The 120,278-nt window shown below is 40.0% G+C and overlaps 2 protein-coding genes and 1 non-coding gene across 12 annotated transcripts in view; 1 reads left to right on the forward strand and 2 right to left on the reverse strand.

The window, feature by feature from the left end:
- Positions 1–9,521, reverse strand: part of SLC38A9 (solute carrier family 38 member 9) — a 78,738-nt gene extending 69,217 nt beyond the window's left edge. For 3 of the 4 annotated variants that reach the window (XM_060191049.1, XM_060191048.1, XM_007518883.3), the window contains exon 1: positions 9,383–9,521. The gene's annotated coding sequence lies outside the window, so the exon portion shown is untranslated. The remainder of the gene's footprint in view (positions 1–9,382) is intronic. The other variant, XM_060191043.1, reaches the window with a different exon arrangement.
- Positions 9,522–20,704: 11,183 nt separating this feature from the next.
- On the forward strand, positions 20,705–82,158 carry DDX4 (DEAD-box helicase 4). 7 transcript variants are annotated; one of them, XM_060191051.1, is made up of 22 exons: positions 20,705–20,722; positions 22,040–22,126; positions 30,064–30,124; positions 34,499–34,576; positions 38,460–38,537; positions 40,523–40,573; positions 43,289–43,348; positions 54,958–55,059; positions 56,095–56,175; positions 57,155–57,202; positions 59,435–59,482; positions 59,573–59,620; positions 60,037–60,179; positions 61,051–61,203; positions 61,968–62,122; positions 64,393–64,522; positions 65,474–65,640; positions 71,388–71,533; positions 78,345–78,444; positions 80,696–80,966; positions 81,087–81,197; positions 81,837–82,158. In XM_060191051.1, exons 2-22 carry the CDS (start codon positions 22,055–22,057, stop codon positions 81,921–81,923), a joined length of 2,190 nt encoding a protein of 729 aa, XP_060047034.1. In that variant the 5' UTR covers positions 20,705–20,722; positions 22,040–22,054; the 3' UTR covers positions 81,924–82,158. The 7 variants fall into 7 exon arrangements, with proteins under 7 accessions (XP_060047034.1, XP_016041809.1, XP_016041810.1 ...); XM_016186323.2 differs by lacking the exon at positions 20,705–20,722 and adding an exon at positions 20,957–21,143; XM_016186324.2 differs by lacking the exon at positions 20,705–20,722 and adding an exon at positions 20,957–21,143 and having other exon boundaries at positions 54,958–55,014.
- LOC132538876 (small Cajal body-specific RNA 3) lies at positions 24,454–24,587 on the reverse strand. The gene has a single exon (XR_009550184.1). It is a non-coding gene; the product is annotated as a small Cajal body-specific RNA 3 (non-coding RNA).
- Positions 82,159–120,278: the final 38,120 nt, after the last annotated feature.

Genomic DNA, 120,278 nt, shown 5'->3' on the forward strand with positions numbered 1-120,278 from the left:
GATCCCTTTATTTGTCTAGCATATTTGAATCATAATTTTACAAGGTAAAATACCTGTATCCAGCAATTATCTTAGCACCTTGAATATGCCATTCTACTCTCTCCTAGTCTGTTGAGTTTCTGATAACTTTTTCTTTTTTCTAGTGGATAGTGATGTTTTTCCCTAGCTCTTGACTTTGGCAAATTTTCACCAATGTGTCTTTGGTTTAGGTCACTTTGGATTTAGGTATTTGGGTACTGTCTCTATTTGCTGAACAACAAGTTTTGATTATTCCCTAGATCTGGAGAGTTTTCGGCTATTATTTCCTTGAATATGGTCTCTTCCTGCTCTTTCTTCTCCATCCTAAATTCTCATTAGCCTTGTATTTACTGTTTTGATGGAATCTGATATTTCATGTTTTGATGGAATCTGATATTTCTGCTTCATTCATCCTGAACCTGGTCTCTACCTCTCCTTCCATTTTGAGGGACTGTGATAATATTATCCTATTTTTGATATTCTCTTCTCTGCATGACTGAGCCTATTTCTAAGCTTTTGAAGTTAGTATGATGTTTATTCAATGTGCTCTTCACATTCTGGTATCTATATGGATTTTTTCCCCTCTAAACCTTCAGTCTCTTTGGTGAAGAATTTATTTTGTTCTTATATCTCTTGCACCTACTTTTCTGTGCTATTTTCTAACTTGATGGATTTTTTGGTGAAGAATTAATTTTGTTCTTATATCTCTTGCACCTACTTTTCTGTGCTATTTTCTAACTTGATGGATTTTTGGGGGGGATCACCAGAGGCTACTGCAGAGGCAACTTTTTCAGATAAAAAGTTAGAGAAAGATCTGGGGGATGGCACAGTGGATAGGGCATTAGACTCTCAAGGATGAGATCCTGAGTTCAATCCCTGGCAACCCATGCACCAGAGTTCTGTCTGGTGTTCTCTCTCTCTCTCTCTCTCTCTCTCATTAACAAATAAATAAAATCTTTTTTAAAAGTTAGAGAAAAAGCCTTGAACCTGGGTCATTTGCATGACAAAGTAGGCACACTATCTAGGCGAGCTATCCTGCCAGCCTAGTTTCTAATGTCTGCATGATGTATCTTCTAGAATCTCTGGTTTTGCAACTTTGTGGACTCATTATCTTTAGAACATCTCATGTTCTTTTTTTTTTTTTTTTCACCACTCCTGTCACCCAAGTTTTGTGTCCCTACCCCCACCTCCATAGATAACCACTACAGTTCTACAGTCTCAGACATCGGTTGACAATTTTTTTTCACATTCATATACTCAGTTCTCTATATTCTGCATGAGTGAAACCATTCTGCAGTTGCCCTTTGCCTCTTTACTTGCTTCACTAAGCACAATCTTCTCCAGTTCTTTTTAGGTTGGTTGCCAGTGATTTTTTTCCATTTGAATATCTATATTAGCTTCTGCTATTTACCTGCAGGTGGTGCTTACAGATACAGTGATGGTGCTATAGATATATTCAATAAATGAAGCAAGCAAGCAGAAAGACCTAAAAAGACACCTTAAAGTATCTAATGAAATAGTTTCTACTTAGACCAAGATACCCTCCTCACCTACTTCCTGTTACACTTCCCTCAGTCACTCCAAAGCTAACCTTGTCAAAGTATGGACTACAAAAGTTGAATAAGGGCAAGAGACTGGCATACTTTAATGATGACTCTTTAGTCACTATCAGGCCACCCCATCAGCTGGGGCCCGAGTCAGGGAGTCCTGGGATTCCCACACAAACATGATAAGCCTAGACCTCGAATAGATCCCTCTCTCCATTATCACTGGTCATCTCCATCAGGAACAACAGAATGGACCCCTCTGGGGGTCCCCATAGGACCTTTCCCTCAATGTGGATCACCAATGGGAGAGAATGTTCCATCCTTTGAAAGGGGGGGTTTGAATAACATATTCTACCACCTGAAGATGGGTCCCGAAATTGGTGCAACTTGGAATGTTCCTACTGATGAATGACCACAGAATGCAAGTTCAGACCTACAGGGATGCAGAGGTCACATAGGCTCCTGTGCTGAATATGGGCCCCAGATCAAATAGGTGGGATTTATAGTCAACAATATTTATACACTTTTCCCATATTTGGGAGCTACTCTCTCTCCTGATCTAGCTTTCTAGCCCTTTTTCCAGCCATAATGTCATCTCCCCAGACAGTAACCTGGGTCCACCTGCATATCAGATGTCAGGCTCAGGCAAAAACTAGTAAAGTCATGGGACCCTTGGAATATACCTAAAATAGACCTACTAGCTATTTCCAAAATGGAGACCCCCAAAGCTTCATCTGCAATATTCCAACCTTGAAGTTCATGACTAAGCAACAATTTGTTTGGCTTATATGTTAATTCTTTCTCAGCCACCAGGTTCCAGATGCTACCATGATGCCAACTGGACTTCCCAAGGCAGACAACCCAGCAAAGTGTCCTGGAGCTCCACATCCTCAGAGTCCTGCCCCACTAGGGAAAGAGAGAGGCAGGCTGGGAGTATGGATCCACCTGTCAACGCCCATGTTCAGCAGGGAAGCAATGACAGAAGCCAGACCTTCCACCTTCTGCACCCCATAATGACCCTGGGTCCATACTCCCAGAGGGATAAAGAATAGGAAAGCTGTCAGGGGAGGGGATGGGATACGGAGCTCTGGTCGTGGGAACTATACCCTTCTTCTCCTATGGTCTTGTCAGTGTTTCCATTTTATAAATAAATTAAAAGAAAAAGATATAGTGATGGGATTCTTCTTCATTTCCAAGCTGGAATGAGGAGGGGGATGGGTAATGGAAAAATTCTAAACCTGGATAACACGAGGGTTCACAGTCCACTGGGAGGGTTCCAAGTTGCACCCTGACATTTCCAGACCCCTGGTGCGGCGAATTTAGTACAGTTCTCCTCTTTCTGCACTCAACAGGACAAAATTTCAGTTCCCTCACTTCACTTGCAATACATAATACTGCTATCAATGGTTACCTAAATTTATAGTATTTGTGTGTCATAGACATAACATTGACTGACATGGGAAGTTAGATATGTAAGGTGCTATAAACATGACAGAAATTTCTTCTTCTTTGCCACTAGGGTCATCACTGGGCTTAGTGTCTGCAAAATAAATGCACTGCTCACTCACGCTTCCTTCTTTCCATGATGGAGACAGCTGAAGAAGAGGGAGAGGGGAGGAGGAGAGAAAGCAGTGCCTTCACCGCTCCATTGCTCAGGAAGCTCCCCCACAGGTCAGGACTGGGGGCTTGACACCAAGCCCTTGCACACGATGAATCACGCACTTTACTGGTTGTGCCATTGCCAGACCCTGAAATAAATTTATAACGGCTCACTGACCAATCTCCTTTTTTTTTTTTAGTTTTCCTTCCTTTCTTCCTACTTCTCTTTTATTTCATAAGACAGATTAGAAATTGAAAGGGGAATGGAGATACAAAGGGATAGAGAGGTCCCTGCTTTGCCATGCACAGGACCCAGATTAATATGACCCAGATTGGAGCCCAACTCCAAACGTCCTGAGTGAGCCGTTAATGGTGTGGTGTCTTTTTCTTTTTCCCCTCTGTCTTTGTTGATGAAATCACAGATGTGAGGCTATTCATGAAAAATCGCTTTATATTAGTCCTTAATTATTTAAGATTAGTTTTGGCAAGTAGTGTCAGGAAAAAGTTTACAGATTGTTTTATTAGTGCCTGTGCTGAAGCACTAATCTCCACAAAAAGGGACACAGCAGGGGGCTGGGTGGTAGTGCAGCTGGTTAAGCACACCCGGACCGGCATGGATCAGCATAAGGATCCCACTTAGAGCCCCCAGCTCCCCACCTGCAGGCAGTGAAGCAGGTCTGCAGGTGTCTATCTTTCTCTCCCCCTCTCTGTCTTCCCCTCCTCTCTCCATTTCTCTCTGTCTTATCCAAGAAGAACAACAGCAATAACAATAATAAGGGCAACAAAAATGGAAAAAAATGGCCTCTAGGAGCAGCAGATTCATAGTGCAGGCACTGAGCCCCAGCGATAACCCTGGAGCATAAAAAAAAAAAAAGAAACACACACACCGAGCAAAGAATTAAAGAAATGTTCATAAAACATTATTATTAATTTTTGCTTTGCCATCAGGGTTTTCAGTATGGTTTTGTACCTGCATGACTCCACCACTCGTTCTTGTCAGACTTTTTTTAGATAAAAGGTGAGAGACAGAGGGAGAGAAGAGACATCACGACACAAATGTGAAGCTTCTCCTGTGCAAAGTACTCTAGCATACTGGCTGAAGACTTGAACCTGGGTCCTTCCACCGGGTTAAAATGAGCACTCTAGCAAATGAGATATCTCCTTCTCCTCATGAGACATTATTTTAATTTTATTTTTTTATTTATTCCCTTTTATTGCCCTTTTTTACTGTTGTAGTGATTACTGATGTCGTCGTTGTTGGATAGGACAGAGAGAAATGGAGAGAGGAGGGGAAGACAGAGAGGGGGAGAGAATGACAGACACCTATAGACCTGCTTCACCGCCTGGGAAGCGACTCTCCTGCAGGTGGGGAGCTGGGGGCTCAAACCGGGATCCTTACGCCGGTCCTTATGCTTTGTGTTACGTGCACTTAACCTGCTGCGCTACCCCCTAACTTCCGAGACATTATTTTTAAAAAGTATTGACTATATTCATTTACCTCCAAGAATGTCAGCCCTCTTTACACCAGACTCAGAAATTCCTTCACAATTCCTCATGAATCAAATCTGTTTGAATCATATTAAAATCATGTTACGGCACTATCCTTGATTTGCAAGGAGGAAGGCTAGTCTTTGCTGAAAGTGATGTAAGTGGACTTACCCTTCAAGTGCTTGTACTTTCTTTCGCAGAGACTGAATGTTAGCCATACCTATCTATATATTTCTGCATGTGATACTGTTTCAGATACTATATTTACTTTCAGCTTACGGGCTCTGTGATTAACAAAACTTTCTCTGCAAAGAGTCAGATAGTAAGTTTAGGTTTGCAAGACAATATACTTATCAGTGAGCATGACTGTCATAATGAAATTTTATAAGAAATAAATATATCCACAGCAGTAGGCCAAATTTTGTCCGTGTCTTGCAGATAAAAAGCAAATATATAGAAACTCACCATTAAAATAAGCAGCTTGGGATAAGGGCAAGAGACTGGCTCACTTAATATGATGGCCTTTTTGGTCACTGCCAGGCCACCCCATCAACTGGGTCCCTAGTCAGGGAATCCTTGGATTCTCACAAAGATACGATAGGTCTAGACCCCTAATAAGCCCCTCTTTCCATCACCAGTGTTCACTCTTATAAAGAAAGTCATTATAATCCCTTTTGTGGGCCTCTCCAGGATCTTGCCCTCTTTATAAAGTGGCAAGGGTGGGGACTGTCCCACTTTCTGAAGGGAGACTGGGTCAACATACTCTGCCACTCAAGGAAGACTGGTCCTGAAATGAGTGCAGCCTAGAATGATTCCAGCTGTGGCATGGATTGTGAACTAGGCTGACTGGGACTTGGAGGTTATACACACTCCTGTGCTAAATATGAATAGATATGAGCCCTGGGTCAGGTCCATAGGATAAACAGTTAGCTGTATTTATATATTCAAGTTTGGGAGCTACTCATTGCCCTAATTCAGCTTCTAGCCCTATTCTCAACTCTAACACCATCCTCCCAGACAATATTCTTAGTCCACCTCCATGTTAACTATCAAGCTCAAGCAAAAATTACTAAAGTCTACAGGCCCCTAGGAACATACCTAAAACAGACTTCTAGTTTCTTTCCAACCTAAGATTCCTTTTCTCATCTGCTCTATCTACTTGTTGGTTCTTGTTTATTAAATACTTTGTCCTGCGATATTATCTTACTACCTATGATTCCACCCTGAATTCCCTGGGCAGACCACCTCATCAATGTGTCCCAGAACCTCATCTCTCGAGAGCCCTACTCCATTAGAGAATGAAACAGCTGGGGGTATGAATCGAGCTGTCCATGTCCATGTCCAGCCGAGAAGCAATTACAGAATGCAGAACTCCCACTTTACATACCCCTTAAAAGATCTTTGGTTCAGGGGCCAGGCGGTGACACACCTGGTTAAGTGTACACATTACAGTGCACAAGATGCTGAGTTGAAGTTCCTGGTCCCCACCTGCAGTGGGAAAACTTCACAACTGGAAAAGTAAGACTGCAGGTGTCTGTCTTTTTCCCTCTCCTCCCTGCCCTCTCAATTTCTCTGTCTCTATCCAATACATTTTAAAAAACATAATTAAAAACTACTTCAGAGGAGGAGAAATGTTAGGGGAAGATGACCAGCGGGCTCTGAGCTCCACTTTCATCAGAACCCAGAGAGAGAAAAGGAGAAAAGGAAGGATATTCAGAAGTAGTACAAGGTATAGGTGTGACTTAGAAAGGAAGAGAAAGCAGGAGCATATGAAAAAAAAAAAAAAGGCATGGTCTGGGAGGTGGCACAGTGGATAAGGCTTTGGACTCTCAAACATGAGGTCCTGAGTTCAATCCCCGGCAGCACATGTACCAGGGCGATGTCTGGCTTTCTTTCTCTCTCTCCTATCATTTCTCATGAATAAATAAATAAAATCTTTAAAAAAAAAAAAGAAAAAAGGCCAAATATATGTAAGTATAGACAGCTATAAGAAATAACAGTCAACCCATATCTGTGGCCTTGGGAGAACCACTGTACTTTCCAATGGAGGGACTAGGGACACAGAAGTCTGGTGGTGGGAATGGTGTGGAATTATATCTGTTATCTTACAACTTTGTAAGTAAATATTAAATCATTAATAAAACATTTATATCATGTCATTTACTGATTTTAAAGTCAAGAAAAAAAAGGCCACTGAAAATTAAGCTAACTTTTGCAGCATTGATGTTACTATGGGACACTTTAGAGTGTGTATCCTTTTGTAAATTCCTTTGAAAAATAATTTAGAATGTACTTCTGGATTAAATAAAAATAAATATATGGGGAATCTAGAGGGGGAAAAAGCTTGGTGAGAGCAGTTAAACTATGTGTGTATTTTCTTCTATAACAGTCTAGCTGCTACAAAGTCTAGTCACAAGTTTACATAAACTCTTTATGAATCACTTAATGATCAGTCAGTAGGCAATATAATGCTCCACTTCTAAATAACAGCTGAAGGACCTACAGGTAGTACACCTGGGAGAACACACACATTACCATGCCCATGGACCTGGGTTCAAGCCCCCAGGGATACACCTGCAGGGGGGAAGTTTCATGAGTGTTGAAGCAGGTCTGAAGGTGTCTCTCTTTCTTGCTCCCTCTCTCTCTCTTTCTCTCTCCCCACTTCTCTCTCAATTTATTTGTGTCAATGCAAAAAAAAAAAAAAAGGAAGAGAAAAAAAAACTCGTCTGACAACATGCTTCCAATTTGATCAGTAAATGTTCTAAGAGGTGATACCAAATTTAATAGTGCTGTAGACCACTGTAGTCTAATAAAGAAATTATAATCCAATGGCACCAAAGACCTTCTCTTCCCACCTTGAGAACACTAAACGCTCTGAAGTTACGTTTAGGTAAAAGAAGTAAAGAATAATGGCAAAGGACTTAAACATAGTGTATTGTAAAATACTTGCATGGTAGAAAAATTCAATCAACTAATGACTTTTTTTGTTTGTTTTTTTAATATTTATTTATTCCCTTTTGTTGCCCTTGTTGTTTCATTGTTGTAGTTATTGATGTCGTTGTTGTTGGATAGGACAGAGAGAAATGGAGAGAGATGGGGAAGACAGAGAGGGGGAGAGAAAGATAGACACCTGCAGACCTGCTTTATCATCTGTGAAGCAACTCCCCTGCAGGTGGGGAGCCGGGGGCTCTAACCGGGATCCTTATGCCAGTCCTTGTGGTTCACACCACCTGCTTAATCTGCTGCGCTACCACCCGACTCCCACCTAATGACTTTTAAAACAACTTTTATGCCCACACCTCCTTTCTTAAAGATACGATAAGTTATTCTTTTAATTTGCAGTTCAGGCTGGCATGCCCATTCTCCTCTGCTGTCTACTTTTGGTAAATATTTATGATATTAAAAAATCACAATTAACAGTATACTGTTTATATATGTAAGACTTTTAAGATGGTGATAAAAAAATTCTAACACTTCACCTTTCCATTCTTGTTTCTCAAAGTAAATCTTGGACTGGTTGGGTGTATTGCACCAAAGCAAAAGACTCTGGGGAAGGAGGGCAGGGAGAGTTGTGGAGAGCAAAGGGGCTTTCAGCTGCCAGCACATGATGGTGGAAAAGAACCAAGATAATACTTTCTCTCTCTCTCTCTCTCTCTATACATATATATATATAATATATCATATATATATATTTTATTTTTTTTATTTTTTTTTTTTTAACCAGAGCACTGTTCAGCTCTGGCTTATGGTGATGTGGAGATTGAACCTGGGACTTTGGAGCCTCAGGCATGAGAGTCTGTTTGCATAACCATTATGCTATCTACCCTCCGTCCACATTTTTTTTTAAATCTAATGGTGTTTAGAGGTTCAGTGGGCACGTATCAGATAAGGAAATGAAACTTATTTGTCTCTGGTGCAAAGGATCTGTCGACAACATCTTAGCTTGCCACCGCCTTTTATCTTACTGGAAAGTGTGCAGTTATTTGTGAGGCGACATTGTTTTGCCAAGTTAAAGATTTCTGCTCTTAAGTGGTTGTCTGTTACCTAGCATTAAAAGAAAAAGAAGAAAGAAGGAAGGAAAAAAAGAGGTAGTACAGGCTAGCATCTGCTGACTCCTGATCTTAGCAATAGATTAAGGCATTGTTCGGCAGTCATGAAAATCGAGTTTTAGTCAAGGTGACCACTGATGGGCAAGTCGTGTTTCTCCAGCTGGGTGGAGCACAGATCACTATCTCTGGGGAAGAGACTGCACCGACCAGCTGCTCTGAGCCGCAGCCCTCTGCTTCCAAGACAGCTAAAAGGCGACGCCTCGATCAAGATCCTGGCTCTCGGTTACAGCGGAGACCGGGATGATCACGGCCAGGACCGGCCTCACGTGGCTCCTCACCCCACCGAAGGTGAGCGCAGCAGGTGCATCGGGGTCTCCCCGGCCCGGGACAGAGACAGGCTACCACCCAGCAATTCCTCCCTCCCTCTCTCCGTCATCAGGGGCTCGTCGACCCCGACCCTCCGCTCCCTCGCGGCTCCAGCAGACAGATGCCCACGCTCGCGAATTCTCTGAGCTCTGGGCCGGAGCTCCTTTCTCGCACCCGAGCCCTGGGAGAAGCGCAGCCTCCATGGGGCGGTCTCACCCAGCAACTTCTCTGGGTGGAAGCCGGTTGCGCCGTTCCCGCCCTTTCCCCCTTGACTCCCTCCCGATGGGTGCAAAACCCGGTAACTGCGTGCTCTACCTGAACAGGCCAAGCCCTCAATCTCGGAGAGCTGTGCGGGAAGGCGGGGACCCCTATCGAAATCCTCTCAATTCTCAGCAGCTGGGCTTCTCCAAGTCCACTGAACAGGAAGAGGCAACGGCCCTGCCGCAGGGGCCGGCGGGGGATGGAGTTCTGAGCGCGCTGCGTCGGCCCCTGCTATCAAAAAAAGCCTCGCCGCAGCGGACTACAATTCCCAGAGGGCTTTGCAACACCAGCCCACCTCCCGGGGTAGGGCTCGGGCCTCAACATCTGGAGGCGGGATTCCCTAGTGGGCGATTCAGTCCGGTAGACAATTAGACTTTGTGTGGTTCTCCTACCTGAGCCCGAGACCTTGAAGAGGAACGACTGGAAGTCTGACAGCCTTTCCAACCAGAAACTCACATGAGAAAGGGCGGATGAGGTTTTTCCATCTAGGGCAAGACTTTCCTCCACCTGTTTCTCAGGCTATGTTGTCAGGAGCGCGAACCTTCTGTACACAAAGGGAAGCGACTTTGAAAAAGAGTTGTTGGGTTGGCATTTTCCCTGCCTCGTTCTAGAAACTAAGTTTGATTTTTTTTTTTTAAATATGTTGGCAAGTTGATCTCTAGGCTAAAAGAAAGACGTTGGAGAGCTCTTATACCCTTCCTCCATCTAGCATTTTCTCTCAAAGCCACTCTAAACAATCTCAGTAAAATTGGTATGCTTGTTAAAACAAATAAAAACTTAGCTTAAAGCAAGTACCCTGGAAGCCTACGCCCTTCTTACATTGGAAACCAGTGACTTTTTTTTTTTTTAACAAAACCAGAAACACAAGTACTGTCATGTGATAGCCAGAACTTAACAAATGGCTAACACTGAGTGCTAGGCATTTTACACATATCTTTCCAAGTCTATACCACGAATCTAGGAGTGAACTTTATCACTTCACAGAATAGGAAGTTGTTCTAGAGAATTCAAGTCACTTAACCAAGGTCACATATCTACTTAGTGGCTACTAGTGCTAAATGAGAGTTTGACGATTGCAAGACAGTGTATTTATTATGTCTAATAATAATCATATAATAATATCTAAGGCAAATAAAAGTTATTTTGCTGTTGGTACCCTTATTAAAATTTTTTTTTTGTTGGTCCGGAAGGTGGTGCAATGGATAAGGCATCGGACTCTCAAGCATGAGGTCCTGAGTTCGGTCCCTGGTAGCACATGTACCAGAGTGATGTCTGACTCTTTCTCTCTTCCTGTGTTTCTCATTAGTAAATAAATTTTTAAAAAAACTGTGTGCGTGGGAAGGCAAAATAAGTCACTTGGATAGTGTGCCTGCATTTCCAGATGTGGGTGCATCTGCATGGCATTAGAGGAACTTTCTGTGCTGTAGTGGTTTTCTGTCTGTCTCTGTCTGAGAAAGTCAGTCCAGAGTATTGAGGCCCTAGCAAAGACAAAACAAACAAACAGACAACCTCACAACTTTTGGGACAGCCCTTTGACCTAGCCACTAAATCAGCAGTACATTCTTTTAAAAAAATAATATTTATTTATTCCCTTTTGTTGCCCTTGTTGTTTTATTGTTGTAGTTATTATTGTTGTCATCGTTGTTGGATAGGACAGAGAGAAATGGAGAGAGGAGAGGAAGACAGAGAGGGGGAGAGAAAGATAGACACCTACAGAACTGCTTCACTGCTTGCAAAGCAACTCCCCTGCAAGTGGGGAGCCGGCGGCTCGAACCCGGATCCTTACGCTGGTCCTTGTGCTTTGTGCCACCTGCACTTAACCCAATGCGCTACCACCCGACTCCTGCAGTACATTCTTTTGTTTGCTTGACTCTTCAACCTAGACAATTATAAGCAATATCTTTCCCTTCTTTTTCTCTGCATTCCAGACTGAGAAAGTAGGTTTTGGTGAGGCTGAAAGAAAAAAACTAATGGGGGGGGGGCGGCTGGGAAATGATCTGTTAGCACCAGCTTGCATGCCTGGGACTCCAGAGGTCCCAGGTTCAAACCCTGGCACCACTTATGCCAGAGCTGAGCAGAACTGTGGCCTGACTTCTTTCTTCCTCTCTCAATTTCTCTTATAATAAATAGGTTTAAAAAATATTTACTGGGAAATGGGTGGTGGTACACCCAGTTGAGAGCACATGTCATCATGCACAAGGACCTGGGTTCAAGCTCCTAGTCTCCAGCTGCAGGGGAAGCTTCCTGAGCAGTGAAGCGGTGTAGCAGGTGTCTTTTTTCTCTCACCTTCTGCATTTCCCCCACACCCCTCTCAACATCTTTATCTCTACCCAATAAATAAATGATTTAAATATTTTAAATTTATTTTAATAAAAGAGATACAGAGAGAAAGATGGAAAAGGGGAGAGAGAAAGAATGAAAGAAAGATCAGTGCACTGACCAACTCTAGTGTATGGTGATGCTGGGAATTGAACCTGGGACCTCAGAGCCTCAGGCATTTTGTATAACTTTCATGCTGTCTCCTCAGCCCACACAGAATTTTTTTTTTAAGTAAGTGATAGGTAGTGACATCAATGAAAATTGCAGAACAGTGAACTTGCAAACTGCTCCCCTCTAGAAACAACAAATTAGATGGCAAAACTGTCAGGATTCACTGTTAACAAAATGGCTCACTATCCAAGTGAGCTGTTTTGCCAGCTCTAAGGATCAATTCTTTTGGAACTTAGAAATCTGCTAGAAATGCTGGAGAAGGTGGGTCAAAGGAACCCTCCTGCACTGCTGGTGGGAATGTATATTGGTCCAACCTCTGTGGAGAACAGTCTGGAGAACTCTCACAAGGCTAGAAATGGACCTACCCTATGATCCTGCAATTCCTCTCCTGGGGATATATCCTAAAGAACCCAACATATCCATCCCAAAAGATCTGTGTACACATATGTTCTTGGCAGTACAATTTGTAATAGCCAAAACCTGGAAGCAACCCAGGTGTCCAACACAGATGAGTGGCTGAGCAAGTTGTGGTCTATATACACAATGGAATACTACTCAGCTGTAAAAAAATGGTGACTTCTTTAAAAAAAAAAAAAAGGTGACTTCACCGTTTTCAGCCGATCTTGGATGGACCTTGAAAAAATCATGTTGAGTGAAATAAGTCAGAAACAGAAGGATGAATATGGGATGACCTCACTCTCAGGCCGAAGTTGAAAAACAAGATCAGAAAAGAAAACACAAGTAGAACCTGAACTGGAATTGGCGTATTGCACCAAAGTAAAAGACTCTGGGGTGGGTGGCTGGGGAGAATACAGGTCCAAGAAGGATTCAGAGGACCTAGTGGGGGTTGTATTGTTATATGGGAAACTGGGGAATGTTATGCATGTACAAACCATTGTACTTACTGTTGAATGTAAAACATTAATTCCCCAATAAAAAAAATCAGAAAAGAAAAAAAAATCTGCTAGAAATTTGGGACCATCAGAAGGACACTTATGGAAAGACTGTTGAATTTTGGTAACAACTTTATGGCTTCCTGCTCTCCCACTTGGCAATAACCTGGAAGACTGTAGCTTTCATACCTTGTGCAGATTGCTCGTCCCAGAGGGGCAGTATGGGTTTTATTCTCAAGAAATTGTAATCTGTGTTTTTATTTATCTAGTGATCCCTTGGCTCAAGGGCTTGCTTTTGTTTCTTCTTTTTTAGTCACCCCAGGACTAAGGTAGTTTCCTAGGTAGTGTTTGTGGAAATCAAATGTATTAGCAAAGATCACCAGGGGGCAAAGTGTAATAAATAACCAGGTCAGAGCAACAGACCAAAAATCCTGAAATGATGAGATGGAGAAACACACTTGAAAGTATAAAAGTTTTGAAAAGCTTCCTCATTGTCTGGTGAAGTGGAATGACTACCTACATGCCTGTGCCTGGATAAATGCCCAGAAAAGGTGACCTCTGGATGACCCTTAGGAGAACAAGAAGAAGGTGAATACTAGGCACAGTTGTAACCCTCCTGGCTAAGCACTGAAAAAAAAAACCCCAACACATAACAAATTGGCAAAGACTGGGAGCATGGGGGAGGGTAGTATTTTTAAAAGTTACTTTTTGTTACTAGGCATTTGATGTAGGACACCTCTGTTAAATCACTAACTGTATTGGAATAGAGATGTCAGTGGTTACAGAACAAAGATTATAAATCTTCTAGACTGGTAGTTTTGTCTAGTAGGAAGCTAATCTGCATTTCTAGAGGGACAGTTTTCAAGTTCCCTGTTCTGCCATTATCTTCACTGTTGCTGTGTCATAAAATTGTAAGTAAGGCCTTTTTGCTAGGCTGACAAAAATAGCAACATTCCACTGAAAGAGCCCCAGGCAAAAACTCCACAGTCAGCTTCTAGCCATTCTGTATATCAGAAGATAAGGCCTCCACACCTAGCCATTAAATAGAAACAATTAAATAGAAATCTGTCCCCCTGGCACCAGGGTGGCTACTGACACATACCTTTACCCACTTTCCCACAGACCCAGTTTTCACAGAAATGTATATAATCACGGCATTCCTGCTTTACAGGCAGGCACTTAGTGCCTTCCTTGCTGTGAGACTTCCCTCTGTCTCACCTGTGAGGCAGATGACTCTTTTTACTGTTCACCCTACCTTTCTCTTGGTGACTATTTCTTGTTTATTTCATTAAATTTCATAAAACCTTTTTTAATTTCCTTATCTTCTCTCCCTCATTCCCTGTGCATCCCCAGCCAGAAGAAGTCAAAACATGTCTTCAAATGTCACTCCATATCATTTACATTTGTGTTTCTTTTTTTTTTTTACAACATTTTTTATTGTCTTTATTTATTTATTGGATAGAGACAGCTAGAAATCAAGAGGGAGGGGGAGAAAGAGAGACGCCTGCAGCACTGCTTCACCACACGCAAAGCTTTCCCCCTGCAGGTGGGGGCTGGGGACTAGAACCTCGGTCCTTGTGCACTGTGTTGTGTGTGCTCAACCAGGTGTGCCACTGTGCTGTCCCCTTTTGTGTTTCCCAGTCTTGTCTACAGTTACTTTCAGTCTGGAAATAAAAAGGAAAATTTTGCTGTCACTGAAATGTATCAGAAGGATCCATTGCTGATTCGGCTGGGTGGCAGGGTCAAGAGCAGTTGCAGATGTTTTTGAATAAAAGCAACAGCAGCAGAATAACCTTAAAAATCCGTTTAAGATCAGAGGTCAGGCAATAGTGCAACGGGTTAAGTGCACGTAAAGCGCAAAGACTGGTGTAAGGATCCCAGTTTGAGCCCCGGGCTCCCCACCTGCAGGGGAATCACTTCATAGGTGGTGAAGCAGGTCTGCAGGTGTCTGTCTTTCTCTCCCCCCTCTGTCTTCCCCTCCTCTCTCCATTTCTCTGTCTTATTCAACAACAACGACATTAATAACAACTATAATAGTAACCACAATAATGATAAAACAACAAGGGCAACAAAAGGGGAAAAATAGAAGGGCCTCCAGGAGCAGTGGATTTGTGGTGCCCGCACCGAGCCCCAGAAATAACCCTGGAGGCAATAAATAAATAAATAAGAAAAAGAAAAACATTCATTTAAGATGAAGTCTTTCTACATAGTGTTTTGCATTTAACATAGTATCACACCACAAAACTCATGATTTTGGAAGGTCTCTCACTAGTAACATTAAGGCTGTTACTATCAGTAGGCTTTAATAATGTCTCTAATAGTTCCTCTCTTTCCCACACAACACTGATGGTCGCCTGCTGGCTCAGAGATTCATGACATTCTTAGTGTTTGAGGAATTTCTTTCTTGGTACCCATAGTTTCTGTCCATGAAATGCAAACAAACTAGTATGTGTAGCTAGTATGTGTAGCTATTAACATCTGCTTAAAAATCTGTGTAATGAAGCCCAGTAGGTGGCGCAGTGGCTACAGTATTGGACTCATGAGGTCCTGAATTCTGACTCTGGCTTTGCATGTGTCAGAGTAATGCTCCTGTTTTCTCTCTTCTCTCCCTATCTTAACAAATATACACATATATACATATTAAGTATATGTGTGGGGACTGGGTGGTGGCACACCTGGTTAAGTGCATGCAGTACAGTGTGTAAGGACATGAGTTCAAGCCTCAGGTCCCCACCAGAAAGGGGGAAGTTTCATAAGTAGTGAAACAGTGTTGTAAGTACTTCTCTCTCTCTCTCTCTTTCTCTCTCCTTTCTTTTTTCTTCCTCTCTCTTTATATTTATCTCCCCCTTACCTCTCAACTTCTCTCCATCTCTATCCAAAATAAATGAAAAAATATATTAAAATGCGTATGTACAGCAGCTGAAGATGGGGTTCAGTGGTGACAGCAGAACTTATGGCCTAGGGTTTTTTTTTTTTTGCCCCACATGGGAACCTCCTGGCTTTCTGTCTTCCCTGCCTCTCTCAATTTCCTTCTGTCCTATCCAACTACAACAACAGCAACACCACCACCAACAACAATGGAAAAAATGGCCTCCAGGAGCAGTGGATTCATAGTGAAGGCACCGAGCCCCAGCAATAAACCTAGAAAGAAAGAAGAAGGAGGAGGAAGAGGAGGATAAAAGGAGAAGGAGGAGAAGGAGGGACAATCCAGTTAGACCGTGAGGAGTCTTCTAGTTCTGGGAAGTTTCATCAGTCACTACATTGACTAACAGAGATGTATTGCTTTCTCTATCTGATGACAGAGATCCGCCATCTAAACTCATCAGGAAAGCTGAAGAAGCATCACTTATCTTTATCAGAGTGGAAGGTTTAGGAGCAGTTGTTGCGTATGGTTTATACAAACTGAAGAGCAAAGGAAATACTATTTTTTAAAATTTTTATTTGTTATTGGATAGAGAGAAATCGAGAGAGAAGGGGGAGAGAGAGAGGAAGAGAGACACAGAGACACCTGAAGAGCTGCTTCACTGCCTGTGAAGCGACTCCCCGGCAGGTGGGGAGCTGGGGGCTTGAACCAGGATCCTAACCGGTCCCCGCACTTTGTGCCAGTGCACTTAACCTGCTGCGTTACCGCCCGACTCCCTGACAGTTAATTTTTTTTCCTCTTAGGAAAATACCTACATCAGTTAAGAGACTCACCAGAAAAACAGAAACCACTATGCGTTATAAATACGGGGCCAGGCAGTGGCACACCTGGCTGAGCACACACATTCCAGTGTGTGAGAAACCAGGTTTACGTTGCTGGTCTGCAGGGGGAAATCTTCACAAGTGGTGAAGCAGGGCTGCAGGTGTCCATCTCTTTCTCTTTCTACCTCTTTCTCTCTGAATTTCTGTCTCTATTCAATAATAAACCAATATAATTTAAAAAGATAACTAGAACAATAAAAAATGACTGATATTTAAAAGGGAGGGAAATTGACCTTGGCGAGGATTAAAAAATGGTGTGCACTCTGCAGTTGCATGCCTTGATAAATGGCGTGCAGGGCGAATAAGTTTCCTTTTTGCCTTTTGGCTTAGTGCCTTTGCACAGAACCCACCTTCAGCGACAAGAAAGTCACTTTAAAAAAAAAAAAGATTTTATTTATTCATGAGAAATGATAGGAGAGAGAAAGAACCAGATATCGCTGTTACTGAAAGTCACTTTGTTAGCTATAACTAACATTTAATGGGAATAGAAAGGGCTGGTGTGCTTTTCTGTCATTATTAAATTTAGTAAATCACTGATGAAACATTCACATCAAATTTCACAGTTCACTGGTCAAACATTTCACAGCAAGAGTCCAAGAAGATTCCCCCAGCCCAAGGAATGGTTGTGCAAATTACCTTGACACAATCTTTAATTTAGCCCTTTTCATTATCTTTATTTATTGGATAGAGACAGCCAGAAATTGAGAGGGAAGGGGGTGATGGAGTGGGAGTCAGACAACTGCAGCCCTGCTTCACCACTTGCAAAGCTTTCTACCTGCAGGTGGGGACTGGGGGCTCAAACCCGGGTCCTTGCGCATTGTAACATGTGCGCTCAACCAGGTGCGCCACTACCCGGCCCACACAGTATTTAATTTCATCCATGTATTTTATGATCTCATTTAATAGACATGCAAGAGTGTTGGGGGAAGGGGGTTTGCCACTAGACATATATGCCACCTACGAGGTCTGATATCTAACTAGCAGGTTCTCTTTGGAACACGAGTTAAAGTCAAACAAGCCCGGTTTCTGAATCAGAATCAAGTGTGTTGATTTCTAATGACAGACAAGGAAGGCTTATGTCACCCGCTGCACCTTCTTTCCCAGTAGCAAAATACTGTGGGAGTTGAAGTGTTCAGGAAGTTGTTGAGTATAGAATCAGGAAGTTGTTGTACCTGGAGCCAGAATAGGGGCTGGTGAGATCTCTTCTCACACTGTTCATAGCCCCACAGCTTTTTTTGTTCGCATCATGTTTCCCACTAATAAACTAGGATGTTGTTTGCCAATTTTATACACTGCTACTTGCTTTCTCTTGAAGAATAAACTTTTTTTCTGGGTGGAGACAGCATAATGGTTATGCAGAGACACTCATGCCTGAGGTTTCAAAATCCCAAGTTCATTACGGGGTGTAGAAGGTGGAAGGTCTGGCTTCTGTAATTGCTTCCCCACTGAACATAGGTGTTGACAGGTCAATCCATATTTCCAGCCTGCCTCTCTTTCCCTAGTGGGGCAGGGCTCTGGGGAAGCAGTGCTTCAAGACACATCGGGTCGTCTGCCCAAGAAAGTCGGGTTGGCATCATGGTAGCATCTGGAACCTGGTGGCTGAAAAAGAGTTAACATATAAAGCAGAACAAATTGTCGACTAATTATAAACCTAAAGGCTGGAATATTACAGATGAAGATTTGGGGTCTCCATTTTGGAAATAGCTAGTAGATCTATTTCTGGTATAATCCAAGGGGCCCATGACTTTACTAGTTTTTGCCTGAGCCTGAGATCTGATAATGAAAGTGGATCCAACTTATTGTCTGGGGAGATGGTGTTATGGCTGGAAAAAGGGCTAGAAAGCTGGATCAGGGAAGAGAGTAGCTCCCAAATATGGGGAAAGTGTATAAATAATGCTGACGGTAAACCCCCATTTGATCTGGGGCCCATAGGCACAGGAGCCTATGTAACCTCTGAATCCCTGTAGTTCTGACTCACATTCTGTGGTCATGAGTAGGAACGTTCCAGGTTGCACCTCGGATAGATCCCCAGAATTGTTTTTTGTGTCAGCTTGTTGTCTTCTGGGAGTGCTCCCAGGGGTTAGGAGATCAACCGTGTCAATGGGGTTCCTTCACCTCTTTTTTAAAAGAATTTATTTAAAGTTATTTTTTATTATCTTTATTTGTTGGATAGAGACAGACAGAAATTGAGGAGGGGGAGATAGTAAGGTAGAGAGACAGAGAGACACCTGCAGTCCTCATTCACCACTTGTGAAGCTTTCCTGCTGCAGGTGGGGACCAGGGACTTGAACCTGGGTCCTTACACATTATAATGTGTGCACTTAACCAGGTGTGCCACTGCCTGGCCCCAGGAATTTTTTTTTTTTTTTAATGCTAGAGAGACAGTTAGACACAGTGAGCAAGAAAACGGCCAGACACCTGGGGCTTCTGAGGCATGCCTGGATCGGTGGATTTGTAATCTTGGCATAGAGTCCCAGTGATAACTCTGGTGACAAAAATAATAAGAATTCACAAGAGGGGCCGAGGAGACAGTATAATGGTTATGCATAAGACTTTCATGCCTGAGGCTCTGGGGTCCCAGGTTCAACTCTGGCTGTTCCTATCCAATAAATAAAGATAATAAAAAAAATTAGAAATACTAAAAACTGAAAAAAGAGTTAACATAGAGAGCCAAACAAATTGTTGACTAATCATGAACCTAAAGGCTGGAGTACCCGCTTCCCCAGAGCCCTTCCCCACTAGGGAAAGAGAGACAGGCTGGGAGTATGGATGGACCTGTCAACGCCCATGTTCAGCGGGGAAGCAATTACAGAAGCCAGACCTTCCACCTTCTGCATCCCACAATGACCTTGGGTCCATACTCCCAGAGGGATAAAGAATAGGAAAGCTATCAGGGGAGGGGATGGGACATGGAGTTCTGGTGGTGGGAATTGTGTGGAGTTGGACCCCTCTTATACTATGGTTTTTGTCAGTGTTTCCTTTTTATAAATAAAAATTAAAAACACTAAAAACTGGAAAAAAAATCATCTCCTTGATAATCTGACCAAAATCTAACACTAAATTCTGGTATGGTCTTGGTGGAAGAGGCAAAACCCCCACTTTGATGTTGTCTTTTTTTGGGGGGGGGGTACTGGGTGGGGCCCGGTGGGCTGCAGGGACGTGGATGCTCAGGTTCAGGTGGTGTCTGAAAGCTCCCGGGTTTGTCGGGCTTGGAGCGCAGCCTCCTGCTTCGTAAGGCTGGAGGGGGCCCCGTCTAAGCCAGGCTCGCTTGCTTTCCTTCTGCTTCTTGTCAAAAACACTGACTAGAGACAGACAAGCAAGGAGCAAGGAGCCCGGGAGAGACCCGCCGCACTGCTTTTTACCCCTCGTCACGCTCTTCCTGCAGGTGGTGACCGGGGGCTCGAACCTGCGGCCTGGAGCGCGGTGACGGGCGCCACCCCCTGACCTGCCCGCCCGGGGGTGTCCTTCTTTACCACCCCTGGGTGGGCACGTATGGTCCCACCCTCTAGCTGCATCAGGAGGGAAGATGGAAAAAAAAAAAGCAGCACCTCTTAATGCCCGGATTGGGGGGGGGGGGTCAGGCGGTGGCGCACACGCTACATACAGCGCGCAAGGACCTGGGTTCGAGCCCCTGGTCCCCAACTGCTGGGGGAAGCTTCACGGGTGAGGAAGCAGGGCTGCAGGTGTCTGTCACTCTCCTTCTCTATTTCCCCCTTTCCCTCTCTCCTTCTGGCTCTAATAGTAAAATAATTAAAAAAAAAAAAATCCCCGGATGAGAACCATGCAGCTCAGGAAGCCCCGGCCGGGCCAACCGCCAAAGGCCGAGATCAAAGCACAGCGCGGAGGCGGCGCCCCTTCCCCTTTCATTCTGGGAGTCAGGGAACCCAGGCGGACATGTCAGCCTCACCAGCTTGAGGACCCTGCCTCCCCCCCCAAAAAAAAATCCACGGAGACAAGCTGCGCACAGCCACCTTCACCACCGATTCAACCGGCTACTCGGCGACCAGTGAGCGCGCCGCGAATGCGACTGAGGCCTCGAACGTGAGCGGGCGGGAGCCCGGCGCCCGGCGCTAGGGGGCGGGGCCACGCCGGCCGAGTGAGCGCTGATTGGCTGGCACTGCCGGTCGCCTGGTGCTATTTGTTGTTGCCCCCCCCCCCCCCCCCCCCCCCCCGCGCACCTGACGCAGTGGGCGGCGTCCCGCACGTGCGGCCGTTTAAGCGGCGTCGGCGCCTGCGAGGCTCAGACGGGGGAGAGCGAGCTGCCGAGGTGAGTGGTCTCCCGGCCTTCGTGGCCACGCAGCTCTCCGGGTGTCTCAGGAGATGGACGTTGGGCTGCACTAGGGCGGGCCGGGTCGGGCCGGGCCGGGTGTGGCGCGGAGCCCGAGGCCACCCGTTGGGGCCCTTTGTGAGTCCTCCCTGATGGCCACGGCCTGGATTCGAGGCCTGCGGGGAAAGGCTGAGCCTTCTGGCCGTCACGGGCGGCCCTGCGCCCTGGTTTTGGACGAACGTTTGTGTGTGTGTGTGTGTGTGTGTGTGTTGGGGGGGACGGGCCCTGATCCGGGCTCCCCCGACCCCCAGAGCCGCGGAGCCCCCACGCCAGCCCGGCGCCGCCCTCAGCCGCGGGAGGCCTGGGGCCGCCGGGTGTCGGGTGAGACGCGGAGTGTCCAGGAAGCCGAGTGGCCCAGCAGGTCTTGTTTCTTGATTTTATTTATTATTTTGGGGGGGTGGGGGAGCCCGATGACCCGTGAGGGGGCGGGGGGGGGGGCCGGGCTCCGCTAGTGTCGCGGCGCTCAGGTCTCCAGAGGGGCGGCGAGGGGCCGGGAGTTGGGGCTGTTGAAGAGACAATGGGGGGGGGGCGCGCCTGGGGGTTGAGCGCTTACATCACACTGCGGAGGGACCCGGGTTCGAGCCCCCGACCCCCCCCCCCCCCCCCCCCGGCTGCAGGGGGAAAACTTCCCGAGTGGCGAAGCGGGGCTGCGGGCGTCTGTCTGTCTGTGTCACTCTCGCTACATCTCCCCCGCCCCCCCCTCAATTTCTCTTTGTCTCTATCGACGATTTCAATAAAAATTCAAAAACAAACAAACAAAAACAAAAAAGAGGAAAGCTGGATTGAAGACCCCACCAATATGTCCTGGAGCTCAGCTTCCCCAGAGACACACCCTACTAGGGAAAGAGAGAGGCAGGCTGGGAGTATGGACCCACCAGTCAACGCCCATGTTCAGCGGGGAAGCAATTACAGAAGCCAGACCTTCCACCTTCTGCAACCCTCAATGACCCTGGGTCCATGCTCCCAGAGGGATAGAGAATGGGAAAGCTATCAGGGGAGGGGGTGGGATATGGAGATTGGGCGGTGGGAATTGTGTGGAGTTGTACCCCTCCTACCCTATGGTTTTGTTAATTAATCCTTTCTTAAAAAAAAAAAAAAGAACAGAACCAGAGGCATCACATTCCCAGATCTCAAATTGTATTATAGAGAAAAAAAAAAGAGGAAAGAAAGAAAAACCTATTGGAGACCAAAAATGTGCACGCTCGTATTTTCATCGTCATTTAATTTGCTCTTTCGTTTTAATTTTTCTGAAAACAGAACTTGGAAGCCACCATGGGAGATGAAGATTGGGAAGCAGAAATAGTCAAGCCCCACATGTCTTCGTATGTCCCGGTGTTCGAGAAGGTAGTGAGACGGCGGGGGGCGCCGGCGGGCAGCGGGAGCGGGAGAGAGGTGCCGGGCTTAGGTCTGCCTGAGCCGCCGGAAGAAGGAAATAATTCCGAGGCCGTCTGACAGCGAGAGCCTGAAGTGATTTATTATGAAACCTCAGTCGTGACGGGCTCCCGGCTGTGGGTGGAAGGAAGCTTGTACAGATGTGTTTGGATGTCTCTTGAGAGACAGTTGATGAGAGAGAAAAAAAAATCACTTGTCCAGGGTGATATTTAAAATGATGAGATAAACACTGAACTGACACGGTTTGATTTTCATAGGCACAAATCACTGGATTACGGGTTGTTTTTTGTTTTTTTTTTTTTCTTTTTGCTACTAGAGTTGTCTCTGCACCTGCTTGACCCCACTGCTTCTAGCCAATTCTTTATTTTTAAAAAGAGAGATGAGAGAGAGAGAGAGAGAGAGAGAGAGATACGTACAGAGAGAAGAGGCATCACTGCGCGACTCCAGGGGCTCTTACCTGATGACGGGTGGCAGCCTGGCTTCCCCTCCCTGTCCCCAGTCTTCACATCTTTATTGTTAGAGGCACTTGGGGAGTTCTGCTGTAACTCAGAAGAAAAGATCTAGTGTAGGTTTTTTTTTTTTTGGGGGGGGAGGTTAGTTTTAGTTTGGAAGTTGGCATAAAGCAAACAGACTCTAAAGTGTCTTGTAAAGGATTGTTCTGCTAAACCTTATCTACTTGAAAAAGGCTCCAGAAGTTTATTTTTTCTTTCTAATTTCCATTTTGCATTTATGTGAATTATTCTGACACTTCTTAGTTTCAGGAAACCCCACTGGAAGTTTTCATTTCACACAAAAATTTAAAAATACACTGTCTTTTTGTCTGGGAAGATAACACAACTGGTGGAGTTCTGGACTAGTGTGTCTGAGGCTCCCCGTTTGAATCTACTGGGGTGCTCTATGTACCAGAATAGTGCTCTGACCTCTCTTTCTGTCTCTCTCTCTCTCTCTCTCATGGTATGGAGTAAGACCCTAAAATAATAAACTACCCAAAATATAATCTGAACTTACATGTTTCTTGTCTTGGAACAGATTTTATAGTAAAAATCTGTCGTGCGCGTGTGTGTGTGTGTGTGTGTGTGTGTGTGTGTGTGTGTGTGTGCGCGTTAAGTAGTTCTCTTTCCATCATAAAACACAGCATTTAGGAAGGAGAAAAACTACCTAATTTCTTGTTCTTTAGCTAATTTAACTCACATTAAATTTTTAGTATATTCTCTTGTTTTTCACAAACATGATTTTCTATAGATTGTAGTACTGTACATAGCAAATTTTTATTCCATCTTTTCACTATTTCTTACTAACTTCTGACCATTTCTTAGGGTTACATACTTCGTAGATTGCATCTGTCACAATGCAAATGATATCGATGGGAATTTAAAATGTTTTTAGCTTTTGACAGTGTCAGTAATGTATAACTTGCTTTATGTTGGGAGTGTTTTTTAATATTTTGTCAGGAGTTATTTTTGTGCTTTGTTTTCCTCATTTTCAATAAATTTGTTATAAAAGTTTTAATTCACACATTCACACGGATTTTCTTCCAATTGAACTTTTTTTCATTAAGCGTATTTCAAACAATATACAATACTATAGTATATTGATCTTATTTACACTGGGTATCTTGAATAGAAGGTGACAAATCTCTCAGTTTTTAACATTGGAATATTCTTGCCATTTATTAACATTCTTTTTCTTTAAAAATTTTATTTTAAAAATGGGTATCACATTAAGCAGAGTTTCACACTGAAAGAAGCCACTACTTCGGTACACATTAGTCTTAGGAATTTGCGCATTGTGTTCTACCAGTTGTACTATCTCCATGACTACTATTTGTTTATTTATTTATTTACAGTTTAGCAATACTTTTATTAGTAAAATAGGACACACAAAAATGTACACCAATTTGCTTATAAAGCCAGTGGGACTATACAGACTTAGACTACAGCCAAAGTAACGCCCACAAGAATGATTTTCTCTTTGCTAGTCTACCTAGAATGGTAACACCATAGCTAATAATATAAATACCAAAAAAAAAAAAAAAAGCCCTACTAGAAAGGAATGGGAAATAGTATTACTTCAAATTTAGAATACTGACAAGCCTGGAATAGCTAAGTCAATATGCTGTTCAGAAAAATATTTCTGTATTTCTTTCTACTTCCTAGCTGTTGATTTGTTAATCAGACAATAATATTTATTTATTAAAAAAACCACACAATTATGCCACTTCCAAAACCAGTTACATCAACATAAGGATCAGGGGAGCAGCCCCTTTGTACAGTGAGAAGACTGTATGGAGGGAACGATCTGACTTAGTGGCTGTCCAAAGTCAGACAGAGACCTCCGTGTTTATGTAGGAACACTGCGGTGTGTTGCCTGGGATATTCTTTGTCCACATGGTTGGTTCTCTACAGGTACCCATAACATTTTTTCCACTGCTCATGCAGCTTCCCTGCTGTATTCTACTGGGTTAGTCACCACACGTCCCAGAGTCAAAAGTTCTTAAGATGTTATATATATATACATATATATATATGTATATATATATTCCATTTTGTTGCTCTTGTCGTTATTGTTGTAATTATTATTGTTGTTGTTGTTATTGATGTCTTCATTAGGACAGAGAGAAATGGAGAGAGGAGGGGAAGACGGGGAGAGAAAGATAGACACCTGCAGACCTGCTTCACCGCCTGTGAAGTGACTCCCCTGCAGGTGGGGAGCCAGGGGCTCGAACCGGGATCCTTATGCTGGTCCTTGTGCTTCACACCACCTGCACTTAACCCGCTGAGCTACCACCTGACTCCCAAGATGTTTTTTCTTTGTTTTTACTTATTTAGTAGTTCTGGGAAGTGAATATGCAGGACCTCATGCTTGTGTGAAAGTGCTGAGGAATTTTGCCAGGTCATATTTTTATTCTTTTATTCTTTTTTTTAAGGAGGAGTGGGAGAAAGGGAGAGACGTATAGAAAAAAAACAGGCAATACAGAACTGCCCCACCATTTACGGAGTTTCAACTGCGGTGTTAATAATGGTGGTCAAGTGCTGGGTCTTCAGCCCAGGGCCTTGCTCATATAAGGCATATGATCTACTGATTAATCTATCTCCTGGCCCCCATTGTCTTCCTTCCTTCCTTCCTTTCTCTTTCTTTCTTTCTTTTCCTACTTCTAAAGCTTTTTTTTTTTTTTGATTAATTATTGGGTATGGGGGGGGGAGAGGGGAATTTTCACATGAGACGGGAAAGAAGCCAGAGCACTATATGGTACATGCTGTGTTGAGCACTGGACTGGGAGCCTCAGGCATGTGAGCCCAGTGCTGTACATGGACAGCTCTCCACTTGCTGTTATCTTAATGCTTTTTTTTTTTTTTTGGTGGTATAATTAGTAATTTTTTTTTGCATTTATAGACTTAATATATGATACTGGTTGTGCAATTACTTGTTTTCCTTGAACATGGTTTAGTCAGTGGCTTTACCTACCTGTCTTGGTTAAATAAAAGGTATAGGAACTATAATTTATTTTTTCATGTGTTGCTGAGGAAATGAACTTAGGTCCTTTCACATGCATATCACTGAGCAGCTTCTTGGACATGTCATCTCATCTCCCCTCCCCTCCCCTCCCCTCCCCTCCCCTTCTCATGATGGAGAGGTAGAGAGAAGAGGCGCCACAACTACTTTAGTCTCCATGGACTTCCTTCCTCCCACTAGTGTTACCTGCAGTACTTGTGTGTGGTGCTGGCCAAGCGGCAGGGCTTGATGCACAGTAAGGCGCATGCTTTGCCCCGTCAGTGAGAAAAGTCTGATTACCTTGGAGGGGCGGGCGTCATTTTAATTGATTGTTCTAACTGGATTTCTATTTCAGGGTTTCATGTTCTTAACTTTTAGTGGCCCTAAGAACATCGTAGATGGATTGATACCATTTAAACAAAAGCTATAGTTAGCCTCTTCTGAATGTGTCAGGATTTTTTAAAATGTTTATTTCCTATGATTTACGTAAGAGTTAGTGAGTGTTGTGTGTGTGTGTGTGTGTGTGTGTGTGTGTGTGTGTGTGTGTGTGTGTAGTGGAAGAGGGTGAGATAGTGTTTCACATGAGAAAAGAGAGAAGCCAGAGCATCATTCTGGTACTATGCAAGTACCAGGGGTCAAAGAACGAGTTTCATCAGTACTGGGACCTCATGCCTCCAGGCCAACTTTTTAAGAAAAAGACAGAAGAAACCACTGTTCTGGTTTCTCATAGGGTGGCTCAGCTTTTTTTTGGAGAATGTACCACTCCTGGGGAGAGAAAAATGAAATATGAGTGACTAAGAATACTTCAATTTTTAATAGTTTAAAAAAATTCATATGGAATAAAGTTCATGAGAGATAGAGGAGAGGTAGAGTGAAGCCAGAGAACCACCATGGTATATGTGGTGGGGACTGAACCAGGAGCCTTAAGCATGCAAGGCCTGTCCTCTTGGTATTTCTTGGCTACAAGAAAAATTTTATGAATTAGCAGTCATGTAGTTCAGACCTCTTCTTGCTTAGGCATTTGATCAAATTAACATAAACTGGTGTCTCTCTTTTTTTAATCTAGTGACATACATAGATACCAGAGCACTGTATAGGTAGCAGAAATATTGGCCAAGTTAATCAGGAAGACAACAAAAAGTGAATCCTTTCAAAAGATAGTATTGGCAGTCAATGGAATGTAGTTGGTGAAAATTGGCACATGAGGGTGAAACCACAGAGCCTTTATTTTCTGTCTTTTCCTTCTGTTTGTCTGCATTACATTACATTAGGTCACTGCTGTAGTCTGTGGTTGATGACCTCAGTATGAGTTTTAATTGTTGTGTTATTCTCTGGAGATAAAACTTATTTACCAAATGTTTACAACATAGCATGAATTGTAAGCTTTTTTTGCAGCAGTCATGTTTGTTCATGGGCTTTGGTGGTGAGTTTGTTTTTTGTCATCAGTAGGGTTATCACTGGGGCTTGGTGCCTTTATGGTGAAGGCTATTTCTGGAAACCTAAATAAGAACACATGTGTTTTGTTCAGAATTTAAGTTTGTGTGGCACACTAGCCAATGTAACCTGTCTGGCCAATTTATTTGCATTAACTCAGCTTTATTTGACATGGAACCTAGAGTAGGCAATGGGATCCTAGTATTCCATACAAGCTGATGAATTTCACAAGATTCTAGAACTAACATGAATCAAATATTTGCACTGGCCCTTATTTGGGCTTAGGAAGGAAAATGTGGGTTTGCCTGTATTGAACCAGAACTGAACAAGAGAAGGGGTATCACCAAGGCTTATTTTATCAAGCTGTAACTTCCCTTGAGGACCCAATCTGAGAAGAATTTGAAGTTAGAACCCACCATGTATAAACAAAATTATTAGGTCAATAGAGGTATTAATTTGCCTAAAGCCAAAAGGCCTAAAAAAGCTAAGGTAATCACTGTTAATTCAGTATACCAGGGGAGAAATAGATCGAATATTTCAAGTTCTAAAAAATAAAGAGTAAAAGCTAAAAAGAAATGCTCTTTCACATGAAAAAAAAAAAAAAAAAAAAGCTCTTTAGTCCCAGGAGGATTGTTTGTAGCCATGTGTGAGAAACCGTATGTGTGAAAACATCCTGAAGCTTCCCCTAGTTCAGGATGGCTAAGGATATTTTAATGGTTTGGAGCTAAGTGTTCTGAAGGCAAACTAATGACAAAACCAATGAGTCATGAACAGGATCACATTTTTTTTTTTATTCTTTTGAGAGATAAAGCCTAGAGTACTGCTCTGCTCTGATAAACTGTGGTGCTGGGGCTTGAACCTGCAGCCCAAGAGACCTCAGGCAAGAAAGCCTGGCATGCTACCTCCCTCACCTACTGAACTTGATAAGGTTGAGCTAACATTAGTATCATGGACATTATAATTTACTGGGGAAGACAGAATAAATCTAAATCGAAGTGCTGAAAAGTGTGATGACAACAAGTGAGGGATATGTGTGGATGAGACTGAGAGCGAAGACTTCCTTGAGATGCTGACTTATGACCTGGAGACGAGTCGTCTCACCTCAGGAGGATGTCCCGGGCAAAGGCCCTAGGAAGGCACACACTTGAGGTTATTGGGGTCAAAGGAAAAAGTCTAGTATGAGTTTTCTACAGGTGCTGTAACATTAACAGAAACTGGGGCTACTGATGTTGAAATAATTTTACTAGGACCTGAGAGGTGGCTCCAGGCAGGGCACTGACCTTGCCATGCGCTCGTGGAAGACACTGGCAGTGGAGGATGCTTCATGCTGTGGTGTCTCTCCCTTTCTCTCTCATTTTTTAATCACCTTTATTTATTTATTGGCTAGAGACAGCCAGAAATCGACAAGTGCCTGCACAAGTACCACCACCCTCAGTAACCAGTTTTCTTTTTTTCTTCTCTCTTTTTGATAAAGGAGAAGAGAGTGAGGGAGACAGAGAGGAGGATAGATACCTGCACGGCTTTCACCACTTGTGAAGCCTTCCTCCTGCAGGTGGGGACCAGGGGCTTGAACCCAGGTCAACATGCATGGTCATGTGTTTACTGAGTGAGCCACCACCCAGCCCCTTACATTTTAGTTACTAAAAAATAATTTCAGTACAGAGTTGAGAATGGAAGCTAGACAATACTGACTTGCAGGGAACCTGGGATTTGAGAAGGTAGATACAGTTACTGTAGATAAGACATTTTTTTTTAAAAAAGATTTTATTTATTGAGAAACATAGGAGGAGAGAGAAAGAACCAGACATCACCCTGGTACATGTGCAGCTGGGGCTTGAACTCAGGACCTCATGCTTGAGAGTCCGATGCTCTATCCACTGCTTCACCTCCTGGACCACAGATAAGACATTTTAAAGAGAAGTAGAAAGATAGTGCAGTTAGTAAAAGGGCATATGAGGTTTATTCTTATTTATTTATTTTGCCATCAAAGTTATTGCTGAGGTTTAGTGCCTGCACTATGAGTTACTGCTCTTGGTGGTCATTTTTTTTCCTTTCCCCTTTTTATACGATAGAGAAATTGGCAAGGGAGGAGGAGATAGAGATACTTACAGCTAAGGAAGGAGGTGAAGGACAGTTAAAGAATGGTTTCACTCATATGCGGAATACAGAGAATTGAATATACAGATGTGAAAAAAATCAACCAATCTTTTTCAAGACTGTGGGAGAATTATAGTGGATACCTATGGGGGTGGGGATGGGAACGGACCTTTGCTGATGGCAGTGGTGAAAAAAAAATGTGCAGCACTGCTTAATCGATCGTGAGTACTAATGTGTAGAAGCAGCTGTGGGCATATTTGGATGAATGACAGTGTCTGTTTTCCAGTGAAATTTTTATTTATAGGATTGCTGAGATAACTGACCTGGGGAGGCACTTCCTTTGCCAATCATAAGACCTGAGTTCAAAGCCCTGATTTCCACAGCACTGGAGAAAACTGGCACTGTGGCCTTTTTCTAAAGAAGTTGGCGTGGAGTGGTGAAGCCCTGGGACAAGAACAACAACATTTTTATTTTATGACATATGACAACCTGCCAGGTCTGACTTAGCTTACTTTATAAAATATTTATTAACTAGAGAGAATCAGAGCCTCACTCTGCACATGTGATGCCCGGGATTGAATTTGGGACCTCAGGCATTTAAGTCTGGTGATCTACTCTCTGCAGACCTTGTGAACCACTTGCTATAGTTGACAGACTGCTGTTTGAAACGTTCTACTAATATTTTCTGCGATGTTAAGGTGAAGCTGCTTTGATAGGCTTAGTAAATGAACATCCAGTGATCCAGTAGATTTTATAGTTTGCTGTTGCCCTGTTTTGAGAAAATCTGTTGTTCAAATTTCCCAGCATTTATGAAATAGAGATTATTATTCAAAGGAGAAAACAGGTTTTTGTTTTTTTTCTTACAGGATAGATATTCTTCTGGGGCAAATGGAGACACTTTTAATAGGACTCCAGCTTCATCATCAGGTATGTGCTAAGACAAAAAGTTGAAACCCTTTTGAAGTTAAGGGCTTCACATACAAGTAGGAACAGAATAGCATATCTATAAATGGTGTTTTAAAGTTTCTTACTGAGAACTTACTCTGATTTGGATATTTGGGTGAGGCATGACTAGCCATGGCAGGGATAGGAAGACTGTGTTGTGCTATAGACTGTATAATTTGATTTAGTGATTTACTTTTGTCTTATCTGGAGGTGGCATGTTAGCCTTTAGGCTGCGAGGGAATTTCCAGAGTTCCTAATAAGGAATTAAGAGATTGGATCATAAGGCTGTTGAAGCAGATTGTAATCAGAAAAACTTATCTGGATAACAACAGGACAGCATGAATTTCTTTGGGATGTGAGAACTCATTTAGGTTTATGGAGAATTAAAACAAAACATTTCCATTTCCACCTGGGAGATTGGGAGACTGTGTATAATATGCACAGTATATATAATACACCACATATAGTATATTTATAATATATATTATATTGCCATCTCCAGAACTTTAGCATTCAGGGCTGACTTATGTAGATAGAGAATGGAGGTGGTTGGGGCAGGGAGGGGGAAGCCACAGCCCGAAGTTTTCTTCAAAGTGGTGAGGGCCAATGACTGTATTTTATGGAGTTGAGGGGAAATTGAGAAGTGGAAGGTAAGACTTGGGCTTGAATATTAAAACACTAGCAGCAGACTTTAATTTTGTAGAATTCCAAGTTGGACTGGAATGCTATTTCTATTATATTTTTTCTAACATTTTTGCTATGATACTTAAATTTAATAAAAAGTTTTACCCTTTTTTGTTGTTCAGTTTGCACTGTGACCTTCTGTGTGGTCGCTTGTAGACTGGAATAAACTCAAGCTCCTAGTATTTTATCTTTTCAATATACTATTAATAGGGTTTGATTTGTTAGTACCTCTTTTTTGAGATCTTGCATCTATGTATGAATGAGAGTTATATTTTTCTTCTGTCTGCATTGTATTAAAGTTATGTTGACCTTGTGGAATGGATTGGGGGTAATTATTTCTTATTTTCTATAGAAGTTGTGTGGTAATGAAATGATTTGCTTTTTGAGAATTGTTAGAAAGTCCTAATAAGCTGTATTTAGGGCTGATACGGAGATGTAAGTACTTAATTCAATTTCTGTAGGACACTTGGATTTGTTTTTATTGCTTCTGAATAAGTTTTAGTGAGTTTGCTCAGAACATTCCCATTTACTTTATTTTTATACAGTGCCAGGAATGAACCCAAGACCTTGTATATGTGTGATTCCACTGAGTCACCTCCAGTCCAAGTTTTACTTTATATTCAGGTGGGCTGGGGGTGGGGATGGTTAGAAGGAGAGACACCAAAGGGTGTTTGCTGTACCACCTTGGCATTTGCCTGAAACTGTCCTTGGTGCTATTATGTCTTTGCTGGAGATCAGTCCAGGGCCCGGGATATGGTGAGACATACTCTTTACTGGCTGAGTTACTTTCCAGGCCCATAACATTTTAAATTTAGTAGTAATATTCTACGTATTTATTTACTTATTAATGAGAAAGATAAGAGGAGAGAGAGGAAGAACCAGACATCACTTTGGTACATGTGCTGCTGGGTATCGAACTCAGGACCTCATACTTGAGAGTCCAGCGCTTTATCCACTGTGCCATCTGCTGGACTACAAATTTAGTAGTACAAATTTTACTTGGTAACTTTTATTTCCATTGTGGTTAAAAAAGAACATGAGTCCTGTAGTCTTAACATTTTAAGTGTACATATTATTAACAGAAGTACAACGTTGTACATTGGGACACCAGAACTGTTTCATCTTGTATAACTGAACAACTCCTGTTGTTTGTCTTTTGTTTAAAGTGAGACTGTAGCACCAAAGCTTCCTGCAGTGCAGTGGGGGCCAGGCTCCAACCTGAGTCATGCCCATGACAAAGCAGTTCTCTCTCTTAAGTGAGCTATTCCACTAGCCCTGTGTTTAAGATCGTTTTCACTCCTTTTTTTACTTTTTATTTACAAATGAAAGAAAGAGAACTAGACCATCATTGTGCCACATGGTGATTCTGGGGACTGAACTCAGGACCTCCTGCTTGAGAGTTCTGTGCTTTATCCACTATGCCGCCACGTGGGCCTCTGTTTTTTCCCTTTTCTTTTCTTCTTTTTTTTTTTTAATTTTTTATTTATAAAAAGGAAACATTCCCCACCTGCAGGGGAGTCGCTTCACAGGCGGTGAAGCAGGTCTGCAGATGTCTTTCTCTCCTCCTCTCTGTTTTCCCCTCCTCTCTCCATTTCTCTCTGTCCTATCCAACAACGACAACAATAATAACTACAACAATATAACAACAAGGGCAACAAAAGGGAATAAATAAATAAAATAAAAATATTAAAAAAAAAGGAAACATTGACAAAACCATAGGATAAGAGGGGTACAACTCCACACAGTTCCCACCACCAGAACTATGTATCCCATCCCCTCCCCTGATAGCTTTCCTATTCTTTAATCCTCTTGGGGTATGGACCCAAGGTCATTGTGGGATGCAGAAGGCTGAAGGTCTGGCTTCTGTAATTGCTTCCCCGCTGAACATGGGCGTTTACAGGTTGATCTATACTCCCAGCCTGTCTCTCTTTCCCTAGTGGGGTGGGGCTCTGGGAAAGTGGGGCTCCAGGACATATTGGTGGGTTTGTCTGTCCATGGAAGTCTGGTCGGCATCATGCTAGCATCTGGAACCTGGTGATTGACAAGAGAGTTAACATACAAAGCCAGACAAATTGTTGACCACTCATGGACCTAAAGGCTGGAATAGTGCAGATGAAGAGTTGGGGGTGGGGTCCTCCATTTTGTAGATAGCTAGTAGGCATATTTTAGTTAAATTCTAAAGGGCCTGTGCCTGTACTAGTTTTTTTCTCCCCTTTTCTAACAGTCTTTCTTGTTGAGATAATAGGTCATTAATTTTCAGTTTTCATTTTATTATGTAGAAATTTAAGTGCTGATGAGTAACAAAATTTTTAACAGAAAATTATAAGTATTTTTAAATTTCTACTGTACTTTTTTTATTGAACCCTGGATTATAGAGACATGTTTAAAAATACATTTACAGTTTAAGTGGATTTAAAAAACTTTTTAAAATTTAGTAACTTCTGATTTGATTGCAGCATGATTAGATAGTGAGAGAGAGCCTGGTGTCACTCTGTTGTCATATGCAACAGAGATTGAACCTAGAGCCTCATGCATACAAGTATGTGTTTTTATCATTGAACCACATCCCTGGTACAAGATGACCTTGAGTTTTGTTGTTGGTTTTGTACTGTGTTTTCACATCTGGTCAGTTTTATAGACTTTCTTTTGTTGAACAATGTCAGTTCTTCAGTGTTGGATGTTAATCCTTTTTTTTTTTTTTTTAATACTCCCTTTTGTTGCCCTTGCTGTTTTATTGTTGTAGTTATTATTGTCATCGTTGTTAGATTGGACAGAGAGAAATGGAGAGAGGAGGGGAAAACGGGGAAAGACAGACACCTGCAGACCTGCTTCACCGCCTGTGAAGCGACTCCCCTGCAGGTGGGGAGCCGGGGGCTTGAACCAAAATCCTTACACTGGTTCTTGTGCTTTGTGCCACTTGTGCTTAACCCGCTGCACTACCGCCTGACTCCCGGATGTTAATCTGTTTGTTTGTTTGTTTATGTATTACTGTTTGTATGCTCACTTTTTTTTATTAGTGATTTAATCATGATTGACAAGATAGTGCGATAAGAGGGGTATGCTTCCCACCGCCAGAGTTTTTGTGTATCCTACCCTCCATTGGAAGTGTCCCTATTTTTAATTCCTCTGGGAGTATGGAACAAAGATTTTTATGGGGTGCGGAAGGTGGGAGGTCTGTCTTCTGTAAATGCTTCTCCACTGGACATAAAAGCTATACTCACCTTGTTCTTTTTCTCTGATCAGTTCTGTAGTTATTATGTTTATCTTCACCTCAGAACAAAACCCCTCAGTTATTTCATCAACACATGGGTTTATTTGGATACAACAAAGAGGCAATTTGGAAAGTGCAGTCTGACTATGAGACATCTGCATTTTTTCCATAGATGTCTTCATCAACTTAAATGGTTTTAGAATGGCTATTGTAACCAGATACTTCTTTGGGGGAAATTGGGGAGTTTTATGAGTGTGATGGCTTCTCTTTAGTTGGTTTATGATGTTTGTCATTGGCTGAGCTGCTTGCCAGGAGAAAAGGAAACTCAGTTTTCCTGGTAGGGTGTTTGTCTTGTGTAAAATTCCTCTTTTGCCATGTGACTGGCACATTGAAATGCCTTAAAGTGTACATATCACCCAAGATGCATGTTATTTTGACTTTAAAAATGTTATCTGCTTTAGAAATGGATGATGGGCCTACTCGAAGAGATCCTTTCATGAGAAGTGGATTCCCTTCTGGGAGGAGTTTGGGAACCAGAGGTATTTATCTTTGTCTTAATCTCTTCAGCGTCGAATAGTGGAATGTATAGAGTTTGTGGTGTTTTGGCGCAGAGATACATCTGGTTAACTCAGTGTGCGGTAGACTCAGAGTGTTGGGATTATGAGTTGAGTTGACCCTTTTTTTGGGGCGTCATTTTGAATAGTAGAAAATAGTTCAATTGATTAGATAGACTGATTAATGTTAATTGCTTATAGAATTCCATTTTAAAAATGGTTGAAATCTTTTCTTGATAGTCTTCTTGTTTAGAATTTACAAAAGTCTAAAATAAATTTATCTTTGTGGTTCTGATTTGTTTTTTTGTTTTTGTAAATGTAGGTGAAATTTACTGAGATATAGTTGACATATAGCATTTTATTAGTAGTTTTAGATATACAGCATGGTTTAATATTTGGTAGATATTATGTAATGTGAGATAAGGGTAATGCATTGCAGATAAAACCAAGAGGGCTAATGGGTTGGTGGTTGAGGAGGTAAAAGGGAGTAGTGCAGGTTCATAGCTTTAAGCAAAGTGATAGTCTTCATTTCAGTTTCAAGAGTGGACATGATGCAAATAATCACTCTGTTGCTTATGGGTCACTACAGTGAGTCTAGTCAGGGCAGCTTCTCAGTGTGCTTATAATCATTGATTTCCAAAATTGCCATGGGGAAGCTAAAAACTTGGGAGATTAAAGTAAGAAACTTTCTGAAGGAAAGGCAGTTTGGGAAGCAATTCTGTCAGCCCACTTGTGTAACTGGTTATCTTCCCATGCTGGGTTTCTTTTTCTTTCTTTCTTTCTTTTTTTTTTTTTGTAACTTTTAGAACAAATGACACATGATTTAGCAGTTAATGATAATAGCAAAATATCTTTCTCTAGTTTACTTTTAGATTTTGTGTCAAAATTTGAAAATATTCTGTCTAGTTTCATATTAGCAGTCAAATATTCTAGTACTTAAAGTCAAACTTACATAAAACTCTATGTATAGTTTTTTAATTTTATGGAGTGCCATAGCTAGGGTTAATCAGTATCACTAAATATACTTGGTACATATGTTTGAATTTATTAGATATGATTTGAAAAACTTGCTATTTCTTTTTTTGGTTTTATTTTAATATTCATTTATTTTATTTTAATGACATAGATCGAGAGAGAAACACACACACACACACACACACACACACACTAGAGCACTGCTTTGCTCTGGCTTGTGGTACTCCTAGGAAATCAAAACTTTGCTATTTCTCAGTATTATTATTTATTGGAAACTAAAGGTTGGTGTGTAGTATTTAATTTAATGCATCGAAAGCTTAAGGTTTGTTGTTTTTTTTTTTTAGATACAAGTAAATTGAGAGGGAAAGAGCAGATAAAGAGGGAGAGAAAAAGAGACACTTGCAGTACTGCTTCACCACTTGTGAAGCTTCCTCTTGAAAGTTGGAACCAGGGGTTTGAACTGAGGCCCCTCTGCATTATAATATGCACTCTCTACCAGATGAATTACCACCTGGCCCCTTAATTTCTTGTTTAGATAAGATGAACACAGTTGTCAACTTTGTATTTTGATACTCTTCCTGCTACTAGTATGAATCATTTATTCTTACACATGTTATTCCTTAAAACTACATATTAAATTACATTACTTAATGCTTTTGGCCTTGTAATTTTACTAAAAGGTTCAGTTGTGAATTTTGTTTACTCTTACTAACACTGGAAATAAGGGCAGAGGTTGAAGTACACATTAAACTTCTGTTCTAAACTCTGTTGAATGCTGATACCTTGAAAAGTTATTCCCTGTTACACATTAATCCTGGGAATTTATAGACCCATCGCTGTGATTCCTTCTTTTTATGATTCACTTAACATTTTAATTCTGGTATTTGATATGTTTTCAAAACTTGCTCAGCTAGTACTTTTATTGAGGGTGTCTCTTAGTTCTTTAAATCATCATACTGATTAGTTTTTCTTATTTGCTGAAGTTCTGTATGGCTTAGCTTTTTAAAACATACATTTTCTAAGAAATTAATGAAAGCATCAGCCGTTGCTCATACATGATTCTGTATGTGTCTTAAGAGTTTCACAGTTCCTTAGGGTATTATACAGAGAGCTCAGACAGTAGTTGTTCATACATGATTCTGCACGTGGCTTTAAGAGTTCCATAACTCTTTATTTTAATTTTTGTCTCTATTTATTGAACAGAGACAGCCAGGAATCAAGTGGGAAGGGGGTGGTAGAGATGGGAGAGAGACATCTGCAGCCCTGCTTCACCACTCGCAAAGCTTTCCCCCTGCAGGTGGGGACTCGGGACTTGAACCCGGTTCTTGCACACTGTAACATGTGCGCTCAATCAGGTGCGCCACCACCTGGCCCCAAGAGTTCCTTAACTCTCTATTAGAATGTTACAGAATGTGGAGTTGTACCCTCTTCTATGGTTTTGTCAGTGTTTCCTTTATAAATAAAAATTTTAAAAAGAATGTTACAGAGAGATGAAAGTATAAATTACGAGGATCACAAGTTAGTGCTTTAACTTTTTTCAGTGATAAAGTGTCAATTTCTACCTTTTTATAATCTTTTTTTTCCTTTAGATAACCATGTTTATTGGCATAGTATCTCCTCTGTCCTCAGATGTCTTAATCTAGCGTCAGAGGAATACGTGGAAATAGTAAAATGAGATGCAGGTACAGGTGTAGAAAGTGTTCTGTGAGAATGTGGAGGAAGGATTGATGATGGGTAGGAGACTGAGGATTTGTACAGACACATTGGCCTTTGAACTGAACTTTTGAAGAGTAAAAAATTTTGATAGGAAAAGTAGGAACTCAGGGAATGCCTTGCTAAAGGAACGGCATGTAGGAAGGCACGGGGTATTAGAGGTTAGCAGTGTGGAATTTGGAAGGTTTTTTGATGTGAACAATGGTAGATATTATGTAATGTGAGATAAGGGTAATGCATTGCAGATAAAACCAAGAGGGCTAATGGGTTGGTGGTTGAGGAGGTAAAAGGGAGTAGTGCAGGTTCATAGCTTTAAGCAAAGTGATAGTCTTCATTTCAGTTTCAAGAGTGGACATGATGCAAATAATCACTCTGTTAAGATGAGGTTCCATTGAATTTCTTGATTAAGATCAGTAATAAAATGCCTAGTAGAAAGCTGTATATGCCATTTTTTTGGTTTCACCTTGGCATTGTACTTTAATAGCTTTAAAAAATAAATTGTTGGTGTAATACGTATATTTAATATATTTTATTTATTTTTCAATGAGGGATACAGAGAGAAAGAGAATCTGAGCAGTGCTCTGGTTAAATTTTTTTTTAAAAAGTATAAACTCTTGTATTTTTTCTGTATTCTTAAGTTGTTTCAAAGATTCATGTAATTGCTAGTTATTTCTTTTTTAGTGGAACTTGGGCTCTGGGTTGCTTCCTTTCTTTTGTCAGATAGAAAAGAGAGAGGGAGAGACATCACAGCACTGGAGTTTATTCCAGTGCTATTACACCTCTAGATGGTGTCAGGACGCGAACCTGGGCAACACGTGGTAGGTAAGGCACGCACCCCGCCCTCTGAGATAGCTCTTTGATTCCCCCTAGCTGTTTTTGCATGTTATTAATATTTATTTATTTATTTACTTATTTTGGACAGAAACAGAGAAATTGAGAGGGAAGGTGGAGAGAGAAAGTGCAACATGGCTTAACTACTTCTGAAGCTTCCCTCTTGTAAGCGAGGAGCGAAGGTTGAGCCTGGGTCCTTGTGCACTCTGCCAGGTGCAACACTGCCCGGCCCTCATTTTTAGTTAAAATTTTTGTCTAGTATTTTCCCAGAGCTTTGTATATCTTCACTCTAAACAACATACTTAAGTGCCATGTGAGTTAACCCTCTTGATTTTTTTTCTTTTTTCAGATGCTGGCGAGTCTAATAAAAGGGAGGCTACATCCACAATGGGTGGCTTTGGAGTTGGGAAGGGTTTTGGCAACAGAGGTAACTGCTTATATCTTACTATAAACATTTGAGGGGTTAGGCAACTAGCTTGTCCAGTAGAGCACTCGCTCCACAGTGCCTGAGGGCCTGTGTCAAGTCCACTGCCACCACATGGAAGCAGCATGCATAGGGCAAGTGTCACAGATGATGATTCAGTGCTGTGGTATGTCTCTTCTCTCAGGTTTTTCTCTCCCTCTCACTCTCTACCTGGAAAAAAGAAAGAAGAGGGGCCGGGTGGTGGCACACCTGGTTGATCACACATGTTACAATGCACAAGAACCCAGGTTCGAGTCCCTGGTCCCCACCTACGGGGGAAAGCTTCACAAGTGGTGAAGCAGGGCTGCAGGTGTCTTTCTCCTTCTCTGTCTCCCCCTTTCCTCTCGATTTCTGGCTGCCTCTACCCAATAAACAAATAAAAATAATAAAATTTAAAAAAAGAAAAAAGAAGAGAAAGAAAAAGAAAAAAATTCACCTGGAATATTAAAATTATATAGGGCCATAACCCTACGCTTAAGATCCTGGCAGTGAAAAAGAGAAAACAGTAATAAACATTGAGTGATAAAAAAATGTTCTGTTCTGTGAATTAAAATAATGCGATGAAATAAAAATGAAAAGATAAGCCATAATCTGAGAGAAAAAAAAATCTGAACTTGTGAAATGGCTCACTTGGATAAGTATATTGCTTTTGTCATGTGTAAGACCCAGATTCCAGTCCTGACCCCACTATTGAAAGAAGCTTTAGTGCTGTAGCCGGTCTCTTTTTCTCTCAGTCTCTCTCTCCCTTTCCCTCTGTAAAAAATTGAAAGGGATGTGCTAAAATATACAAGGAACTATTATTTATTTTTAGATTGTATTTAGTAGCATATGAAAGATAGAACCAGGGTATCACTTGGGCACATGGGCTACGGTTAGTTGAGCTCTTAACTCGACTTCCAAATCCAGTGCCCTGCTTTAGTGTACCACATCCTAGGCCTCTGCAAAGAACTCAAACAGGCAAAAACCCCAAACTTGAATGGTCCCCTAAGTCTTCCAGTCTTTGGGTTATAATTTGCATTTGTATTCCTAGAGGGTGTATCTTTCCCAAGTTTATGAGGACCACAGAGAAGTGCTTTCACTGTCCTGCTCATAGTTTGGAGCAGTTTATGTTGCTTTAGGTGTGTTATTTCATTTAGCTTTTGATTTTATTTATTTTTTATATTTATTTTCCCTTTTGTTGCCATTGTTTTTTATTGTTGTAGTAGTAAATTGTTGTTGTTATTGATGCCATCATTGTTAGATAGGACAGAGAGAAATGGAGAGAAGAGGGGAAGACAGGGAAGGGGAGAGAAAGATAGACACCTGCAGACCTGATTCACCACCTGTGAAGCGACTCCCCTGCAGGTGGGGAGCCGGGGGCTTGAACCAGGATCCTTTAGCTTTTGATTTTAATAGCTACACTACTTGCAGAATTCTTTCAAGTTGACTTGTCCTGATGGTGAACTCTTATTTTCTTTTTAACACAACTTTCTCATCCTCCCAAATGTGAGATTCATCATCTTATATTTCCAAAGATGACTGTGAGTCTTCATATAAAGTCAAGGAAAGAACCAGTTTTATGGTGGTGCTGGGGATTGAATTTGGGACTTCAGAGCCTCAGGCATGAGAGTCTTTTTGCATAACCATTATGCTATCTATCCCTGCCCTGAAATTAAATTTTTTTTCTCCTTAAATATCTATAAAAGCTGGCCATATAGAGTAGTGGGTTTATCTTGTAGGCATCAAGCCCCGGGGATAACCATGTGACACACACACACACACACACACACACACACACACACACACACACACTTCTTTTCTGAGAAAACTTCAAAGATAGAAAACATTTAAATAAAATAGCATGAACTTATGTTTTGTGATAATTTTTATATGGATTATTTTGATTTTGAAATTATATATCAAAATTATATATCAAATAAGGGACAAACCTTATTTTATATTTCATGTAGGGTTTTCAAATAGCAAGTTTGAAGAAGGTGATAGCTCCGGTTTCTGGAGAGGTAAGTAAGTCCAATGTGCTTTTCTGATGATTTTTGAAATTTTAAAGTCAGGAGTATATATGTTAAAGAAAATTTACCTGAAGCTGGTTTCAGCCTTCAGTAAGAATTCAGGTACCATATTTTGGTGAGGGACACATTTTCTTTATTATTTGTATTTTCATATAATTAGTAGGTTGTAACTAATCTTGGGATTGTTTTTAGTTTTGTTCATGCTCGATGTACTTATAAAAATTAAGTCTTTTTAAAAATAATTTTTATGTGGTATTAGGTAATGGGTTTGGTCTGCATATGTTTGATTCTGAGGAATAGCTTTTTTGGGCCCAGCTTTTTTTCATTGTTTTTATTTAGAGAGAAAGAATGAAGGAGAGTGGAGAAAGAGAGAGACACACAGAGTGAGGAGAGACACCTCAGTATTGTCCCATCCATGGAGCTTCCCCAGTGCGGTGTATGGTGTTTCCATGTGGTGCTGGTGCTCAGACTACATGCATAGTAAGACTCACACTGTACTAGGGGAGCTGTCTCCTAACCTAGTTTTTTATTTTGAAGTAAAGAACTACAGAAGCTGCAAAATTAGAGAGTATTCCCTTTCCTAGTTCACCTAATGTTTTGTACCTGTCACTTGGTTTCTTCTAATGTTGTTAGCCTGTACTAATTGCCAGTGATCCAACAACTTTTTCTTAGGGAAATAAATTTGCCATAAGTAAGCCTTCTTTCTTTTTATCAGGTTACAAACTAATTTATCAGTTTTAAAAATTCTGTATAAAGCACTGTGTTAGCTGTCATCATCATTTAAGCTAGCATTCTTTTCAAAATTCACCCTAACATTAACTCCCCCTCCAAGAAATTGTCTTCATGTTAGAAGGCTCTTTAGAACTATTTTTTAGTTTGCTGACCTCAGCTCAACTAGGAGTCTTCAACAGGAACTTTGGGCCATTGTTTATAGTAAAACAGTAACATTTGCTAATGTTTGGAGGATAATCTGGCATGCTCAGGGTGGCATAGCCACAGACAACAATTGTTAATGTTTTGGTTGATATTTTGCACAGGGATATAACTGATAGCGTCTAAGGTCTTTAGATACTTGATATCATCCCTGATAAATTTCTCATATATTGAAGCAATTACAGAAGCTAAAACTCCCACCTTCTGTACTCCATAAAGAATTTTGGTCCATATTCCCAGAGTGGGGAGAATTGTTAAAGGAAGATGACCAGAGGGCTCAGAATTCCAATTCTATCAGGACTGGGAGAGAGAAGAGGAAAAAAGGAAGGACATTTGGAAGTAGTAATAGATGTAGGTGTGACTTAGGAAGAAAAGGCAGGATCATAGAAAATGAGCAAATACGTATAATTATAGATAGTTATAGAAATAATAGTCAACCCGTATCTGTGACCTTAGGTGAACTACTGCCATTTCCAGTGGAGTGAATGGGGACACAGAAATCTGGTGGTGGAAACAGTGTAGAATAACACTCCTGTTACATCATAATTTTGTAAATCAGCATTATATAACTAATAAAAATAATAAATATTAAACATTTTAAATATTAAATAGCAGTGACATATATACATATATAATTTGAAACTCTTTATTACCCAGATGTGTCTTTGTTGAAATTTTCTAGAAACTTTAGAAGTTATTACTAAAAGTTAATAACTTGCAGTTTTTCGATTTTTCAATTTGGAGACATTAACCATTTCTTGCTACCTTTATATATTTGCAAATAGATGCCTGAGGGCTTGGGGAATTTATTTTTCAGCTTTGGGTTTATACACAAGTATGTATGAGTGAGTTCACTGCTTTGAGGCTGATTTTTTTCAATCAGAGAGAGGAAAAGACCCCAGCACAACGTTCTTCAGAGAAGTGAAACTCCTCTGTGGTGCCTGGACTTGGATCTGGCATCACACTTGGCAAAGCATGCAACCTCCCCAGTGAAATACTGTTTGGCCCAGACTTTATTTTTAAACTACTCTCTAGATCTAAATTTTAGGCAGGCAGCATTTAGTATAGTGATACTCATGCTGCTAGTACTTAGAAATATTGATGTTTCTTGATAATGTTATGAAAAACAAAAGCTGAAATGTCCCCAAATTCTTTAATTAGGATGAATGAGGAAAAGCCTTTGTGTGAAAATACTGAGCTGGGGAGATGCATAATGGTTATATGAGTGACTCTCATGCCTGAGGCTCTTGAGAGCCACAGTTCAGTCCCCAGCACTACTATGAACTAGAGCTGATGATTCTCTAGTCATCATAAAATTAAAAAAGAGAAAATACTGATCTCAGGTTTACTAAAGTCAAAGAGAAACCATAACATTATAGACATAATAAGCATGTATTTCTAGAGCTCTGTGGAGTATATTTGAGACCTACTTTACTACATAGTAATTTAGATTCTCCTGAAACCATTTTTTAATCAAATTGACATTTATGAAGTTGATTTTTGACCTGTGCATAGTATTAGAACTTAGCAAATAAAAATTTAGTTCTGTGCTTAAGATTTAATTTCAAGATTTATATATAAATATTAGAATGCATCTGATTTATATGAGCAACACCTTCATATTTTTGCTAAATTACTTTAATATTTAGAATGTTCACATTTTAACTTTAGAAAATATTTTATTAGTTTTTCTTAAGATAATGCTGTTATTTAGATTTACAGTTTTAAAGTTAATTATTTAGATGTTATTCACATGTTAAATTTTTATTTAAGAGTCTAATAATGATTGTGAAGATAACCAGACACGGAGCAGAGGGTTTTCCAAGAGAGGCGGTAAGGACCATGTTTTGGAATAATTTGTTTTTTAGAAACTAAACTGAGAAAACTGATCTGAAAGACCTGAAAGAAAGAAAAACTGTGTTTATAACATTTGAATTTGGAGGTTTTTTTTGAAAGGCTGATTTACTTATTAATGAAAGATAAAGGGGAGAAAGAGAATCAGAATATCAGTCTGGCACATGAGGCAAGGATCAAATTCCAGACAAGTCCAACACTTTGTCCATTGGTCCATCTCATGGCCACTCTGGCATATGTTTTATGCTACTAGTACTTGTGTGAATATTTAGGAGGTATCTCTCTCCTTTCTAGTATCACTGGAGTTTTTTTTTTTTTTTTTCTTTAGTATCTTTAGAATGTGTTGTGAAGGCAGAAGAGGGATTGTGTAAATATGGACATATAGTTGAATTGGATGCCCATGTTTCTGAATAAGGTCTTTGGGGATAGAGGAGTAGGAAGAAATAGTGGGTCAATTTTTATTTAAATCTAGCAGTGCTTTTATATTCTGCTAATTCTGGCTCCAGTTGAAGTGTAGGTCAAGTAATGTCATAGTCATCATGCTGAGTTCTTGATTACTCAGTTATTACATAAAGACTTAGAGACATAGAACTTGTACACACCAGTATCTGTATTACTTTTGAGGTATCTTTTTCCCTTCCTAGTGTAGCTGGAACTTACTTCATAGCCTTCTTTTCTTTTTTTAAAAATTTTTTAATATTTATTTATTTATTTTCCCCTTTGTTGCCCTTGTTGTTTAACATTGTTGTGGTTATTGATGTCATTGTTGTTGCATAGGACAGAGACAAATGGAAGAGAGGAGGGGAAAATAGAGAGGGGGAGAGAAAGACACCTGCAGAACTGCTTCACCACTTGTGGGGGCTCGAACCGGGATCCTTAAGCTGGCCATTGTGCTTCATTCCACGTGCGCTTAACCCGCTACGCTACTGCCTGACTCCCTAGGATAGCCTTCTTAGGGATAAAATTTGGGAAGGAGTTGGGAAATGAGGGTTATCTATACGGTGTATCTCTTTCTTCCTTCCTTCTTTCCTTCTTCCCTCCCTTCCTTCCCTCCTTCCTTCCTTCCTTCCTTCCTTCCTTCCTTCCTTCCTTCCTTCCTTGGTTTCAGGGTTATCGCTGGGGTTTGGTGCTGGCGCTATGAATTCACTGCTCTTGGTAGCCGTTTTTTCCATTTTATTTGATGGGACAGAGAGAAATTGAGAGGGAAAGGGAAGATATAGAGGGAGAGAGCGAGATAGACACCTGCAGACCTGAAAACCTATGTCACTGCTTGTGAAGTGACCCCACCAGTAGGTGGGGAGCTGGGGGCTGGAATCAGGATCCTTGCACAGGTCCCTGTACTTTGCACTATGTGCGCTTTACTCGGCGTGTCACCACCTAGCCTCCTATGGTGCATCTATTTATGATGATTTCAATGGTCATGTAATTATGGGGGTGGAATTGAGCCAAAAAACAACAAAACAGGCTCTCTTTCAGTATTGTTATCTTTCTCCTTTAGCAAACTTGTAATTAAAAATTTTTTATTTTGATAGGACAGAGAGAAATTGGGGGGGGGGAGTAGATGATAAAGAGGGAGAGAAAAAGAGATACCTGCAGCACTGCTTCACGACTTGTGAAGCTTTTCCCTTGCATATGGGGACTGAGGGCTTGAACCCAGGCCTTTGTGCAAGATGATGTGTGGCCACACTGGGAAATAGTGTTTTTTTTTTTTTTGAGGCACTCTTGATTGCTGTAGATAGGTCAAGCAAAGGTAGGAAGTTTACACATAGTGGTCACTCACTAACTATGTATGTGTAAATATATCTAAGTTAATACTGAACTATGACATGATATAATGTCAGACCAGTACATATATCATAAATATGTTGCCCAATGATTTTTCACTGATTGAACACAATTGTGTATAGATCAAGAACCCTACACTCTTCAGTACTTCAGTTTTAAAGACTTCGTTATTACTATCACCCTACAGTCCCTTTCATGCTCATTGTTTGTTCACTAACAACCCCTCATCCTGTTTAGATCAATTCATCTGTTTTTGAACCATACAGTATGCACTCTTTTTGTCAATCTGGATTTTACTTAATGTATTTGTGAAATTTGTATCACTGGTTACAGTAACAGATCATTTCTATATGACATTCTCCTTTTTCCTTTTTCTTATGGATACAGACAGGCAGAGAGAAAGTGAAAGATCCAGCACTGAAATTTCCTTGGAAATGGTAGGGTCTGAACTTGAACTTGGGTTGCACATATGGCAAAACAGCACATTGTCCCAAGTGAGCCATTTCACCAACACCCATATGGTGTTCTTTTCTTCTACCGTATTGGTATTCCAGTTCTGGACTATTTTGAAGCATGTGCGCTCAACCAGGTGTGCCACAGCTGAGCCCATGGACTGTTTTGATATGACTGCTCTGAACATTCTAGTGCGTTTCTTTTGGTGTCATTGGTATATATTCAGAAGTAGAATTGATAGACAATAGACTATATATGTGTTGTAGCTTTGATAGCTATTTTCAAAACCGATCTACTAAGATACATTTCCACATCCTAACTAGTACTTGTTATGTTCCTTTTCTTCTGATTTTTTTGCTGGGTGCTGTCCATTGTTTCACTTCTTTTTTTTTTTTTTAATTTATTTCTTTATTGGGGAATTAATGTTTTACATTCAACAGTAAATACAATAGTTTGTACATGCATAATATTCCCCAGTTTCCCATTTAACAACCCCCACTATGTCATTTATCATCCTTCATGGACCTGTATTCTCCCCACCCACCCCAGAGTCTTTTACTTGGGTGCAATATGCCAATTCCATTTCAGGTTTTACTTGTGTTTTCTTTTCTGATCTTGTTTTTCAACTTCTGCCTGAGAGTGAGATCATCCCATATTCATCTTTCTGTTTCTGACTTATTTCACTCAACATGATTTTTTCAAGGTCCATCCAAGATCGGCTGAAAACGGTGAAGTCACCATTTTTTACAGCTGAGTAGTATTCCATTGTGTATATATACCACAACTTGCTCAGCCACTCATCTGTTGTTGGACACCTGGGTTGCTTCCAGGTTTTGGCTATTACAAATTGTGCTGCCAAGAACATATGTGTACACAGATCTTTTTGGAAGGATGTATTGAGTTCCTTAGGATATATCCCCAGGAGAGGGATTGCAGGGTCATACGGTAGGTCCATTTCTAGCCTTCTGAGAGTTTTCCAGACTGTTCTCCACAGAGGTTGGATCAATTGACATTCCCACCAGCAGTGCAGGAGGGTTCCTTTGACCCCACACCCTCTCCAGCATTTGCTGCTGTTACCTTTTCTGATGTATGACATTCTCACAGGAGTGAAGTGATATCTCATTGTTGTCTTTATTTGCATTTATCTGACAATCAGAGACTTGGAGCATTTTTTCATGTGTTTCTCGGCCTTTCGGATCTCTTCTGTGGTGAATATTCTGTCCAAGTCCTCCCCCCATTTTTGGATGGGGTTATTTGTTATCTTGTTGTTGAGTCTGGCAAGCTCTTTATATTATGTTGGTTATTAAACTCTTATCTGATGTATGACATGTAAAGATCTTCTCCCATTCTGTGAGGGGTCTCTTGGTTTGGGTAGTGGTTTCTTTTGCTGTGAAGAAGCTTTTTAATTTGATGTAGTCCCATAGGTTTATACTTGCCTTAGTCTTCCTTGTAATTGGATTCGTTTCATTGAAAATGTCTTTAAAATTTATGTGGAAAAGAGTTCTGCCAGTATTTTCCTTTAAGTATTTGATAGTTTCTGGTCTAACATCCAAGTCCTTGATCCACTTGGAATTTACTTTTGTATTTGGTGAAATACAGAGGTTCAGTTTCATTCTTCTGCATGTTTTCAACCCATTGTTTCCAACACCATTTGTTGAAGAAACTCTGCTTTCCCCATGTAATAGTCTGGGCCCCGTTGTCAAAGATTAGATGTCCATAGGTGTGGGGCCTCATTTCTGGGCTCTCAATTCTATTCCACTGGTCAGTGTGTCTGTTCGTGTTCCAGTACCAAGCAGTTTTGATGACAATGGCCCTATAATACAGTTTGAGATCTGGGAGTGTGATGCCTCCAGTTCTGTTCTTTTTTCTCAAGACTGTTTTGGCAATTCTAGGTCTTTTCTGGTTCCAGATAAACATTTGTAGCATTTGTTCTATTCTCCTAAAAAATGTGCTTGGGATCTTGATGGGGATAGCATTAAATTTGTAGATGGCTCTGGGTAATATATTCATTTTGATGATGTTAATTCTTCCAACCCATGAACATGGAATATCTTTGTGTCTTTTTCAATTTCCTTGAGTAGTGACTCATAATTTTCAGTATACAAGTCTTTCACTTCTTTGGTTAGGTTTACTTCTAGATATTTTATTGTTTTTGTTACTATAGTAAAAGGAATTGATTTCTGGATTTCAAATTCTTCTAACTTAGTGTTTGCATAGAGGTATGCCACTGACTTTTGAATGTTAATTTTGTAGCCTGACACCTTACTGTATTGCCTGATGATTTCCAAAAGCTTCTTGCTGGATTCCTTAGGTTTTTCCATGTATACTATCATGTCATCTGCAAATAAGGAGAGTTTGACTTCTTCTCTTCTAATCTGTATCCCTTGAATTCCTTGCTCCTGCCTGATTGCTATGGCAAGAACTTCCAACACTATGTTGAATAGTAATGGTGATAGTGGGCAGTCCTGTCTAGTACCTGATCTGAGTGGAAATGCTTCCAGTTTTTCACCATTGAGTATGATGTTGGCTGTAGGTTTGCTATATATAGACTCCACTATCTTCAGGAATTTTCCATCTATTCCCATTTTTTGTAGTGTTTTGATCATAAAGGGATGTTGTATTTTGTCAAGGGCTTTCTCTGCATCTATTGATATGACCATGTGGTTTTTGGTCTTGCTTTTGTTGATGTGGTGGATCACATTGATTGATTTACGTATATTAAACCAACCTTGCATGCCTGGGATAAACCCCACTTGGTCATGATGAACAGTCTTTTTGATATACTGCTGTATCTGGTTGGCTAGAATTTTGTTCAATATTTTGCATCTATGTTCATCAGAGATATTGGTCTGTAGTTTTCTTTTTTGGTTGTGTCCCTGTCTGCTTTTGGTATCAGGGTGATGTTGGCTTCATAGAAGCTGGCAGGGAGTATTCCAGTGTCTTCAATCTTCTGGAAGACTTTTAAAAGTAGAGGTATTAGTTCTTCTTTGAAGGTTTATTTGTAAAACCATCTGGTCCAGGACTTTTATTTTTGGGGAGATTTTTGATAACTGTTTCAATTTCATTAGCTGTGATGGGCCTGTTCATGCTATCCACTTCCTCTTTACTTAGTTTTGGAAGTTGGTAGGTATCTAGGAAATTGTCCATTTCTTCCAGGTTCTCTAGCTTGGTGGCATATAGTTGTTCATAGAAGCCTCGCATGATATGTTGAATTTCTGCGGTGTCTGTTGTGATATCTCCTCTTTCATTTACTATCCGATTTATTTGGGTCTTCTCCCTTTTTTGTTTTGTGAGTCTGGCTAAAGGTTTGTAGATTTTGTTTACTCTTTTGAAGAACCAACATTTACTTTCGTTGATCTTTTGTATGGTTTTCCTATTCTCAATGTTATTTATTTCTGCCCTAACCTTAGTGATTTCTGTCCTTCTTGTTGCTTTAGGGTTCCTTTGTTGTTCTTCTTCTATGTCTTTAAGATGTGCAATCAGGCTGTTTATTTGTGCTTTTTCTTGTTTCCTAGTGTGTGCTTGTATAGCTATGAACTTCCCTCTTAGGACTGCTTTAGCTGTGTCCCAAATATTTTGATAGCTTGTGTCTTCATTTTCATTGAACTCTCAAAACATTTTGATTTCTTCCTTGATTTCCTCTTTGACCCAGAAGTTGTTAAGAAGTGTACTGTTGAGCTTCCACATTTTGGCACTGTTACTAATCTTTTGTTGATTGTTAAGTGTTAGTTTAATTCCACTGTGGTCTGAGAAGATGCTTGGGATGATTTCAATCCTCTTGAATTGGCTGATGCTGTCTTTGTGGCCTAATATATGGTCTATCCTTGAGAATTACCCATGTGGATTTTAGTAAAATGTGTATTCCAGTTTCTTGGGATGAATGACTCTGAAAATGTCCAATCGTTCTAGTTTATCTGTCTCTTCATTTAGCTCCCTTAATGTCTTTACTGATTTTCTGCCTGGATGATCTGTCAAGTTGTGAGAGTGGGGTGTTGAAGTCCCCTACTATGATTGTGTTACTGTTAATATATTGCTGTAGCTCTTTCAGTAGAAGTTTGATGTATTTAGATGGCTTCTCATTGGGTGCATAGATGTTAATAATTGTTAAGTCCTCTTGATTGACTGATCCTCTGAGCATTAAGTAGTGTCCACTCCTATCTTTTTTAATCTTATCTATTTTAAAGTCTATCATGTCAGATATGAGAATAGCTGTTCCTGCCCTTTTTTGTGGGCCATTGGCTTGTATGATAGTTTTCCATCCTTTCACTTTAAGTCTGTGTTTGTCTTGTTGAGTTAGGTGGGTTTCCTGTAGACAGCATATTGTTGGGTTGTGTTTTCTGATCCATCTTCCTACTCTGTGTCTTTTAATAGGTGAATTCAGGCCATTGACATTTATTGATATCAAAGATTGAAGATATTTTAACGCTATTCTTGTAGAGTTTTGATATATGTCCTATTTGTGGTGGTCTGATTGTTTATAGAAGACCTTTCAGAACTTTTTTCAGGGCAGGCTTGGTGATGGTTGCTTCCTTCAACTGTTGCTTGTCTGAGAAGATTTTGATGCCTCCATCTAGTCTGAATGACAGTCTAGCAGGATATAGTATTCTTGGTTGAAAGCCTTTCTCATTGAGCACTCGATAGATATCTTGCCATTCTCTTCTGGCCTGTAGTGTTTGTATGGAGAAGTCTGCTGCTAATCTTACTGGTTTTCCTTTGTAGGTGACTCTGTTTTTCTCTTGCAGCCTTGAGGATCCTTTCTTTATCCTTATTCCTTTCCATTCTAAGTATGACATGTCTTGGTGTCTTTAGGTCTGGGTTAATTCTGTTTGGGACCCTCTGGGCTTCTTGAATTTTTATGTCTTTGATGTTGTCTAGACTAGAGAAGTTTTCAGCTACTATGGCCTGGAAAATGCTTTCTTCCTCCCCTTCTCTCTTCCTCTGTTATGCCAATAATGCGTATATTGTTTCTTTTGAAGTCATCCCATAGGACTCTGTTGTTGTTTTCAGCATCTCTTAATCTCTTTTTGAGATCTCTTACTTCTTTTTTAGTTGTTTCTAATTCATCCTCAATCTTGCTAATTCTGTTTTCAGCCGCATAGATTCTATTCTCTCTGCCCTCTACTGTTTCTGGAGTTCATCTATTTTGTTGCCCTGCTCTGATACTGTTTTAGCTTGTTCAGCTAGTTGCATTCTTAGCTCAGTGATCTCAGCTTTCAGCTCTCTAATAACCATGAGATAATTAGTATTTTCTTCCATATTCTCATTTGTTGTTCCTGCATTTCTGATTACAATTTTTTCAAATTCTTTACTCACTCCTGTTATTATTTCCTTAGCTAATGTTTGGATGTTGAACTTGTTATTTTGTGCTTCACCCTCTGGAGGACTTTTAGCTGGACTCTTGTCCTGGTTCGAGTCTCCAATATTTTTTCTTGTTGTTTTAACCATTTTATATATTATGTTATGAGTTCTCTTTATCAGTACTTTTCAAATTATTGATCACTATTGCTTGGATTGACTTGTGTCTAAGTAAGTTAATTAAAGGGTTCACAGTGGTGGAAGTTAACAGTTATTTAAATCCTGAGTTGGAGCTCAGTGGTTTAAAAGCCTCTTTCTTTTTATTTTTATTAAACTATCAATAGGCTTCTTAGCTTAATCACTGACTCCTGACCAAGAGATAAAGCAGGGTGTGGCAGAGATAATCCAGTGGTTATGCAAAGAGACTTTCACAGCCCCTCAGCTATGTCACCGAGGTATAGGTCTTCTCCTGAGTTTCCTGGTTAGATCTCTGTCCCCTGGTGTCCCTTCCTGTCGCTCCTCCAGATTCTGAGGGTAGTAGCAATGAAGACTCAGAGTTGCACTTGGTGAGTCTCTGGGGAGTCCTCTCCTCTCTTCAGCTGTCCCCTTGTTGGTGGAGCAGACTGGAGGTGGTGTCTCAACTGATAAACTGCTGAACTGTTAGCAGTCACTTAATCTCTCCTTAGGCCCCTCTCTCCTCTCCGTCACCAGCCACACGTGTTTGTACTCACGGGTAATTTACTGGGTTCCTGTGGTCATTCTAGTCCTGTCTTGTTTCGGTCCTGGGTGGTCTCCTTTGGTATTCCTAGTTGATCCGGGAGAGGAGAGGAGAGTAGAGGAGAGGAGAGAAAGCGATCTGCTGCTCGTAGCTCCGCCTCCGGAAGTCTAATCGAGGGAGCACAAATCTTTATTTGCGCAGGCACCTCAGAGTTGGGTGCGAGAGTAATAGGTTGGGCCCCGTGGAGGTAGCGAAAATGGCCACCCCACGCAGTAACCTTTCCTGCGTCTTAAGCACCGAAGTGAAGCGCTGGCAAGAGAGATGAAGCGCTGGCAAGAGAGCCCATTGTTTCACTTCTTTGGTAAACTAATGAAATGTACAGTAATTGATATGTTTGTGGTATTTGGATATATTTTTAAAAAAAATTTGTTTATAAAATGGAAACATTGACAAGACCATAGGATAAAAGGGGTACAATTGCACACAGTTCCTTCCACCAGAACTCCATATCCCATCCCCTCCCCTGATAGCTTTCCTATTCTTTTAACCCTGTATGGACGACCCTGGGTCGTTATGGGATGCAGAACTGGTGGAACATCTGGCTTCTGTAATTGCTTCCCCACTGAACATGGGTGTTGACAGGTGGATCCATACTCCTAGTCTGCCTCTCTCTTTCCCTAGTGGGGCGGGGCTCTGGGGAACTGGGTCACATTGGTGGGGTCGTCTGCCCAGGGAAGTCTGGTTGGCATGTTAGCATCTGGCACCTGGTGACTGAAAAAAGAGTTAACATAGGATATCATCTTTTGTATAATGCCCATTCAAGTCTTTTGCTTACTTTATTGTTGAATTTATCTATCTATCTATCTACTTATTTCTGGTGGGTGAGATAGAGAGAGAGAGAGGTCTGAACTTGAAGCTGCCTCAGGCATGATGGCTTTTGGGCAGAACCATACATACCAGGCCAGCCATCTTCGAGTTTATGTTTACCTTTTTATTTTTAAATTGTTTAAAACTTAAAATTTTCAAGAATAAAACACGATTCCTAAAGACATTTATATTGGGATTCTATTTTTAAGGGAAAAAAGTTTAATAACAATAGTATTTTCCAGTCTTTATATAAGAGAGACTCAACAAGACTGAGCAACCTGCCCATATGGTTATAGACACCATCACACATAATTTATTTTAGATCAAGGGCATTGGGAAGGAGACAAGGAAAGCAAGGGAGATTGTCAGGGAGTACAGAAACAAAGGCATTCATTTGAAAGTTCTACTTTCTCTTAGAAAATAGTGTAGGTGTTACTCAACTTACTGTTCTTAAGGTAGATGCCCTTGTGAGAATTCTTCCTTTATATATGTAAGTGTTTTTCTAAGATAGCTTTCAGAGTCAGTGTCACAACTTCAGGATAATTTAGAAGTTGATTTGTTGTTATTCCATAGTTTTTCAGCCCTGAAAATTTATCAGTCTAGTTGCCAGTTATGTCCAGTTCCTAGAATTACTCATGCAGGTCAGTCTCCCCCAAATTAAAAAAAAATTAATTACCTTATTTATTTTTTGGATAGAGGCAGCTAGAAATCGAGAGGGAAAGGGGTGGTGATACAGACGGAGAGAGACAGATACTTTCAGCACTGCTTCACCACTTGTGAAGCTTTCCCCCTGCAGGTGGGGCCCAAGGGCTCGAACCTGTGTCCTTGTGCCACTATAACGTGTGCTCAAGCAGGTGCTCCACCACCCAGCCTCCAGTCCCAAAATCAAGCCTATATTATGTTCATAGTAGAATTTCTATGGGAGCAAAAGGTTGAGGACTGAAGCAAGCCAAAAACCCAGTTGGGAGTTCTAGAAATGACCAGTGGAGATTTCTAGGTGTTGACACACCTTTAAATGACAAGTTCTCTTGGACTTTGGTGTCTCCAATGTCATCTGATATTTAGAAAACATCAGTAGTGCCAAGGTCTGCCTTTATGATTTCATTGAAGTTTTTATCAAGTTCTCCATTGCCAATTTGTATGATATCAAAAAAGGATAGCAAGATACCATATTTCAAAGGAGAAAAGCTGGAAGAAATGTGAGATATAAAAATTCAGGATCCAGTCTACTATATAGGCAGAAAGCAAAATTTCAAAAATAAAAAAGGATTTGACTGATGTCACCAAATGATGGCCAGTGAAGCATAGTTTCTCTCCACTTGATTTTCTGCCAAGTAATCTTAGTAAAATTAATTTATCTATTATAGAGAAAATACTCTTACTTGGCTTTATATAAACAAATATTACTATGAGAAATAATAGCACTGGGGCTGGGTGGTGCCACACCTGGTTGAGCGCACATGTATGCACAAGGACCCAGGTTCAAGCCCCTGGTCCTCACCTGCAGGGGGAAAGCTTTATGAGAGGTGAAGCAGGCCTACAGGTGTCTCTGTCTCTCTCCCTCTTCTATAACCCCCTTTCCTCCGATTTCTGGCTGTCTCTATCAAATAAATGAATAAAAATAAAAACATAATAGTACTTTCTAAAACTTACCATTTTTTGTTGCTTTAGGAAGAGAAAAGCAAATATTTCAGTTTTTCTTAAAATAAAATAGAACTTACCAAATGGCTAAAGATCATAGAGTCTATTCTATAAAGAAAGAAAAGGAAGGAAAATACCTTAGATCTGGGAAAAGCAAAGCAGTGTTTCAAACAAAAAGTCACAGCAAATTATATTTGCCCTTAATCATTCATTCAATCCCTTGTAGACAGGTCTCAGTATCTTGTTATACTGGGTGAAGGATTGTAGGTTTGCATCTTATATATACTTTAAACTTACATGTTTTGTATATTTTTGCTTAACTGATTTTTGAATTAATCTTGTTCTTCTTTAGGTGAGATCAAACTAGAACTATTTCTACTGATTTTTTGATACTCAGTTGAATTTTAAATGTTTTGTTTATAACAGGAAATCAGACTTTAAATGTATGTATGTGCTTTGAATAAGGTGCTATTGTCTGTAGCGAACAAATGTAAGCCTAGGATTTATATGGTCCTCCTGTGGAATGTGGAGATCCAGTTAATGGTACAATTGTAGCAATTTTCAGTGTTTTTTAAGTGACACATTTTCCTTTTAATCTTTTTTGTTTGCATATCCATAGAAACTATGGAATTTTAAAAATCATAGCCAAATCTACTTAGATTGGTAAATGTATAGACCAAATGTGGTCTTTCATAGTAGGTAACTTTTTTAAGTCTTAAAATATTTAAGTCATTGAAATAAGCAAGGCTTAAATTAAATGTGGCCACTATGACCCCAAGATTTCTTTGTTGTTGTTTTGTGTTCTTGTGTTTGTGTTTTAACATTATAGGCTATCAAGATGGAAATGATTCTGAAGCTTCAGGGTCATCCAGAAGAGGTGGAAGAGGTAGTTTCCGAGGTTGCCATGCAGGATTTGGTCTAGGAAGTCCAAGTTAGTAGTGGATTGCAAATTTATTGTGTTGTTTGTTAAGAAGGAAATGACTTATTTTAAAAAAATACACAAGGTTGTTTTGAGATTAGTTTAGCACTGTGACTGGTACATATTTTCCTATATTGTATATTATATTTTATTGCATACTGGTCAAGTTGGAATATATTGATCTTTGAAGTTTGTGTGACTCAGTTCTGTAATGCTACATGTTGTTGAAAATATTTTAGAGCCTTGGTAATGATCATATATCATGTAGATGGTCTGCTTTATGTCTCTGTCTCCTCCAACATACCATCTTTTACTAATGCGACATAGCTTGCCATAATTTACTCTTGCCATCTTTCCTTGAATCTTATTAGGTATTTTGGATTCTATGTTTCTTTTAATATTGGAGGGTAGGTTAGGGTTTTTGCTACCCTTTAGAACTAGTGAACCATGATTTACTTTCTTCTTATCTATCAATCAATTTGAGATATAGATTGTATTTTTTAATTGGAGGAAGAAAATGAAGTTTGTGTTGATCTCAAAGAATTGTGAGAACATGAAATAAATTAAAGCTAAAAAATAAATTTGTAATAATGCTTTGATATAGGTACTGCAGATGAGTGAATTACTACTTTAAAAATGGTTAGAAAGTTGAAGCATTGTTTTAGGACTTATAAGGTTAAATTTGTCAACAGTGGGAGCAAGGGTAACTATTTGGAAATACTTAGTAAAGTAATGTCACGTGTAGTTTCTCCAACAGAAATTGCTGCTGCTCTCAGGTTACTTGGCTTTTACTTATACCATATTTTGGTATATTGTTGGCCCAAACTACTTTTATAAATACATTCTTAAGGAAGTAATTTGTAATTAAAGGAAAAAAATCTTTGAGAAATTCATTGCATATTTAGAAAATTAATTTTGATATTTGTTAAATTTAAACTATTTTACTGTATATATCTTTGGATACCACAAGTTGTTTTTTATCTTTGCTGCATAATTTAAAAACGTCTTAGAAGCAGTGTAAGCTAATTTTATTTTCTACTGATCTAGGTAATGAGTATGAACAAGATGAGGGGACACAGCGTTCTGGTGGCCTCTTTGGTTCTAGAAGACCAGCATTAAGTGACACAGGTGAGAAATATATTTTGCTGATGAATATTAATCATTAACATAAGCTATTAGAGAGCTCCAGGATTAGTAACACATACTTAAATACACTAAGTTGAGTTATGATTTTCTCTGCCTTTAAATCTGAAGGCAAAGAATACGTGGACATTTTGCTACCTTTAAAAACTAGTGAACCGTAATTTCTTTCTTTCTTATCTACCAGTCAATTTGAGATATAGATTATTTTGTTTTAATTGGAGGAAGAAAATGAAGTTTGTGTTGATCTCAAAGAAAGAATTTTGAGGAGAACATGAAATAACACAGTTATTGATGAGAAGGGTTCAAATGTAGATAAACTGATGGAATATTATTCAGCCTTCAAAAGTAATGAGTTATCAGTGATGGAACCTTAAATGCAAATGACTAAATGAAAGCAGCCAATCTGAAAAGAGCACATACAGAATAGTTTAACATAAGTGACAGTCAGGAAAAAACAAAAACAATGTGGCAAGTGTAAAAAGATCAGTATTGAGGGAGACAGGAATAAATGGTGCTTGAAGTATTTTCAGGAAGTGAAAGCACCTTGTATATTACAGTGATGGAGGAGTAACCCCATCACACGTTTGTTGAAACCCATCTAGTGTGCAGTAGCAAGGGTGAACCCCAATGCAAGCTTGGACTTCAGGTGATGATGTTGTGTTAGTGTATGGTCATCACTTACACTTAGGGACACTGTTGGGGGTTGTTTGATAATAAGTGAAAATATGTGGAGTTGGTGACATGAGTTATATGGGAAAACCTGTTTTTTCAGTTTTGCTGAGCAGGTAGGATTGCTCTAAAAATGAAGTCTTACAAATCTAAGTGTTCAAATGAGAAAAATATTTAAGTCTAGAATTGAGAGACTTGGAATCTTGAGTCCCAAAGACTCAGTGTTTGAGTATTTATATGCTTAAGAGAAGGAGCTTTATCCTCTCCAAATATTCTATGAAATCCTATTTCACAGGTAATGGTGACACTTATCCAAGCAGAGGTGGTGGTGCAAGTGGGCGAGGTGAGTTTCCTGTTTTGTCTATAAGCAGTTAAATCTACTACAATCCAAATTTGGTTTAAAGAGTATGAAATTTGCACAGCCTGTTGAAGAGAATTCGTACTCGGCAGTACAGTCATTCCAGTATAGGGGTTATGCACCTTAGGTATGTTTTTAAACACATGAGTAAGGATGCTCATCAGAACTTCATTTGTAATTAAAATAAGAAAATCACATAAAATCCATATATTTAATAAAAATATAAAATGGGGTATTATACAAAAATTGGATTATGTATAGCTCGTTATTAAAACAATGTTTTTTTTTCTTAGATTTTTAAAAACTTTGATTGGCTTACTTGATTTGGTATGGAGAACAATGAAAGTTTAGTATATATGATCTTGTAATAAAATGTTTTCCAGTGCCTGTAGAGATGTCTCACTGTGTAGGACATGTGCACTGCTTTGCCTGTGGCCTGGGCCAAAGTCCTGGCATTGCACGGGAATGTAATGACGTGCGCGTGCTCTGATAGCGCGTTTTTCTGTCTGAATAAAAGCGTCAGCCGGAGAGCAGTGACACTGCACATACTGCAGGCCCCCAGACCACAAAAAGAATTCAGATTTAAAATAATTGTCATATAAAAGTTGAAAATGTTTTCCAGATTAGTAAGTCAATAAAATGATCAGTATTAGTTTGAGAGCACTCAAATCCAGAAGTACCTTGAACTACTTAACTTCCCCAGCTCCTTCCAGTCAATACAATCCATATTCTGATGGGCTGTATTACCTTAGAGTGCTATAATGTCTGATTAATTGTTTAGAAATGAGTTTATAATGAAGAGTTAACTATATTCACTGCTATTTGAATTATGAGTCCTTACAAGGGCGACCCTTCCCTGGGAATTTGGGTTGAAGGGGTCTCACCATCTTAACTGGTAAGATGGGTTCACTGTGCCCAAACTGTACAATATTGTGGTTTATGCTGAGTAGTTGTGTTTCTTCTGGGGATGGAATTCTGCTGTGTGTTACACAGAAGGTGCCAGCATTAGCCCTTAATAAAGACCTTCGTGCTTTTGTGCTCTAGTGAGTTGCTTAGAAAACATTTCTAGTGAATCATCATTAACTTATCGCAGAGGGAAGTAAGCACGTTCTGTGTGGTAGTGGTGGGAGAAAACTCTTAGAAGCTCATATCTGGTTTCTTCTGGAAGGTCCTCCAGGGATTTTTCCCTTGGTTGATTTTGCTTGCTTTCCTATTACTGTAATGAGTTATAGTCATGGTTCAAGAAGATTCTGAAACCTAGAGAATCATTGAAGCTGGCAGTAGTATTTGGAACATGGCAACAGAGGTGGGTATTCAGATTCCTTTTAGAAATACATTTTTTGTGGGCTGGGTGGTGGCACACCTGGTTAAGTTCATATATGATCATGCAGAGGACCTGGGTTCCAGCCCCCTGTCCCCACCTGCAGGGTAAAGCCTCATGAGTGGTGAGGCAGTACTGCAGTTGTCTTTTTTTTCCTTTTCTATCTCTCCATCCCTCTAAATTTCTCTGTTCTATCAAATAAAATATGTTTTTTTAAAAATACATTACATTTTTTATTATCTTTATTTATTGAATAGAAATAACCAGAAGTTGAGGGGGAAGGGGGTGATAGAGACAAGAGAAACACCTGCAGCCCTGCACCACTCGCAAAGCTACTCCCTGCAGGTGGGCCTTGGGGGCTCGAACCTGGGTTCTTGCACATTGTAATGCATGTGCTCAACCAGGTGCGCCATCATCCAGCCCCCCAAGAAATATATTTCTTTACTTAGGAATTAGGAAGAAAAAGTAGAAACTTAAAATCGGTAATGTATAACAATCTCATCTTCATATTTTGCATACTAAGTAAACTTAAAATAAAAATTTCATCAGCCATAGTTGTCTCAAGTATCACTTGCATAAAGGAACTTTACAGATGTCTGTTGGAGGGCTGTGGAGATAACATAATGGTGATGCAAAAAAACTTTCTTGCCTGAGGTTCTTGAGATCCCAGATTCAATCCTCAGAATTATTGCTGAAAGGTAGCGCTGAGTAGTGTTCTGGTTGGTCGGTCTCTCTCTCTCCCCCGCATCCCCTTCTCTCTCTCTCTCTCTCTCTCTCTCTCTCTCTCTCCCTCTAAATAAATTAAAATAAAAGGTAGAACTTCTTTGAAAACAAGGAATGAAAATAAAGGATGTACAGTTTTGTGTCTTGATTGTCATTGTACTTTTTGTTAATAGGTGGTTACAAAGGCTTGAATGAAGAAGTAGTAACTGGTTCTGGAAAGAGTAAGTTTCTTTTAAATAAAATATTGTATTTTTATAGTGAAAAATCTTTTTCCTTTGATCTTTTAAAAACATCTCTTGGTTCATTTTCAGATTCTTGGAAGTCAGAAGCTGAAGGAGGAGAAAGTGGTGACACCCAAGGTATCTTAATTTTTTTTGTGTGTGTGATCATGTGAATGAATGAATGTTGCATTTTAATAAAAACACAAACTATCTTAAACAGAATAGGGCAGGGGAGACAGCATACTGGTTATGCAAACAGACTCTCATCCTGAGGCTCCGAAGTCCCAGGTTCAATCCCCCTGCACCACCTTAAGCCAGAGCTGAGCAGTGCTCTGGTGTTTCTCTCTGTGTGTCTCTCTTCATCTCTCTCAAAAATAAAATTAATAAAAAATTTAAAAAAACAATAAACTTATTTGCAGTGAGCACTGTAATGATAAACAGCGGGAAAGTTTTACAATATTTCAAATGTGATTTTGTCAGCTTTTATTTATGCTCCTCTTAATGATCTTCTAGTCCTTGTAATGTAAATTCTTGTTTTTTATTTGATTTCCAAGGACCAAAAGTGACCTACATACCACCTCCTCCTCCTGAGGATGAGGACTCCATCTTTGCACATTATCAGACAGGCATAAACTTTGACAAATATGATACTATTCTTGTAGAAGTATCTGGACATGATGCACCACCAGCAATTTTGGTCAGTGTAATAACTGCTTCTGTATTGACTGTTTAAACTTTGGTTTTTAAAATACATAGTACATTTCTTTACATTAAAATAAAAGAGAAGAAACTGGTTTCCTATAATACCTCATGTACTAGGTGGTAATTTGGAACCATGTCTACAATTTATAATAGAATTAATTGTGGCCATGAAAGAGAGTACATCCAAACCACGATAAGAATTTTATTGAAAATATCCTAAAGAGGATATTTTTCCTAGAGATTCTGTATTTCTACTTCCTAAGTATTTGAGAAAATGTGATTAAGGGGAGTGATTTTCTAAGAAGTGGGGGTTTCAGAATTTCCTTTTGATAATGAGTCTTTGTACAAATCAGAATTACTTATATATCTTGGGTGTAAAGGGGCATAAAGAATGTTTTTAGGGGAGTCGGGTGGTAGCGCAGCGGATTAAGCACAGGTGGCACAAAGCGCAAGGACTGGTGTAAGGATCCCGGCTCCCCACCTACAGGGGAGCTGCTTCACAAGCAGTGAAGCAGGTCTTCAGGTGTCTTATCTTTCTCTCTCCCTCTCTGTCTTCCCCTCCTCTCTCCATTTCTCTCTGTCCTATCCAACAACAACAACATCAACAATAATGACTACTATAACAAAACAACAAGGGCAAAAAAAGGAAATAAATAAATAAATATAACAATGTTTTTAGAATCACTAAGAGCCCTCAGTTCTTTCAAGTAATATATGTGATCTCTGCATATTACCTTTGAATGGAGGTATATGGAACTTTAGCATATAGGTGGTGTTCACAAGAGTTACAGTTCAGAGTAATATGCTTATGGAGTGAATTTACTATGACATAGAGAACTTAATCATTGTTCCTTTTTATTTTTTAGACCTTTGAAGAAGCCAATCTCTGTCAGACATTGAATAAAAACATCGCTAAAGCTGGCTATACTAAGCTGACTCCTGTGCAGAAATACAGTATTCCTATTATATTAGCAGGACGAGATTTAATGGCGTGTGCTCAGACAGGGTCTGGAAAGACTGTAAGTCATTTTCACACATATATTCTGCCCTGTATCCAAGATGATAGTGCCTTTTTAAGCTTATTTTTCTCAGGCAACCTGTTTTTTATTATGTAGACAGTTTCTGGATGATGTCAATGAACTGTGATATATGTTCCTGCTTTTGCTTCTGATTTCTGCTTTTACTGGGGCATGTGTACTTCTGAAGAAAGAATTTTTAACTCAAGTCTAGAATGTTGGGGTTCACAGATGCTAATATTTTATGTATTCATTTCTTTCTGGAAGATGATAGTATTTAAAAAGAAAGTGAGGGCCAGTGACTATAAAACACAGGAAGGTAATAAATAGTCTATGTCATATAGCTCAGGCTGGTTTAGAGTTGTAAAGATGAGACATAGCTGTATGCCTTACACTTCTTAGTAGGAGGTAACATCACTTGATGCTACTTCTAAGAGATGTATAATGATAACCATCTGATTGGCAGGTCTCAGGAATATATTCCCTTGTATAAAGAAATGTAGTTATTTAGAATTCATGGATATGAATTTTAAAAAGAAAGATTTTATAGGATAGATGAATTTTATCATTTATTTTATGTTACATAATTTGAACACAATTATCTGGATATTAAAAGTTTATCTGAATAAACATTGTTTTCTTTTATCTCAAATTTACCAAAAAGATTAAGAAGGAAGACTAAAGACTATACTGGCACAAAGACTAGCTTTATATAGACAGAAAAGTCATGTATTTTAAACCTGTAAATTATACACTTTAACTTCTAGGCAGCTTTTCTCTTGCCAATTTTGGCTCATATGATGCAAGATGGGATAACTGCTAGTCGTTTCAAAGAGTTACAGGAACCAGAATGTATTATTGTTGCACCAACTCGAGAACTGATCAATCAGATCTACTTGGAAGCCAGAAAATTTTCTTTTGGGTAAGTAAATCTGGTATTAAAGCTACAAACAAGTTTTTCTTCGGAACTATTTATAGAAATAGTGCAGTATATATACATGTTAGTCATCTTTTTGAGTAATGGTCACATACTCTGTCGGTGTTCTTATTTTAAAGTCATTCATTCCTTTTTTTTGCACCGACATGGTTCCACTGCTCCCTATGCCTCCCCCCTTAGGTAGAAGATGAGAGACAGGAAAAGAGAGGCAGGGAAAGGAGAGAGACTACAGAAGTGCTCTTATGGGAGTTGGGCGGTAATGCAGCGGGTTAAGCGCAGGTGGCACAGAGCACAAGGACCGGCGTAAGGATCCTGGTTCAAGTCCCCGGCTCCCCACCTGCAGGGGAATCGCTTCACAGGTGGTAAAGCAGGTCTGCAGGTGTCTACCTTTCTCTCCCTCTCTCTGTCTTCCCCTCCTCTCTCCATTTCTCTCTGTCCTACCCCAACAACAACAACAACAATAACTACTACAACAATAACAACAACAACAAGGGCAACAAAAGGGAAAATTTTTTTAAAAAAAGGAAATAGTTAACTTTAAAATATTAAAAAAAAAGTGCTCTTATATGGTGACTAAGGACTCGATCCTGGGTCCATGTGTGTGCTTTGTTGTTTATTTTATTTATATATATTTTTTGCCTTCAGGGTTATTGCTGGGGCTCGGTGCCAGCACTGTGAATCCACTGCTCCTGGAGGCTATTTTTTCCCCCTTTTATTGCCCTTATTGTTTTATCATTGTTGTGGTTATTATTATTATTATTGTTATTAATGTCGTTGTTGGATAGGACAGAGAGAAATGGAGAGAGGGAGAGAAAGATAGACACCTGTACACCTGCTTCACCACTTGTGAAGTGGCCCTGATGCAGGAGGGGAGCCGGGGGCTCAAACCGGGATCCTTACACCGATCCTTTCGCTTCGCGCCATATGCAGCTTAACCCGCTGTGCTACCACCCGACCCTTCTTTATTTTATTTTTTTAATATTTATTTACTCCCTTTTGTTGCCCTTGTTGTTTTATTGTTGTAGTTATTGTTGTTGTTGATATCGTTGTTGGATAGGACAGAGAGAAAAGGAGAGCAGGGGAAGATGGGGGAGAGAAAGACAGACACCTGCAGACCTGCTTCACTGCCTGTGAAGCCACTCCCCTGCTGGTGGGGAGCGGGAGCTTAAACTGGGATCCTTCCGCCAGTCTTTGTGCTTTTCAGTCAGCTGTGCTCAACCCGCTGCACTTCCTCCCGACTCCCTGTTTCTTTATTTTTAAGTGCATTTTGGAGGAAATTTGTGAATTCGAATGTTACCCCTTTATTTTAGTGATTGTGTAGTTTTTCTGTATGGGTAGACTAAATTCAGGTCATCTCTTTTTATCTACTTAGTTGGTTTTCAGTCTTGATATGAAAGATTATTTGCAACAAAAAATATTTTATAGACATATCTCTGGCCATAGATCAATATATTTCCACATGTTTATTCTGACAAAAGTCACTTTTGATTATTATTTAATTTGTGTGTGTGCTCATGCTGCCGATCAAATCTAGGGCCTCATAAATGTGAGGCATGCCCTCAACCACTGAGCTATGTCCCCAGTCAAAAGATTTACTTAAAAATTTCACTAGAGGGGCTGGGTGGCAGGTAGAATGCACATCACCATGTGTGAGGCTCACAGTCCAAGCTCCCAGTCTCCACCTCTAGGTTGTAGGTTTTATGACTAGTGCTGTGGGTGTCTCTCTTCTCCTCTCTGCCTCTTCACTCTTTATCAAAAAGAAAGAAGAAGAAGAAAAAAAAATAGTGGAGCCAGGCAGACACTGAGTCTCAGTGATAACCCTTGTGAAAAAAAAAAGTGTATCTTCAAATAGTGAAAACATTATTGATTCAGCTCTTGAGTAACAGTAGCTTCCCTATATCTGACTGAAGTGGTATTACCATACTTGAGGGAAAACTCGTGTGTTAATCTTCATTTGTCTTCTTCTTAAAAGTAATGCTTAATGCTAGAGAATGTATAACACTTTGTGTTTTTTATTTATCATCTGCTCATTTTTGGGGTTCTTTTTGTGTGTAGGTAAAGGTGTATTTACCATTATTTCTGAAGAGTCTGTTTTTAGATTGCATACATTTCTTAAACAGCTGCTCATTTTTTCACTTCTTCCTGGGCAGAATTTATTTTTCTTTTAAATAGTTGGATCTATTAGTTTTACGTCTTAGGAACAAAGGCCTACCTTTCAAATAACTAGAAAATGACATTTTTGTTATTGTCAATAGGACTTGCGTAAGAGCTGTTGTTATATATGGAGGAACTCAGTTGGGACATTCAATCCGACAAATAGTGCAGGGCTGTAATATATTGTGTGCTACCCCTGGGAGGCTGATGGACATCATCAGCAAAGAAAAGGTAGGTGCTCAAGGGATACCAGCCTTGTAGAATTAACATTTTTGTTATGAAAAAGAATGACATAAAAATAGACATATTTATCAAAGCACCAGTCTGTATCAGCTCCCCATGATCTATTTTTCTTACTTTTGAGGTAAAGTTGTTTTACAAGACTCTACATGTTTTAGGCTCCACTTTCAACTGTGATCAGATTTTGCATTACCACACCACATGCTCACCCCCTGCGGAGCCACTGTAGAACCTACATGACCAGTGACTGTCCCCCATCCTCTCCCACTTCTGTGACTTCGGTCCTCCATCAGATCCTCAGGGCTTGTGTTTGTTTGACTCTGTTTTGTTGTATGCCACTTAAGTGAGAACATCTGATACTTGTTCTCCTTATGACTTAATTTGTGTAGAATGACTATCTCCAACTCTGTCTGTATTGCAAAAGGCAAGATTTCATCCTTCCTACAGCTAGGTAGTATACCACTATGTGTGTGTATTTACTGTATCTTCTTTAAACATTTATCTGTGGGTACTTGGGTTGTTTCCATCTTAGCTATTGTAAATAGCACTGAAAATTATATAGGTGTAGACTTATTTTTTTTTTTGGAGTAGTGATTTTGTTTTCTTTGAATATATACCTAGGTGAGGGGTTGCTGGATCATAAAGTAGAGCTCATTATTAATTTGAGGAATCTCCACAAATTATTTTCCTTAGGGAATAGACATTCCCATTAACAGTGTACAGTAGTTCTTTTTTTCTCCATATTCTTGCCAGAACTTAAAACAGTTGTTGAAAATGTTATTGTGCTATATTGATCTCATTTCTTTTAGTCTTTTAAATATTTTATATAGTACTAGAGAAATTGAAAACAGGTAAACAGTAATTATATTATTTAAATAGTGTAGTTTAATATAGTGATCAGTGTGTATTTTTCTGTTTTAACTTTTGGAAATATCCTTAAAGATTGGGCTCCGACAAGTCAAATACTTAGTTCTGGATGAAGCTGACCGCATGCTGGATATGGGTTTTGGACCAGAAATGAAGAAATTAATTTCTTGCCCCGGGATGCCAACAAAAGAACAGCGCCAAACACTTATGTTTAGTGCAACTTTCCCAGAAGAAATTCAGAGGTAACCTTTGTCTTAGTAAAAATAATTGTTAATGAACATAGGTGCTTTTGTGGAAGGAGAACCAATGTGAATATTCTATTTTGGAGAGAGATTTTTTTCTTTCTTTCTTTTTCTTTTTTTTTTTTTTTGTCACTAGGGCTTTGCTGCTCTGGATCTGCTTTTCAGTTAGAAAAGGGTGGAGGATAGAGAGAGAGAGAGGGAGGGAGGGGGAGAGATAGAGAGAGATGTAGAGAGAGACAAAGATACTGGCCACATAAGCAACAAAGTTTCCTCCAGTGCAGGAAGCTGGGCTTAGAGCTGGGATTAGGTATACTATCCAAGTTAGGTTTTTTGTTGGCTTAAGAGGTTCAATGATTTAAAAAAAAAATATTTAACATAATTTAAGAGTAGATACATTACTAAATGTTTACCATATTCTATATCATTTTGTACTTTTTATCCCTGACTTTGAATTCACATCACATTTTATTAAAATGTGTATGTGTATTGCATGTTTGCATAGCTTAGTATAGCAAATGTACAGCATTGTACCAACCAAGAATTTATTAGGTGCTTATTATGTAAGTTTTTTTTTTAAATTATAATTTGTCTTCCAAACCAAAATCACAGAGTTTGGGAGAATCGAGCTTTTTGTTAAAAAAAGATTTACATACTAATAGTTGACAAATATTTGAGTATCATAGAATCACTGAATTCTGAGGTTAAGGTGACAGACCCTTGCTGGAATGGCCACTGTTTCCTGACTGCTGGACCTTATCTGCAGAAAGCCTGATGTGCCCAGACAGCATCTTGAGTTAATCATTCATTAAGACCCTGTTTCCTCTTGCAGATGTTTTTCTCTTTGGGAATAAGCACCTCTTAACCCCCAGAACCTATTTTATTAAAGGGGTTTGGAAAGACAGATTTCCCGTCTGGGTCACTAAAAATGATCATAGATGGGCCATTCTCACTTCAACCCCTTGTTTCTCAGACCTGTATGTCATATAAAGATCTTTGATTGTTGAACGGCGCCTTATCCTGATAAGAATTACATACAAGTGAGGCAAGGTGGTGGCATGCCTGGTTGAGTACACGTGTTATAGTGTGCAAGGACCCAGGTTCGACCCCTTGCTCCTACCTGCAGGGGCCAAGCTTCGCAAGTGGTGAAGCAATGTTGCAGGTGTGTCTCTGTCTCTTTCTCTATCTCCCCCTTCACTCTCGATTGCTGGCTGTCTCTGTCCCACAAATAAAGGTAATAAAATTGATAAAAATATTTATTAAAAAAAAGAATCACGTACAAGCTGTTCCTTAAACTGTTCTTTCAGTGCTTGGTTACATTTTCTTTCAAACTGATAGCATCTTGTGTTGTGGTTACAACATTACCTGTGAGCCCTCTGGTCATAGTCTGGTCCTTCACTTTCTTTGCTGTGTATTTGGTCCCCTGGTCACATAGGGCTGCTGACTATTGGATTATGAACTGTTTGAATAAAATCAAAATGATCTCTTTATTGGAGAGAAACATCTAAATTATAAAAAGCATTTGTTCAGTTGGCAGTACTTTTTAAAAAGGTTCCCAGTGGTACATACATAATGTTTTCTTACATCTAAAAGTTTTTCATTTGAAATGAGCTATCTACATTCCCATCATCTTTGATAATATTATGTAGGTTATCACCTACCTAATTAGTATATGGCATTTCTTCTGTTTTTCAGTTTGTGTGAAATAGGATAATATTCAGATATTGCCCCACCGGAATACCGACTGTGTGCTACTCACAATCAGCAGTTGTTACTGCTGAGCCACATTTTACTATAAACTCTGTTGCTGTGTGACGAACAGGATAGGTTCCTGACCTTCGGTCGGATATGTGTATTCTTGAGTTTCTGCTCCATTGTTCTATCTAAAGCCCACATTCTTAGTCATCACAGCATCCATTTCTTTAACTTCACTCCTGCTTGTAACTCTCCACTTCTTCTTCTTCTAGCATTTGCCCTTCTTCCGTAGCCAGTCAACAGCATCAGGTTGAGCCTGATGTAAAGTTTCGAGACCTCCTTTGAATCTGGAGAGGTGGCAGTCGTGGACTATGTGGGTCATAGTCTGTCTGGAGCCGCAGGGGCAGTTCGGGTCGTCTCTGGCTCCCCAGCGATGGAACATAGCGGCGCACCGGCCATGGCCTGTTCCATAGCGATTGAGGAGGGCCCAATCATAACGTGCTAGGTCAAAGCCGGGTGGACGCTTGCAGGGGCCTGTGATGAGGTGTTTGTTCTTTACCTCAGCTGACTGCCAACTCTGTTTCCAAGAGTCTGGAACAGAGAAGTTCAGTGTAGGCGTAGGGGACCAGATTGGATGACGAGACGTCAAGCGTTGAACAGGGTGGGCGAAGATATCCTCGTATATTGGCAGGTCCGGTCGAGCGTAGACGTGGGAAATGAACTTAGATGATGCCGCATCCCGACGAATATCTGGTGGGGCGATGTTGCTGAGAACTGGCAGCCATGGAACCGGGGTGGAACGGATGGTTCCAGAAATTATCCTCATGGAGGAATATAATTTGGAATCGACCAAGTGGACATTGGGGCTACGGAACCATCCTGGGGCACAGTATTCTGCAGTGGAATAGCATAATGCCAGAGATGATGATCGTAGTGTGGAAGCGCTCGCGCCCCATGAGGAGCTGGCCAGTCTTGCAATGATGTTATTCCTTGCACCCACCTTTGCTGCGGTTTTTATGAGTTGTTCGTGAAATGACAGGGTGCGATCGAGAGTAACGCCAAGATAGACTGGCTGGGCTTCATGCCGGATTCTCGTATCATCAAGCTGCACATTAAGCTCACGCGAGGCCGAGGCATGGTGTAGATGGAAAACAGATGATACCGTTTTAGCAGTGCTAGGGATTAGTAGCCAATTTTTACAGTAACCAGATATCAGAGACATGTCTTTCGTGTTTCCTCGAGGATGTCAAACTTGGATGCCTGAGTTGCACAGCAGATGTCATCGGCGTAGATGAACTTCCTTGAAGAAGTTTCTGGGAGGTCATTGATGTAAATATTAAATAGCGTAGGAGCCAGAACAGAGCCCTGGGGGAGGCCACTTGAGACAAGTCTCCATCTGCTAGACTTGTCACCCAGATGCACCCGGAATCTTCTGTTTTGGAGAAGAAACGATATAGTGTTGGCCACCCATGGAGGCAGGCATCTTGAGATCTTGACTAGGAGACCACGGTGCCAGACCGTGTCATAGGCTGCTGTGAGATCAACAAAGACAGCACCCATCTTTAAATTCTTCTGGAATCCATTTTCAATGTAAGTTGAGAGAGCCAGGACTTGTTCGCAGGTAGATCTTCCTGGGTGGAAACCAGCTTGGGCGGATGATAGGAATTTCTCTGTAAGAGGAGAAATTCATGACAGAAGCAGCCTCTCAAGGAGTTTGTAACACACGGAGAGCAGAGAAATTGGTCTATAGCTGGTGGCCAGTGTTGGGTCTTTCTTTGGTTTCAAAACTGCTATTATCTTCGCACGACGCCAAATTTTGGGCATAGATTCGGATTCCAAGATGTGGGACAGGAATGTAGTGAGCCACTTCTTTGCCGCGGGGCCCAAGTTAAGAATGAGTTCTGGGGTGATGTTATCATAGCCAGCAGCCGTTCCCGGTTTAACCCTCTTCAAAGCGTCTTCCAGTTCATACAGTGTAAAGGGAGAGAGTTTTGGAGATGGACAAGATAAACGGAAGTGGGATGACCACTCATGGGAAATTTCTCTTTTCCAGGCTGGGTCGATCTTAGCACGTCCAACTTGAGCTAGGTGACTGGCCACTGAGTTTGGAGATACGGGAGGATGGGAGACGGGAGAGGGTTGGCTACCAGCACCCAGACTATGAAGAAGCTTCCAGGCCTCCCTACTTGAGTGGGTGAAGTTCAGACTTTCCGTGAGTTGTTGTCAGCGGGCTTGGCGTGCTGCATCCAGGGAGGCAATGAGATGGTCAGCCACATCTGGGTCGCCCGACTCATCATGCTGCTTTAGTAGTTGCTCACATTCAGCATCAAGACAAGGCGTATAGTTAGCACGTCTCCCACGAGGAATGGCTTGGGAAGCTGCTTTGAAGATGGCTTGGCGCCTGTAGGAATCTTCAGAGGGGATAGAGTTAATTGGAATTGCAGGAATAGATTTGTTGGTAAGATCACTGAACAGACGCCAGTTTGCTTTCAGAAAGTTCCATCTTAGTTTCTCCGAGCACAGAATCAGTGGAAGCTGGAGACCAATGTGGATGATAGCTGGGCGGTGATGACTGTGCGGGAAGATCTTGAGAACTTGTCTCGTAGCGGGAAAGGCTTGGCCGTTGTCTGTTCTAATCCAGCACAGGTCGGGTGACGAGTCTTTATTCCATCTAGCACTGTGAAAAGAGCCTGGCTGTTTGGGATCGTATAATAGGGAGAGGTCATTTACTGAAGCCCAGTCGGCTAAGATAGAGCCGTCAGCACGAGTGGAGGAATATCCCCAGTCTCCAGTTATTACCTGTATATCTGGTCTTTCTTTGTGCTTCAGGTGTTTAAGCTTTATTAGGATGTTTGTACTCATAAATGAATTGCCATCCACTCTTGTTGGCATGCCCCAAATTGAACCTCCCTGCTCTTTTTTTTTTTTTCCTACTCTAAAGCTTTCCTCATGTCTTTATGATAAGAAAGCAGGTGAAGAGAAAGGAGCTGCAATTATTTATTAAAATGTTGGATATGTTGATTTTGAACCATTTTCATGACCTCCTATAAACTACCCTACATAGAAAATAGATGGAGGCCTCCCCAAGACCTTGTTAAGAGAAACTTAGCTTTGTCGTTGGCAGTTCGCCCTTTCTCCTCTCCCCCATGTTTCTAGGTAATGTAAAGGGGATCCAATTGTGGAGAGTGCTGGACTGATGAAGCTTCTCCAAGTTCCCAAAGGTCCTTTCTTTCTAAGTCTCTGCTGCAGTGAGGGCAGACCAAAGGGCCTGCCAAGTTGCCTCTGGCCTGCTCTGTAGCTCAGGTCCAGTCAAGGGAAGGTCACAGGTACTCACCAGTCAGACTAGCTTGACTGCCAAAGGGCATGCCAGAATCAGTCAGGCAGGCAGCAGTTCAGGCCCCACACGCTCCCTTCTTTTATACCTGACCTAGCGCTATCCTTCCACCTTGGGCTGGACCTCAGATCTGTACATGTTTATTAGACAAGCAAGGACTGTAGTAGCATCTCAACTAAAAGAATGTGGAGTGGGCACAGGCAGCTATATATGATAACAGTTTGATACACAGCAAATAGTTGTTTCTATTCATGCTCCTTTGAAGAAGAAACCTACCCACCTCTTAGAGATGTGACAAGCACTAGTCTAAGATCTGATTCACTCATAATAGTTCATTTCAAATCCAGTAATTAACGATTGATATTTTCACAAAACAACTTTTAGCAATAATTTACAATTGATATTTTCACATAATAGTTCATTTCAAATACAGTAATTAACAATTGATATTCTCACAAAACAACTTTCAGCAGTACTTTACATAAAAACAGTGAGAGAAGAACAAAATGTTTGCCGTGGGGTTACTGTATTCTGTTCCTAATAAATTCCTCCTTGTTGTGTTCTGGTATTTTAGTTTGACAGACTCTGACAATGTCAGTTTCACATGCTTAGCACACCCACTTGAAGTTACTGTATTAAGTTGATACAAATGTGCATTAGTGTATTATTACTGTGTTGATGGAAGAGGGTAAACTTAAGTAATAAGCTCTTGTCTTTTAAGGTTGGCTGGAGAATTTTTAAAGTCAAATTATTTATTTGTTGCTGTTGGACAAGTGGGTGGAGCATGCAGAGATGTTCAGCAGAGTGTTCTTCAAGTTGGCCAGTACTCAAAAAGAGAAAAACTTGTTGAAATCCTACGAAACATAGGTAACTTAGATTACTATATTTTTGTTGTGGTTTTGATTTTTTAACAATTTTCTAAGAGCTGTTAGCATTTTATTTAAAGTATTTATTGAATATAACTTTAATTAGTGTGAGTTTAAATGACTATATTTTGTTTATGCTTTCTTTGAAGCTTCTTCATTTATTAATATGTAGTCAGAATATTGCTCATCTCTATTTTATAGTGGTATTGGGTTGTTGAACCTGGGACCCTGGTGCTTTAGCCATGAACGACATTCTACATGACCATTATGCTTTCTACCCCTCTGAAGTTCTTTTCATAAAAGACTTTATGGTTAAATTAAAAAATTGTATTACCTTTATTTATTTATTGGACAGAGACAGCCAAAAATCGAGAGGGAAGGGGCTGATAAAGAGGGGGGAGAGACAGAGAGACACCTGCAACACTGCTTAACCACTTGCAAAGCTTTTGCCCTGCAGGTGGAGACTGGAGGTTTGAACCTGGGTGCACACTGAAGCATGTGCAGTCAACCAAGTGTGTCACCACCTGGCCCCTGGCTAAATTTTTTGTGTCAACTGTGAATTACTTCATTTTTTTTTCTTTATTTATTTAGCTTCCAGGGCTATTGCTCAGGCTTTGTGCTGGCACTATGAATCTATTGCTCCGGATGACCATTTTCCCCTTTTTATTGGATAAGACAGAGAGAAATTGAGAAGGGGAGGGTATATATATATATATATATATATATATATATATATAGAGAGAGAGAGAGAGAGAGAGAGAGAGAGAGAGAGAGAACACCTGCAAACCTTCATTACTGCTTGAGAAGCTTTCCCACTGCAAGTGAGGAGCCAGGGCTCGAGCCCTGATCCTTGCTTGCATGGGTCCTTGTACTTTGTACTGTCTGCTTAACCAGGTACACCACTGCCTGACCCCAACTGTCTTAGTACTTTACATATTTACTGAACATAGTCCCTTTTCCTCCATAAAGATTAAAATTAGGGAGGACTTGAGACTTAATTCAATAATATTTTACTAAAAAATGAGTTCAGGAATGTATATGTATTTTTTTTTATAGAAAATAAAGGTCTACCCAGAGGGCTATGAACTCCATCAGGACTTAGAGAGAGAAGAGGAAAAAAGGAAGGACATTCAGAAGTAGTAATAGGTGTAGGTGTCACTTAGACAGGAAGGGAAGGCAGGACCATAGGTTTAAAGAGAACCGGTACATATATGTAAATGTACACAGACAGACAGACAGTTATAGAATAATAGTCAAGCATATCTGACCTTGGGAAAACTAACTGTAGCTTCCAGTGGAGGGAGAGGATGGGGCTGTAGAACTCTGGTACAGAATTACACCCTGTTCTCTTACAATTTTGTAAATCAATATTAAGTCACTGATAGAATTTAAAAAGGGAAAATGAAGGTCTAGTAACATCTTTACATCATGATGTGTACTCCCTTCAAAAATGAGTTTGTTGTTGTGTTTCCAGTTCTGAATTTTTTTTTTTTTTGCTTTATACGACTTACTATAATTGTGGACTCAAAAGAATTTTAGACCTGGAAAGGACTTTAAAGTTATAACTTTTTCTCCACACCCCAAAAGAAAGTTTTTATTTCTAAAGACAATCACGTTTGTTTAAGATAGCTTTAATTTGTGCCTAGCTATAAACATTTCTAATATTCCCATTTTAATACCTTATAGCTACTCCACAGGCTAAATGTATTTATAGACTACACATCTCCCACCTCCCATTTTAGCAATTTATGTTTGAGTTGGAATGTCACTGCCTTGAGAGAAAAGGCTAGAAACCATCTAATTTCTAATACTGAGAAAAAATTGTAAGAGAGGGAAGCTTGACTTAGAAAGTGTGCCCTCTCTCATTCCTCTTTTTTTTTCTTTTGCTGCAATGGCTTCATGCCTGCATGATCTTCCCCCTCCCCCCCCAGCAGACACCCTCCCTCCAAGTTAAGAGGATAAAGGCAGAGGAGGAGAGGAGAGAGAGACAGAAAGGAGAGAGACCACAGCACTTGAAACTTCTCTTTCATATGTAGTTGGGGAGTTTAAACCTGGGTCCTCATATATGGTAAAGAATACTCAATGGAGTGAGCCATCCCTTGGCTGCCTAGAAGGTGTTTTTAAAGGTCTCTGTTCTTCAGGGTTTGTTGAGTTCTATTGAAAAATAGTTTATACTTAGTACTTTGTTGAGTTCTATTGAAAAATAATTTATACTTGAGAAGTTTTGTTTACCATATATACCATTGATATATAAATTAAAAATGACTACTATGAACCACACATTGAGACATCAATCAACTACCAGATGGTTTCACTCACATGTGTACACATGAACCTGAAAAAAAAAAAAGCAAGCAAATTGATTCTAAAACTTTGTGAGAACTCTGGTGGTTATCTTTGGTGATGGATATGGTGTGGAACTATGCACTGTAATCTTACTATCTTATAGCCTACTGTTAATCGCAAATTAAAAAAAAAAACTGTCCCAGTATAAATTGAACCTCCACATGTAGAAGAGGATAAGTGATGGATCACTTTTCTGACATTAGGGAAATTGAGGAAACAGCTCACCCTACTAAAAAACATAGAGCTTGTATGCCTGAGACCACTTTTCTGACACTAAAGCACAATTCTAGCATAATCACCTTAAGGTTTCTTATATTGTGAATTTGTCACATAGGGTGTGAGAATTAAGTCTGGTGGAGTTTTGATTATAATTTTATTTTAAAATCATTATCATTTTCTTCACTATTACTTTATTACTATTTTACTCATCAGGCTGTATGTGAAACTCAGTGCCTGTACAGCTCCACTGCTTGTGGTGGCCATCATTTGTTCTCTTTCTTTTCTCCAGATAGTGAGACAGAGGAAGAGAGAGGAGGAGAGACACTGCTGATTTGCTCACCACTTGTGAAGCTTCCCCTTCTGCATGCTCTCCTATGTGGTGGCCTGGGACTTTGAACCCAGGTCATCTTGCATGGTAACATGGGTGCTCTGTCCGGTGAGCCACCCATCTGCCCCCAGTGAGGGACTCTGGGAAAATTGAGTGTGTGAATTTTATGGCGCAGTGCCTTGCTTTCTCTCTGTACTGGTATACTGCTGTATTATTTAAATTGTTGAATATTTTGTAGTTTAGAGTTCACTGATCTTGTATTTTTAACTTTCCATGGGATGTCCATATTTTTCTTCATACAAGTTATTTCTCATTTTCTACTTTTTAAATTTAAGTCTGCTAGCTTTTCTAATTCTGCCTTTAATATGCATGTTACATTATTTGATGCTATAATCAACCTTTTACACCACTTAGAAATTTTTTTGCCATTAGTTTTATTTCTGGTGGCCATTTTTTCCATTCCCCTTTTTTGATAACAGGGTGAGAGGCACAGGTGGAGAGAGAGAAATAAAGAGAGACAACTGCATCACTTCATCACCACTAGTGAAGCCTCCCTCCTGCAGGTGGGGACCATGAGCTTGAACCCAGGTCCTTGCACATAGTATTACATGAACTCCACAGGGTGAATCACTACCTGGCTTCCACATAACTTAATTTTAAATGAATAGGTGTTAAATATTTTACTGAGTTCATATTATAGTTACATGTTATTATAGTTATAGTTAAAGGATAATTTGAAGAACTTTATTTTCATTTTTTTTTTTTTTTTACTGATGAGCAGCATTTATACAGCAGTGAGTTGTGATAGAGTTATAAATGAGTTTGAGCCCTGGTTCCCCGCCTGCATGGGGGAGCCTCATAAGTGGCAGAATAGGTCTGGAGGTGTGTGTCTCTCTCTCTTCCTCTCTGTTTCCCCTCTCCTCTCAATTTTTCTCTGTCATATCCAATAAAGGAAAAAACAGACTGCGAGGAGCTGTGGCTTCATAGTGTTGGGACTGAGTCCCAGCAATAATCCTGGAGGAAAAAATAAAATAAAAAATAATTATAAATGAAAGAAAAGATTTAAAGAACCATGAAGGGTATGCTAAACAGTGACATACTATACACTTCTTAGTCTCTCTCAGATTTCCCTGACAATGAATATCCCCTCACAATCACAGTAATCCAAGGAATTTTTTAAATTTTTATCTAATTTTTAAAAATTATCTTTATTGGATAGATACAGCCAGACATCGAGAGGGAAAGGGGGTGGTAGGGAGACAGACACGTGCAACACTGCCTCACCACTTGCAGAACTTTCCCCCTGCAGGTGGCAACTGGCCCAGTAATTTTTTTAAAAAAAAACTTTATTTTTTATTTAAGAAAGGATAAATTAACAAAACTATCGGGTAGGAGGGGTCCAACTCTACACAGTTCCCACCACCCAATCTTCATATCCCATCCCCTCCCCTGATAGCTTTCCCATTCTCTATCCCTCTGGGAGCATGGACCCAGGGTCATTGTGGGTTGCAGAAGGTAGAAGGTCTGGCTTCTGTAATTGCTTCCCCGCTGAACATGGGCGTTGACTGGTCGGTCCATACTCCCAGCCTGCCTCTCTCTTTCCCTAGTAGGGTGGGTCTCTGGGGAAGCGTAGCTCCAGGACACATTGGTGGGGTCTTCAGTCCAGGGAAGCCTGGCTGGCATCCTGATGACATCTGGAACCTGGTGACTGAAAAGAGAGTTAACATACAAAGCCAAACAATTTGTTGAGCAGGAATTTTTTTATACAGTGCTAGAGATTGAACCTAAGGCCTTGCACATGTGCTGTACCACTGAACAGCCTCTTTGACCACTGAAAACATATTTTATACTCTTAGGAGAAAGGAAGAAAAGGAGGAGAGAGATGCAAAGCACCTCTCCACTATCCACGGAATTACATGTGCTTCTGGCCTTGGTTTTTTGTTGTTGTTGTTGTTTTTTTTTTAAATGTGATACTGGGCATCAAATCCAGGTCCTCTTATATGGAAGGTATGGGCTCTACCAACTGAGATCTGATTATATCCTTAGCCCTGATTCTTATTACTAAGAAATAATAATAAATTGGTGCCAGCCAAGATAATTTAGGATGTACTTTATTTGGAATTGTTCAGGCACAGTTATTCTTTACAGTGCCATAATAATAGAGCAAAATTTACCATTACTTTTGCATATGCAGATATAAATGTTAATTACACTGAACCTGAATAAAGCCCAAGAGTATTACTTTCGTTCAAATGTCTCTTCAGCAACTTCTGTGTTCCCAGCAAATGTGAAAAAGGAAAATAAAATTTGAGTCTGATAATTCCATACAGTAAACTTAACTTTTAAAAAGTATGATTGACACAATGTTTTATTTAGTTACTTATGCAGCATAATTTAATATTGTTGTGCAGATGTCTCTTTCTCTGCCTGTCACCCCTTCTCTGTTTCTGTCCTATAAATGTAAATAATGAATGAAAAAAATGGCTGCTGGGAGTGGTGGATTCATCATGCAGGTGATAACCCTGGTGGCAATAAGAAAAAAATAGCCCTCTTAAACCCTTGCCCTGCAAGGGTTTTTCTTCTTTAGACTTAATGCATACTATTTGTTGTTTGCTTTCCCATAGTGAAAGTATGTGATTTGTTTTATTGCTGCATTTAATAAATAAATAAATAAACACACACACGTATATATGGAAGGGTTCATGGTTAACAGTAAATACAGTTGTTGTTAAATTTATAAAATTGCTCAGTTTTCTGCAAACACTCTTAACTCCTAGCTTAGGTCTTTCTTCATCATCATGTACCAGGACTTGAAAGTCCCTCCACCCCCAGAGTCTTGGACTTTCGTGCAGTACACCAAACCCAGTTCAAGTTTCACTTTGTGTTTCCCCTTTCTGTTCTTATTTCTCAACTTCTGTCCATGAATGAAATCATCTCATATTCATCCTTCTCTTTCTGGCTTTTCTCACTTAAACATTAAAACAGTTACTGCATGGCACCTGCTCATGTGTTGGATAAATGAAGTCACTTCAGAGAGAGATGGGAGAAAAGGGGTTGTTAATAGTAATACATTCTTCTGTTCATTAGACAATCTCTTAAATGTTCAAACTCTCTTTTAATATTTACTAATGAGAGAATGGAAGATAGTGCTTCATCTGCTTCTCCAACACTCAAGTCTAGATAAATTCTTTATGTAAAAAATTTTTCTGAATACTTGAATTTCTGCTATTTAAATCCTTTAGCAGCTGGAGAAACAGGCAGGTGGTGCACACACATGCTTGAGGCTTGGAGATTGACCCAGTATTACATTTGTCAGACCTGAGAGATGCTCTGGTCTCTTTCATAAAAAAGTTAAAAAAAGTTAAGAAAAATATGTTCTTTTACCTTCAAAAATAACAAGGAAATATTCTCTTACTGGGTAGAAATTCTTGGGATTGTTACTTAATTTTCATTATAAAATACTTAGGAGACAAAGAGGTTTGCATTATAAGACACTGTTGGGATATGGGATATGTCTACCCTGGATTCTGTGCCATTTTTATAAGTATCTTGGGCAATCAAGTCAGAATGAGGAGGACCTGGTTCTTTTAGGTGTTAAAAAGCAAAGATAGTACTAGCAGTATTGAAGGACTTGATAGAAATTCATGATTGCTGAGAGTTGACAATTTCTTTCCCTAAATCTCTATTTCCTGGTTGTGACATGGGAAGCCAGAGGGCAAGTTAAATATTTTAGTTTTTAAGGTAGGAAAGTGGTTTTTGTCTTTTTATCTTTGGCATTCATCTATGCAGAAACCTGTGAGGTCAGGTTCAGATGCTGGGAATGTATTGTGAGGAGGGGGATCAGACAATCTCTTCCTCTATTCTCTTCTCTAGCCTTTTCTTAATTTTATAGTTTGAACATTGTTTCATTGTATTGTAGGTGATGAAAGGACTATGGTCTTCGTTGAAACTAAGAAAAAAGCAGATTTCATTGCTACTTTTCTTTGTCAAGAAAAAATATCAACTACAAGTATTCATGGGTGAGTAGATGAGTGTTTCTTAGTAGGGAAATGACTTCTATTTATGAATTTAAAAAGAAACAACAGCATATAACTAATATAAGACTAAAATTAGTATTCAGAATTCTCAAGACCAAAGTGGTTTTCTCCATGTCTGTGGCCTTGGGCCAAGTACTGCAGTTTGTTTCCATTGGAGAGAGTAGGGACCCATAGCTCTGGTGGTAGGAATGGTACAGAATTATACCCATTATCTCATAATTTTGTAAATCAGTATTAAGTCACTAATAAAAACAAAATAAAAATATCCTAACAAAAAGAGCAACAACAAAAAAATGAAATAACCCAATTAAAAAATGGGGCAAAGACATGGATAGAACCTCCACTTAAGGGATCAGGAGGACCAACAGGCATATGAGAAAGTGCTCAAAACCACTGATTATCAAAGGAATGCAAATACAGACAGCACTAAGGTACCACTTCATACCAGTGAGACTGGCCTGCTTTGGAAAGGACAGTAACAACAAATGCTGGTGACTATTCAGAGAAAAAAAGATGACTTCTGCACTGCTAGTGGGACTGTAAATTGGTCCAACTTCTGTGGAAAACAGCTTGGAAATTCTCAGAGCACTAGAAATTGATCTACCCTCTGATCTTGCAGTTTTTCTCCTGGGGATTTACCCAAAGAAACAAACACCTATCAGAAGAGATCTGTGTATATCTATGTTGATAGCAAGCAGCACAGTTCATAATATGCCAAAACTTGGAAGCTACCCAGATGCCCAACAGCTGTTGGGTTGCTGAGAATATTGTGGCATATATACAAAATGGAATACCACTCAGCTGTTAAAAAATCTTTGCCTCATCTTGGATAGAACTTCAGGGCATGTTAAGTGAGATAAACCAAAAATAGAAGCACAAATACTGAATGATCCCACTTCTAAGAAGGACAAAGAGAAAACACAAAATGGAACTTGGTGTGGGTATAGTATATGGCACCACAGCAAAGACTGGGAAGGATGGGAGTAAGGGCATGAAGAGCTTCTTGGTGTCCTGTCGCACTATGGTAGGAAAGGGTCTAAGTTGTGGATGAAAGTGTTCTAATGAGAGCGTTCATTGGGGCATGAGGGGTTTACTTACTTGGTGAACAACTACACTTTAAACCATTAAGCTCCCAATAAAAATGATGTAAGAAAAAATAGAGGGTGAGAAACAGAAGAAATACCACAGCACCATCCCAACACTCAAGAAGCTTCTTTAAAAGATTTTTTTTTAATTATCTCCATTTATTGGCTAGAGACAGCCAGAAACCAAGAGAGATGGGAGAGAGAGAGACAGACAGACAGACCTGCAGTCCTGCTTTACCACTCGTAAAGCAGGTGGGGACCAGGGGTTTGAACCCAGGTCCTCGTGCATTATAACGTGTACTCAGCCAGGTGTGCCACTATCCAGTCCCTGAAGCTTCCCATTTACATGGTGCTTCAGTATGTGACTATGGGCTCAACTCTTAGTCTTTGCACATAGTAAACATTTTTCTTAATTAAAAAAAAAGTTTTTTTTATGAGAGAGCGCTTCTGTTTCTTGTAGTGTCAGTGATTAAACTCAAGTCTTCACACACTGTGGTATGTACTTTATTGCCAAGCAACCATGCCAACCAGCCCTATTTTTACTTCTATTGAAGAAATTTATATGTTGAACTTTAATGGTCTCTTTTTAATAATTTTCTCTTAGTATTTTATTTATTTACAGAGCATTGCTCAGTTCTGACTTATGGTGATCCCAGGAATTGAACTTGGGCCATCTGTACCTCAGGCATGAAAGTCTGTTGTGCTAGCAGTAGTACTATCTCCTTACTCCTGATTATTATTATTTTAAAAGATTTACCTGAATACTGGCTATATATAGTACTGGACTTGAAAACATGAGGCCCCAGGTTTTATATTTGATATCATATATGCCGGAGTATGGTACTCTGGTTCTCTCTTAATCTTACTAGAAAATAATAATTAAAAGTTAAATAAAACTATAAAACATTTAAAAAATATTTATTTTCATGAAAGAAAGAATGAAGGAGAGAAAGCATGAAGGAGAGCATTGCTGATGTCTGGCATATAGTAGTTCTGGGGGTTGAACCTGGGGTAGCAGGTGTGCAGATTTGGTGTTCTGACTTCCAATTATCTCCCTATCCCCCTTTAATACTTTTTTGAAAAATCTTTTTAAGAACTGTCCTAATATATGCTTGCTTGCTTCTTTTTCTTTTTTTTTTTTTTTCAAGTGATCGAGAGCAAAGAGAGAGAGAACAAGCTCTTGGAGATTTTCGCTGTGGAAAGTGTCCAGTTCTTGTTGCTACTTCAGTGGCTGCCAGAGGACTGGATATTGAAAATGTTCAGCATGTTATAAATTTTGATCTACCGTCTACCATTGATGAATATGTTCATCGAATTGGGCGTACTGGTCGTTGTGGAAATACTGGAAGAGCTATTTCCTTTTTTGATCCTGAATCAGATAGCCACTTAGCACAACCTCTTGTGAAAGTACTCTCAGATGTAAGTTTGACATTTTAACTAAATGGATTTTATTAAAAGTAGGTATTTTATGTTTATATATAGATATACATTGTTCTAATATTTGGACATTTTATATGCATATTGGTCTTTTGTTAAAAGGCTCAGCAGGATGTTCCAGCATGGTTGGAAGAAATTGCATTTAGTACATATGTGCCTGGCTTCAGTGGGAGCACAAGAGGAAATGTGTTTGCATCAGTTGATACCAGAAAGGTTAGTTGAGGGTAAAATCCAGAACTTGATTTTATAAATGTTTTACTTAATATTGTTAAGTGACTATGGCTTTCAATAATTTCTCTTAAGTCATTATATTTTATGCTTAAAAGAAACATTGCATTTCTCCAAATTTTATGTATCTGCATAATTTTAACCTCAAAGGTGAGGAAGTAATTTTGAGCTTTATGCTCAAGAATCCTGTTTTCATAAATTCCTTGACATTTTAAATTGGAATTTTCTGAATCTTCTATTGGAATTCTTCATTTTTAGAATTTTGACTACGTTGATAAGTAAATAAAACAAAAAATGACATGACTTTTATAATGTGTCAGTTTGTAGATAGCAGCATCTTTGTGCAGATTGAGTGAAGACTCATCATTAAATGTGTGTGCTTGTTCATTGACATGTAAGACTTTTAAGTTTTCTACTTGCCAGCTGTTAGCCTAAAAAAGAATTTTCTTGAAACATGCAAATTATGTAGCTTTATTTTTTTTTTAAGTGGATTTGTTCTTTTGACAGTCAAGTTACTTATATTTTGGGCAAGACTTGCTAGAAAGCTTGAGTTCCTGTCGTCAGTCTGGGCAATATAGTTTTAAATTTGCCATAAAATTAAATGTTTTTCTTTCTCTCTCAAAGAATTTCCAGAGCAAGAACACCTTGAACACAGGAGGATTTTCTTCTTCACAAGCTCCCAACCCAGTAGATGATGAGTCATGGGATTAACACTTAGCCAACCTTCACATTTGTGGTATCATTTTGATGGAAAGAAGAAAATAGTTTTGATTTTTGAGTTTTCAACAAAATTGTGTAACCTGGTACTCTCTGGTAGTCGTCCTTTTGTTCTCATTCCCACCCTTAAAGAAATCTTATTGACTAGTTCAGTGAAATGCTGAAAGTTGACAACATTGCAGTTACTGATACGGTGTTAACTGGGAAAGATTAAAGCATTCCAAATGTCTTTCTTATTTCTACTGTATTCTTCAGGGGGTTTAGACATGCCTCATGTCTAAATGCTAAGTCCTAGTATGGTGTTTATTGATCTCAGAACAAGCAATTTGATATACTTTTTGTTAAAATTACTGGATCTTATTTTTGTCACTGTGATACCATGATTCTCATGAAGCAGTGATAAATAAGCTTTTCAAGGTGATTTTGATTTTAGATCATTAGCTACATGATGAAAGTTGGCTTGATGTTGCAATGTGAGTTCTGTACTCAGTGATATAACAATTGTTTATAATATATAGACCTTCCTTAAAAATAAAGGATGAAACACTTTCCCCCTAAGTTTTCCACTAGCATTTAAAATTTTTTTGTTACATAAAATTTGAAACTCTTATATTTTGGAGTTTTGTTTTATTTGCCTACTAGAACTAGTGAACCAAAAATATTACATAAATTAAATGGTAGTGTTTAATATCCACCCTTGGATATTATGTAGGTGAAAACTACTCTTTGAACTCAAGCCACCTCAGAGAAAAGTGTACTCACAGGTCTGAGAAATAGCTGACATGGTAGAATATATATTCTGACCATGCACAAGGCCTTGGGTTTAAACCCAGATAGCTCATGGAAGCACCATGAAGGGTCCTAGAATGGCAGAGCACTGCTGTGGCATCTCACCCTCTTTTAAAAAACAAAGAATAAAAGATAGGTCCAGGAAGGTCATTCATCAGTATTGCTTATGTGCAAGACTCGGAGTTCATTTCCACCAGCACATTTTTTAAAAATATGCTCTTTCTTGCCATAGTTAATGTTTTTATACCCTAAGACTGATGAGAATAAAACCTTCCTTTTCCAGCCTCCATTCTATTCTTAAATTTAATACATTTGGAATGTAAGACTTTATTTTTTTTTATTTAAGAAAGGAGACATTAACAAAACCATAGAATAAGAGGGGTATAATTCCGCACAATTCCCATAACCCGATCTCCACATCCCATCCCCTCCCCTGATAGCTTTCCCGTTCTCTATCTCTCTGGGAGCATGGATCCAGGGTCGTTGTGGGTTGCAGAGGGTGGAAAGTCTGGCTTCTGTAATTGCTTCCCTGCTGAACATGGGCGTTGACTGGTCGGTCCATACTCCCAGTCTGCCTCTCTCTTTCCCTAGTAGGGTGGGGCTCTGGGGAAGTGGAGCTCCAGTACACATTGATGGAGTCGTCTGTCCAGGGAAGTCTGGTCAGCATCTTGCTGGCATCCGGAACCTGGTGGCTGAAAAGAGAGTTAACATACAAAGCCAAACAAATTGTTGAACAATCATGGACCTAAAAACTGGGATAATGCAGATGAAGTGTTGGGGGGTATTCCCTGCATGCTCTTGTGTACTTCTGCTTTCAGGTATATATTTTTCCCCTAGTTTATGGGCATGGGTGAACTTATGCTCTATCTCAGGGGATCTGGACTATATCTAGGTTTGGGGACTTTATTGGGGAGTGGAACACCTGGAATGGAATTAGAAAATACTATGAAAGGAAAGGTCTCACCCGAGTGATGAAGCTGAAGGATTGTCGTTCCACACCTGAAGTCTCTGGTCACAGTCTGAAGTGAAGCATGCTGGGGTGGCTCTCGTTGTGTTGATTAGGTTGCAATCCACGGATGCAATATTATTTGATTTGAATTGAGAGCAGCATGCAGAAAAGTGGGCCCCACCCTAAGGTTCCAGGACTGGGGGAAATATAGGCTCTATAGTGGAAATGTGAGGTTCCTATTGTCTTAGGGTTCAAGAAGACAATGGATAGTTATTGTTATCGTCACATTATTTGGTGATAGGGTTAACTTTGGAAAGTCCCTTTGATAGGGTTTGGGGTATAATACCCAGCATCTTGTATATAGCTGTGCTACCGGTTGCTTCTGTTCTCCCTGGTCTAGGCTTTTGGGAGAGACAACATATCAAAGACAGCCTCTGTATTAAAAAGACTCAGTCTGTGTTTTAAGAAGGTCTAGACATATCAGTTTTTCGCCTCTCCTATTAAATAGTGGTTTATATATTTACACTTTAATAGGATTGCACATAAACACCATTCCCAAGACTTTATTTTTTATCATTTAGAATGTAAAATGTTTTTAATTACTAGATGATGAACTAAAACATTAACACGTTAAAAAAAATGAGGTGTAAACATTAGGAAGACTAACAGTCAGTTTTGAGTGTGTTTCCACTTAAAAAATTCCAAAATGACATGCCTCTAACATATTTAATAGACATTATGAAAAAATTTGGTCACCAAATTCATTTACCAAAAGGAATAGTCAACAAATGTTAGAATAACTAGTTAGAAGCCTACTATCCCATTCCACACAGAAAATTTCATGTGAATCACTAAAAATAAAATTCCTTAATTATATATTAGATCTCCAGTTGAGGATGAATTGATTTTTAAATAGAAATAAAAAGAGGAAAAATGAACAGACTTGATGACAAAAGAATTAGTTGCTTATGTAAAAATAATAAAGAGCAGATGAGGAAAAGTATTTGTGTGATTATAAGTGGATGACTAGTGGGTGTAGGTATGTAGTTATATTAATAGGCATGCATGCAAAGAGACTACACAAAAGGGAGATTCAACTGATAAAATTATGAGAAATACGTAACTTGCTTTTCATAATCTACTTTCTGGAAAAGGCTGACTGCATGGAAAAGCCTGACTGAATGCATCTATATTGTTACTTGTAATTTCTGTCTTAGTTTTCTTCTGTAGTTTTCTTTGTTTGTTAAGGAACATTTATAGGGACCTGATATGTGACTCAGTGGGTGGAACTTATGCCTTCCATTCATTAGGGCCTGGTTTGAGCCCCAGTAACACACGGAACAATGATAACATCAAGGATCAAACATGTAGAGCTCTGTGGATGCTTAGGTGTCTCTCTGAAAAACAATAGAATAAAAATTGGCCTGGGGAGGTAGCTCAGTGGTTTTGACACCCATGTGTGAAGCCTTGAGTTTTGTTAGTAAACAATTAGGGAATATTTATAAGCCATTTGTATCTTTTCCCCCTGCTTCTTTATTTTGAAATTGCTTTTCACATTTTCAATGAAATGTCTTCCATTATTTCTGTTGGTTGTCATTATATAGTTTATTGTTTCATCTAGTTTAGATTTTTATTTATTTTTTTTAGATTTAAAAAATTCTTTTTTTAAATTTCTTTATTGGGGAATTAATGTTTTACATTCAACTGTAAATACAATAGTTTGTACGTGCATAACATTGCCCAGTTTCCCATATAACAATACAACCCCCACTAGGTCCTCTGATCCTTCTTGGGCCTGTATTCTCCCCACCCCAGAGTCTTTTACTTTGGTGCCATATACCAATTCCATTTCAGGTTCTACTTGGTTTTTTTTTTTTTTCTGATCTTGTTTTTCAACTTCTGCCTGAGAGTGAGATCATCCCATATTCATCCTTCTGTTTCTGACTTATTTCACTCAACATGAATTTTTCAAGGTCCATCCAAGATCAGCTGAAAACAGTAAAGTCACCATTTTTTACAGCTGAGTAGTATTCCATTGTATATATATACAACACAACTTGCTCAGCCACTTGTCTGTTGTTGGACACCAGGTTTTGGCTATTACAAATTTTGCTGCTAAGAACACATGTGTACACAGATCTTTTGGATGGATGTGTTGGGTTCCTTAGGATATATTCCCAGGAGAGGAATTGCAGGATCATAGGGTAGGTCCATTTCTAGCCTTGTGAGAGTTTTCCAGACTGGTCTCCACAGAGGTTGGACCAATTGACATTCCCACCAAGCAGTGTAGGAGGGTTCCTTTGACTTCACACCCTCTCCAGCATTTGCTGCTGTTTCCTTTTTTGATGTATGACATTCTCACAGGAGTGAAGTGGTATCTTATTTGCATTTCTCTGACAATCAGAGACTTGGAGCATTTTTTCATGTGTTTCTCGGCCTTTCGGATCTCTTCTGTGGTGAATATTCTGTCCAAGTCCTCCCCCCATTTTTGGATGGGGTTATTTGTTGTCTTGTTGAGTCTGGCAAGCTCTTTATATATGTTGGTTATTAAACTCTTGTCTGATGTATGGCATGTAAAGATCTTCTTCCATTCTGTGAGGGGTGTCTTGGTTTGGGTAGTGGTTTCTTTTGCTGTGAAGAAGCTTTTTAATTTGATGTAGTCCCATAGGTTTATACTTGCCTTAGTCTTCTTTGTAATTGGATTTGTTTCATTGAAGATGTCTTTAAAATTTATGCGGAAAAGAGTTCTGCCAATATTTTCCTCTAAGTATCTGATAGTTTGTCGTCTAACATCCAAGTCCTTGATTCACTTGGAATTTACTTTTTTATTTGGTGAAATACAGAGGTTCAGTTTCATTCTTCTGCATGTTTCAACCCATTGTTTCCAACACCATTTGTTGAAGAGACTCTGCTTTCCCCATGTAATAGTCTGGGCCCCTTTGTCAAAGATTAGAAGTCCATAGGTGTGGGGGCTAGTTTAGATTTTGATTGTGTTACAGATAAAGCTAGTTAACACCTCACTTGACTTCATTGGTAAGTTTAAGTAATACAGTTAGAAAAAACTTCCTGAGCTGATCAAGGCATCTATGTCCTGTTTTTATGCTGCAGCTTCTGTAAATTACATTTACATTTGCAGAGTTAACACTTGTATTCTGTTTTATAATCAGGAGTTTCCTATTCTGTATCTGCAGGTTAATTCTATCATTGGAAATAAGTAGGTGATGTTTATTACAGCTTTACAACTAGTGCGTGTCAGATGGGTCAGTCAACATAGTCTGATTGCCTTTCCTTTTATCATTTAAAATGTTTTCTGACCTGTGTGTTTCTAGGGAGGAGGATTACAAAGTTCAAGGTCAGGTAAAAATTTGATGAAAACCATCCCACATATCAGTTAGCTTTAAGTATGGGCCATACCTGTACTCTCTGAGCAGTTTATTTATCTTGTAATTTTAAGTTCTTTTTCTTGCTTGGAGAAGAAACTCACCTTTTTCACCATGCTGTGTTCTCTGTAGGTTCAAAGTTAAGGTTGCCTAGTCGTTTGAATACTAAAAGATGTTAGCATTCGAATTTTATGAGCGGACCTTTTAAGTCTGGTCAGTAGTTGGGATGTTGTAGAGATCACACTTTTCTGGACCTGGAAATGTTTTCCTGCTATGTTTTGACTATTTTCTCTAGATTTTCTCTATATGAAATTTCTGGTAGGCATTGAAACTATAAGGTTAATCTTGAATCTTTTTCATGTTTTTACTTGTTATAGCTGGTAGAATTTTTAGTTTTATACCCTTAACTATTGTTACTAGGAATTAATATGATAAGATTGTAGGCTAAGAGGGGTACAGTTCAATATAATTCCCACAAGAGTTCCATACCTCATCCTCTCCTTTGGATAGTTCTCTATTCTTTTTTTTTTTTTTAATTATAAGTGATTTAATAATGATTAACAAGATTGTAAGATATCAGGGGTATAATTCCATACCGTTCCCACCACCATAGCTCCACAACCCATCCTCTCCATTGGAAGCTTTCCTATTCCTTATCTGGGAATATGAACTCAGGATTATTATGGGGTGCAAAAGATGGGAGTTCTGGCTTCTGTTATTGCTTCTCTGCTGGACATGGGCATTGGCAAGTGGATCCATACACTCAGACTGTCTCTGTCTTTCCATAGTAGAGCAGGGCTCTGGAGAGGTGGGGTTGTCTGCCCCAGGGAGTCTGGATGGCATCATGGTAGTATCTGTAATTAGTGGCTGAAAGGCAGTAAGCTAACAAAGCAGGACAAATGTTTAATAATCAGGAATCTAAAGGTGAGAGTAGAGCGGATGAAACTAAGGGTCTTCCTATGGGAAGAGGCTAGAAAGTCTATTTTAGGTACTCAACTATTTTTAAGGAATATTATTTTCAAGGGTTATCCCACCCTACATTTTGCCTGTCAGTCAATCTTCTACTGTACCAGATAGGGTTTTTTTTTGTTTTTTTTTTTTAAGTGAGAGGTGGGAGAAAAAGAGAAAGACCAAAGCACTACTTTGTCATCCTTAATTATTTTTACCCCTTGTGGCCTGGTCACTATCAGGTATATTACATGTTAAAAAGTGCAAGGACCTGGGTTCATGTCCCTCATCCCCATCTGCAGGGGGATAGCTTTGTGGGTGTTAAAAAGGGCTGCAGGTGTATCTTGTCTCTCTTCCTATCTCCCCTTTCCCATTCAATTTTTGACTGTCTTTATCCAATGAATAAAGATAATATATATATATATATATATTATATTTTTCCCTTTTGTTGCCCTTGTTGTTTTTCACTGTTGTATTTATTGTTGTTATTGATGTTGTCGTTGTTGGATAGGACAGAGAGAAATGGAGAGAGGAGGGGAAGACAGAGAGGGGGAGTTAGGAAGCACAAAATGTGAACTATCAAGCATTAAGCTATACAACTGAAAGTTTGGGAATAGTGGCCATGCAATAACTAGTGAAGGCAAAATGGTCTTGATTTCACACAGAAAAGATAACTTATCTACCTCTGTATTCTGTTTATCCCATGGATCTAGGGAAAGCATAGTATGTCCCCCCACCCTTGATTTTTCAGAATTGATTAACATTTTTCTTTTTTTTTTCTTTTCATTTCTATTATACTTGATAGGACAGAGAAATTGAGAGCGGCAGGGAAATATACCCACGGACCTGCTTCACTTGTGAAAACCCCCCCCCACACACACACACACACAGGTGGAGAGCAGGGGCTCGAACAAGGGTCCTTGCACAGTGTGCTTAAATCAGCTGGCCCCTTCATCCCATTTCTGTGTAGGAGTGGCAGATGTGTTCCTGCTCATAGCCTTTGCTTGCAGTATCTGCACTTGGCCTATTTGTGTAATTCTATTGGCTTCCTAATTTGGGAGAAAAGTTGACTGTGTTGATTGTGTTGAGATTGTGTTGAAAGGGAATACCTATGGTTGCTATTGCAAAGACTCTCATGCCTGAGGATCCAGTTTTCCAGGTTCATCTCCTGGCACCACCATAAGCCAGAGCTGAGCAGGACTCTGTGAACAAAAGAAAACAAGGTGCCTAGGTGTGTGATCTCGTAAAGCGAGTCCCTAGAGCCTGTTAAAATTTCAGCCATTGGGAGTCAGGCGGTAGCGCAGCGGGTTAAGTGCACGTGGCGCAAAGCACAAGGACTGCATAGGATCACGGTTCAAGCCCCCAGCGCCCCACCTGTAGGCGGTGAAACAGGTCTGCAGGTGTCTGTCTCTCTTCCTATCTCCCCCTTCTCTGTCAATTTCTCTCTGTGTCTATCCAATAACATAAATTAAAAAATACAAAAAATTTCAGCCATTGACCAACGTGGTAACACAATCCTGGACAGAAATTACTTTGTTAATCACTGTCAGCTTTAGATTTACCCCACTAAACGTGCTGAGACACACCTAATAACTCTCGGAAGAGTCTAGTTTGGGCTGCTTGTAGATACTGGGACCCTGACTGTGAGAGAAGGAGCTCTGTGCTTTACTGCTTTTGGACCTGGGAAAGGCAGTGGGAAGAAGGCTGCCAGCCTCAAGTTCCCAATGCTAGAAAAGCAGCTTGTGAGGCTCCCAGGGAAGGACATCGGGCTTCCGCCTGTGTCCCTGCTGGAGGCAGCGGCTCCTGGGGGCGGTTCTTATCTAGTGGTCCCGCTCTCCCACACACCACGGGAAGCAAAACTGCTCCAAGGGCGTGGGGGCGGCTGGAACTGTCCTCGTGTGGAGCTGGAGTCAGACCTGGTGAGGGGGGAGCAGTCAAGAAGGAGCCCTGTGGCCCAGCGGCATCCAGGTGAGTGCTGGGGCGGGTAGTGAGGGCGGGCTTTCCTTGGGCTCTCCCTTTAGAAGCTTGTTACTAACCATTTTGAACACACAAACTATGGAACAAATTTGTTGTTGTTTTTTAATAACATTTTGGCATTAGAGACTTTGTAAAGCCATCTGTAGACCACCTACCAGGCCCAGGAACCGCAAAGACCTAGACAGGTGATAAGATGGGGGTTCCGACTTGTGGCAGACTCCAGACTGGCGCTGAAAGTTGAAGTGAACTAATGACCTGTCTAGAATCTGGTGAATCAGGTAGATTTCTTTATTCATTTAGCCAAGTGATTCACAGACTTTACTATAACCAGTTTATGTTTTATCATAATTAGGGGGTTATCAAACTATCAAAATGTGGGGCAGTGGAATTTCCATTTCTGTGAGTAAACTGTGTGAGAATTCTCTGACTGTGTCTACCTACTCATGTCTTCTGGGTTTGCAGTCTCATTACCATCTAGAAACGAATATCTTTTTTCCCTTCCCTTCTGAATATATAAATTTAATATCCCAAACATTTTTTTGTAATTTGGGGAGGGAGAGGAAAGAGTCCTTGTGAGGAATTGAAAAATTCTCAACAGATCACAAAACTGCTTAAGATAATAGACAAAAATGTCTTTTGTGTAAGAGGCAAAGATCCTATATAACATGATAGACATGCTTTTTATTATATTTTTGTTACTGGATAAAGACAGAACTTGAGAAGGGAGGAGGGGGTAGAAGGAGAAAGAGACTGACACCTGCAGTCCTGCTTCACCACTTGTGAAGCTTTCCCCCTGCAGGTGGGGACCAGGGGCTTGAACCTGGGTCCTTCCTTTTGCACTGTAATGTCAGCACTTAACCAGATGTGTCACCATCTGGCCTGACATGATGCTTTTTAATAATTAGTAACATTGTCTTTTTTTTAAATTCGGTTTGTGTGGTGACTTGTACTACTGCCAGTGGTATGCATGCTCTAGGTCTTGGTTGGTTTGTATTTAAATAGAAGACAGCTGGATGTTTTCCTCCATGTTCACCATCATTTAATAAAGAAAAGATTGCAGGCAGTTATAATAGTTTCCTTCCTGTGACTCCAGCATTGCTTTCTTGAACTGTTTATTTAGGGGCCAGATGGTGGCACACCTGGTTGAGCGCACACAGGGACCCGGGTTCAGGCCCCTACCCTCCTTCACCTGCAAGGGAGAAGCTTTGTGAGCGGTGAAACAGTGTTGTACATGTCTCTGTCCCTCTCTATCACCCCTTCCCTCTTGAATTCTTACTGTCTCTAGCCAATAAATAAAGGCAATATATATTTTTTTAAAAAGAAAGAAATGTTGAATTACAGGGTTGTTGGCATTAGGACATTTTAAGAAAACATTTTTTAGACTTTAAGGACCTAAGTTTATTTTTTTTTAAAGAGGTAGCTTGTGCAAGAACATAGAGGACAATCGCTAAATGCTGGCACACTTGAATTTTAATGTTCAAGACTTGGTCTACTATTGCATTCGCTGCTTTCTCAATGATAAGTGCTTGATTTTTGACTACCAAGTCAGATCTCATTTTCAACTAGAGAGGTTGAATCTGAATTGTAAACATCACAGGAGTGTGAGTGATACTTGCTAATTAACCGTTTTGGCATCTTCCTGGGTAGCTCATCTGTCAATCCTTTCATCAATTAGTGTGTTCCACCTCTGGCGATGTAGTCATGATAGCCCCTGCATGCTAATCAAAACTGTTCTTGCCACTGAACTGGAATTCAGGTTCTGGCAATTCCCCCTGAACATGTTTGTTCTTCACATGTACTATCTTACTGGGGTACTGGTCATGGGGGGAAATTTGGTTTAGTAATTTATTTCAGTTTTATCCAGAGAAGAATTCTTGCTATAGTGATAACAAATAAATGTGAACACTTAGAGCAGAATATAGAATTTACCAGTGCCAAAATAAATAAATGTTATCACAATGGTAGGTATTATGAACAAAGTAAATAGAGAGGGAGGCTTACTAGTCACGTAACGAAATGCTTTTTGTATGTTTCTCATTTGCATATATAACCCAGTAGGAAAATGAGCCCTAGTCTACTGAAAAGACTCTTTGACTTAGGGTTTTTTTTTTTTCAAAACATTTTTATTTGTGATTAATAGTGGTTTGCAAGTAATAGTTTCATAATTCACCCTCATTGCCATAGGTTCGAACACCCAGCTCAGCCTTTCTAATAATTAATAAAACACTGATAATTTTTCTGTTTGAAATAAAATTTACAGACCATAAAATACACAGCTGTCGTGTATGCGCTTAACTTTTAGCCTGTGTTTACTCCTTATATTCCCAGCTGTGTGGGATATTTCCTGCTGCCCCTTTCAGGTCAGCTCCTTTGCCTCTGGGTAGCTGCTACTTGTAGGTTTGGTTTTTAACCATAAATTAGATTTACTTGTTAATGGAATAATAAAATATGCTCTTTTGTGTCTTTTATTTCATGATAGGAGATTCATGTGTATTGTGTGGATCTATATTTCCCTTTTACTGTGTAGTATTTTGTCATGTAAATCTGCAAATTGTCACTTACGTTTCCAATTTTTATTCTTGTTAATAAGGTTCTGTGATTGTTCAGAGAACACAATCACCTAATTCTCCTAGGTATGGTACCTGTGAGTAGAATATCTGAATCTGGAGTAGCTATATGTTTAATGTTTTGGTTTTTTTTTTTTTTGCCTCCAGGGTTATTGCTGGGGCTCGGTGCCTGTGCTACGAATCCACTGCTCCTGGAAGCCATTTTTTAAATTTCTTTATTGGGGAATTAATGTTTTACATTCGACAGTAAATACAATAGTTTGTACATGCATAACATGTCTCAGTTTTCCATATAACAATACAACCCCCACTAGGTCCTCTGCCATCCTTCTTGGACCTGTAGTCTCCCCCCCCCCCCAACCCCAGAGTCTTTTACTTTGGTGTAATATGCTAACCTGGAGGCCATTTTTTCTGTTTTGTTGCACTTATTGTTACCCTTGTTGTCATTATTATTGTTGTCATTGTTGTTGGATAGGACAGAAAGAAATGGAGAGAGGAAGGGGGGAGACAAGGGGAGAGAAAGATAGACACCTGCAGACCTGCTTCACCACTCATGAAACGACCCCCCTGCAGGTGGGGAGCCAGGGGCTCGAACCGGGATCCTTCTGCCAGTCCTTGGTGCTTTGCGCTATTTGTGCTTAACGTGCTGTGCTACTGCCCAACCCCCCCCCCTTTTTTAAGAAACGAGTTTTTGGGCCGGGTGCTAGTGCACCTGGTTAAGTGCATATAGTATTAAGCGTAAAAGACTTGCACAAGGACCCAGGTTCAAGCCCTCACTTCTCACCTGTAGGGGAGTTGCTTCACAAGAGGTGAAGCAGGTCTGCAGGTGTCTCTTTCTCCCTCTCTTATATCCCCCTCCTCTCTCAATTTCTCTCTGTCTTATCCAATAAAATAGAAAAAAATGGCTGCCAGGAGCAGTGGATTTGTAGTGCCAGCACTGAGCCCCAGCAATAACCCTGGAGAAAAAAAAAAGCTTTCCAAAATGCTTGTATTATGCGATATAGTCATCACAACTGTAAATTTTCATTTTCTGTGAATCCTCACTGTTACTTGATACTGTGCTTTAGGTTCTAGTCACTTGCTGCCATTCTATCCAGTCATCAGACACCCTTTCATCTGTCTTTGATCATTTATTTTCTTCACCCGTTTCCATGACTTCCCAGTTAGTCTCACAGCGTACAGGGGTGGAGAAGACATGAACACCGTGGATCTGTCTTGCTGCTCAGTGCTGACATCGAGAATTGTGAGGATAGTTTATCCTTAGGTTAAATGGGTAGTTGTGATAATGGCTTGTCCTTAAGTTAAATTCATCAATTGAATCACCACTTACATATGAATGATAGTGACTCAAGTGGCTGTAATAGACTCCAAAACTACTAAGAGCTAGAAGAAAGTTTTTTGCTCACCTAACTAACTAAACCAAGGTTTTCCTCTAAGTATTTGATTGTTTCTGGTCTAACATCCAGGTCTTTGATCCATTTGGAGTTGATTTTTGTTTCTGGTGAGATAAAGTGGTTCAGTTTCATTCTTCTGCATGTTACAACCCAGTTTTCCCAGCACCATTTGTTGAAGAGAGCCTCCTTCTTCCATTTAATGCTTTGGGCCCCCTTATCAAAGATTAGATGTCCATAGGTGTGGGGATTTATTTCTGGGCTTTTGCGACGGACCGCTACAGCGGCAGAGCAGCAGGAAGGCTCAGGGAACACCGAAGGTGACCAGCTGGTGGGTCAGGAGTCGGCGCGGGGAGAACAGAACACACCACACTCTGCTGGAGGGGGAATCTGAGCTCCATTTCTATTCAGCCAGTGAGAACTTATATATCTTTCAGCCTTACTTAAACAATATCTGAAACAGAAAGTAAAGCTTATTTCTTGATTAGATGGCCTTGCGGTTTTACACAGAAATGTCGTACTTTATGGACATAATGTACAATATTACCATGTACATAATGTACATAATGAAAACAATAATGAGAGTTTCCAATTTAGATCTGCTCAGGATGCCAAGACCCGCTCCCAGAATTCTTCCTCCTTGAAGAGAGTTTTCCTGGGTGCTGACCCTGTCAGATCCATGTTCTGGATTTGAGTGGGGCGTGGCAGGCTTTCAATTCTGTTCTACTGGTCTGTGTACCTATTTTTGTTCCAGTACCATGCTGTTTTGATGATGATGGCTTTATAATATAGTTTGAGATCTGGGAGTGTGATGCCTCCATTTCTGTTTCTTTTCCTCAAGATGGTTTTGGCAATTCTAGGTGTTTTCAGGTTCCAGATAAATGATTGTAGTTTTTATTCTGTTCTCTTAAAGAAGCTTGGTGGAACTGGTGGGTATTGCATTAAATTTGTATATGGATCTGGGGAGAATAAGCTATGGATTTCTTTATGAAACTGAGTCAGGATAAAGACATCTTTATTGGGAGTCTGGCGGTAGTGCATGAACCGGCCCAGGGATCCTGGTTCGAGCCCCCAACTCCCCATCTGCAGGGGAGTCACTTCACAATCGATGAAGTAGGTCTGCAGGTGTCTATTTTTCTCTTCTCCTCTCTGTCTTCTCCTCCCCTCTACATTTCTCTCTGTCCTACCCAACAACGACAATAATAATTACAACAATAAAGCAACAAGGGCAACAAAAGGGAATAAACTAATTAATAAATATATATTATTTTTAGGAGATGATTTTCTTTGTATTGTCAACCATTTTTATGTCAGAAAAATGAATGTAGCACTTCTCTTATGTAATGCTTCTAAAGACTTTTTTTTTATTGAAATAAGATAGTTTAGTGAATCTATTTAAAAGTTTCCTTGTTAAAGATCCTTTAACTGGCATGACCATTGAAGGCTTTTCTTTCATTTTTATTTGTAAAAAAGGAAACACTGACAAAAACCATAGGATAAGAGGGGCACAACTCCACACAATTCCCACCACTCAGAACTCTGTATCCCATCCCCTCCCCTGATAGCTTCCCTATTCTTTAACCCTCTGGGAGCGTGGACCCAGGGTCATTGTGGGATGCAGAAGGTAGAAGGTCTGGCTTCTGTAATTGCTTCCCCACTGAACATGGGTGTTGACTGGTCGATCCATACTCCCAGCCTGCCTCTCACTTTCTCTAGTGGACAGGGTTCTGGGGAATCAGAGCTCCAGGACGCATTGGTGGATTCTTCTGTCCAGGGAAATCTGGTTGGCATCATGGTAGCATCTGTAACCTGGTGGCTGAAAAGAGAGTTAACATACAAAGCCAAACAAGTTGTTGATTAATCATGAACCTAAAGGCTGGAATAGTGCAGATGAAGAGTTGGGGGCAGGGGACTCTGTTTTGTAGATAGCTAGTAGGCATATTTTAGTTAAATTCCAAAGGGCCTGTGGCTATACTAGTTATTTTTTCTCTCTCTTTTTCCCCCCTGAACCTGAAATGTGATGTGCAGGTAGATCCAGGTTATTGTCTGGGGAGATGATGTTATGACTGGGAAAAGGACCAGAAAGCTGGATCAGGGAAGAGAGTAGTAGCTCCCTAATAACTGACTAACTTCTTGGCCTACTTCAGAGCAAGCAATGTGAGTCAACTACTAAATGATATATATATATATATATATATCATACTACGTGAAATAAGTCAGAATAGCAGGACAAATACTGACGATTTCACTTACGAAGATAGAAACAGCAAGGGAGCAAAACAAGTCAAATAAAAATAAACCCTTACACTCTGACTGTAGCACTGCCCCCACCAAAAGATGGAGGGACTCAGTGGACTTGGGGGAGAGAGATTTTGACTGTGGGTGTGGTGTAGTAACATGTCATGAAGAGGTGTGAATTTTACCACAATCTTGTAGACCAATTAAAAAATACTGACTAGGGAGTTGGCCAGTAAGGATCCCAGTTCGAGCCCCTGGGTCCCTACCTGCAGGGGCTTTGCTTCATGTGTGGTGAAGCAGGTCTGCAGGTGTCTTTCTCTCCCTCTCTCTGTCTTCCCCATCTCTCTTGATTTCTCTCTGTCCTATCCAACAACAACAAAAGCTATAACAATAAGAACAATCAAAACAACAAAGTGGAAAAAATATGGCCTCCAGGAGCGGTGGGTTCGTAGTGCAGGCACTGAGCCCCAGTGATAACCCTGGTGGCAAAAAAACAAAAAAAAAACCCAAAAACTTGAATATAGGATGGGGGTAGCATAATGGTATGCGAAGAGACTCTCCATTTCTAAGGCTCCCAAGTCATAGGTTCGTTTCTCTGATACTTATAAAATGAAGTAATTTAGAATAGTAACACAATTACTTTATATTTCATAAACATTTTAGGCTTTTGTAATTTTAAAGGTTTTTTTTCTTTGTGTGTGTATATATTTACACCATTCTCACCACCAAAGGTTTGTATCTATATCCCCCCCCTCACACCAGTTTACTTTGGTGCAATACTCCAAACTCAGTTAAATTCTGCTTTGCGTTTTGAGTTGACGTTTAACTGGGAATATGGCTCACTGGGAGAGCAGAGGATTTGTGTGCTTGAGGACAAGTAAGGAAGTGGAACATTAATATCTCAAAACTATTCTGTTGGACAATGCATAGGGGGAAAACACTGATGCCATGTGTCATTTCACCAAGCTGTTCACATGGCTCTGTGCTTAATTTCCTGTTGGATGATTACAGTGTCTGAGTTACCTCATCTTTTGGTTCTTTTAATTATATCTTGACAAATTTTGCTAGTCATCACATGCAGAGATTCAGATACAAGTATGTACACCTGGAAATAGGTACATCTGTCCTGGGAGGTCATTATTTTGAAGAAGTGACTCAACTTAGCCATAGTACCTATGTATTGTGTTTGAGTGGGCTGGGGACTAAGTCACCAGTGCTGGGATGGGTTTCAAATTTATTTTCTGAAAATCAGTAATTTGTAAATCCAGAGGAGCGTTATTCTTCAGGGTGGCAGTTTATAAGATCACAGAAGTGCTTGAAGCATTTGACGATGGCTCAGATTACTGTCTTTTTGGGCCTCTGTTTCAATCCTTTCTCAGATGGAGTTCTGTGAGAGAATAAAGTCTAATATCCCAAAGGCATCCATTGTATGTATGGCTATATTATATGTTTTTAAATGAACATTTATTTCTTAAAAAAAATTTTTATTAGAGATTTAACAATAGTTCACACAATTGTGAGATTTTAATGGTGTAGTTTCACGTGTGTGTGTGTGTGACCATACCCACCACCAAAGTTCCTGTGCACACCCCTGACCCCATCATAATTGACTCGTAGCTTCTTAGAAAAATCTAAAAGATAGTTCGGCTACCTTTTATTCTCTTTTACAAGTGTGGCTGCTTTAACTGTTTATATTCTACATATAAGTGAAACCATCTGGTAGTTGTCTTTCACTTTTTTCTTTATTTTTCTATTAAAAATGTTAATTTATTAGACATTAATGATTTACAGTACAGTTGTTGACACAATTTTTCACCTTCTAGTGATAACCATCTTCAAAACACTCAAGCCTAATTTATATCTTTTTTTTTTCCACTGTCATGCACCAGGACTCCAAATCCCTCTTTCCATCCTCTCCCTTCTTCCCCAGAGTTCTTTGTTTTGATGCAATACAGCACACCCAGTCCAAGATTCACTTTATGTTTTCCCATTCTGTCCCTTTTTTCTTCCTCCCTCCCCCGACTTCATGGCGCGGGGGTGGAGGGGTGGTGTAGTAGTTTGCCATACAACTGTTCTCATCTTCCCATAATAGAAGTCTCCAAGATACTCTCTCCCAGCTTAGGTCCTGTTCCACCACTAAATAACAGGAGCCCAGAGCCCTTCCACCCACACCTTTCTCTCCTTCCCCAGAGTCCTTTGCTTTGGTGCAATATACCACACCCAGTCTCAATAGATGCAGAGAAAATTTTTGATAAGATCCAATATCCTTTCATAATCAAAACATTGAAAGGAATCAGAATAGATGGAAAATTCCTAAAAACCAGTTGAGTTTATATACAGCAAACCTACAACCAACATCATACTCACTCAGTGGAGAGACACTGAAAGCTTTCCTCTTTGATCTTGTACAAGATAGGGCTGTCCACACACCATTACCACTCAGCATCGTCCTGCAACACCAAGTCATAGCAAATTGACAAGAGAAAGGAAAGAAATACAGGTTGGGGGTGTGTGTGGGCGGGCAGTGGTATACTTGGCTAAGTGCACATAGTACTATGCAGGATTCAGGTTCAAGTCCCCAGCTCCCCTCTTACAAGGGGGGGGGGGACGCTTCACAAGTGGCAAAGCAGGTCTGCAGGTGTATATACATTTCCCTCTCCCTCCTCCAATTCTTTTTGTCCTATTCAATAAAATGGGGAAAATGTCTGCCAGCAACCATGGATTCGTAGCACTGGCTCTGAGCCCCAGCAATAACCCTGGAAGCAAATAACAAAAACCAACCAACCAAACAAACAAAAAACAGATTGGAAGAAAGTAACATTGTCACTGTTCACAGATCGTATATTATACATAGAAAATCCAAAAGAATCCAGCAGGAAACTTCTGGAAATTACTAAGCAATAGTAATGTAGACTACAAAAATAACATACAAAAATCAGCGGCATTCCTCTACACAAACACCATGTTAGGAGAAGAAAATCAGACACCTATCCCATTAACCAGAGCAACAAAAGTATCTAGGAATAAATCCCAAGAAGGAAAGTGAAAGGAATTGTACACTGAAACCTGTGAGTCATTATTCAAGGAACTAGGAAAAGGTACAAAGAAATGGAAAGACATCCCATGCTCACAGATTGGGAAGAGTTCACATTGCCAAAACGATTATTCTAGCCAGAGTCTTATTCATGCTGAATGCAATATCTGTCAAGGTCCCAACCTTTGGGATTGGAGTGAAAGACGCAAAAATTGCTCTGGAACCAGAAAATACCTAGTAACCCTGAGAGAAAAGAGCAAGAATGGAGGCATCATGTTTCCTGACCTTCACACATACTCCAGACTACTGTAACCAAAACAGCCTATAACTGGAACTAATACATTCGTGGAATAGAATTAACAGCTCAGAAGTAAGCTACACCTATGGACATCTTAATTCTTGAAAAGAAGGCCCGAAACGAATGGAGAAAGGAGAGTACTCAGTAAATAGTTTTGGGAAACCTGGGTTGAAATATGCCAACGAATGAAACTAGATCACATTTTACTACACACAAAAGGAAACTTCAAGTGGGTATTAGGCCAGAAACTATCACATACTTAGAGGGAAACAGCAAGAACTTTTTCTGATGTAAGCTGTAAAAAGACCTTCAATGACTCAAGTGGAACTTCAAGGAATACAAAACCAAAAAGAAGCCAATGGAAATACATTAAATTTAAAACCTGCTCCACAGCAAATCACCAAAACAGATCCCCAACAAATTGGGAGAAAATCTTTACATGTAATATATCACACAAAGGACTAGTAACCAAAATATATAAAGAACTCAATCAGCAATTAAAAAACATTAAAAACTGGGGGAGTAAACAGGTAGAATCTTCTCCAAAGGAGAGATGCAAAGGACCAATAGACATGATAAAATGCTCCAAGTTACTGATGATCAGGGAAATGCAAATGAAACAATGAGATGCTATTTTATACCCATAACCCTGTCAGACACTGGAAAAGACAAACTACTGGAGAGGCTGGGTTCCAACCCCTGTGAAAAACAATCCAGAGATTCATCAGAATGCTAGAAATGGACATGCCTTATGACGTGGCAATTCCCCGCCTGGATATATATATTCAGGGAAAACTAAGGCAACTATCCAAAAAGACCTATGTATACAATTTTCATAGCAGCAGTTTGTAATAGCCCAAACTTGTAAGCAACCCAGATGCCCAACTACAGGTGAGTGGCTAAGAAAGTTAGTTTATATACACAATGAAATACTATACAGCTACATATGTTCTTGGCAGCACAATTTGTAATAACCAAAACCTGGAAACAACCCAGGTGTCCAACAACAGATGAGTGGCTGAGCAAGTTGTGGTATATATACACAATGGAATACTACTCAGCTGTAAAAAATGGTGACTTCACCGTTTTCAGCTGATCTTGGATGGACCTTAAAAATCATGTTGAGTGAAAGAAGTCAGAAACAGAAGGCTGAATATGGGATGATCTCACTCTCAGGCAGAAGTTGAAAAACAAGATCAGAAAAGAAAACACAAGTAGAACCTGAAATGGAATTGGTGTATTGCACCAAAGTAAAAGACTCTGGGGTGGGTGGGTGGGGAGAATACAGGTCCAAGAAGGATTCAGAGGGGGTTGTATTGTTATATGGGAAACTGGGGAATGTTATGCATGTACAAACTATTGTACTTACTGTTGAATGTAAAACATTAATTCCCCAATAAAAAGAAAAATACTGTACAGCTGTTAAAAACAATGGAATCATCACCTAAATTTACCATATCTTATTCAGAACTTGAACGTGTCGTGGAGTGAGATCAGGCAGAAAGAAAATACCAAATGATCTCACTCAGGCAGAACCCAAGAAGCAAGAACAGTAAGGGAAAATATAATGTGAAACTTGAACAGCTGGATTGGGGCTGTGCTCTTGTCTTTTTAGTAAAGTATAATAGTCATTTAGAATCCTTTTTGCTTGTGATTCAGATTTGGAACTGAGATGAGAAAGGCTACCAGTGGTTTTTATGGTTTTACAGCTACCAATTTGTGCATTGCTGTGATGGCTCCACTGTTTAATCCAGTCTTGCTTGTTCCTTTCTTCTCCCCTATTCTTTCTGAAAATTTTTCGTTATACTCTCTGCAAAGTTTCTACTTACAAAAAGTGTGTACTAATATAAACGGCACCAACCTCATGGCAATGCAGTTACCTCCTCATAGGCTTATTCAAGTAGGAAGAGGGAGGGAGCTTGGAATTTACCTTAGAGAAACAAGAACAGATTGACAACCTCCTTGCTATGAATTAACTGTGCTGGGAAAATATTCCTTGATTAATACTGCAGATCTTTTCTCTTGGAATAATAGCAAAGAGCGGAAGTTTTCAGATGAATGCTGTTGAAATGGGGCGATGCTTTCCCACCGTGAGCAAAGGATGTTTCACTTCAGTTTTGTGGGATCCTGTGTGCCGCTCAGCCATCCTTATCCTCAGCAGGTTCTGTTCCCTAGGGTATTCCTTTATTTTTTGCTATTCTAAAACATTGTCATTGTCCCTAGAGGTTTTCTCTTAGAAGTGATGAAACAAAAGTCATTGGCGGGAAAAGGCTCCAACTCCCAAACATCCCTCCAACTCAGACTCATATAAGTTCTGAGAGAACAAATAAAAGTCGCTTTTTTCCACTTTCACTTAAGAGCTGTCCTTCAAGCAACACGCAGCTTCTTGGCTTCTCATAGGTTTCTGCCGAATCCATACTTTTGCTTCCAAAACCACATTGTGGCTGGTTCCTGGAAAACTCATCAAAAAGGACATGGAATAACTTGTTCAGCAAAGAGTTTAGGGAGAGAGAACCCAGCATATTTTGATTCTTGAAACACTACAGTTTGAGGAATTTGGAATTGCATTTCTTTCTTTCTGTTAAAAATGTATTATTTTGATAGAGACAGAAACTAAGGGGGAGGAGAGAGATTAAGAGGGAGAGAAAGAGGGACTTGCAGAACTACTTCACCACTCAAGAAGCTTCCCCCTGCAGATAGGGGCTGGGGGCTTGAACTCTGGTCCTTACACATGGTAACATGCACACTCTTACCAGCTGTGCCACTGCCCCTGCACCGCTTTTTCTACATGTACAAACATTACCTGAGTCAGTTGTGATTACTGATTATATAATCATAATATAAATGATATTTGTTAATGCTCTAGAACTAAGGAAGAGATTGATGATGCAAGTTAAAGAATGTAAAACTTTAAAACCTTGCACCTAGGGCAGTGGTTCACAGGGTAACGTCTAGGACTTGCAAATCTGAAGCCCCAGGCTCCATCCCAGATGCTGTGTATGCCAGAACAGTAATTTTCTGGCCTCTCTCTCTTTAAAGTAAGTACAAACTTTGCAGATAGTATAACTAAGTATTTTCAGAGAAGGAATAGGGGAGAAGAAAGAAACAAGCAAGACTGGATTAAACAGTGGAGCAAGGGCTGTATTGTACCACACCCAGTAGAGTGCGACCATTACAGTGCCACAGGACCCGGGTTCAGTTCTCTGGTCCTCACCTGCAGGTAGAAAATTTCACAAGCAGTGGAGCAGTGATGATGCAAGTGCCTATCATTCTGTTTGTTTCTCCCTCTCTGTCTCTCTCACCTTTTATCAAAAAAGCTTTTTAAAAATATATTATTTATTCCCTTTTATTGCCCTTGTTGTTTTATTGTTGTAGTTGTGATTCATGTTGTTGTTGTTGGATAGGACAGAAATGGAGAGAGGAGGGGAAGACAGAGAAGGGGAGAGAAAGATAGACACCTGCAGACCTGCTTCAATGCCTGTGAAGCGACTCCCCTGCAGGTGGGGAGCCGGGGGCTCAAACTGGGATCCTTACGCCGGTCCTTGTGTTTCAAGCCATGTGTGCTTAACCTGCTGCACTACCACCCGACTCCCTCAAAAAAGTTTTTAAGAGAACACATACACACACCCTAATAGACACAGCATAGACCTCATTTATTTTATTTAAATAAAACATGCCAGGTTATATTTTATTTAACCCACTGTATTTAAAAAATGTTCTCATTCCAACATGTAACCAATATAAACAGTTGTTGTAAATTAATACAGTGTTGGTAGCTAAAAATAACATTAACTTTTTTAACAGTTCTGGAGATCAAAGGTCCTAAATCAGGTTATTGACAGGGTTGGTTCACTCTAGAAACTTGAAGAGAGAATCTGTCCCACATCATGTCTAGACCTTCAGGGACTCTGCCAGTCCTTGCCACTTCTGGACTTGTAGACACATTTTGGAAATCTGCTACTGTTTCATACAGTCACAAGGCTTTATCTGTGTTTGTTTTTTATTATCTCTTGCAAGAACATTGGTGGCTAACTTTAGAATCCTTGCTGATTCAGAATGACCACATCTAGAGATCTTAATGACCTCTATTGAGAACACCCTTATTCCAAACAAGATCATATCCTGACGTTCATTTGAGGACTTAGCATTCCTTCCATTGCAGGAGATATGTGTAAGGGCGTGACTTCTAGGCCTTGTTCTGGGTGGCTTTTAAGTGTCTCGCTCTTGCCGGGAATGTTTTATAATTTTATACATTTACTTTTAAGTATCATGGACCGCTGAAGTGTCCCTTTCTATTAGTTACTTTCTGGAATCCACTGCCTTTAAGTGACATTAATGGCTATCCTTTTCTATTTCTTGTAACACTTCATACACACCTCTTTGATGGCACTTGCTACTTTTGTTCTGTATTACCTTATTTACATGTTATTTTCCCACTCACATTGTGAACTTTTCCTGAGTGGGGACTCTACCTCACTCAGCTTTGTTTTCTCAGTGTTAAAAGCACAGGTCCTAAAATTAAGTCATGCTTGTGTCATGGAGTTGAAAAGCTGGAGTGCATGGGTCGAGATTCTTTCTCTCCTACCTTAGTGTTACTTTATTCAGGTGTTTTCATTTTCCACACTGGTCAGATCTGCATGGTGCTGTGCTCTCCCGGACGCTCTCTGGAACCCTCAGCTCTGCTCCATGTCTGTCTGTCTTGCTGCACCGCCTGCTTTAGCCCTCATTCACATACTCTTGCTACTGTAGCTTCAGTGAGTCCTGCAGGGTCAAGTTACTGTCTCCTTGAGCTCACATTCACTAATAGTGTCTTGCTACTTGTGGTAATTATATTACCTGTGGTAATTATGTTCTAGAAGTTCACTAAAGACACTGCATTCCTGAGTACTGACTCCTTCTTTAGGGGGATGCATAGGAATACCAGGTGAAGTTCCTCCAAGTGTCTAATCAGTTTTCCCAGTGTGAGAGTGTGTGTACGTGTAACACTTAATAAACATTGTTGATGCATTAGTCTTGAACTCCTGACTCACAGTAATACAAATCAACCCTGAGTGAGTGAAATTTAATATTAACTCCGATTTTCTCTGGGAGGCGCATACATTGTAACAACGTTCCTCTTGGACACACCAGTCAGGACTAGCATTGTGCTGGGGATCATTTTAAGTAGCAAAACCACCAACAGGAATTACACAAACATGAAAAGTCTGGCACAACATAGATCATGAGAAGGACATGTGTGCAGTGTGAGAGCATGTCAAACCAGCTGGAAAGTACATTTAGTGACTCTAGCTTTACAGATATGAAGTTCATGAATGAGGTCGGAGTGTACTGTTTACTGCCTTAAGTTTCTGAATTATTTCAAAATTCCATGACACCGTTCTTGCTTTTTGTTAACATCTTTTTTATTGGCTTAATTTTTTAAAATTTCGGCTTTTTCCTCTTTATCAATTGAGCTACCACTTGATTCACTTATTTCTATAAATTTGTTGACATTTCCTGTTAATTTCTTTTCACATATTTGTATTGTCTTGTGACTATCTTTTCTTCACCAAACCTTTCAGAATTCCTGAAAGAATATAGATAAAAGTTTTTGTTCGACCAACCACGTCCTAGCCAGAATTCTATTTCAAACATAGTGCCTCTATTCAGATACTACATATAATAGGCATTCCTTATATATTTCTTGAATAAGTTAAGTGCTGTTTTTATGATAAAATTCACCTCTCCTACATCACAGATCATAAATTTTTAATTTATTTTTTCATGAGATTATAACCTTTTTAAAGGTTAACTTTTTGAAAATTTATTTTCTGATATCTAATAGAGCAGAGAGAAACTGAGAGGCGGAAAAGAGAAAAAGAGAGACACCTGAGCACAACACCAGCAGGTTGTAAAGCTTCCTTGTTGCGGGTGGGGGGACCAGGGGCTTGAACCCAGGTCCTTGTGCACTAAACTGAGTGTTTACCATTCCACCCCTCTGATGTTTTTTAATATCTTATAGTTATAATATATTTTGTGGAGAAATCCTTCCTTTTTAAAAACTTTTTAAAAAAATTAGTGATTTAGTAGTGGTTTACAAGATTATAAAATTACAGGATTTTGGCTTGATAGCCACCACCAACATCCTGCTCCCTCCCCCACCAATAAACCACTACAGTTCTCGTAAGGACTACGTAATTTCCTTATGTCTGCTAAAGACTCTTACTAAGTAGGAAAGTGCTTAAGGAAGATGGGGAATGGATTTAAAATAAAACACAGAGGACTGGAAAACACATTTGTTGTAAATCTTAAGTTGTGTTGTTTCCATTTGCACCATAATCTCTTCCCTAATATATTTTACTTATTATTTTTTCATTCAGTTACAAAAGGCTGGAAAATCAAAATGCTCAAAAGAATCACAGAAATCATCTGGTTTCATACTTTGATTTATAGGAAACAGAGTCTGGCTGCCTTGCTTCAATTCTTTGTTCTTTCACTTAACTTTGATAAATTTCTTGATTTAGGGGTGGGGGATATTTCTTCATTGGGGAATAAAACATGACAGATTTTAAAATGAATGAATAAATAAATACAACTGATGTCATAAAGATTACTAGGGAGACCATATGAGACAGTTAAAGGTTACAGGTGCTTGGAGAAGTCTTGACAGACTTCCATGATGACCCTTGGGTTCCCTCACTTTGTATTAGGGACACAGGGACCCTTCCTCCTCCAGGAGTCCCCAGGATCATAGTTCACCACAGTGGAGATATTCTTCAGTCTTTGTAGCAGTCTAGTAATTGGACCCAGATAATTGCACAGTTGTTCCAGGGGGAGAGTTCCCGGGAAGGGAGCCTCAGGGAAATGAAGCTCTGTTCTCCCCTCTGCAGATGTTTTGGTGCTAAAAGAGTCATTTTTGATGGGTGTCTGCAGCATTGAGGGAATATTTTTCTGGGGGTGTGGCTTTTGGTAAGCGGGAGCTAAGTGTCTGAAGGGCAGAATGAGCTCATTTAGATGTTGGAGGATGCCTGGATGGGCAGATTGGTGAGCATCCTTGGTATGTGCACTTGCAAAAGAACAACAGATTGAGAGGTGTCAGCTAGGAGGAGGAGAGCTCTCTTTATCTGTTAAGGATAAAGGAGTGAATGAACTGGAGAAATTCTCACATAAAGGATATGCTTTCTCTTTTCACTTCTGAGAAGTAAGAGCCAACATACAGGCTGGTTCCCAAAGCCTCTCTCCCAAGAGCTCTTCCTTCCTGTGGTCCGCAGACCTTCTCTGACTCAGTTTCCTGGTGGCTCCTGACCCTCACCTGTGTCTTTTCTTAGTCTGGATCCAGCTAACAAGAAGGGGCAGAACCAAAGAGCAAGTAAGAAATTGGTTGATTTCTTTTTAAGTGATGTCATTTCCCCCTCCGTTTTAAATTGATTTTTGTATTATGTGCTCTTAATTCAGTGTGCCACCGCCCGACTCCCTGATTTTTAACATTCACTCAAAAATTTAAAAAATTTAGGGACATATTTTCATATATCTATGTGTGTATAATATTCACTGTACCAACCACCAAAATCTAATGTCCTCTCCCTATTAAAAATCTCTTTCTCCCACTTGTCTCCCCCATGCTATTTGACATCCACCATAGTTTTATTATTTTTTTCCAATTCAACTATCACTTTATTGAGAAAATGCTGATTCACAGGATTTTTGATGTCACAATGGTACATTTCCAAAGTAGGTATCAGCACATGTCATCTTTAAACAAAGCATCATATTGTCCCATCATAGATGGAACATAGATAACCAACCACTGCTTAGTTCTCCACTCTCTTATCCGAGTCCCCAAGTCTGCTGCTGCAAGGATTCAGCCTGTATTGTCCTTTGCCTTGCTTCTTAGGTCTCATGGATGAGTGAGATCATCCTTTTCCTCTGGCTTATCTCACTCGACGTGATTCCTTCCAACTCCTTCCATGCTGTAGCAGAGGAGAATATACTGTTGCTGTGTCATCTTCCATTGTGTATATGTGTCACAGCATATTTCGCCATCCATGCGCTGTTGGACACTTGGGTTATTTCCAGAGGTTGACTATTATGAACAGCACTGCCACAAACATGAGTGTGCACAGATCTTTTCAGATAACCACCACAGTTTCTCCTGAGCCTCAAGTCAGGTCTTTGTTTCAATATTTCGCCATTTCATTTGCTATAGTTACTTGTATCCCACACACCAGTAATTGTCTTTCATGTCCATACTGATTTCACATTGAAGCTGTGAAATGTTCACTCAGTGGAGTACAACCTTACTGTTCAAAAAAATTGATGCTGTGCATTTTGGGATAAAATGGGTGGAATTTAAGGTAATTGTGATAGATTTAGAGCTTCTGCCACATGACAAGTTCCTTTTTCTCTTGAGACTTTACAGTTCTTGCTCCTCCCCACCCCTTTGGAGAGTTCATGTGTGCCCGTGCAAATAGCTGGTTAGGTTTTAACTCTTTTTTTAAACTTATTTCAAAATTTTACTTATTTATTTTTATTTTAATGACAGAGATCAAGGGAGACAGAAAGACACAGAGAGATAAACTGGTTTGGATTTGGTGTGCCTTTCAGCATCCATCAGTCTGATCCACTGCCCTTTTCTTTGTTTGTTTTCTAAAAATCCAATACCAGGTCTAACACGTGTGTGATCCTAGCACTCAGTAAACCTTCAAGGGCAAATTTTCTTATTGATTTACTTTAGACACAGAGAGGAGAATGGGAAATTCAGAGGCAGCCAATACCACAGCACCTCTTCACCATCCATGAGGAACTTCCTGGTGCTGTCAGTGGTACTCCCATTTAGTGCTGGAACTTAAACCTAGGGTCTCCATACAAGCTTCCAAACAGGCTGCATCAGTTTGCATTCCCATCAGCAGTTTAGCAGAGTTTCTGCTTCTCCACAGCCTCTCCAACATCTGTCATTTCCCATTTTGTTGATGTAAGCCATTCTTACAGGCTAGAAACTCAGTACCACACTCTCCAACTTCAGTTTCTATTACAAAGAAATAGTAATTAAAACAGCATGGTACTGGGATAAAAATGAACACTTGGATCAGTGGGACAGAACCCGAATCCAACACACACAGCCATTGATAATATGAAAAAGGGCCATAATGATCCAGTGGGGGGAAGAAGTTCTCTTCAGCAAGTGGTGCTGGGAAAATTAGACAGTCACATGTAGAAAAGTGAAACTAGACCACCACTTAACACTAGTCATCCAAATCAAATCAAAGGGGATCAAAGGGCTGGATATTAGACCAGAAACTCTAAAATTTATAAAAGAAAACATTGGTGAAACATTGAAAGATCTTCACAACAAAGATCTATTTGGGGCCAGGGGGTGGTGCATCTGGTTAAGTGCATATGAGTGCATGCACAAGGACCCAGGTTCAAGCCTCTGGTCCCTACCTGTAGAGGGGAAGCTTCTTGAGCAGTGAAGCGGATTTGCAAGTGTCTCTCTTTCTCCCTCTCTATATCCTCCACCCCTCTTGATTTCTCTCTGCCTCTACCCAATCAATCAATCAATCAATAAAGTATTATTTTAAAGATGTATTTGGAGATTCAACCCCATGGGCATGGGCAATGAAAAGAAAAGTAAATAAATGGAGCTACATAAAATTAAAAATCTTCTACATGTCAAAAACAAACTATACAAGAATAACCAGGTAACCCCATAAATGGGAGAAATATATATATTCCACTGCTCCTGGCAGCCATTTTTTCTATTTCTTTTTATTGGATAGGACAGAGAGAAATTGAGAGGGATGAGGGAGATAAAGAGGAGGAAAGAGAGACAGACACCTGCAGATCTGCTTCACCAATTGTGAAGTGACCACCCTACAGGTGGGGAGCCAGGGGCTGGAACCAGGATCCTTGCACAGGTCCTTGTGCTCTATACTATGTGTGTTTAACTCGTGTGCCACCATCTAGCCCCTGGGAGAAGATATTTGTATATCACACATCTGAAAAGTGACTGATACCAAACATATAAACAACTGGTATAGCTCAACAGAAGGGGAAAAAAACTAATAAAAAAGTAGACCAAATGACAGAGGACCTAGTGGGGGTTGTATTGTTATATGGAAAGCTGAGAAATGCTATGCATGTACAAACTATTGTATTTACTGTCGAATGTAAAACATGAATCCCCCAATAAAGAAATTAAAAGAAGTGGGCCAAAGAACTAGTTTTCTAAAGAAGAGATATACATGGCCCACTGACATATGAAGAAATGCTCCACTTCACTAATCATTAGTGAAATGCAAATTAAAGTAAAAGATCCTTCTCATGTGCCCTAAAAAAAAAAAAAATCATCATTTTCTCTTCCCCCTCCTCCTCCTCCTCTTCCTTTTTTTTTTTTTTTTTTGCCATTACTGTTATCACTGGAGCTTGGTATCTGCATGGCTCCATTGCTCTTGGTGGCTGTTTTTCCCTTCTCTTTCTCTTTTGATGGGGGTCAGAGACACAGAAGTAAAAAGAAGGGAGGAAGAGGGAGAGAGATAAAGATAGAGAGGGAGGGAGAAAGAGAGGAATGCTAATGTAGCACTGATCCTCTGCTTTGTGAGGCTTCCCCCACTACAGCTGGAGACTTGGGGCTTAACATCCAGGTCCTGGCACATGATTGTGTTTGTGTGTGTGTGTGTGTGTGTGTGTGTGTGTGTGTGTGTGTGTGTGAGTGTGTGAGTGTGTGTGTGTGAGTGTGTGTGTGTGTGTGAGTGTGTGTGTGTGAGTGTGTGTGTGAGTGTGTGTGTGTGTGTGTGTGTGAGTGTGTGTGAGTGTGTGTGTGAGTGTGTGTGAGTGTGTGTGTGTGAGTGTGTGTGTGAGTGTGTGTGAGTGTGTGTGTGAGTGTGTGTGTGTGTGAGTGTGTGTGTGAGTGTGTGTGAGTGTGTGTGTGTGTGAGTGTGTGTGTGTGAGTGTGTGTGTGAGTGTGTGTGTGAGTGTGTGTGTGAGTGTGTGTGTGTGAATGTGTGTGAGTGTGTGTGTGTGTGTGTGAGTGTGTGTGAGTGTGTGAGTGTGTGTGTGTGTGTGTGAGTGTGTGTGTGTGTGAGTGTGTGTGTGTGTGAGTGTGTGTGTGTGTGTGTGTGTGTGTGTGTGTGTGTGTGTGTGTGTTCTACTGGGTCAGCCACCACTCGTCCTCCTGAAGTATATTCTCAGTGCTGTGCCTGACTCATAGTAAGATTGTCACGTATTACCAAGTGTGCGATAAGCTACCACATCAGTGGCTCAACTGGGTTTCCCTTCTCTCAGGTCAGTGTGTTTTCCATTAGATATAAACGATGATTATAGGTCCCAGGAGATATCTCACCCACAGGGCGTCTGTCTGCTTTACTGTGTTCGAGACCCTGGGGTTGAGCTGTGACACCACATAGGAACAAGATGTCAACAGAGACATCTCTACAGGTGGTGGGGTGGCATTGTGGTGTCTCTGCTCTCTCTTCTCTCAGACTTCTCTCTAGAAAGAGGCAAAGTTGACCTGGAGGTGGTGGGTGATATGACACACAAAGGAAACAAATAAATCTCTTTTCTGATTATAGATTTCATAGTATAGGCTACCAGTGTTTTCTTTTATCTTCCTCTTCATTTAAAGATAGTCACATGCTGTGCTGGTGAAATAGCTCTCATGAATAGCGTGTTGCTTTGCTATGTGCACAATCCAGATTTGAGACCTGCCCCCACAGCACTAGTGCTGTGATCTCTTTCATTCTCTCACCCCTCTGGATCTGTCTAAAAAAATGGGGCGTAACTATAGGGGGGTGAGTGGTAGTGCACTGGAAGCAGCGAAGCAGTGCTACAGGTGTCTCTCTCTCTCTCTCTTTCTTTCTGCCCCTTGCATCTCATTTTCACTGTGTCCTATCACAAAAAATAAAAAAATTCTTTAAAACAGAGATAATTATGAGAGACAGAGTCAGAAAAGGAGAAGACAGGGTGAAACTTAGACTGGGGGTGAGGTATTGCACCAAAGCAAGGAATTCTGGGGAAGGAATGGAAAGGGGGTCTGAAGGGTTGGGCTCTAGGGTGGGGGTGAGTGCATTTTGTAGATAGCTATCATGGGGAGCCGGGGAAGGGAGCCCATGTGTAGACAATTGTGCTGTAGACAATAAATAAATGATAAAAATGATAATACATGAGGACATATTTTTCAAGAGACTATCATTTCAAGCTAAAGGATACTTTCAGCATTTCTACCCATTACTATGTTTGAGAGGACTTCCTGAATTAAAGTTAAGCTTAAATTAAAGTTAAAGCACTAAAGCTTAGTCTGTTATGCTTTTATCTGTTATGGTACTTCCAGATGCCACTTTCCTGTTAAATATAGTGGGCTCAGAGAAGCTAACGTTTTCTTTGTCGTTTAATGTATTTCACTTCCCAGCATAAGTGGGTAAGTGGATGCCACCCTGGCTTGGGCAGGGCTTAAAAGCAAAGACAAAGCCTCTGACAACCAGAGAGGGAGGATTTACATGTCTCTGTGTAAGTTAATTGCAAATCTTTCCCCTGCTTGACTCGTGGGGAAGGGAGGACAGGGCACTTGCACCGCACACCCTCTTAACACGCAGGCAGAGCATCTGTGTGACACCGTCTGCTGCAGGGAGGTGAGTGCTGTTCTCTGAAGAGGTCTGACACCTTCCTCTTGCAATTGAGGTCTCTTCCTCCGTTATGCAAGGATCTTCACTTTTCTTTCTTGCTGCCAATCTTCTCCACTTTTAGCCAACTTTGTCAGGTAGAGACAGAGATGGGGGAGGGGAGGGAGAGCTACCAAACAACTGGCATCACTTCTAGTGAGGTGGGAGGTGTGGGGGCAGGCTGAACCTGAGTGGCTTACATGGCAAAGCAGGTGTGCTATCCAGGTGAGCTCTTACTCTGGCTCACAAGAATCTTTTTCTTTTCTCTTCAGTGAAACTCTGAGTCAGAACTCACCTCAGACCTAAGGAATTACCCTGGTTAGACTGATTGTTGACAGTTACAGGGAATCCAACCTCTTGGCAGCTAATATCTGAAATGTGAGGGTGTGAGTAGGAAATCATACGGATTATTGGTCGGTAGCTGGGCAGAATATGGCGACGTTCAGCGCTTACCACTCTGGGCACACTACACTAGGGAAAATTCGATCAAGGACATTCAGAGAAAGGTCTTGTGTGTGTTGTGTCATGTCAGGGGGCCAAGAGAGTAAATTTGCATTTCTTTTTTGAAAATAGTGGCTACTGTTTGATTTTAGTGGAAAGAAGCTAGACATGGGAATAATAGAGTTATGCATTTGTAATGTAGGTATGCCACTTACAAACGGTGAAATTTTTGGACTTTTTTTAAATATCACTGAGTCTCAATTTCATATTAGTAAACATAGATGTAATATAAACTCTATAGGACTTTTTTTTTAAAGGACAAGATATATTTTGTGTGATGTAATTAGCACTTTTTATATTCTCACTATCACATCATGGTTTTCTTTTCTAATCCTCTTGTAAGCCATTTTACACAGTTCTTACTTAATGGTATCTAACAGTTCTTAACCTCATCTTGGGTAAAATACATAATCTGTTTCCTTATGGGGAAAAAATAAAACAGTATTATCAGCTCGTTGGACTGATGCTGCCAAAATTTGACTGTCTTAGACTTGTGAAAATACTAATTCCTTATGAAAAAATCATATTCTCAAAAAATACCTCCCTTGTCTATCTTAAAAGTGATAAGGATTGGGAGTCGGGCGGTAGTGCAGCAGGTTAAGTGCAGGCAAAGCATAAAGACCGATGCAAGGATCTCAGTTCAAGCCCCTGGCTCCTTCCCTCACTAGGGAAGTCACTTCACAAGCAGTGAAGCAAGTCTGTAGGTGTCTATCTTTCTCTCCCCGTCTCTATCTTCCCCTTCCCCTTTCCATTTCTCTCGGTCCTACCCAACAATGATGACAACATCATCAACAACTACAACAATAAAACAACAAGGGCAACAAAAGGGAATAAATAAATATTTTTAAAAAGGGGACAAGGATTAAATGAAATTGTATGAAAGTACTTTGTAAATTTAAAGCTACTATCTTTGTTAGTATCACTGCTATCATTACTGAAAAAATTCTGCATTTGGAAGGGAAAAGGAACTCTTTAACTTGATCCATACAGGGAGAATATAAACTAAACCTACCTGCTCTAACAGAAAGCTTGAGGATGGACCTGAATGAGCCTGGGCTTCTTTCCTCCTTCCCAGTGTTAGAAGTTCCAAGTTCTTTAACTTATGGACAGAGTGCAGTCACTAGAATTTTAGCCTTTCTTTGTCTACTCTTGGAAAAACCTGAATCTACACTCTGCACAATTCCTGGCACAGAGTGGATATGAACATATATTGGCTTAATGGATGGATGGATGGATGGATGGATGGATGGATGAATGGATGGATGGATGGATGGATGGATGGATGAATGGATGGATGGATGGATGGATGGATGGATGGATGGATGGATGGATGGATGGATGGATAAAAGTAGATCCAACTCTGGGAAAATCACCTAGCCATGTATTGTTTTGTACAACTGAAATTAGATGAAATTTAGCATCTGAGGTGTGTCCTTGAATGAGAACCAAATTGCCAAACATTGGAGTGTGAATGTGTGTGTGTGTGTGTGTGTGTGTGTGTGTGTACACACTCTCTTACCTATAGCATATGCAAGTCTGAAAATGTGCGTGTCTGCGTTAATGTGGGGTGGGCTTGCTAGCAATGAGAAGTCACTCTATTTCTTTGACTTTGGTCCTCTGAAGCAGGATGTGAGGAGGCAGAGATAATTATAATGATCAAAACTTTAGTGCCAACTGCCAACGGTAGTAAACTCCCCCTTCTCCTTTGTTTTCTCTCTCTTGTCCTCAGTTCCTGTCTAGAGACAAAAAAAACAAAAAAAAAACGGATGGGATTTATTCCCAGTCATTCTACTTCCAACAATAGCTACTGGGTTTATGCCTTTCAAGTCTCCATAGGTCATCTAAGTAGCATCATTATATAATCTAAGAGTCTCTTAGTCTGGCATGAGAAATCAAGAACTCCATTAAATGCGAAATGCAGATAAGATACTGAAAGCTACTCTATGTTTCAACTTGGGGCTGATGACCTCGGAAATGAAGGAAGTTGTTTGATGGTTTTCTGTAAGGTCACGTCCTACTCTGGGAGTTTCCTCTGAGCCAGAGTGTGGCTCCACCCAGAATAGATCAAATGTGTGAAGGCTCACTCGCTGTATTTCAGACTTCACAAGACTGTTGAGTTTTAAAAAAAAAAATGAGCTGCAGGTAGTCATTCTAACAACTGGGAGCCTTCTAGCCCTTGCTCAGCAGCCCCCTCTCTATTAAACTGGCAATCAGATGTTTAAAGGATCAAAACTATTAAGGACATTTTTAAAAAATTAATTGATTGATGAGAGAGCAGGATAAAGGGCCAGATCATCACACTGGCACATGTAGTGCTGGGGCTTAATCTCAGGATCTCATCTTGAGAGGCTAACTCTTTTTTTAAAATTTATTTTAAAAAGAAATGTATATAATTGGGGGATTAATGATTTACAGTCAATAGTGAGATACAATAGTTTGTACATGCATAACATTTCCCACTTTTCCATGTAACAATACAAGCCCCACTAGGTCCTCTGCCATCATGTTCGAGGACCTGAAACCCCCACCCCTACCCCCACCTCAGAGACTTTTACTTTGGTGCAGTACAGCAGCTCTAATCCAAGCTCTGCTTCTGCATTAGGAATTAATGTGCTCATAGGAATTAATGTGTCTCATAGAATGTGTCTTGAAATGTTTTCCACTTCTTTGAAAGAATTTGAGGATTGGTGTTAATTTTTTGAAAGTCAACTTACAGAATATATTGGCAAAATTGTCAGGAACTGGACTTTTATTCTTAGGGAGACTTTTGATTATTGATTCAATTTCTGTTTAAGCTAACAAATTCCTTTAGAGTTAGCTTGGCAGGTGGTAGAATTTTAGCAATTCCTCCATTTCATTTAGGTTGTCTAATTTATTTGCATAGAGGTGTTCATACTATCCTCCTGTGATTCTTTGTATCTATTCATCTATAATTCACCTCTCTCATCCCTTATTACTTTATTTAAATGTTTTATTTATTTATTTATTTATTTGTAAGTCTAGCTAGTAGCCTATTTAATTTACCCTTTTGAAGAATCATCTCTTGGTCTCATTAATCTTTTGAATTGCTTTTCTGGTTTCTATTTCATTAATTTCTGTTCTAATTTTGACTTGGCTTTGGGTTTGTTTGCTACTTCTGTTATAGTTGATTCAGTTGTAATGTTAGACAGCTTACTTGAGATCTTCACTTTTTGCTAACAGGCCTGTATTGTTATAAACTTCCCTCTTAGGATTGCTGGTTCTGCATCCCATAAGGTCTGGAAGCTGGTTCTCCTTCTCATTGTAACACACTAAGTTTTTAAGTTCTCCTTTTATTTTCTTGGTGACCCAGATGTTGTGAAAACACATGTTGTTTTAAAATATCCATTCTGTGGGGGGGGGGGGGAATACTTGCTTCCCTTTTTGTAGATAATTTCTAACTTGATAGCTTCATGGTCAGAAAAAAATCTTTGTATGATCTCAATATCACATATTATTAAAGCTATCATTTTTGTCCCAACACATGATCAACTCTTGAGAATGTTTCATGTGCACTTAAAAAGATTATATTATATTAGATTAGATTATAAACAACAAAGGCCACAAAAGGGAAAAAATAGCCTCTAGGAGCAGTGGACTCACAGTGCAGACACCAAGCCCCAGCAATAACCCTGGAGGTAAAAAAAAAAAAAAAAAAGAATGAATATTATTTTCTACTGGGGTAAAATATTATGGTTATATTTGTTAGGTTAATTTTGTCTGTGGCTTCATTTAAGGCCTCTATTTCCTTATTAATTTCTTTCCTGCTGGTCCATCTCTTGCTATGAGTGATGTGTTAAGTTCTCCTATTATTGTTTTGCTATTGATGTCTCCCTTAAGAGAGTCCAACTCTTTTTTAAAAAATTTTTTTATTATTATTTATTTTCTCTTTTGTTGCCCTTGGTGTTTTTTTATTGTTGTTGTAGTCATTATTATTGTTGTTGATGATGTCGTCATTGTTGGATAGGACAGAGAGAAATGGAGAGAGGAGGGGAAGACAGAGAGGGGGAGAGAAAGACAGACACCTGCAGACCTGCTTCACCACCTGTGAAGCGACCCCTCTGCAGGTGGGGAGCCAGGGGGTCAAACCGGGATCCTTACACTGGTCCTTGCGCTTTGCGCCATGTGCACTTAACCTGCTGCGCTACCGCCAGACTCCCGAGAGTCCAACTCTTGATCTACTGCGTCACCTCCTAGACCACAGAACATTCTGGGTTTTAAGCTATCTTTCCCTCAAAGCTGTGATGAGAAGTTTTATTGTTATATTGATTGTTACCCCTTTATTATTATAAATCATTTTCTAAATGTATTGCTCTGGTGCCATAAAGTTTTATTCACACACACACACACACACACACACACACACACACTGGATAAACATTGTCAACTACTCTTTTAGGGGAGGGGGCTCAAACTCTGGCCCTTGCACATGGTGATCTGTGCTCTTAGTCAGATGTGCCACAGCCTAACCCTCCTATTTTTATCATCTTATTGGGGGTGAATAATGTCTCATAGGACAGCTGTGGACACATAGGTACAAGCTCTCATTTCCCTGTGGCAAGTGTCTACACCACATTCCCACCACCCACCCAAGTCTTTCTCCACCATCATGTGCTAGATTCTCCACCCATATCCTGTCTCCACTAATCCCAGAGTCCTTTTCACTGCTGCTATACCCTGAATTTCCCCCTTTCTTTTCCTGTTTCTTAGTTTCCATCTATGAGTGAAGACATTTGGTATTTGACCTTCTTTTTCTGGCACATCTCATTTAACATGTTTCCTTCAAGTTCTATCCAAGATGAGGCAAAGGAGACTATTTCATCATTTTTTAAGGCTGAGTAGTATTCCACTGTCTATTATGCCTTCATTTTCTTATCCGTATTTCATTGGGTATCTCGGTTATTTCTAAGTATGAGCTATTACAGATTGTGATATTGTGAAGATAGAAGTACATAGATCTCTCTGGTGTTTTGTGTTCTTTGGATAGATCCTTAGGAGAGAAACTGTGGGATCATAGCATAGATTCAGCCGTGGTCTTCTAAGCAAACCCCAGACTTATTTTCCACAGGGGTTGGACTGATCTATATTCTAGCCATCAGTGTAAAGAGTTTCTTTTCCCCCACATCCTTACTAATGTTGTTGTTTCTGTCCCTTCTTTCTTTTATGCATTTATTTATTTATTATTATTTTTAATTATAAAATAAGAAATACCAACAAGACCATAGGATAAGCATGGTATAATTCCACACAATTCCTACCACCAGAACTCAGTATTCCACCTTCTGCTCCCCATAATTATCCTGGGTATATACTCCCATAGGGATAAATAATAGGAAATCTTCCAATGGGGTGATGGGATGTGGAACTCTGTTGGTGGGAATTGTGTGGAATTTTGCCTTTCTTATCCTATGGTCTTGTTGCTCATTATTAAATCAATAAATAATAATAATAATGACCCTAGTGGCAAAAACATAACAAAACAAAGTAGGTAGAAAATCTATTTTAGGTATATTCCTATGGGCCCATGACTAGTCATTTTTGTCTGAGCTTGATAGCTAACATGAAGGTGGACTAAAATATTGTCTGGGAAGGTGGTGTCAGAGTTGAGAAGAGGGCTAGAAAGCTGGATTAGGGACGAGAGTAGCTCCCAAACTTGTAGTAAATATATAAATACGATAAACTCTTTATTGATATCACCCAGGGCCTATATATATTTACTTTTAGTACAGGAGACTGTGTAACCTCTGAATCCCTGTCAGTTTGGGTTTGCAGTCCATGGTCAAAACTAGCAACATTCTAAGCTGCACCCTTCGGAGAGTGAGGCCGTCCCTACCATTGCTGCTCTACGCTGAGGGCGAGATCCTGGAGAGGCCCACAGGAGGGCTTATGATGAAGTTCCCGATGGAAGTGACCAGTGATGGTAGAGAGGGGTCTGTTAGAGTAGCTCAGAGACTCATATCTTTCCTTCTATCCCTACCTCCTTTCTTTCTGCCTCTCTATAATGCCACAGCTCCTGACAGAGTCTTTCATTCTCTCACGCTCTGCTTTTTTCCTTTCTTTTTTTTTTTAGTAGAGGGTAAGAAAAGGTGAGGACTCTTCCACTGCTCTTGAAACTTCTCCATGCAGGTTTTCCCATATGGTGCTGGAACATGGTAAGGTATGCACTCTACCGAGTGAGCTGTTTCCTAGCCTTCAATTTATAGTCTCCATAGTTGGGCTTCTCTCCCTTTGAAAAAAATTATTAGAATTTACAAAATGTGAACTGAGACTAAAGGCTACATTGGCTATGCTGAATTAGACAGTGTAGACAGTGTTCTAAATAATTAGACATTAGATGGTGCAATTAATGTTGTGGTTGCTCTTTTTTTTTTTTTTTTTTTTTTCCTGTTGTGTCTTGTTAAATGAGTAAGTGACAGAAAGTTAGTTGGCAGAAGGCAGTGTAACTTTTGTTAGAACTCAGTCACTCCACAGTCATGTGGCATCCACTCAGTGTTGGGCCTGGGATAAGAAATGTACTTGATGGGAACTTTGGACATCTTCCTGATTCTTTTTTTTAAGGTCCTGGACAACTGTGGCCACAACGTCACGCTTCTCCTAAGCTACTCTGTACTAAGCTGTCATCAGCGTAGGTCCCTTTGTGTGTGACGCACAGTGATTATTCAAACCTTAGAGTCTTAGTGATGATTAGAATCACTTGATAGTTCAGTTCCAATTCCTCACCTGCAACCACTGTATAGTTAGTGACACGAGGAATACACCTGGCATCACTGGCTGCACAAGTCAGTTTGACTTGAATGGGACAGTTGATCAGGTTTCAAGTTGACATGAGTCAATCAATGAAGATGTGGTGAGGGGACACTCTTGTATGTTATTTTGGAAGAATAAGCAGGAAGAGTGTTGGGTGGCCTCTCTCTTTCCTTGAGTGCACTGAGGTCTTTCGCTTTAGGTTCTGATCTAATCTTTTCTTGATCTTCATTCCAGTGTGACACTTACTATCTCTAGACACTCAGCACCTCTTTGATCTTGGACACTGAGCAATAGCCCCATGACTGCATACTTCCTTGCTTTCTGTTGATTCCTCAGGCTTATGAGCACATTTCTTCTTCTCTTTTTTTTCTACCGGGGTTTTTCGCTGAGGCATTATGCCATCAACATGACTCTACAAATCATACTGAGTGGATTCTTTTAAGTAGAAATTGAAAGACAGTAGAAAGTGAGAGGCAGAGAGAGGACAATATAGCACTGCTCGACCACTCAAAGACACACACATCCAGGGCCTTGTCCAGAGTAAAGTGTGCACTGTACCAGGTGAACTATCTCTCAACACACTTTTATTTTAATTAGCTAATTAAAATAAAATCAATTAAATTAAATTTAAATTAATTAAACTTAATTAATTAATTGTCACCAGGATTATTGCTGGGGCTCAGTGCCTAGATGATGAATCTTCCACTCCCAGCAGCTACTTTTTCTTTCTTCCTTCCTTTCTTTCTTTCTTTCTTTGATAGGACAGAGAGAAATTGAAAAGTGAAGGGAAAGTAGAGAGGGAGAGAGACCAAGAGTCATCTGTACTACTTGCTTTACTGCTTGAGAAGCTTCCCTACTGCATGTGGGGGAGTGGGGGCTT

This window comes from Erinaceus europaeus, chromosome 5 (genome assembly GCF_950295315.1).
Source record: "Erinaceus europaeus chromosome 5, mEriEur2.1, whole genome shotgun sequence".
Classification (NCBI taxonomy): domain Eukaryota; kingdom Metazoa; phylum Chordata; class Mammalia; order Eulipotyphla; family Erinaceidae; genus Erinaceus; species Erinaceus europaeus.

Excerpts from the sequence above, each read along its gene's own strand:
- DDX4 (XM_060191051.1), top strand. The coding sequence starts at position 22,055 with ATGGGAGATGAAGATTGGGAAGCAGAAATAGTCAAGCCCCACATGTCT. Across the intron at positions 30,125-34,498 it reads GACTCCAGCTTCATCATCAG|AAATGGATGATGGGCCTACT; the intron begins GTATGTGCTAAG and ends TATCTGCTTTAG. Across the intron at positions 59,621-60,036 it reads AGAAAGTGGTGACACCCAAG|GACCAAAAGTGACCTACATA; the intron begins GTATCTTAATTT and ends TTGATTTCCAAG.